The sequence below is a fragment of the Spea bombifrons genome, chromosome 5 (assembly GCF_027358695.1).
Source record: "Spea bombifrons isolate aSpeBom1 chromosome 5, aSpeBom1.2.pri, whole genome shotgun sequence".
NCBI classification, from domain to species: Eukaryota; Metazoa; Chordata; class Amphibia; order Anura; family Pelobatidae; genus Spea; species Spea bombifrons.
The window spans coordinates 10,325,563-10,467,423 of NC_071091.1; the positions used below are offsets into that span (position 1 = coordinate 10,325,563).

Consider the following 141,861-nt stretch of genomic DNA (forward strand, 5'->3'; position numbering starts at 1 on the left):
CGTAACCGATGGCTCCGCACACTTACCTTTGCTGGCGCTTTTCCAGCGGGCAGCCACATGTACATTATTAAGCAACCACTGGCCTTAAAGTGCCAGGGATTCTTTTCTTCCCTAGTCCAGCCCTGCTCATGAACATGTTTCATCCAGTAATACTCCATGCCCCATTAAAGAATCTGTACAGTCAAGTGTGAGGGGCACCAATAGACTTTGGGATTTGGTATGTAAATCTGATCCTGTAAACCCACCGGGCAGAATAATTCTTATCTGACATCATATGTCATCTTTCTATGTTTCTGTACCTGTAATAGTTACTTGAATTATCTGACCCTCCCCCCCTCTTTCTGTCCAAAGTCACCAAATAAGCTCTATGAAAGCATGCCCCTAGGCTTTCACAAGGAAAAAAAATCTCTTTGGAAGCATAGATTAATTTCTATCATAATGAAAGCATTTTCCGTGGGTCTATTCATTTATTGAATTATTTTCAAGTTGATGTTTACTGAGACATTGTAAGAGTCTGTTTTTTCTTACTCTACTCCTAAGTCATATACAGTTTGACAAATCATTTTTCAATTAACAAAAATATAACAATACGCATTTGGTGTCCGCCAATGAAGTAGCTTACATGGGAGGTTTGCAATCTCAAGGTGACATTTTGGTATTTTTAATGACTTTTGCTTCATAGACCGGGCCAAACTAAGGAAGAAAAATGGTCCTGGCACCTTAAGGCCAACGGCCACTAAATAATCATATGGGTCACTTGCTATGATCTTCCAGAGTGTATGGCTGTGCGTATCCTAACAGCAACCACAAAATAAAGCATCAGATCTGCTGGGCTAATGGGAGCAAAGGTAGGAGACTGGTGCCGTCTAGCACTGGACCACCAGGCATTTGCCCAGTTTCCCATGTGGCTAGTCCAGGCCTGCTCTTTGAAGCTGAGGTCTATGACCCAGGATAGCAGCAACTGTATATCAATGACCTGTCTATGGCCCTCCCTTTCCTAAACATCCAGAACATACCAGCTGACACAGACAATTAAGACAGATAACTTAGCGGGGAGGAATAATTATCCAAATCGAGTGAACGTGATGTTAAGTTGGTATACAGGTGTTGGATTCATAATTAAGATATTGCTTTTGAAATCAGTAAACACTATTACATAGGTTTATTTCTCACTGCTACGTGTAACATATGGGAAATGTGACAGATCTGCTTTAAGGAGCAGAGGAGAGTTTGAAAAGGATATGACTCAGGAAACCCAAGCTTAATATAACAGCCGGCATGTCACATGGAAACGATCCTTTTAATAATTTCATTGGACCCTAGGTTTTTGTAAAGTTCTGCAAATAACATGGAATGTGGATTGAGTTACCTGTTTGCAGACATTTCCAACGGGCTGTGCTGATCACACATTATTTTTAGAACACATCACTACTATTGTTTTAACCCATGGAATAAAGAACATGGCAGAATTGGGTTTTTTTTTCTCTAGAGCTTTAGTTAAATGCTCCTCTTTATGAATGTACAGAAATAAAGGCTGTTAAAGGAACTCATCTACTAAATAGCGCTGACATCTGTATGAAATCTGTCTATATGCTCATTATATTAGATTCATTTATAGAGCTCCAGCAGACACTATTACAATAGTGGGGGGTAGTTAAATTAACAAGAGAAGTTAAGACTGACAGTATACAAACAGGGATAAGAACAGAAACAGCTTAGTTTAAAAGTTAAAGGACTTTTTTAAAATGTAAAATTATTCCCTTACAAAGCCAGAAATAGCAATGGATAGACTGTAAAGATACACACTTGCTCATACATACAGCTGCCCATTCACACACACATACTCATGCTTGCCCTTACACACAAACATCCCAGCATACACTTGCCTTTATAGACAAACGCTTACTTGTCCTTACACAGACAAACTTGCCCTAACATACAAACTTTCCTTCAAACACTTTTAAAACACACACACTCCTTCTACCCCTTCTACTCCCTGGTTTTGCGCTATTCTGTTTCTCTCGTTGTTGTTTTGCTCTCATGCTCTTCTCTTTTTCCCTCATTCTCTTCTTACTGTCTTCCTTTTCTCTCAACTTCGTCCCTTCTTCCTCTTTCTTTTTCTCCCAGCTTTTCTCTCTCTCTCTGTTCCTTTTCTCATACTTTCTTTGTCTTTTCTATTACTCTGTTCCTTCCCTCTCTCTGTCTTATCATTCTCTCTCATTCTTATCCTTTTCTTTCTCGCTCTCTTCCTTTTTGCTCTCATTCTGTTTCTTTCATCTCTCATTCTTTTTTCTTTTTCTTTGTTCTTATTCTCTGAATCTTCTATTTTCTCTGAATTTCCCTGTGGTGGGTTCATACAGTACATGACATCATATCCTTGCGCTCAGCACTGAAGCAGCACACTGCGAGGGAGCGCTGGAGTGAAGGTCTGTATGAACAGAACTCGTACTCACTTAATTTTGGACTGTTCAGAAGGAGATCAATGATCTTCCCAGCTAGCTCTGCTTCACCAGTTTTTGACAGACATTAAAATGTGTTGAGAAGTACTGATACAGAAGAAGAAGATGGCCCTGCTCTTGCGAGCTTACAATCTGCTGGTAAAGCTTCAAAATGACTCTGTGATCTAGAAGAAATCATTTGTTTTTTGTAGAAATATGGGTGCAGTTTAGCAAACTTGCATTAAGCGTGGGGTCAGACGCTAGCCTCCTGGGACACTTCTATCAGGAGGACTCTGCCAGCAAATTCGGCAAGTATGCAAGTAATGCCATCGCAAGGGAAGTAGAGTCAGCAAATTTAAAGCATTCACTCTTGATCTTTGCACTTTTTGTACCTAGGAATAGATTAACACAGTAAATAATACAAAGTCCCCTTTCTGTATATGTGTATGTTGCTCTTTTTTTTCGTGCTTTAACCCCTATCGGTAGCTGAGGTGCTTATCTGTCAGCAAAATAACTAATACAGCCATGAAACTACGCTCATCGCAGGATGTACAACACTGATTATTGGCGAGGCTTGTTTGGACCTCTGGACGAACTTACAATGGAATTCTGGCTTCATTCCAAAACAGAGACTATTTTACAAAAAAACGTTTAACGTTACAGGAAAAAAACATAATAATGTCACTTCCCCAAAATAGTAAACTTCTGGAAAATATCACGAGCATGCATGTGACAGTGACAGAGGGTGATGGAAATGTGATAAGGAGAAACTACTGCTTCAAAGTATGATGCCATGTACCCAGGCCACGTTCATTTTATTGTTTTTTTTCGGGTAAACCGTCTTTGGGTGCACTTGATGTGGTGGTCTGTGGACAATCAAACGTAACATACACAGATCCCACATGAGGATTTTATTTCCCTGTGATTTTTATATTCCACTCGGGGGATAACTAAATTCATGCATAAAAAATAACACTGGTTTCTGTATATTGTTTTTTGCGGGTTCATTTTTTAGGAGACATTTGGTCTACAAATAAGGGGCTGTTTTATCTGAGGGAAGCAGAGTGGTGGCATAAGATGTCACTGATGTTCTCTCACTTCTTCTCATGCCATCCTTACAAAGGCACCAATCAACAACAATCAGTAACGTAAAGGGTTACTTAAAGAGGACCTGATCTCTAATCTGACCGGCAGCCAGCCCTGGGCAAAACCCAGGTAAATATATATTTCATTGATTTTCATCTGTAAATAGCATTGCATGGGTTTGGTATATGGGACTGTAAAATGTAACATTTTGAAAAAGTGAAATATTGCTACAGCATACGTCCCGCGTGTCATTAGTGTAGAGGGACAGAGTTTCTTTAGAAATTAACAAATTAATCGAGTCAATGTGTATCGCAAGGCTCCATAACAATAAAACACGGCTTGTACTGGGATGTATGGAGAAAGGTACAGGGGGCGTTATTTTATCCCCAAGCAACACAAAATATTACAAATTTCTCCTGCTATGCTGGCCCAATCTTAAATGCACACAAACCCATACACACATACACTACTGCACACACATACACACATAGAAACCCATACACACATACACTACTGCACACACATACACACATAGAAACCCATACACACATACACAACTGCACACACATACACACATAGAAACCCATACACACATACACTACTGCACACACATACACACATAGAAACCCATACACACATACACTACTGCACACACATACACACATAGAAACCCATACACACATAGAAACCCATACACACATACACTACTGCACACACATACACACATAGAAACCCATACACACATACACTACTGCACACACATACACACATAGAAACCCATACACACATACACTACTGCACACACATACACACATAGAAACCTATACACACATACACTACTGCACACACATACACACATAGAAACCCATACACAAATACACAACTGCACACACATACACACATAGAAACCCATACACACATACACAACTGCACACACATACACACATAGAAACCCATACACACATACACAACTGCACACACATACACACATAGAAACCCATACACACATACACTACTGCACACACATACACACATACGCTACTGCACACACATACACACATAGAAACCCATACACACATACACTACTGCACACACATACACACATAGAAACCCATACACACATACGCTACTGCACATACATACACTACTGTACACACATAGAAACATAGAATATGTTGGCAGATAAGAACCATTTGGCCCATCTAGTCTGCCAACCTCTGAATACTTTCCTCAGTCCCTGGATTTATCTTCTATCTAGGATAGCCTATGCCTGTCCCATGCATGTTTTAACTCCTTCACTCTGTATTAACCTCTACCACTTCTGTTGGAAGGCTGTAATCCCTTTGTACAATTTGCCAAAAATTTTATATAATAAAGTATTTCTGATGGTATTATAACTTTTTCTACATTTTTTTTTATTGTTTTTCTTACTATGTAGAGTGGGGGCTGGGTAAGCCGGCTGGGATTCCTGTGTAAGATGTTGTGTTACTCGTTCCTGTTTATGACATGGGCCGTGGATCTTCTTTGGGATTTATATGCTGGTTGGCTATTAAAACAATGATGTAATATAAACATCTCACACAAATTGCAGAGGCGAGCATTTTTGGAACTACTTTACTTTAGCACTGAAGGGGTTACAAACCTTTCAAAGGCCACGTCCAGACACTATTAAGATAAGGGAGAAACTAAAAAGTACTGTGATTCCAAAAAACTAGTATCATTAACCATTTCACTAATGTATAATCAACAAAGCATTGCAAAACAGTGACGATTAGAGCAACCAATCAGCAAGAACTGGTGATTCATCGCGTCCCACCACTGGAAGCCCCCGGAAGGCAGTTGACTTGGATAGCTTTGAATAACTATATCTGGGTAGGCCTTCTATATTATATCAATATGAAGAAAGGGATTAACCCTTGCAGTAACCCTTGGCTTTCCTCTCTAACACAGAAGGTGTTAACTTCTGCCAAGACGAAATTCAACAATAAGCCGCACAATATTAATCACAAGCAAATGAGCAATTATCACCAGATGTTGGAGCGATTTGTTTATCATATTTCATATCTATTTACTTTCAGGATTTGCCATAAAGGGGCCACAACAGACGTTTCTTTTGTGATGAAACGGTGAAAAAAAGAGCCACGTAATCCCATTCTGCACTCTGCGAGCCACTGAGCCATAATTAAATACTCCACTTTACAGGGGCAAATGCATTAGTTTGAGTTTAGCTAAAAAGTAGTTATATGCCCGATAATCCAGTGCTTAAAAGGAAAAAAACAACTACTTTTTGAAACATATATTGTTGCACTTTTAACAGTACAAAAGTTATGTATTCTGATGCAAAGTTTTAAATGTAAAATTCGGAAAGATTTAAATCACCCCATTTTATATACAATGAAAATCATAATTATACATCAATAAAGGAACATGATAGGATATATATATTATACGATAATACGATATATGATCACAAGTTTGTTATGGAACAACATACATTATAATAGATGTAAAAATATGTGCTTCTCCCCCCATATCCTATGGAGGGGCCCCTTAGACTAATGGGGACCCTAAAAATCTGCTTATATGTTACGTCACCCATTATAACACCATATCTCACCTTATTTCATTCTTCATTAAGTAATCTTTTCTATACGGCTTCATCACTTTGGCTTTGGAATTACTCCAAATACGTTTCTACCTTAAAAGTGGATATACTTTTTATCCCCAAGACAAAAGCACCAGAGATCAAGCACAGCATATTATTGCTAAATCCAATATCTGATTGCCTGGGTCAGGATCTCTGTCAATATTTGAATTACGACAACGCTGTCAAGGGTAACAGATAATACTTGGAGAGAGTTATGTATCACTGCTGTTTCAGTGCATTCATATAGAAAGCCGGAGTACACTGTAACGTCTGGCTCCAGAAATGTTTGGTCCATTTCCTCAGTCCATTACAACCTCATTTCTGATTGAGACGGTTCTTAAGTCAGGGCATCTAGTTCACTTGACTTCCATTATAAATGGTAGGGCAGTCATTTTGGTTAATGGATTAAAGTGGTAGCGTATTTATCACAGAGTTGGCTAATGTAATATTATCAAATGCCGGACGACCGCAATACTCTCTTGTATTGATCACGTTTTTATGTATAACATTGTTTAAAAACACTGAACTTAAAGACTGGTCCCTGGTGTAAACATATCATGAAAAATATGCCGAAAAAGCAGTGCGAAAGATCATCTGATGCCTTTTGTCCCAGAGATATGTTCCAAGAGACGAATTCTTACGTTCTATTTTGGAGGCGAAATAGGTGGCGTTACTTTTGAGAGTTAAGCGGGGCACGATTGCTTAGGCCCAGATACTCCAGAAGGATCAATCCAACACCTTCACTCACCCACTCCAGGCATTAATCACTGGTGTGGGTAACGACGTTGGTCACAGCTTTATTAACAATCCCCCATAATAACATAACATTCACATAACCAATAACAACCCGCCAGCTGCTAGGCCTAAGCCTAAAACCACATGATACCAAGAGATCTGGCCCAACAGGTGCCATTATCTGCCCGTTGAACCCAACTCCCCAAGCCCATTTGGGCGCAGCTTCCATGCTGGCCAAAGGAGTTTTCCGCGGAACAAAAAACAACCAAACACATCCATAATGAAACATCACAATAAATCTAAAGGGTCGGGAGGGAAGTTCTCCAGGCGGGAAAAGAGGTAGGGGTGCCTTTGTCATAACCTTTTAAACCTTAGCAACAACGTTGCACTCCACTGCCCAATGAGGGCCACAGTTATCCTGGCCTCCTCATGACCTGGGCCGGCAGTCATATTCCCCCTTTCCTTATATTCCAGGGTGGCCTAGTCTGTCAGCTTCTTGGGAGTACTAATTACATATACATTGATAAGGTCCTCGCTTCTTGGAAGCTGAGGATACACGGAATTAGCAATGTTGCTTTAGTAGCTGGGGGAAGTACATTTCCTCAGCCATCTTTACTTCCTGATGTGTCTTACAGCAACACCCTGCTCAGGAAATCTTCATCAGGAGACAGCAAACGCATTATCCCCTTGTGGCTTACAAATAACCCTTTGCTGTCCCATTTGCCTGCAACAAATCAAACAAATAAAAATGTTTTGTATAACGTGACCACAACTGACATATGTTATGTATACTAAAAAAAACTACAATCGCTGCATCAGCAGCTGTATATCAGTAATTTAATATATCATTGCGGATGATGACCGACTAGAACACTTCGACGCAACTGGATATTTATCTCTTCATTCATATTTCTGTCCAATGAAGCCTTAAGTGTATTTTATACATTTTTATTTTATAAGATTACAGCTCGCATGCATAAGTTCTAAAATGATAAAAAGGTTTTGTACCGTGTTAGCCTTTGAGAAAACAGGAGAAAAGTATAGGTAAAATGATACCATGTATTGGCTAACTGAGAGTTTAATTGCGAGCTTTCGAGAACAAGTTGTTAGGTCCCTTCCTCAGGCATTAAGTCTGTGTTAGCTTCATTAATGCCTGAGGAAGGGACCTAACAACTTGGTCTCGAAAGCTCGCAATTAAACTCTCAGTTAGCCAATAAATGGTATCATTTTAACTATACTTTTCTCCTAAGTTCTAAAACTCCAGGCATTGAGGGTCAGAACCCGGCCAGATATTCTGGATATCCCAGCATGAGCACTGGGAGCTCAATCAAAACGGTTTGAACTGATCACTTGTGTTCAAAGCAATGATTTACCAAAATTCTGCTCTGTTTGTAGCCCTCAATGCCTGGAGTTTGGCCCCTTGTTCTAAACTGATCAACTATAATGCCGTAGTGTCTCCTCAATATCTCCTGAGACCCCACCAGCCTGGTGCTACCAGAAGCAGTGGACGTGGATTGCTAAATGAGATGACACTCCACGGATGCTGTTGGGCTCATTTGATTTAGTAGTTCACCAGTCCGTTTTCTTTACGCTGTCTCAGAGTGTTAAAAGCCAGGGTTTAGTCATTAGGTAACTTTGCTTTCATGTAACCATCATCAGATATTTCCTTGTTTCCTTCCTGTGGTTCTGAACCATAGTCCCATTTGTATACATCAGTTGGGTTTTCCTTTTATTACCAAAAGAAATAACATCTTTCTAAAATGCAGAGGAATAAGATACCTTATTATGTATGTCAGCATATTATTGTTTATATAGCACCATCATATTCTGCAGCGCTGTACAATGGTTAAACAAGACATAAGTAGTGCATCATATAAAAATTTGGACAAAAGGAGGGCCCTAGAAATGTATAATAAAATATTTTAGTTAATATATTATCACGAAGTTTTGTCATACGCTGTGCATTCTGCGGTGGGAGTGTATGAATTAAATTTTTTTTTCAAAAGAGTCAACGTTTGCTGGTTCAGCATTAAAGATCAACATATGGACTGTATGGGGATAGTTCTGCTATCTATACACAGGGGCCCTACTTTGTCATCTGTATGTAAATAGAAACACTTTTGCCTGCATTGGTAAAATAAAATAAAATTCTGCCTCCCCTTTTCCCTACAAAACCTAGTGAAGAGATTCCCATTGTTGCCCAACATTAAATGTATCCTCAATTTACTCCTTATTGGGAGTTTGAAGATCTTTAATACATAAAGGGATTTAACAAAAATTAAAGACGTTTATTTCAATAATCAGACAAGAAGTCATAGTCTAAAATTAAAGGATCAGAGGCTTAGACGCAATGTGAGGAAGTATTCACCAAGAGTGTGGTGGATAAGTGAAACAGTTTTCCAGTAGAGGTGGTAAAACTTAATACACTCAAGCAATTTAAGCATGCATGGGATACGCTTGAAGAACATGCAGAAACAAGTCAATTCTGTGGGGAAAAAAAAAACTTTAAGACTAAGCTAAATAGGTGGCTTCTACTGTTAATTCCTTTATTTCTAAAAGAGCCATCAGAGATACTGTATGGTATTTGCGATGTGATACTATGAACATGTATCGCGGAGCCATCTAGAGCATACTCAGTAAATGATCATTGAGCGAAACAATGCAAACTCACATCTTTGTATGTTGGAATTTTCAGGGTTTGACCCAGAGCCTCAAGGGTTTATACCAGCCGTAGGGTCACATAGTCTGCAGCTATTTCCTTCATATTATATGCTGATTTCATGCTATTTAAACCACACAAGTGGTGGTTTTCCATCCGGTATGTCTCACTGCCTGCCTCATTTGTTGTTGTTTTCTTTGAAATATTATTTTTATTATTATCTTTTATTTACATAAGGACCAAAAACTGAACATCAGTTACAACATATAGCAAACTGATACGCAATATAATCTAAAAGTGTTAGATATTGTGAAGTTACTTGAAATAAGTTTATTCTTAAAGGTCCCTAATGAATGATCTGGGAAGAAACCTGATCAAACGGTGCTGAGTAGTCCACACCTCTGGAAGATCACGTTGTAGTTCAGCAACAGCAGCCGTAGACGTGTTGATTGATTCCGAGCATACCTGCCTGTTGGTTAGAGAACTCCCAATGCTGTTCTAGAACCGCATGTAAATGGGGCTCGGGGAACCTTCCACAGATTATTGTGCAAATAGAATGGCATCTCCTGGAAGAGCCAGTGATACATATCAACAAGTGTTGGATTGTTCTAAAATCAGTTCATGGCCAAGGATTGGACTATCCATAAAGTGGACTAGCCTTGTCTATAAAGGCATATAATGGAAGCCGTGTTGATTGCCGTATATATATATATATATATATATATATATATATATATATATATATATATATATATTTATATATATACATGCTTGTCCCATGTCCATATATGTTAGCCCAGTTTATGCTCACGTTCCACTCACTTTCTATCTATACCTGGCCTACAAATCCTTTTAAACAATGTCCTCAATTTCTTTTCAGTTGGTACTTCGTAGAGGACAGGACTACAATAACCTATTCCTTTGTGGCTGTAGACCGTTAGCCATCGCTATATGTGTTGCCTGGGCATGTTAGAGCATATATGCTTTTGAACAACGTTCTCAGCAACCACAGCTGATTTAAGTGCTTCCCCTATTGTAGATGCCGATATGTTTATAGATATGCTATGTACCAAAATAGCCTAAACATCACATTTTCAAAGTGCCTGTATTGTAAACATCTTAGATGTTTTAGAGCAAATCCTTAACAGTGTTGCTTCCATGCTCTGTTATCTTAAAATACAGCATCTCCCAGAAGAGCAGCGTAAGGTTTAAATCAGGGATCACCACAAGCCTAAGACTCTGTTTATTATTTTTCTTCAAAGTTATATCAACAATTTTAAGTAGGACAAATGGTGGCACTTGTGGTTAGGAACAGTCTTCAGACAGTGGGAGAACTTGACTCAGTTCCCAATTACCAGAAAAAATGTGGACTTTGAAAGAAAAAGAAAAAAGGATAGTTAACCCTTTCAGAGTCAAAGGGTTGACCACTGCATTCCTTTCTTGCCTTGTGTTTCCAAGATGTGCTCTTGCTCATATCTGTGGCACTCAGGGGGTTACCAAAAACATATGCCTTCTTTTAACACTCCTGGGTTTTATTATCACAGTTCTGAGCAACAATAATATTGTGAATATTACTACTCTTTGTCTGTAAAATGAAAGCCTAGCGTAATGTCTATGTGACTTGATGGTTACAGAGTGGGTTAAAATAACACAACTGACATGAATATAAAATCTGATCTCATGAAAAGTCATGTGGCGAAATGTACAGAAACGCTAAACAATGATGTATTTCATTAACAGATATATAAAAGTATATTAATATTTCTGAACTGCTGAGTTAGCCACAAAACTCAGATCAAATCAAGGAAATCCTGTCATATGCCCCCTCCCTGTGATTAACAAGTAGCCAGATTGTTCTGAGTGTAACTTCATAATGGGGGTGAAAGAATGGCAGGAATGATGGAGGAGCATTTGAAAGGATGTCATGGGGAGGGGTGCCAGGGGGTCATAAATTAGAGAGCTTTCACTCTAGTGACAAACCCCTCCAGATCTTCTGGCAAAGAGTCTATTTACTAAAGAGAGGAGACTCAGACCTTCCAAACTCTGAATAATGCACATGTAACAACTATGACCTCAGTATACAACTTACTCCTATAGTTAAAGTACAAACTGTGACCTTTATCATTATGGGTTGTAAAGGGCTATATAACGTGTTACATGGAAATAAAGGTAGATACATTGATAGATAATAGACAGATAGTGGACAAACAGCTGTGCATAAATAATATATGACCACAGAAACTTCCTGGCTTGTTGACAAACACAGAGTGAACTGAGTATCCTGTGTTTTGCTAATATTCTGTCATTTATGCAGATAAATTGGGGTCTGTCCTAAATGTGAGCCTATGATTTGCATCAATATTTTTCCAGAGCACACGTCTGCCCCCTCTCGGTCGGTCTGGGTAGTGCACATGGTCAGTGTATAGTATTCAGCGCTTCAGTCTGTCACTTCGAGCTATGTCTATGTCCTGCTGTCTGCCCGTGTCCCCCGGAGTGAGGACTCTCAGCTCTTGCCAAATCCCTCTTTTGTTTTCTCAGATCAATCAGTGAGCTACTAGTATACAAAATAAACAACTCACCCCCTAGGCGGTGACATGCCAAGCCAAGGAGGGAAGGAGAGGACAAGAGATGCCCCTGCAGAGTTTGACCCACATCTGTCTCTGTCCTGATCTACCAAGCTTTATACCTCTGGCCCCAAGGTGAAACATCAACTCCCTTCTTATGAATTGGGGGGATATACAGGGGGATAATTGAAAAGCAGCTGGTTCTTATAACAGCCCCTACACACAGTCATTCCTCACTGAGAAAGAAAACTGAAATAGTGAGTGATCTGCACAGTCATCAAGAAAGGAGCTCTACCTCCCCTCCCTCCCCTGTGATCACCCTCCTCCTCAACTCCTCCTCCTCCTCTCCGGCTTACTGCTTTGTAGACTATACCCTCTCTGCTGATATCACTAGCCTGTTCTTCCCATAGAGGCATTGACTTGTGTGAGCCTCACATCTCTCTCTCTCTGCTGCTGTGCTTAAGAAAACCTTGATCTTTTTTTTTCTTGTGCTTTCAATCCCCTTCAAGGATTTGCTACCAGTACAAGCAGAACACACACTGCAAGCAGCAGGTCATAGCTCTACAACTACAGCAACAGGCACACTTTGTGTTAATCACTGACTCACAATCCTATCTTCCATGGCATCTTCATCATAAAAAGGGGGATACAACAACTGCTGCAGGTAAAACAGACTTGTCTCTTTAATAATGCATTAACCCTTTATGTGCCAGGGAGGTGTGACATGTCATCTCCCCACCCCACCTGCACCTTTCATGACATTCCAAGGTGAATATATATATATATATATATATATATATGTATATACTCTGTGCAGTCCTCAGCACAGTCTTGTTCACAGTTCTTACGTGCAGAATATTTAAGTGATGATTGTAAATTGTGCATCCTCTTGGCTTCTGTCACCTTGGCACCAAGCTGATATAGTTGTGATAATTTGGTATGTGGTCAAACTAGGGACTTGCCCCTTATGTGTTTCCAGGATATTTTGGTTTGGTTTGTTTTTGTGGTGACACACTAACACACACACACAGTTTCCTTATCTTAATCCTGGGGTGTGTGTGTAATCTTGCTGACAGATCTTTGCTTGGTGAAGTGTTAGGATTTAACAGGATTTCTAAGGTACATACATTAAGAGTGTCAGATGTGCCATTTGGTAAAACAATGCTGATGTCCTTATTTTGGTTTTACTTGTATTTCCATAGATGTGTGTAATTTCAGATTGTTGGATTAGGGGGATTTTACAATTGGGGGCTAAACTCAGTATTTCATATAATGGAGCAAGGTGCTAGGAGGGAACTCTGAGTATCTTCTTTCTATTAATGAGCTTGTTACCTGATGCAGATGGGTTGCCCATGCCTGTCAATTTAATGTGCTTACCTCCTATAAGGGCAACTCTCAATATTGGGTTGCTGGCCTTTTGGGGTGAGGGCTTGCTTGTTCCCTGTTCAGATGCTGTACCTTAATATTTCTATGATTTAGTAATATCACAAACCATGGTCAGTGATCCTTTACACAGAGATACTTGGTGCTTGGATACAGCTGTAGCTGGGTAGATGGGTGGGTGTGAAATCTTTATAGGGGCTGGGTTACCTGTTCCTCCTTCATCATGTATGGGTAACAATTATGTCTGGCACCAAATGAGTTAATGGAAAGGCAGCAATTCTATTTGATTCGTCTAAGATCATAAATCCAGAGGCATTCATCTGCTGTGGAACACTCATGGTGGAACTACTGAGAGGTGCACTTCCACTATATATATATACATGTTTACATCAACATCTAGCACAGCCCAGCCAGACCCCCTATATAACAAAGAACCTTGAATAGGAAGAGTCCATGTAAAGCTTGTACACAAGTCCTTAGCAGCTATTTCGAAGCCGATCATTAATCATACATAAATATATATATATACATACATTGTTTTGTCTTTCCTTCCTTATTTCTGTAGGCAAAGAAGAAGGACTCATCTGGCTTCCGTATCAGTTCCTAAACTTGGACTAGGAGAAATATATGTATATATTATTTATCTAGCTGTTTTTTTGGGGATGCTAACACAGAACACAGAGGAGATCTGCGAGTGTGGGAAAACATTAAAGGAAACGCAGAACTAAATGACAGGATACAAGACGGAGAAGCAGAACAGTTCCTTCGGTTGTAGGACACAGATCTGGTCGCTTTCCTGGAGCTAAGCTCGGAATACAGGATTTCTGCTGATTGTTTTTTTGGGGGCTTTTTTGCCATTTTTCAAGATTTTGCTAAAGCTTCAGCCTAAGGATGCATCCCTGGTTGGTCTTCTGCTGGTGCTGGGTCCTGGTTGTCCATATAGCCAGAGCTACAAGGAATGGTGAGTCTTCTAGATCACTCAACAGTAACCCAACCTGTCTAGAGAGAGGGACATCTCGAGTAGCACCTTAGAAGCCCATCTACAAGCCCTGTACTACTCCATTCTACCATTACTACACATTTTTAATATTTAGATGTCTAAGTCTTAAAATATGCAAAAAGCCATGAGTTTTATTAGAAAATTTGGTTAAGTTCTGGTGTACTCTTTTAGTTTGGGCTGCCATAAGTGTACATTTTATTGATAGCTCAAGTGTAAATGTTCTTGGGAACTTTAGATTATCCCATATAGATCATAACATAAAATTCTGAGATCATTCAAAACAGTGATACAATGTTGATATTTAGGAAAGCCCATGTTACATTTTACTAATGTTTACAATTACGATTCTTATCTTACATTTGTTATGTAAACATTCTGCGGAAATGACGAAATAATTGTATTTTTTTTTAAAGAAAAGTTTACATTCACATTAGTTAATGTGATGCTCTTAATATTGTGCGGTTCCTAGCCTTGGGGTTCAGATGAACTTATATATCTAAGATCGTGCCCTAAGCGCTAACGAGATGTTAGTAGCGCTAATTTAGAACACTATAAGTGCATGTGTACTTTGCGACCGTAGTTTTGTTTGAAAACCGATCAATTCACAAAAACTAAGCCAATTAAACTATATATACCCATTAAATTTTGAGCAGCTCACTTAAATACTAATATTTAATAACATATCAGCCATTCTGTCATTTTAGATAAAAATATTATTGTGCATTTTTTTGGGTAAAAATAGTGAATTTCAGGGTACCTTTTTAAAAGTATTATGTGTAAGATAAGAGTTATTATAAGAGTTATTATAGACAATCAAATACTGCCAAAAGTTAGGACTACTTGTGTATGATAATTAGTATGTTAAGGTCACTTTGCTGTTTAGCATGTGTTAAACAGAACTCTATGTTTAACCCTTTAATTCGGCAATATAGACCTTGTTAGGGATCCAAGGGATGAAACCAGCCTTTCCAAATACACTGCTTTATTAAAATGATTAGCCTTATTTAGAGCTAATGGTCAGGAGTCGTTGAGGACTGTAGTTATTAGTCTGCTGTGTCTGGCCAAATGTAGCAGAGCCAGTGAGTCTGACATAAGACATTATCTTGTTATAATGACACTTTCTCAAAATGTGCAGATTAAAGAGCACTGGTTCTACAAGGATCCATGTAAACGTTTTCTAAAGTGGCTGGGAATCACCCTGCTTTATGTCAATCTGGTGTAACAGATGCCAGATCCTCTGCTATACTGTTTGGGGGAATATCACTAGCCTATAATGAGACAGTATCATTAACAGATACTGTTCTGTAGTCAGTATTTAGCTACAGACTCTGTTGCATTACTCACGATAAGTTATCGCTAGTATTCCAGCTGATGAGGACTACAATTCTCATTATGCTTTAAGTGCCTTTTTTAAATTAAGAAAATGTCCACAAGGTGGACAGACATCCACCATGAGTAGCTTACTCCACATCATATGTGTGGTTACCATTCCCAGGAGAGAAATGTATCATTGGAAATCCCTTTTTTTAATTATCCAAATAAATGTAGTTTTTATTATCCAGTCTACCTGTGTTTTTACGACTCTATCCAAAACCTAGTGTTTTTGGAAGCATTGGCTTAAATTAAGTCTTTTTTTTTTTAATTTATGGTAAAATGAATCTGGAGTGATGGAAACGCTATGCATTTTTGATGGGCAATTCTTTCATTTCCAATTGACCTGTTTTCCTGTAATAAAAAATCAGTACATTTAGAAATTCATGCTGAGATCCAGGAATGTTATTTCCCTTCCACGGGGAATCTATTAAGGAACAGGGTAACATTCTAGCCACATCATTAATGAAACAAGCCATGTGCGGTTGTGGCTGCCTCATATGTTTACCTTATCCACCCCAGTGTATGGAGAGGCTCACAACACAAATAGGGGAGGAAAAGCAGGCAGATCTAGTGTGTACTGGACAGCATTAGTGATTACACTGTTTCTCAGTACATCCACTTCCCAGCATGGCTGTTATCCTTTGTGGCATTCATTTTCAGCTACCTAGATATCTTCTTTATGTAGTTAAGTCACCAAAGGCAGAGTTGTGTTTCATCTACTTGACTTCACTATACATTATGAAGGTGCAACCCAAGTGAGCTTCTGCCTCAGGAACAGCTTGACTGTCCCTGTATAACGCATTGTTCAATCAATGAGATTTCTCTAAAGTCTCTTCAACCATTAAATTTATGGCCAGCTCAACCATGCCTGCTGGAGAAACCTACCAGTGTTGGTTCTTCATAATGAATAGCGAAGTGGGGGAGTAGAAAACACAACTCACCTGGAATCTCTCCCTTTAGTGAATAAACCCTATCACCTTTCCCCCACTTAGTTTGCACACAAATAGCCCAGTTTTATTGTCATTTTCTAAAACCCCATCATTTTGCCAATCTCCCATTGTACCAGTCTACCCCTCACCAACACTCACTGTATTACTGTCACACTGTACTACACCTTGACTCCCTCCCAGTTTGCTCCCACTTTCTCCCATTTGCTCTGCTTGGGTTACCCACCACTGTTTTCTACTTAATGCAAGTGCAGCAAACTCTCCCTTTTCACTTTGATCTGTTAAACTCAACTCTTTATCTTTTTCTGCACCACTAAATGTACTTAAATCTTGTCTAGTCTGTGCTCAAAGGGAACATATAGCTTCACATTTCTTAGATTTATGGGGCAATGAAACAAAAGCTCCCTTGGCTTTGAGCAAAAACAGGCACTGATAGCAAATGACCCAGGAATGGCTTATCATTTAAAGACATTGCAGGGGGGTAGACAACATCTTTTAGTCTCTAGCCACTTAAATGTGTTACTTAATAAGATTATACTACTCAACAATAATCAGGAGTCTCTGAAGAGCCCATGGGACACGTTCAATGCCCATTCTGCAGATTTAATGTTACTAAAGCTGCCATCTCTTTTTAGGAAATGAATCCTTATTAACATGTAGAGTATGTTAATTTAGATCACACATTCCAATTAAAGCCAAGAACCAGTTTCATCAAATGTGAGATTCAGTGCTACAGTCTTACAACTGACACTTGGATATATTAAAAGTTAGCTATTTCTTTGTGAAAAGGGCTTGGAAACAAGAGTGGAACATTCTTTAAATAGAAAAATAATGACCAAGTTACAATGATTGTACTTATAAATGTTTCTTTGTTTCAATACAGATAAATGTGGAGATACTATTAGGATCACAAATCCTAGCTACCTTACTTCTCCTGGATATCCAAATTCCTATCACCCATCTGAAAAATGTGAATGGCTAATACAGGCCCCAGAACAGTACCAGAGGATATTGATTAACTTCAACCCCCACTTTGATTTGGAAGACAGAGAGTGCAAGTAAGTGTTATTTTATGTAAAGTCTGGAGCGCCACCTACTGGCCACAAAATACAAGGTGTGCTGGGATAGATCTTCAGCATCAGCCTTGCTGAATAGTATTGTGTCTGTGTCATTGTCAGACTTATGATCAATTGGGGATTGAAACCCATGTCAGATCATTTGTCCAAGGCTGTGATATTAAATCTAAATGTTCTGTTAGCTCAAACTGAAGTGTGTTAATGTTATCCATCTTAACAACGTCTTGCCTGGTTTCCATCTAATATATTGGCTTGTTCCCATTCATTCCTCAAAAACATTTTTTAGCAGAGAGCTGTAGAGGAAGCTTAATGACATCGCTTTGACATATGCAGTCCCGCTGGCTCCTTAAATATGCTGCTCTGAATAGTGATTTAGACTCTCAAAATATTTCATTTGAGTTCAATCTGTTGCTATTTACTTTTTAGGGAAACGGCTTAACCCTTTGGAGTGCTGAGGGGCTTAGCAAAACTATGAACCTGTCATTGATTCCTTTTGTAGATTTTATTTGTAGAATCCATAACAAGCCTTTTTTTCCCATTTTAATGATTTTATTCATAAATATTAAAGATAACTTTGTCTTGCCCCCATGAACTTACCTTGTGCCAACTATAATTGGCAGCTGCCCCCTTTGGTTATTTAAAAAGGCAACCTTGCTGAATCATCAGCCTCCCCAAAGGCTAATTATTCTCCCCCTCCCCCAAATAGGTAGGTGGTATTTTTTGTTCTTCTGACAGATAAAAGGGGAAACTGCGAGACAATGTAACAAAAAATGATAATGTAATATATTTAAATGGGGGGGCATGTGCTGCCTGTCTTATGAAACTCATCTAGTTTGGTATTCATAGTGGGAAAGGGATCAGGCAATTCATTGTGTATATTGATCTAGTCAGGTATCTTGTAGTGTCTGATTTCATTAGGAAGAACGCTATCCCCAGCTTGCAGGTATAATAAATCTACTTCCATCACAGCAAAGGCATGGATCGAGTCTCTGGTGGCTGCATGTGCTAGATTGCTTTATGTTCTTTTACTTGTTAGTGATTTGCATAATTTAATGTTGGTAGAAGATCTGATAGTTCTATACATATTTAGATATTATGGGTTTTTTGTATTATTCTACAAAGAGAGTAGGACCCCAACAAGAAATTAGATAGCTTTTTATATATTTTTTTTTATGCCTTGCCATATCACTTTGTTAGCCCCTCAGTAGGACTTGATGAAGCGTTATCTAGCTGTGTTATTTTTGGGCAAATAAAGTTTGTGGTATTTGGGAATAAATGGTGGAAAGATCTACTTTGGTACTTGAACCTGAAACTACTAGGTCTGAGTAAGAATCTAGCCCTGCTAATAGGATCTCACTTGTCCATACAAGAGAGAAGAACTGTTGTGGACAGATTGCCATCTTGGTACTTTTTGGTGCAGATTATTTGGCGCCCCATATCTCCTGTAGTTTTAATAAACCGCTATACACAAAAACTTGTTTGCCATGAACAAATGTAATTGCATAGCATCAGTTCTGATTCTTATAAGTCGCAATATAAAAGAAAAATGTGACTTAAAATAGGAAAACACATGTATTTTAACCCTTTGATTTCTACAACCAGTTGCAGGCTTCACTAATGTTGGTGTAAATGGTTTGAGGAAACTGATTTAGTGTAACTTATACTTCTTTAATGGATTGTTATAGCACAATCACTGATGACAATGAATCCTAATGAGTGCAACCATTGAGAAATAAAGCAACCCTCTCGTGTAGTCTTGATATGCGTCAGTGATCATAAACATTTGGAAAATAGTCATGGACGTATTTACTCCAGTGTATAAGAGCCACAGTGACTCACTGTAAAGTAGCACGTTATAGTCCTGGCACACATGGAAATTCCACCGAATTCTGTACTAGGGCTGTAATTAGTTCCAGCAGATCATTATTCACCATATGAGTTAATTCAGCCATAAACCAAATCTGTGCCTAGTTAAATAAAAGAAAAACTAAAATGAATGAGTTGCGTTTTTGTTGTTAGTAACAGTATGACTGTATGGTTAACTTCTTACACACGACAGGGCTTTTTTCCACCTCCTGGGTACTCGTGAAATTTTAAGGACACATATACGAGGTCTCGCACTCTTTAAAAACGTTGCAACTAGATTTATTTCCACATCAGTGTGTAGAATCCTCTGGCCCTGTTGCATCACTTACACAATGAGCAGTTCTTGGTGACCATTATGTCTAGTAAGAGGTATTGAAGATGCTGGTCCTTAAAATACTACAATAAGATGTTGGGTCACAAAGACTAAAACTTGTAAAAATTGAGCAGTTCTTGCCTTTTATTGGATTGTCTCTAGTTGAATTATCCTTGAGATACCCTTCTCACCTCCCTGATCTTGCTAGTGAGTCTATCCTGATCTGAAGTACTTGAGAAAGTTCTCAATGCGTTATAACAAAAGGCAAACAGCACTGATCTGTTAGTTATTAATCCCCAAAAGTTTATGATTAACCTCGCTTGCTGTTTGCCGCATAGCAAAACATGACTACATTTATGAAGTTATGGTTTTTTAAGAGGCGGTAAAATTGGGGGGTCTGTGTGGACAGGCCATTCTTCGACTCAACTGCTTGGCACAACAATTCCTGTCGTGCTGAACTTGTATCCCACAGCATGTGGTTTTCCAAAGGACACCCATGGCTGCCTTCGAATGATGGGTTACCAGCGGTGTTATGCTTTGCAGCTAATGGTTTGCCGGGCAGCCACATCTGGCGCTGAAAGAGTTAATCAGCCGGAATTCTTGAAATTCAGGTCCCTGTTCAAATTGCTACTTTTCCCGTCATGCTCCTTTGTAGAATGTGAACAAGCAGCTGGTAGTAATGAACTGAAGGCCTAATCTAAAGCAAAGCAAAAGGTATCACTGACATTAAGTAAACATTGGACAAAGTGATGTCATGGCAAAGATAACAGCGGATTTCATTATCTAACACACTGGAAAGTGGCCTGAAGTTTCTTGCTCCTGTGGACAAACATTGCTTTTTTTTTAATTCCTCCCGTGGAAGATAATGTCATCCTTTCCGCTCCTAGTCTCTAACCGTGGGATGTTAGTATATTACTTTAGGATGGCTTTGGGGCAGAACAATTCCTGGGTTAATCATTACAATTGCCCTCAGGGGGCTTGATCTAAATTCAAAGCTGGGGAAATGATTTTATAGTTTTTCCCCCTCCAGTAACAACAAATTGCTGTGTTTGAAACGTGATACATTTTGTTACATGGGTATCTGTGAGACAGCAGAGTAAATGGTAGTAAAAAGTAGGCTGTCACCATATGTGGTTTATTTATGAAAGGCTTAACGTTAGAGTCGCCAGTATGCGATGTTATTTAAGAACACGTGTCGCAGCCTGTAATTTATTTAACATTTGTATAGAACCAGTAATTATTAATTAAAAGCTTCAATCTTTGAATGATTTTAATGTCACTTGTAATCTTATTGTTTGGCAGCAAACAGTAACGTAAGTCCTCTGGCTAAATCCTTTCTCTGCTGCCTATGTATGCCTACTGGTCATTAGCACTGGTCGTTGTCGGACAGAATTCCATAAAATCCATTAAATGAACATATATATATATATATATATATATATATATATATATATATATATATATTTATATATATATACTTGGCAGGCCATTGTTTCATGACCTATCTGACATCTGGCTTGACCACGGCGTGGCTCCTGCCCTGTTAGAGCCAACTTGTACTCCTCTAAAACACTTACAATATTTCTCCACCTTTTACTAATATAAAGATAATAGAAAGTTTATAATAGAACTTCTTCCAAGAATTTTCATGGAGGTATATGGCAGCTACGCCATATAAAACAATAAAAAAATAATATTATTTATAATAATAATAATAATAAAATGTCCGGTCTGCCTTGGGATTGACATGTGCCATCTAAAAAAAAAAAAAAAAAAATTCTCTAAGTGTAAGAATGATCTGTTATTAAGTAATTAATTCCAGAAGGTGTCACATGGTATGCGTTTCATTCACTTGTGGCTGAGTAATGCTTCTTTTTTAAGACATCTCTGTTTCCGAATCATAAACCTACTAATTACATGCTCATAGTCTAGGATACACAAGGCGTCGTTCTAGGCAGCGCTCGTAGGGTTAAGGCCGATTGCTAAATTTAGCATGGCGAGATTCACACATTCTGCAGCAGCGAACACAGAATCTAATGGGGTTGAACATATAGCGCGTTTCTGTTTGATCGCGAAACGGCGCCGTCTAGCACGTAGCCACGCTGTGGATATTCTGAAGAGAGCCATCGAGGAGACTCTGCTTTAAAACACCCCTGTTTATTATCACATATTTCTCATACTCTGTTGCTGACACAACGGGAGAATATTAGTTCTAGACAATTACCTCCCAGGCTCGCGAATTAACACATTTTAATATGCACAGTAAGAATAAGTGAGAAATTCTATATTTAGGTTACTTTGTTGAACCGTGTTTCCCAAATAATGATAAGGAAATGGTTAAATGATTTTGGAACAGCGGGGGGGGTTATGTATAAAAAGTGATTCTGATGCGGTTTCAAAAGTGGTCTTATCACCATAGCAACCAATAGAATGGTCTAATCAGGGAGATTTCATTGGTTACTATAATGATACAACTGCTTTTTTTAAGTGGCCAAAACGTTACCACCCAATTGACGGATTCAGCTGGTTACTAAACATTTGGGGGTCCCCCTCTTACATTTAGTAGCCCTGAAGGCTAGAAACATAGAATTTAAAAGCAGAGAAAACGACTCTCCTCATCTGGTCTGCACATTTTACTCAAATCTTAATCAGTCGTTGGTCTCGTCTTAGATTCAGGAGCCATACGCCTATCCCATGCATGTTTAATACCCTCACTGTGTTAACCTCTGCCAGTTCTGCTGAGAGGCTACTCCACTCATCTACCACCTTCTAGTGAGTTGCTTCTTGGGCACAAACAATTATAACCATGACCTTCTCTATACAATATGTTCAGTAAAGTGTCAAAATGGTCCTCGTGTTCCATTGAAACCCAGCCCTAGTAGTCCTAATGGATCTACTAGCTGTAACTAAATCACCCCTTCCTCCACTCAAAATGCCATCATAAATAAAGTAGGAATAACGTAAATACAGCAACGAGTATTATTTACAACAGACATATATATCACTTCTCTTGTACATAATATGTGTAGAATAATGACAAATGACCCAATACATTCCAATCAATTTTAATTACGCCAACATCATTGGGTTTACATTAATAATTTCCAACTATATACTCTTCCAAACATCTGGTTAGTTCAAACAACAATCCTTTTCACTGGCGTATGTTACATGGAACTGTAGATCCTTTTCAATGAGCACTGTCTAATTTATGAGATTATAGTCAGGAAGCCTAAATGCCATTTTTCAACTGATAGAACTGTCTGAGAGTTGGATTTAATGTTGAAGGTAATGACGATGTTACAATGCTCTGCGAATTGTTAAAAAGAATCAACATAAAATATACCGTCGTTAAGTATTAACCATAATTCACTTAATAGGAGGGTTGAGAACACTGAGAATGCACCAAAGGCTATAATTTCCTACAGCTATCTTAGAACAACAGGAAAATGTCTCGTACTTGATGCTGGGATTGTGCAATAACGGAGAAATGTGTCTGGGTAACCCTGTTTCACAATCTCACTGTTTTCTAAAGAGAGAAATTACTCTTTTATTGTATAGCGTGGCGGTTTGCTATGTAGAAAGGTCCTCTTTTTTTAGGATTTGAATTTGGGTTGACATAATGTAGGTTAGGAGTAATGATTTATAATCATATCCATTTAATTCATTTGAAAAAAAAAAAAAAAAATATATATATATATATATATATATATATATATATATATATATACCGTATTGGCTCGAATATAGGCCGCACTTTTTTCTGCCCCATGCAGTCCCGGGCGCCGGGCAGGCAGCGGGGTTAGGATACAGATCCCCCACAGCGGTGCAGGGGACCTGCATCCTACTCTCCGATACGCTCAGACAGCCTCCCCTGCCAGCACTTTCCACACATCTGCTGAGTGCCGGCACCGGAAGTTGTATACGCGTATTGCGTAGATGTCCCCCGCCGGCCCCACAAGACACCCGGGAGTCTGCTCTGGTAAATCGGGGGGGGGGGGCAGAGTGGCAGCATATCTCAGGGGGGGGCAGTGGCAGCATATCTCAGGGGGGGGCAGTGGTAGCATATCTCGGGGGGGGGACAGTGGCAGCATATCTTGGGGGGAGGGGAGACAGAGTGGCAGCATGTTTTTTTGGTGCTTTTTTAAAAAAGCACCAAACTTTTAGGGTGTGGCCTATATACGAGGGCGGCCTATATCCGAGCCAATACGGTATGTGTAGTGAGAGTTTTGCATGGTACATTATATCTGTTCAGTGTTATTGATATATATGTCGTATATTGATCTAACCATCGTAGAATAAATCAAAGAATAAGGAGAAGTAAAGCTGAAGTTTAAATCTTGCTTTTGGCTCCTAATACCCTTTCCGCCGACCCCGCAAGTTGCTTTATATTTTGCAGGCTTAATATTTCCAGTAAACACATAGCGGAAATCCCATCCCTTAACTTTTGTTTATTTTTCCCATGTTTCACATTCTGGCCGGCCGACAAAAATAACAAAGATTGCGTCGTCGCTGGGTAGATACTTTCTAGAAAGATTGCTTCCATTTGTTATGCAAATTTTTGTCTTTTGAGAATACTGGTTAAAAAGTAAAAAAAAAATTAAAAAAAAAAAGACAACTCTTTTAGGTCTGACAGCGATTAAACGTACAGTGTTGCGTTACAGAGGCAGAGACCCGTGGAACGTGCAAACGGCTGGAGCTAATGCACCGTTACGAGCTCGTTGGGTCGCGCGATACAATGAGCCAGACACAGGTCTATATAAAGGTAGATCATTCCCGAGAGCCGCTGTAATGTCCAATCCGAATGACATTAAAAGGCAGTCAGACAAAGGACACAAGCCGGGTTTATGGCCTGCACCGGCTCTAATGTTGGATTATTACCCATTTCTCAAGGCTCTTTTTCAATAAACACCGTATATAGTAATTAGATGAAAAGCACAATAAACACACATTAGCATGCTTTTCCATAGCGTAGTACCTGGGGTTATTATAGTCGGTGAAGTTAAAAAAAAGGAATTTACATCGATACGACTTCCACTATTGCGCTATTAGCTCTTAATGACCCCTCGTTTCTCCACCCTCTGCAAACACATTGTTTTGTGTGCGTGGAACCTATATTCGTTTGTTTGTTTCATCCTGAAAAGTCTTGTTACTGTGGGAAGCGACATCGCTTGAGGCCAAGGCCAGAGTCCTCCGTAGGAGGGTATGACCTCAAATTGATGCAAGGAAATGGGTATTTAAGGTGAAAATGGATATTAGGGAGCTGAGGTTTTATGTATCTGTGCTTTAAGTGTTTATATGTCCCTTTTCAGGGCAAAAACGACATAAGATCTAATCACTAATAAAGGAGCTTGAAGGAGAGATGAACGTCTCAACTCTCGGATATCGCAATGCATTATCAAGGGCAAACCTAACCAAGAAAGGCTCAGTTGGCCCTGCATAATGCAAAGATAATGTGGGAGACCTCAAATTTCCTGCACTGATTTAGCCATGCATTATACAGGGCCAGCTCAGCCCTTCATACAGGAGTGTCTCACTACGGTTTGTGAGACAAAAATATTTGGAAGTTGCATGACTTAATCTCACGGGGAGTTCTACTAAGAAAACATTGCACAGAGTAGGCTGATTCCTTCCATTCTGCTCTCATGAAGAGTCCAAGAGACAAAAAAATATAAAATTGCACAAATTACTTTGTTTAATAGGTTACAGAAATACATAGCGGACTGACTTTACAGAAACAGCTGTTGCTTGCTCCTTATAGAAGGCAGAGATCACAATATATAGATTACCATTCAATTGGCCTTTTCAATTTAAACTTGGATTAGTGAAGACAGCGTGGCATTGGAACACAGGAGTGATGGGAGTGATAAAGGGCCATTGGAACACAGGAGTGATGGGAGTGATAAAGGGCCATTGGAACACAGGAGTGATGGGAGTGATAAAGGGCCATTGGAACACAGGAATGATGGGAGTGATAAAGGGCCATTGGAACACAAGAGTGATGGGAGTGATAAAGGGCCATTGGAACACAGGAGTGATGGGAGTGATAAAGGGCCATTGGAACACAGGAGTGATGGGAATGATAAAGGGCCATTGGAACACAGGAGTGATGGGAGTGATAAAGGGCCATTGGGACACAGGAGTGATGGGAGTGATAAAGGGCCATTGGAACACAGGAGTGATGGGAGTGATAAAGGGCCATTGGAACACAGGAGTGATGGGAGTGATAAATGGCCTATATATGCCTATGAAGAGATTCCATTAAAAATCAGCCGTTTCCAGCTACGATAGTCATTTACAACATTAACCCCGTCTGCGCTGGATTTCTGATCCTTTTCATGTTATTTTATTGGTCAAAATTAGCTTTTTCATTCAAAAAACCAAGGGCATTTCCAAGTGACCCCAAACTTTTGAACTATAGTGTATATTTTAATCTGTAAATACCACCCTACTTGCTTATTTATAGAACTGTAAAATGGAAGATTTCAGGAAAGTAAGGGTTTTTAGTGTAGATCAGGATAGATCTTCGTTGTAACATAACGTTCTCGATACAGTAGCTCAATATCAGTTAGTTTATAAGTAACCAGATATCCAGTCTCAGGGAACTTTAGCCAAATGTAGCAGCAGGACAAGCTCTGTGTTTCTACTCAGTTCTGGGGATTACATTAAGGCACTCTATTTTTGGAAGTTTACAGCTGGTACGTGGAATCTTAAACTCCCCGCGTGGAAGTTAAAGCCACACTTCAAAGAGGGGATCAGGAGGAAGACTTGTTAGAGTACACTGTCAGATAGCTGCCCTCGCTGGGGACAGCATGTTGGCTCACCGCTTTTAAACTACTTTGGTTGTGAATGTGATCGCTCAAGAGCTGTTTAGCAAGATTTAAGGCTGTGGTACAGTTTAAATAACTAGTAACGGAAACAGTACAATAAAATATAGTGTCTGGTGGGTTCAGATTTTTGGAAATCTAATGTTTTAAATGGGGAACGTGTTATATTATACTCTACGACCCTCATATGGGAAAAGGGAAATTGACCGATGGAAGCAGAGATAGGGAACCAGTGACATTCTAGCTCTCTTGGGCTACAACCACAACCATGGTTAGCTGAGCAAGATGAGACTTGTGGGCCCCTTTGTATGTGTATTGAGGATTTTGTTGAAAATTATGGTCATGAAGAAGTAAAGCATTGACAATTTTAAGTTCAAATCAAGCACTAATGTGATCCACGGCACAGTTTGGGATGTTATTTAGTTTCTTTGAAGTCTCTCGAGAGGACGTGTTTCTGGACGTTGATGGATAGATGTCAGTTTTTCAGGTCTTTGTGGGAAATAATTAAGGACCATTCAAAGGCTTGGGATATTAATGAAGGGAATGCAAGGTTGTCCCACGTGTATTGTTTCTTTTTAACTTAATTAGTTGCAGTCTGTCAAGGAACCTCTGATCTGATGTATAATGATACAATTCCCTTTGAACTTAGAAAACAGGTTATCGCTCCCTTAACACTCCTGATACTTTTTTGGGCTGTAAATAGAAAAAAAAACATTAATAGCTTTTGTGGTATTGATCCCTTTGGAATGTTACAAGAACCCAGCCCAAGCTCATTAGGTCTAATGCAGGTTAGAGGCAGCATTTTCACTGGACCAAAGGGTCAACAGCCCAAGAACCCAAGCAGTTTCATGGACTGATTAGAGAGCCTTCAGTATGTTATCCTAGTAAGAGTAAGTGAAGCTGGTACAGTAAGTGTGTTAAGGGAGAAGAATGAAACTGACCTTGGTTCTACCCCTAAATGATCGCAAGCTCTTGGAAGAACCTTGAAGAACCATAAGAACCTTGGTCCATTTATAGTCTGCTCGTGGATGCATTAGGAAATAGCACTGCAATTAGTTATACCCATCACACAAAATTGAACTCATCTACATACTGTTTTTGCCTAGGGTCCAATTGGCATTGATGAAAGCTCTGAGTATACCCCCCCCAGGCAATTAAACAGTTAACCAGGGCAACTGAAATATATTCAAACAATTTCCCCATTTTGCAATTGGCAGCAGTTGTCACTGTGATTGATCCTCATCCTCTTCAAAGTAAGAAAAGGTCTCATAAGGTTAATTGAGCAGACAATGGATAAAGCCATTTGAACTGTAAAAATTTCACTTTTCTTTCTTTGACATCAGTGGGGATTTTAAATGTCTTTTTTTTTCATCAGGTTTCCAATGCTTTGTCTCTCTGTAAAGTACAAAGTATACCTTATAACAGAATATTTCAATCATTTACTTATCACTATACGTATATCATGTTATCCATAGGAGTCAATGTATTTCATACATCTACCGGAATAACCTACGCCTAAACGATAGGTGGGTGACTTGGGGTATTTCTGGTTCTTTTCTATGAAAATTTATTTCAACCAATAGAATAGCAGAGATAGTGATATACAAATATATATTTTACAGTTCTATGCATTAAATTAACTTTTTTTTTCTTGTGGATTAAAATAAGCATATATAAAATATATGTATTAAAACCCACCTTATGTGTGCCATATGGAAAGGTATCAGGGATTTGCATCATTGTTTCTCCCCATTAATTGATCTCATCCTTGTTTTGAAGTTGCTGATTGGTTCGGGCTGTAAGATTTGTAAGGATTAGAGTATGAATAGATGATGCTGGCTCTGCCACAGGCTGCGACCAACCTCGACTTCCATAAAGTATCTCTAAAACAATTACACCGATTGTCAAACGAGAAAACACAATCTATATGTAGTTTTAATGAATTAATTTAGTTTTGCTAAAGGCTGTCATGATGAATGTTCTCCTTTATGATTCCACAGGGTCATCAGCAGGGTAACGAATTAGACCTCTCCTTTCCTTGCAATCTTCAACGTCATTTAGAGAGACGTATAATGTGTGCTGCGGCCTCTGACTTATCCCCTCTTGTCTACGGGGCACTTTATAATTCTCTTTCAAAACCTTGTTAATGGAACTATGTTTTTCCAACTTCAATTTCTAGATACAGATCCCAAGTCCCGATCCGTGTAACCTATTTTTAAGTTCATCTGAAATGGTAACCGGTTGTTACGAAAGACGACAAAAATGCTAGGTGAGAGACACAAACAAACAGACAAAAACAGGATAAACCGCCAGGGCTCTTAAGCATATTTTTCTTATTGATCCCATACTTCTGGAAAATATTTCATACTGTTCTCTGTGTGACTTCCCGGCCTATTTGAAGCCGAGAACTCAGCAGGGGCTTCCCATGAAAGGGAAAGATCATATAATGTGAGTACGAGTGAAAACACAGGAGGACTATCTAAAGGAGCCGCACATTGTCTTCTCTAGAAATTCAATATATTGGGGAGTAAGGAGGTACGTGTCAAAATCAGATGCGAGGCAGGAGCTGTTCTTGAATTATATGCGGCTCTGCTCGTAATTTGCTTGTTTTAAGACTTTTAAGACTCTGCCGAAGAAGATACAATGGTGGTTGTGGTAGATGTTAGCGCCAAGGATAGGTAGGACTTTTATACCATTTAAATACAAATTTATTGAAGATATAATTAATATAATATTTATAAAATACAAATATAATTAAAGATTGATATCCACAGAAATTCTTCAACTCAGGAATATATTGATATATTGATTGCAGATGACCAACGCGTTTCGCCGGGGGCTTCTTATGAAGGACATATAAGTGAATGCTCATTGTGGTTCCTAAAGTTGAGAAGAAGGGAATGATTGATCCCTCAATGTATGAGTTCAGATCCAAATGGCGGAATTTTCATAAACGTTGCTGGCATGGCTTATGCTCCTGGAGTGGTGTAGAGTAGGTGAGGTTCCGGACGCCAGTCCAGAGCTTTTGCTCGCTGATGTGTAGTCTCTTTCTGTGTTTGTGTGTGAGGAGCTGTCACGTTGCAGCAGGATGAGTCTTGTTCTGCTTTGAAATATGTTTCCAGAAGTGAAATGTTCCAGTTCAGTAACTCTCCCAGATAGCAGTGACACGTTCTAATTGTGCATGACATGCGATACTGTACCCGAGTCGGAAAAATAAAGCAGAGCCGACTTACTCCACAGCAATACCAATTGTTTTCCCTTATGTTATAAAGCAGCCACATTAGCATCATTATCTGCTGCTTTCGGTGCTTGCGTTGGTCATTCTAAAAATGTAACATATTAAATAATTAAAATGGATGAACCTGAATTCTCATTATGTCACTGCTGTCATCTGTCTAAAAATCTTCCAAATGCTGTTTTTGTGTGCTTTTTTGGAAAAAAAAAATATTCCCATCTGAGCTGGCAGCTGGTTTGTCACATTTAAACAAATTAAAGCGCTCAACAAAAAGGAGAGTTTGTAAGTGAACCACTTAATTGTGTTCTATTTAAAGGCATAGACCGTTTCGGGCAGGATGTTCTAGCTATACAGCTAGCAAATGTATAGATCAAATTGACTTTTAACCTCTTGTTTTGTCCCTCCGAAGTGAGGACAGAATTATAATTCCCTTTATGGGATAATGAAATGACCACAGTTGAGTAATTATACTCTATTTCTTTATAAATGCCCAATTTGGAAAATGCAACCTATAATCAAAGCTTCACCAAACTTACTGAAAATCTGATTTCTATTTCCAAAATTTGTCTAAACTCAGACCCATATTATTATCACAATGGGTTATAATCATACAATTACACTGTGAACGTCTATAAACCAGAAAGTGTTGTATTTGAATTTTAACATCATTTTTCTTTTTTTTTTTTTGCAATATCATGGAAGATAATTATAAACCCAAAAGCAAGAGGGTGGTAGATTAATGGAACAGCTTCCCAGCAGCAGTGGTAGAGGTTAACATAGTAAGGGGATTTAAACCAAGGACTGATTGCAGTTTGAGTCTTTACATCAGGATAAGTGGGCGACAAGATGGACTGAATGCTTCTTATCTGCCATCAAATTCTATGTCTCTATGTAGAAGTCCTCCTGAATCTAGTTAACACCTCATTCACATTGGACAAATGAAGTGTTTAATATTTTCCCTCCCGAGGATGGCTAGACACTCAAAGTATTAGTATTTAATATTTTTTCTTCCTCCTTATGAAGATGAAGTGCTGCGGGCCACCGAGAGATAATTAAATGCATTGACCGGCCAATGAATCCCCAGAATTGTTAGACAATAACTTGAGGTTTATTTAAGGTTTATTGGCCACCTCTGAGATGCGCTATACACTATTAAAGGGATATTAAACTGGATTGCTTTTATGTACTATTGTAATAAGTACAGTTTCCATTAATAAAAGTGTTTTAACCCTTTAAAAACATGCTATGAGATCCAAGGTAACAAAGTATTTTTTTATGAATCAACCCAGGAAATTAGATTTATTGCTTTTTTATTTTATTATTTTTTATTAATTTTTTTTTACTCTTCTCAAGTTAAAATGATTCCCTACAGTAATTTATTTCACATTCTTATTGTATGAATGATGGTTTTTTTTTTTTTTAATCTCCGTCTGGGCCCGTTAAATTTTGGCAGATGGCAAACATTCGATCTTCTGAAGATAATTAACATGTTTCCTTTTATTTCTAAAAATCTATGTGTACTTGAGCAAATGTATTTAATGTCTGACAGCTGTTTCAGATATTTCGTGGCAACAGGTAAAGCGAGTGAAGGAAAATCACTACCGAAGAAGGCTCAGTGTGAAATAAACCGAATTAAAGGGACACTCGAGTGTCCCAGGCAGCCTTTTAGAGACGGAGTGCATATTAAGGTACTTTGTAAGGACTTTAATATTCATTCTTTACACCAGTCAAAAATATAAGATAAATGACTTACCTTTAATAGAAGCTGCAGCTTCAGAGCTGCAGCGGAGTACCTCCTGCTTTGTATGGCGTGTGGCGCCACTGATTGACTGCTTGAAGCAGCATCTGAAGACAGAACGGCATAGGATAAAATGTATACTATAATCGCGTGGATTTTTCCTCATCGAGGGGGTCTCGAGGGGGTCTCTGATAGCAACAGCTGAAAGGCAGGGAACAGACAACACAAAAAAATGTTCAAATCATTATGGTCATATGTTTGAAGGGCAAACGAATTATACAGTTTTTTTTGAGTCAAATCCTTGCCTATCAAACAGCTAATTATATTTGTGTAATTTAGAAATGGCGTGCTGGAATGCTGCGCATGGAACAGGATTTTGGTACAAATCACCCATCATTAGCAAGTTAGGATAATGTGAAACATATGCTGTGCGGGCAGTGGTTCAGATGACTGTGTGCATCACCGTGACCTCGACAAGATTTTAACCATACGCAGGTGGCAGTGTGACATCGGGTGCCCGTATACCGTAGACCGGTGTCAATGAGGTGCAAACTAGATTCAGGAGGGCTTTGCGAGGCTTTGTCTCTGTTATTACTGGAAAAGCCCACCAGGATGAGAGAGGTATGCATGTCAGATGTGGTTTGCGGTGAAGAGTCTGCTTCTAATTTATAAACCAACCTTGACTTTTACAAATGGGTTTTTAATGTCGAAATGTTTTGAGCGCTTGGCAAACTTCGTCTTATCTAATAAAAATATGAACACAGGGGACTATACGAATAGCTAGGAAAGGAACTACGATAAGAAAACCAGGTCAGGTCCTCCACCAAAGTTTGGCGAGAGTGGTAGGGCCTGGCCAACCCAAAAATTAAATTCATGAGTTGATGTTTTCCGTTACATTGTGCCTATGCGCGGACCACCTATCGATGGTAGAATGTCTCCCCAAAAAATTCATAGCCCACCATTAATTGTAGGATCGTTATCTACGTATATGTATTATAAAGCACTAGCAGATGTTCATAGTGCTTTACAGTATAATAAAAAGAGAAGTATAATAAGTTCAGTCATATAATAAGCACAGCAGTCTATAGACAATAGGTATAAATACATTAAGACGGGGAGGTCCCTGCCATGTAGCGCCTACAGTCTAAGTGCAAGAATAGCACTATATTGAGCAAATTGAAAATCAAAACATACAATTTCCCAGATTTAAAATACTAAAACTCATTTTTGATACTTGGTGTTGTCATACCAATGACCAAATTATACAGTATATGACATCAAGGGGTATTCTAGATCACACAATCAGCAGCAGGTTCCTTGTAGAAACACTATATCCATAAACTGAGTCAATTTTTTACAGGTAAAGAGTTGATTTTTACAGAGTAGATTATTTTGTAGTGAAAGTAAGAGTTTTCTAGGGAAATAGATCCGACTTGTCAAGCAGTTCTTGAGTTATGATTCTCAAAGGGCTTGATTGTTCTTATGTTATGCCGAAGCGAGACATTGCAGTGAGTGTAAAAATAGCTTTGCACGCAGTGTCATGGGAGCTATCAACGTTCATCCTAAATATTGGACTTGTCTATCAAGAGGTCAGATTCTTTTCTCTTGTAAACATCCCAACTCAGTCTCCCATATCTTCCAGATGTTAATAATCAACACAAAACACCATGTTTGGGCATGTTTGTGTAGACTGACAATGTGCAAGAATGATGCGTTCCACGCATAATAAAGACAATGACGTTTCAGGCGTTATTTGCATTTATTGGGACACAGCATGTATTTAAAGGTCTGCGGTTACATTGTAATTAATGCCATTAGTTTAACTCTTACTAGAAGGGTTAGAAATGGATCGCGGTTAGAAAAGCATTGCTCAACTGTCCCGCGGTCTTAAAGAGATCCTACGCCTTTATCAAATGTTTCCATATTAAAATAAGCAATGGACTAAAAAAAAGCATCTTATATGTATATAATGGGGAACGTCCTAGGGCTGGCTATCTGGAGCTCGCCCTCTCCAGGGGATATCAGCAATTAGGTGATTAGCAGACCTGGACCTATAGATTTATAATAATAATAATAATAATAAAATTAATAATAATAATAATACCAATTTATATAGCACCATCATATACCAGAGTGTTGTACAATTTATATATAATGTATATATATATATATATAAGGAGGCTAGTTGTCCACGGTAAAAATGCCATGATAATTGAAACTGTACAGTATGTACAAGACATGGATTATTGGATTTGCATTGCATTTTTATATTAAAAAAATACATTTTAACCACGTTATATGCTAAAAATGTTCTGTGGAGCCAGATTTGAATGGTAATTATGCGGCTGATGTTATAGTTTCTATTATTCTGACAATTACTATTAGCCAGACTGTGCACAGCGTAGACAATGTCCATAGAAGAGAGACCTGTTTAAGATTATTTTTCTTTATTGAGTTACAATAGCTTAGTCTCGAATCCTAATTAGCGCAAGGGTAAGATGTCAAATCCACCCTAACGAAATACAGAAGAATTATGGCCCCAGTAATAGCTGAAAATTTGAACTTGGCAGGTTTATGGATTGCTCAGAGACTAAAAAGCTGTTGGCGTTAAAAGCTTTGTGAAAAGGTTGCTTTCGGCAGACACCCGCGGAGTGCCTATTTATAAAAACACCCAATAATTTTTGTTACTTAAAGAAATATTGGCAGAAGAAAAAAAAAGTCTTGATATTAAATCAATATCCTTCCGTGTTCTGCCTCCTGGATTAAAAAAAAAAACATCCCAGGGAACCGGAGGGGGAAAAAAAACATTTAAATTGTCAAGCCACAGGGTCAAGGTAAAATTATAGCTTTTGAAATGATTTTAAAGAAAATCTGTAGACAAAATATGATATTTTTTTAAATTCCACATGAAAGAGTATTTTTTATTAAGTTATATGTCTAATGTCTTCAGACAGAATTTAAAGGGACTGTGAAGGGTCAGAACATCCAGGCCTTGTCTGTTCTTTTGTAAATCTATAGTGAAAATACAATATTTTTGTATTAATTCCAACCTTCAAACTTTGCATTTTCATGTTGGTATGATATTTGGGATTACATGTTATCTATTATTTGAGAACTTTTCTGATCACGGGCTTGTACCGGACATTGATATGGTGTGGTCTATGTGCCTCATTGATGGAGCTTGCCCTCAAACCAAGCAATTTAACTATATGGCCCTTTTATTGGGTGGGGGCGGTCAAAAATCCATAACCAAATCTGGGAACTCGTCGGGTTTGACCTGGAGTCTCCATGTGAAACGTTACTTCCCAGGGTCTCTGGGTTGCCTTCTTCTTTCTGTAGGCGCTGGACTGGCGTTTGGCCATGCCCACTCCCTGCCCACTTCCCCTCCTACTTCCAGCCCATCTGGGGCTAGTCCTACCCCATTGTGCACCCAGCCCCGCCTCTAAGGGTAGCTAGGCCCATCCCCTTCAAAGTCACTCCCCATTAAAAATGCTTCACAAATATTACAAAAGACACAACGTGAATAAAACAATAGGAAAAGCTGTATATATTGTTTCGGTTTCTAAAATACACAATTTTCTATAAGGCAGTGCTTCTTCCCTTTTTTTATTAGAAATGACATTTAGATTCATGGGCTATAAATCAGAATTTTACCCGGACAAACACAATGCTTATATTCAATTTCAATAAAACATTATCTTGGCTTAAATTAAGGAAAGTACAAAAAAGCAGATTGAATTTCAATGAAACAAGCATACATCAAACCGCAAACAGCCGAGACCTTTTCTATGAGTATTAAAGCAAGTGGGGGTTGGGGGGGAGGAGGCGGGGAACATTTGACCTTAAAATTCCCATATGGCACAAACTAATAAAGAGAACATACATTTCAATCATGTAAAGAGGCCATTTAGTATTTGTCGTATGGCATGGAAGGGGAGGGTAAGTTATTTGTTACGAACGGGGTTGTACATTGGGCGTCTTTAGTGAAAGTGTTTACAACATGTAAAGAAGACATTCGGGCGTTTAGCGTGTAGAATAGCAGATGAGAATTCTCGTGTTTGCCGCAAGTAACCATACTACACAGGCAGCAACGCGCTCTGGGATACATCTCTTTCCCATCAGGGGTAAATTGAAAGCAAATAATGTATTTAATATTAATTTTGTCTGGTATCCACGGGTAACAATGCACTACCCTTGCTTTAGGTCCGTTTCATGCCTATAGATTTCGAACAACAGCTTTCGGAAAGCTAAGTGCCCAGGGAGTTTAAAATGTGATCAAGCCATGACAAACTCATACATCATCCGGACACACAGAATGGAACAGTTCATTAGACAACGTCGGCTGTCTTCTTCAAAACCTCATTGCATTACAAAGCTTATTGGAGTAGCGCGGATGGCTGGAAGCCAAAACGCAGGGCAACGGCATTCTGACTGTGAATTGTGTCCTTTCCACATAGCGAGACTGCATGTTAGTCAGTGTGACAATTATAACCGTCGCGGACTTGTATTTCTTTATAATAGTTGTCCAGGGCAAAAAGAAAAAAGGACTTATACATCAAGCCACGACGCAAAGAATTTAACTCTTACAATACCAGAGAGTGAGTGGTATTGCTTTTCAATATTATTATTATTATCTTTTATTTATATAGCGCCAACAGTTTACGCAGCGCTTAATACAATACAAATATTCAAGGGGTCTGACGAGACGAGAACCGACAGACTAAGACAAACCGATACATTAGGTGGAGAGGCTCGGCTCACAAGCTTACAATCTTAAGGATTTTAGTAATTCCCTTTTACATTCACAAAAGTTAGAAATGTGAAACAGATAACGGACACATTGGTATCAAATCTGGGCGAAATCACATCTATAGTATCAATTTTTTTAAACAATGTCTCTCCTGTTTGATGCGCGATCTTCGGGGAGTCATTTTTACTTGCAGGCATCAAAAATGTTCATAAGAAACATAAAGCTAGTTTTAAATGTATCCCTCGAGTGGCGAAATATCTTGATCTGCTGCATGTGGCTAATAAACGGTTTAACCCATTAGTTTTTTTTTAGTTATGCATCTTTATAGTTTTGGATTGAATTAGATTCCCTGGAAAGGTGCAAATTCATGCTTTCTCAAATGGGTCCTACAGCTATGTTCCTGTTGAGCCCCAAAACCTATCCCTCCATCTCTCACCGCCTGGAATATGATCCCGTTTATTTTCCGCTATCCCAAAGTATCGTGTTTTACGGGTTTTGGGCAGCAAAGGTTAATTACTAGGCCAAGTGTGTACAAAAATAATAATTGCTTTAATAATTTGAACACCTTGTAATAGGCTAAAGCGAAATGTCCTCATACGGTAGCGTTATAAATCCTATGGAAAATTAGAACATTATCATTTTACTGGCACGGCCCTTAATATTGGACAATGATTAATAAGTCTCATTTCACCGATAATTATTACTAATTAATCAGTAGATAAAAAGCAAGCAAACTGAATACCTCCAGGTAACAATGTTTAATGGCTGTGCCATATCACGGAAATAAAAAAGAATGAGAGGATTGTGATATCATTTTAATACAAGCCGTCCTCGTAAGCGTAGTTTCATGCGGCTCATCGTACACGTGGCTCTAATGGTAATTAGGCTTTTTCTTTAGATTCAGCATAACGTGCTAAAAGCACCCATTCTAAGCATTAAATCAGTTGGGTACATCAAATGAGACACTTAATGGGTTTACATTTTTTTTTTATATTCGCAATTAAACGGTTATTCCTGTCTAATTGCACTAATTAAGTTGTTTTAACTGAGCTGGCACAGAAGATCTTGAGGGTGAAGTGTAAGTGCAGGATACTCAGCAGTGGGCAATATTTTTGTTGTCAGCTGAAAAACTTAGTTTTGAAAGTTCTGTCCACAAAGCATGGAACTCTCTGTGATATTCCTCGTAATTCCATTCTTTCCGTTGACTAGTAGCCATACTTTAACGGCATACTTGGGTACAGCAGTTTTGCATGCGCATGTCACGTTCTTTTCTTTGTTAGTCGGAGTGGATAGATCTTATACTGTTATAATTTCTCCTTAATTTTCTCTAGCATAGTACAGACTGCTTGTAAATTCAAAGGTTATTGGGTAAGTCTCATAGCTGCCAACAGTCCTAACAATAGGGTTTATGTGCTAGCTGTTGGCTGTCCAACAGCAGGGGCATAATGTTGCCTCTGGTTCGAGACGTCGCAGGTTGTGCAGGGGCATAGCAGACTAGAGGCTCAAGTATGCCCCACCCCTTGTGGCACCTAAGGTAGCTGCCCCTTTTGCCCCATGTTCAGGCCCTGACTCCAGGCAAGGCTCATGTTCATGCTCTCTCCAGAGAACCAAGATATCTGATGACAGAGATCAGGTTATAGGATGGGACGTTTGTTCGGACCAACAGAGTTGAATGTAAAACCATACTTACCAACTGTCAGGTGTCCCAGGCCAAAGACAACAGTGTTGAACAGAAGACAGCAAACAACAGATCTACAGTACCCTCAATAACACCAACTCTGTCAATACATTTCAAAAGAAGGAACATCCATCTGTGCAAATATTACGCATTCAGTAGCCCAGCTACCCCAGGGGTTGTTTACATTTCTCCTTCCTCGCTTTTTTTTTGTCCCTATCAATTAATTCGGAGTAATCCGTGCTTAGACAACAAATATAAATCAAAATACCTTTCATTTTGTACAAAGTTGGCAGGAAGGAAGACTTTGCTACAAACAAGAGAGACGCTACAAATGACTTTATAATACCTACCAGATGGTGTGTTTTCTTTCTAACGTCGTTTTTAGAGGATTTTCTGTAAATACCGAAGATCTGGTCTGGTGTTTAAAAATGTTGCTAAGAAAAATGTTCATTTGAAGGTTTCTTTGCTCCAAAGGATTGCATATATTAACGAGGGCCTGCTAGCAAAGCTATGAAAGAGACTGTTACCGATGCAATGTGTCACCTTTAGGCTTTTTAGGGGTCCAGTAGATGTTTCCCTCCACAAAAAACATCCGGAGAAAAGTCTACAATTGGGGGAATGTCCTCAGAACTTGAGGACATCTGGATCCCCCGGTGCAGGCTGATTTCCGCAGATCCGTGCGACGTCTGATTTTGCATGCATTGCCTTCATTAGTGGCATTATATCGGTGTTTTTGGTAAGCAGGCTGCTACAGATGGCCCTGCGAGAAACCACGTCTTGAACTCTGTTATTTATCGGAGCAGACTGCCGAGGCATACTGTATGTATTTCATTCTGCCAGGGAAGGAAAACACACTTGATGTTCTAGGCATTTGTTTTCCAAATGGAACTTTCTCTGCATTTGAATGAGTTTATTACAGAAACATCATTTCATATGGAAATCGGATCATCTCTGCGTCTCCACATTTGATTGTCTCTTATGTGTTGATTTAGGTGCTTCCTTTCCTCTTTCTATTGTGTGTGTGTTGCTTACATTTAATACTTTTACAAGAACCTGAATTGTTTTGAATTTCAACAACTAAAACAGTTGGTGTGACTTGAGTCACCCTTGTATAGATTATATTGCCACCCAGCTTTGAGTTGATGACCGATAAGAACCATTCGGTCCATCTAGTGTGCCCATTCTGCTGGGAGGCTGTCCCATTTATCCACCACCTCCCACTAAGCTAAAATGTCCTTGCATTACAGTATGTTCAGCATGCCCAGGCATGATAAATGCTCACACACCTTACACCTGGCCTCCCCCATTCACCCCGGCTGTGTCATTCAGTTCATGGGCTACCCAGAAGAGCATTCTCCCTCTACGCTCTATGGGCTTAATAGAGTATTTGGCAACCTCTATTTTTAGTAAATTATAATTATACATTAATTACCACATTAGTCATGAACATAGCAATGGTTCGGTCAACCAGAACCCTCCAGTAGCTAATGTATAATTTATTTATTTATTTAACGACAAGTTCAACATAGTTGGGAGCTGTTGCGTAACCACATCTGGAATGACGTAGATGTTCAACCCTTCTTCTGACTGAGTCTACACAGCATTTGTGCAGGAAGGACACAGTATGCCGAATAAATGGGGTATATCCCCTTCCCTAGCAGGAACCGTAAAACTATGTTACTTTATAAAAAAGAATTGGGTGGAATATTATCAAATAACCATTGGCCATGAGTAGAGACATGGCTTGGGGAAGGGGCATTATCAGTACTTCTTATGTGACTTATTGAAGCCTTTTTTATGACATTGTGGTTTCCGTCGCCATATACAATCCTTACAGTGCATTCATATAACCTTCCCTCCCAGCTTTAATTAAATTCATTAGTCTTCTACAGTCTTTCATCTTCTGTGATCCATGGAGACAGTCTGACCCTTCTCCGCTCCAACACACCCGGACACTCTAATCACACGCCGCAATACCCTGCACCTGAAAGCCACACAGATCCAGGCCAAGGAACATTCATTTCCAACAATTCCTTGAATAATGGGCAAAATGCCCATCTGTATGTGAGCTTTATTGTACAAAAAACAATCAAGAAGATGCCTCTTCATTCCAAGACACTACACGACATTTTAATTATATTTATTTTTTTAAATTATAGTCATTGTGAACTCTTCACTTAATCTATCCGGCATTCATGGCGTTTAAGACAGCACTTACACCCTAATGCCAAGTCCTACCCGTAATATGAATCTCTTTTGATCTATTTTATTTTTGTATTATTGCTGATTGATTTATATAGAACCTTCTTATTCTATGTAGCAATAAGTTTAATGCTTTCACATTAAATCTGACACCTTTATACAAAAATGTATAAAATGTTATTTTTCCCCCTTTCCTCCAGCAAACATATACCAAACTCAGATTTTTTTAGGTAAATAATTGATTTTGTCTGATTGACAATCCCACAGCGCATCCGTCTATACGTTACATAGTATCTGTATGGTATGGGTTGGTGGAAAGAGTTGACTTACGAATACATCTTTTTCACTGAAGAGCAAGTGACTCTTATATGTCTAGATATCAAACAGGGACTCACTAGTAGATTTATATATATATATATTATATTTAATATATATGGTATATATTAAATATAATTTAATATATATATATTAAATATATATTAACTATAATATATATATATATTAAATATAATGTATATTAAATAATATATATATATTATATTTAATATATACCATATATATATATTATATATATTTAATAGAAATCAAACCAAACTGGTTTTATTCAGAAATGCTGAATAATGTAGAAAAAAAATCATTTTTTTATATTGCTAGCTAACAAATAATTTCACAAATGTGTGATGACACTGCGTCCCTGAAAACAAAAATGTTTTCAAGTATGTTTTTACTTTACATATGAAATATATTATCATTAAATGTATTATAGACGTAGGGTCGTCTCGTCTCATCATGTCTGTGTGTACAGAATCCCTCTATAGTTAGACTTTCCACTCAGATAAATAGCAGCATATGAAACTTAGGATGGCATTAATGAGCGTGACCCAAACACATTGAATTAACACAATTTACCCCGACATTTCACGTTACAGAACTAAGCGTGCAGTCATTTCTATTTTATAGCGAGCGTTTGTTTATCGGTGAATAATAGAAGCACTGTTTTTTTCGTGAAACCCGTGTCCGCGTAGAGGGCCTGAAATGTAGAAGGCTCATTAAATGCAGAAAAATCTAGAATTGTTTTCAGCTTCCAACTAATTCTATACGATTTCGCAATAACGGGTCGGATCTGGCTAGCACAAAGGCCAACTGTGACTACAACCGTCAAATGTATCGGACGGAGCGCGGTTAATTCAATAATGCCCATATGCTAATGTTTATGACCCGATCGGTGTCATTTTCTGTGCACTGGCCAGTAATACTGGAATACAAATTAACTTGATGAGGTAATGGGGTTTTTTTTCTATGGGAGCACCATTACCTGTCCACTCTAACTAGTGATATCATCGCTGAATTACTCCCAGGGGGGCCGCGCTAAACATACGTCTTGTGCACTCAAAGGCTGCATACAAGATTGTTGAAGGAGGCATTAACCGTCATAAAAACATTTATTGTCTCAGAAGGCACAATACTTTTCCTGTCACGGCGGCGGCACTGCCATTTATTTAACGTAACATTACTGAGCATGACTTTACAACCATAGTATTAGAATAAATGTAAAAAAAAAAAATAATCCAATCCTCCAATGAGCAATTACATTATTGTGTCAATTTAAAAAAAAAAATTGATTTATTAAATGAATTTTCATGTGCCTTTAATGGAAATTGCTTTGAAAGCAAATGTTTCCTCGAAAAAAAAAATATATAATTCAATGTTACTTATCCAAGAGGTTTTTAACCTTTTGCGTGTGTAATGATGTATATGTGATGGTGCCTATACCCATTACAATGCTGGTTTCATGGTAATTGTACTTATTGCCATGGAAGGTTATAGGTGAAATGTAATTTATATATATATATATATATACTGATTGAGTGTTTTTTTTGTTTGTCTCTGATGTCTCTAAGTAGGACAGAAATCTTTACTTCTGTTAGGTAGCCCCTTTCGGTTTACGGTTAATAGCTCTCAAGTTATTACAATGATAAATTAAATAAAAATGTATAAGTTATAGGTAGGTTTAAGTACCGTATGTTAATTAACAAATTTGTTAAGTCAACTTTTAAAGCGTATACAAACCTGGTGCTAACCCAGTCCAATGGAAAAAGAAGCCCAATATTTTATATGTTGTTTATAATAATTATCACATTAAATTCAAAAAAATCTTACGTAGACGGCCAGGGCTTTTGTTGGGTATAACACATATAGCGTATCTGTTAATAATAACTAAAACACGACGCACACGCAATATAGTATCCACCTTCTTGTGTGATCCCAGCTTTAAATGGTTCGCGACTTAAGGGCTTCATCGTATTTCTATGGATCATTTTATGAGAATGACCTTGACCCTCAGGAAATGTTCAGAATATTAGGGATTAGTGTTATAACAGCCGGCAATAAAACCCGGACCCTGCAAACTATCTGAAATAATCCCAAACTTATTAACTGAGTGGCACACAAAGCTTCATATATATACATATATAGTATCATTATTTACATGCAATAAACAGAAACACGTGAAGTGTCAGCCATTATAACAAAGCCCTAATATTTTATTTTTTGTTTTTTTTTTCCCACCAGATATGACTACGTGGAGGTGTTTGATGGAGAAAATGCCAATGGACGTCTGTTGGGAAAGTTTTGTGGAAAAATCGCTCCTTCTGCTTTGGTTTCCACAGGCCCGTCCTTGTTTATCCGATTCGTCTCCGACTATGAAACTCCTGGGGCGGGTTTTTCAATCCGCTACGAAATTTTTAAAGCAGGTGAGTAAAGCAGAAAAGAATAATGGGTACGTTCATAGAAACATTTAAATATATAGAGGGGTTTAACAAAGTACAGGAGAGAAGACATATTTCTACAGAAGAAAAAGAGGGGCTCCGCTCCTACAAGCTTACAATCTATTGGGTAAAAAAGATAAGATAGCATTAAATACAAAAAAAATCAATAACCAAGAATATCTGTATTTATATTATGAAATATAAAAGAATACAGTAATCACAAGACCAGATTAAACTTAGTATCTTCGCAACCACAAAGCTGCGTCCAAAGCATGTTTTCTGGTTTTCGACGATGCATTAGGCCATTTCCTAGCAAGGTGTTTGGGTAATCATTTAACTCAATAGTAAACTGGAAACAGCATATTGCTCAGAAAACTCCTAGGTAAGAATAAACGAGCAATGCAATGGGCTGCTGAGTCAAGGTGCTTGTAACAATTGTAATGATAGATGGACAGAAAGATAGACTACCATTGGTAGAATGGGGGTTATGGAAGGAAAAAGTGGTATGTTTTCCATTGTCTGTCTCTCTATCTTTCTGTCCATTATCAAATGAATGGAAAGGCAGACGGATAAACAGAAAACATTGTACATCATTTAAATAAATGAATATATTGGACACCTAATTAACACTGCAATTACCCCTTTAATGACCCCTGCTCTCTCATATTTATAGGAACATAGATTAATTTTTTTTGAAGCTCAGGATAATGGCCTTGTGCACATGGACCAAAAACTGTTTTTTTTTATCTGGAAACAAAATTTGTCGTCACTCACCCTCATTCGTTCTGTGACACAATCATTCTCTCACACACGCTCATTCTCTCTCACACTCTCACTCTGTCTCTGACATTCCCTCATGCTCTCGCTCAATGTCTCCTAGGCTAGGCCTCTTGTCTTGCATCTTCTTGTTCTTCTTTCTAGTTATTTTTTTGCACAATTCTACTGGATAATGTTGATGTAATCAAATTGTCATAAATGGATATTCAGATATTATCCTTGCGTAAAAAAAGGAGGTTGGGGGGGGATAAGGGCAGAGAAGAAATGTCGTCTGCATGGATTCATTTCACATTCAACTCTGCTTTTGAATTCTCTGCTATAAACTGAAACTGCTAAATCCACAAGAAGTGGATTTTCTGCTATAAAATCAAACTGCTAAATCCATTAGATGGTTATTATTTTCCTTGCAACACCCCATCTCGGTATTATTAATATACCATTTTGCTTAACGCGGTTCAATAGCAGTTAATATAGGATCCGTGAAAACAGGATGGCATGCCGGTTTTGAGTTTATTTCTCGATGCTTATGAGATGAGCAAAATACATTTCCAGAAATTTCATCTAGTATGATATATGGATCGATACGTGGAGTTCTGGAATTAACCCACAGTTTACAAGTTAGGACACATTATTAAATTGCTATAATATATTTTAAAATGTCTAAAATTAAATTCAGGATTATATAACCTTAAAACAATTGGGGCATGGCAGCATTAAGCCTAATTAAGTAAATCCCACTGTATTATTTAGAGAAGATGACTTCCAATGTTTTGTGAAAATGGCTCAGAATCTGTTTTACAACTTAATGATTTTGTGCTGTGATTAGAATTAGAATCTTCTGTATTTCTAAGTACACAATGTAAAATGAAATATGATTCCGTGTTTCTTTTGTGCTATTTATTCGGAGAGCAGTGTTTCTTATTTCATCTGATAAACCCAATCTCGAGCCAAATCTCTGTACGCAATATTGGTAATATTTGGATTGCTTCCTCTCACTCTCTTTGTGGTAAGGCATAGAGATACGAGGACCTTCCATCCGCAACCAAGCGACTTCCAAATGCCGCCTCTCACCATAGGCTGAGCTCTTCCATTTGAAACCTCATTCGCTTAGTTACCCAAGTCTATCTTATTATAGAGATGATATTGCTAAGGTGTAAAGACTCAAACTTTAATCAAAATGTGAAGAAAATTTCATGGGAACAAACAACTCAATAGGTACATTTCAGCCTTCATGGGCCTCATTCCCAATTTAAAGACTCATGAGCAGGGTGCGGTTGGTATCTCTCTAGACACAGTGAGCAAGGAGGTCCATGCCTGGACTCGTCTTTACTCTTGAGGATATCCTCAAAAGATCCCCCAAGGGAAAAAATATCATACGAAGAGGTGTTAGATAAAAAAGTGCCAATATCTCTAATTTGACATTTTCACTACTATTCTCGACTGATAAAGCTTTAGAACATTAATTTTATAAAAAAACAGGGATTTCCAGTAAAATAAGTGAACAAACAAAGCAAACTTACGTGCTGCTTGTTTGCTAATGATTTCTGTTAGACACAAGTTATCGAACGAGTTATGTCCGAATGTGATGTTTGTAAAGAGTTAGTATCTGAACAGTGACATTAAGAGGCTTCTTGTCACCATGTCTATAGTCACTTAGTTCATCATAAGTATTAGCAGCACACATACAGTGCAGCACCTGTGTCAACACCATTCCCAAATAGTCATTCACCCCTATATACACCTATAAATTACCTTTCGCATTTACTCAGTCAGAAGGCAGAGGTCACATCTGGTGAAGTTTGGAAATCACTCCTAGAGGAGCGTAAAAACAAAAAAAAAAATAACGTTCAGTACTCTGAAGAGTTTAATTCTCGCCCACTTCTGTAAAGATTTTTTTCTGTAATTCAAAAATAAAACGCTGTCAAGTAGGTGATTTAAAGATTTAAGATTCAAGGGTCTATAATTATTTCTCTTGGGATATGTCGAGCTTTTTACAACTTGCCTTTCTTCCATTCCACTAAGATTTAATATTTGTCACAGAGCTTCAATGGAAATCACTGGGTACAAATGGAAATGTGTAATATATGTGGCTTTAAATGACATAGCTGTAAGTCTGTGTTGATAAAAAGTTCTAGGCGGTATAATTAATTGTGAGATGTAATACGGATATTGAAGTCTCAGTGCTGCTTTCTTGTTTAGGTCCAGAATGCTCTCGGAACTTTACATCACTAAACGGAATAATAAAATCACCAGGATTCCCAGAAAAATACCCCAATGCTTTGGAATGCACCTATATTTTATTTGCACCGAAGATGTCGGAGATCATAATGGAATTTGAAAGCTTTGAGTTAGAACCTGACTCCAACGCACCGGGCGGAAGGTCCTGCCGATATGACTATTTGGAAATTTGGGATGGCTTTCCTGGAAGTAAGTGAACTGTGACTTCATGTGTAAAACTTTAATTATTTAACGCCGAACCCATTTAGATGTTATTTTCATAAACAAAGAGCCCTAAAAGAATGCAAATAAGAAATATAATAAGCCAGCGGAGCTGTGGGAACTGGAATATATTATTAACCCCTTAAGGACAATGGGCGGTCCCTTAACCCAGGCATGACGGGCTTTGTCATTAAGGGGTTAATCCTGTGAATAATGATTCACTCTTCTATTCGCTATCATACTTTCCCTTTAAGCTGCGAATCAGCCCTTACCAGCACCTCCGAGGTGTTACTAACATATTTAACTCGCTCTATTGTTTAAACACCGAAATTCGCGCAAATCTTCTGAGTTAAATTTGGATCTGTCACTTACTTAAAATACGACATTTTACAGCTCATTACCGTTAATAAACTCATGTATTTATAGGTTAAAATAACCAATTGATACGCATTAGGAATCCATCTCATAGGCGTTTTATCGGTTTTCAGTATGTTTAGCATTATTCTTCCCCAATAAGTTTTTAACTCCAATTTGGTTGAAACTGATTGTTGGCAGAGGTAAAAGGAGAGCATGAAGTAGGGAGTTCAGTTCAGGGCAGGCTTTGCCACCCTACTGCCACAAAACACAATGGTTAGTTTTTACCTAATTAATACAATGCATAGAAAAGGCAACATTTTGGAAGTAGCTTTAGTTGATTATTTTACGGATTCTTAAGGATTTGTAGGTGGCTTGTCTACACTAAACGTGAAGCCGGCTGCACCTGGGACAGGTGTGATGTCATATTTACAGCTACAAAAAATTAAAATGCTTTATGCTAAAAAAAAAATGGACCAGCAGTGAAAGGGTTCAGCATGGTAGTTTCTTATAGATAAGAATATTGACTCATAGATAATATCCGTGTGTCAATATTTCCATGTAGATGCTGATGACAGTTTTCCCAACTTTTGTGAATTCTACAAGGAGTTGTAATCTGCAACCAACTGTTTTACATTTACGTTCAGCACAGAATGTAAGCGAAAGCATCTTCCATGCTTCCAGTTTTCACACTTTGTTAGCAGTCACCGCACTCGAGAACAATACGTTAGTTTTTCTGGACCTTCTTGTAGGCGTCTCAGTGGCGCCTTTGTACAGAAAGACATGCGCGAGTATAAACGTACCCAATGTATGAATCCCGTTCCAGTGTCTGCCAGATGCTACATAGGCTGCGCACACACTCGTCTTCATGATGGCTACCCATGTACGTCTTGGGAGAACGTACTAGTTGGTGTGGTTGGTAAAGAGGCTCCTTGGACCCATAGTCTCCATGGAGCAAAAGATTTTGGGTGGCATGTTTGAAAGAAGAACACGCTGTGGGTTATGTATAAAACATTTTTCTGGGGTACAGTTTGGCCAGCCGCCAATTAATGGGCTATAGATGGGAGGGTTCCATTTGTTGCTATGGTGATAACACTTTAGAACAACAGAACTTTTGCACCCCCATAGAATTTATTTTCTGGGGGCCAGTGCTATATACCCAATTATTCTTCCTGCTGTAGGGATTGTAGTCATTCTATGACATGGAAGACATTTCTGCGATCATTACTAACAGCTGTGCCTGTAGTGCTGGCCACACGGAACTATTTCCATTTAGAATTAGTTTGCTATGTCAGTTTTTAAATGACTTTGGAATTTAGTGCACTTGTAAAAAAAAAATTAAAAAAATCAAAGGGAAATGGAAATGCTTATTAAATAAAAGTGACATACGAAACTTACAGACACATGTCTCTGGGGCGGAATTAAAGGTTACTTTGAGAGCACTTGTATAGGTTCCTAGCAGACATAAGCATTTATGCTAATGGACTTATGTCGCTTTAATTAGATTTTAAGAAAGCACAATTCTTTTTTCCAGTGGCTAAATAGGAGCTCTGGCATTTCAGCAGGTTCCAGAGCATCCTCAGATACATTGTCCTCAGCGCTAAAAAGCCTGTCCACTTTTCCAGAGCATGCGCAGCCGTCCTCCTAGGGGAAATACAATTTGGACTTATTTTCCTTCATTTCCCTTATCTTCTATTTTCTGGGTGGTTTTTTTTTTTGTTGATATTCTTTGATTTTTGAGCATCAACGAACCAGTCTCAGATTTTAGATCTGGATTTGGATTTTTTTCCTCTAATTAACCTTTTTTTTTTCTCGAATTCAACAATCCAGTTTTTGTGACAATCCTGCCACTTGTTTGTGGCAGCTGTCGGCAGCGTGTAAGCGAGACTTCTCACCTCCACTGAGCAGGTTATTAGCTCCCAGAACCTTTCCCTCTCTGCACAGAGCGTAAGCCCTTACATGCTAATTAGTTCTCAGTAAAAAAGGAGAGAGAGGTGTTATAGAAGTGGAGTCTGCATGGTAACCGGGGTGTGAGAAACAATCTCAACTTTAAATCTTATTAATGAAATCTACAGTAAAGCCATACTATATAACCATGCAATCCGCAATTCCCTTATAATATATGTTTTCGTATATGCGTACATACATATATGTCTAGAAATACTAAACAATAAGAAAATATGAAAACATTATATACAGGGATTACAATATTCTGCGTCTAGTGGTGCAATCAGCATGGCGATCCCAGTTTCTTGATGGCTCCATAGACATCACGCACAATACTTTGCACGTGGTTCAGCGACAGAGGAGGTCTTTGATTAAATGAAGAAAGCTATCCCGGAAGATGCAAGATAGAGGACCAAGTTCAGAGGTTCTCGGTGCTCCTTTATACTCCCTCCGTTCTCGCTGTATCGTGTGATGGTACTAAAAATGCCGTTGGATTGCGGTGAGACCTTGTGGTCTTCATAAAGCCCCAGTATAGTCCACCGTGAACAAAACAAGTTTGAATGCACTTGGGGAGTAGAAGACAAGCCGGAAAAGCTAAGGATTTCAGGTTGAAAAGCAGAGCCCTTAATTCTAGAACCACGCATATTGAAAAAAAACAGTGTAGCTGTTGATCCCATATACTTAGCTCCTAAATGTTCGGCAAAGATGTCATTAATGTGCCTTTTTTTAAGCAGACGAGAATCTCAGGGTTGGCGATGACCTCAGAAATGCAGCCCCTGAGGATCATGCTTTCAGCTTTGATATTTGTGGCAGTGACATCATTCCTGTACCTTACATAGTAACACAATAACACACAGCTACTTTCACCTTAAAGGAGCATGATGGATTTCTTTTCGCCTACGGTCTTGTCTTTGGGTAGAAACTATATAGTAATTTTCGGGAAAACAAAAACTATACGCAGGAAGGTACCCTTTAAATACAGACCTCCGCCCAAAAGGAAGAAGGTACAAAGATTACAGGTCACCAAGCCTATCTAATGGGACAACACCCAGCACAAATATCAGTGAATTATTAGTGGTTCATCCTTTATGAAAGTTAGCTCATCAAATATGTATTCTCTATTTTTGTCAGGACACCCTTTCCTAATCCTTTTGACTGCCAGCTCGTGCCATTTGCCCTGTTGACATACAATGGGTTAATGCAACAATAGGTTGTTAGTTAATGGTGTCATTATTTTACAGCACAAACCATGTTATCACAAAGAAACACAGAGGGCTATATTGTCACAAATAAAGGTGACTTCATTTGGGAATAATTTCTATAAATGAAGAAAGTTAACAAGCTTGTGGAAACACCCAGCCGTCTCGTCAGGTGCCACGTACTGCGGAGGTCAGAGGCAAAGCCGCACAGGTGTCTGGCTACCTCATTTAGATAAAATTCCCTTCTCGGAGGTTCACAACATACACGATTATATTACCCTCGCAGCTGTAGGTCTGTGCTAAGGCAATCTTCAACAGGCACGTTGATTAAAGTTTCACACCTCACTCCGGAGCTTGGAATACATCATTGTTTTGTCACCTACTCACATATCCCCAATAGAAAAAAAAAAACAAGACGTCGCGTGCAGAAATACACCATTATCTTTATTTAGTGGATATGGCTTTATCCACAAAAATACACGTGAAACCTTGTATAACAGGAAAATAGAATGATTACCTGAAAATGGTTATGTGGTTAAACTGCTTGTATGAATCCATAACGGAGACCATGCTCTTTCACGCTCAATGATCTTTTTTTGTCTTGCTATCTTTTTTGGGTCGATTAAAACATTTTTAAGGCACATACAGTAGGACAAAATGATGACGTTGGGTCCCAAGCAGATCTCCTTGTACTCTATGAAACCAAATGTGGGTTTAAAGGGAAAAAAAAAAAAACAATCATATATCCCAGAAAAAGTTGGGAAATAGTTTAACGCTAATAAAAGTATCTGATTGTCGCAGTGCCACGTCAATAGCTCTTTTTAAGGATTGTGTGCCTGATAAAACCAAAGTAATTAAAGCTGCGTTTGTGTATTTGAATCAAATCGCCTTGGCAAGACATCAGAGTCTTAAGTCAATAAAATAAACACACTTCTGAATGAAGGAACAAAAAGCAGTGTCTTTTAATTGATGTTAATGTCATAGCGAATTAAACACCTCATTAATCTCATTTATCTCAACTTCCTCTGCTTCTTGCCTAAACTTTGCTGTCCTTTGAAACTTTCCTGTAATGCGTGTATATATATATATATATATATATATACATATATCATGATGGGAAGCGGAGATTACTATGATGTCACCGGTCTCAGCCAATATATATATATATATATATATATATATCATGATGGGAAGCGGAGATTACTATGATGTCACCGGTCTCAGCCAATATATATATATATATCATGATGGGAAGCGGAGATTACTATGATGTCACCGGTCTCAGCCAATATATATATATATATTATGATGGGAAGCGGAGATTACTATGATGTCACCGGTCTCAGCCAATGACCATATCTCACGTAGATGGCCTTATTGCAAATGCATCAGATATGGCCATTTGTAACACATATTATCAAGTGTTTTGCGTTTAAACGTGTAGTCACACTCCCTATTTTTCTTTTTTACCCATGTCGGAGTTATTTTAAAAGCAATTTTTAAATGAATTAGAATTTTTTCTAAAATTATACGGACATACAGATATAAAAACAGTGAATGTATTTACGGGTAAAGTATTATTGTCTTCCGATCTTCCATGACTCTTATCTTCATATACCATATTAATACTTTTGCCCTCTTTACCCCCTCCACATTAAGTGGCAATACCAACATTATCCTTTCCACTTTGAGTAGTAGAGATAACGTCCTGGTCTCCTAAGAGTTAATCTACCGGCAATCTACATGGAATCCTTGTCCGCCTGATTATTATACTGATCCGTTAATGAAATCTAAACCTTGTGACTTGATGTCCTATGGACTTTCTCAATTGGGGCCCTTAGAAAAAACCGGAAAGAGAAAGGTCACATAAATATATGCATATAATTAGCTGCCGAGAGATAAGCTGAGTTTAATTACTTCCTCTCATCTACCGTCGACTAGACATTTGGGCAGCAGTTGTTAATTATAAGCGTTAATAATAGATACACGAGGAATTTAAATGGGTGATTCGCTGTGGTTCATAGCGTAAATGTGTACTGCAAAATTAGGAAATATTTTATTTCCACCATGCGTGTAATAAAAGAGCTATTATTGAGAGACAATTGCTGAAAGACATTAGCAAGCATCCTCTTCTAAATATCTTCGTTAGAACAAGTTTGGTATCGTAAAATAAGATGGGAAATATATATACAAATATATAACTATATATATATAGATAGATAGATAGATAGATAGATAGATAGATAGATAGATAGATAGATAGATACTGTATATATATATAATTATATACTTTTATGGTATGAAATATTCAGCAGATATGTTCTTCTGTATTCATATATTTTCAGATCAATATTGCATTAGCAAGCAGGGGTACGCCCGTGCAAAGCAACTCAATACGCCTTTGTATGACATACTGCCAATCGTCCAACTCCATGTAGCAGACTCAGAGAGATGTCCAGGGGCAAAATTCAGACAAATTAAGAGCAGACATCTCAAATAAGTCCGTAAAAAATTAAAAGCCACTGAGTCATAAACAGGCTCCGATTGGAACAAAGTTCCTCTTGTTTGCGAGTTCAATGGCCAAGTTGTTTGAACGTCTCAGAAGCCACCTGAGTTCAATGGCAACTATTTATTGTCAAGCTGGGCTTCACTTATAGCGAGGGGGGCAAGGAACTCCACCATGAAGAACCATCAACTTCAAGCCATACAGTTATCTAGGACGACATGCTGGAGGTTCTCAGGGACATTATCTGCCCAAATTATGGAGAAGGTGACTTTTGGAATGGCCGTAACTGTTTCACGGCTATTAATTTTACTTTGTTGTGTAATATTTAGATGTCCTCCTTATTATACTTAATCATCCACGTTGGTTTTCCATTTCTCCGAACCTCCGGTTCAACTTACTCCGCTCTTTAATGTGAGCTACGTAACATGGAAAATATTATTTTATTTATTTACTTATTACTTTAGATTATTACCTTCTGATGAATAATTTTGCAACCCACTTTATCCAAGTTGATATTTTCAGAACTAGTTTTCATTTATTTTATATAAAACTTCCATTAGTTGCTTATGTGTTTTAATGTTAAAGAAGATGCAGAAACAGAACATATAAATAGTCTGAATTATTCAGAAAATTGTTTGGTTTCCATAGCAACGAAGCGCACTGAAGTACTTAGGAGTACACATAATGTTTCATGGGTAAATAAAATATTCACAAATGAGTGTGGGAGTGTGTATGTACTGAATATACATCCAGTTTCGCAAGTTAATACATACTGTACTTTAAACGTTCCTTATGTAAAGTTATACTTTCATTCTAGACACAGGTTAGCAAAGTAGGTACGTTTAGGGATGACTTGGCAAGGACTGCAGTTGATGGAGATTAGATAGAGATTCAGGGCTAACGACTGAGATGCCCAACATCTGGTGAATTGGCATCGCCCTGATGCCAGGCTTTTAGAATTTAGCACTTATGGTGGTAGGGAGACCCGACCCCAACCAGCCATCAGGCAAATGCCCAGTGGGGCATTTTGCCTCTCACATACCCTGATATAGCAGATCTGGCCGTCCACAGGCTGGATACATGCAGTTTCATGTACATTTACCGTCCGATGGCCTTAAAGTGTCAGGGCCAATATATCTTCAGTCTGGCCCTGGTGGTTAATCGTTCCTACCTGCTGGAAACATGTATCTGTTCATTCTCTCTATACAGGGGCCTGAATGTGGGCAAATAGCAGGGCAAATAACCATAGTGGCCATTTTGTTGGCAATATAGCCTGTAAGCAAAGCATCAAAGCGTCACATGTTCCCATACTCTATGTATCGTCTTGTAAAACTGTCATTCTTTGTAGTATTTCTATATTAGGAAAAACGTAGATAAGAACACACCGTTTTCTATTCGTTGTCCCACCTCTGGAAATGTGGCCATCTTCTTCTAATATAAACCCAACACATTGTTAAGCTCCTTTGTAATGATAGGACACCTTAAACCAGCTGTTCCAAGCCGCTATCTGTTTTGCATCACCATAGAACCTTTTGTAGAGACGTGGACGGGTTCTGTCTTTCTTTCAGATCAGCAGGATATGGCGACTGATTCAATATCCACATCTGGGACGCACCAGAATTCTGGTCCAGAGCCCATTTTACAAAACTGAAGTACTCATGAAAGATTGCGAGGAGGGAGAATTAATTCAGCGTTCTCCATAGTAACATGTTGTTGTGTTGTAATGTCATACATATGCATCACTGCGATGATGCAATTAGGCAAAGTAGGCTGCTTTATGTTCGAGGACTCTATTGTTCACTCCATGAATATATGTTAGCTATTGTGATCAGAGACGGTCCTGAGCCTCTTCACCGATTAATGAGTGAGAGTATAATAGATTCCTGTTTAATGTACACATCAATAAGTTTACCCACATTTTCCAGGTTGTGGCTAGGCCATTGTGCCCAAGTCTTTTAGACTACCGTATAGATACATATATTGATTTGAGTAGAATAACATCATTTACATTAATAAGTAATGCTTGGGAATATGAGAGCTGTATAAATCAATAAATTATAATTATAATAGCAATAATGTAAATGCTACATGTTGTTCACTGCAATATCTTAAAGACAGACTAGTTTATAGCAGTATTAGCCCAAGAGAAAACTGAGTCTTCCATAGATCATTGGGCCAACATAGAAAAAGATATAATGTTACGTAAGCTTTAGGAACCACAGAGGTCTTCTCTCCATCTGAAGAAGGGACCTATATGGTACAGTAAATATATATATATATATATATATATATATATAATTTTTTATTATTTTTTTCTGTGTTGGCCAAATCAAAGGTAACTACCGGTATTTAGGATTTCATTTAGCCTCTAAATTATAATAATTACTGCTGTAGATTTATCATTGTCCAGATGGTACCCAGAATAATGGGCAGCCCAGGTGCTTTTCTCTACAAATTTCAATAAATACCACCGCTGGACGGCATAAAATAGCAGCTGAAAAATAGTTGTTTTTTTTCTCTGAGTAATTAAAAATATTCAAGAAAAGAATATATAAAAGAATTTACTCTAGACACTGTAGGTTAACATTTATGGCTGAACTAACAAAGGCATTTATTTTCTCTTTAGTTGGACCTCACATCGGACGCTACTGTGGACAGAACACCCCAGGGCGTATTCGCTCAGCTACTGGCATCCTCTCTATGATATTTCACACCGACAATGCAATAGCCAAGGAGGGATTCTCCGCGAACTACACCGTACTACAAAGCAATGCTGAAGAAGGTCAGTTCTGCTTCATGAATCTTTGAGTACACCACCGGTCACATAAAACATTAAAAGCACTTTTAAATAAATCACGTCTCCTCCAGAACATGTCTCCAGTATAAAACAGCAACATAAGGATTTTTTTTTATCCTAATTGAGGCTGGTGATTTGTCTTACATAAACCTCAAAGAACGAGCGGTCCTATTGTAAACCATTAGCATAGTTTTCTATGTCATAGAGTCATAGCAGAAGCCCATGTTGGTGCACCTCATGTAAGGAATGGGTTAATTGAAGTCCCGCAGCCATAGAAAAGGCAGATTTAAAACTTTTTCCATATCCCGAATCTTACATTTTTAATCTTCCGCTCGGAGAATGCCTTGCTCTGCCTTTTTTTCCACCTCCCCGCACATGGATGTCCTGTGGGCTTGCTGTGGACTTCTCACCAACTCTTGGTCCAGGTTTCCCGCACCTGTTCTGGATAGTAAAGCGCGCTGCTGTTGACTTTATTGGGCTGCGTGATAGAAAGCACGCTATTTATTTCCGAAAATGGAAAGAAAATGTTTTGTTATCAAAGGAAGACTGAAGTAATGGGACGATATCCCTCAGGGCTTTGGGTAACTTTCAGGTGGTCTCGCCTTTGTAGGCGAAACCAGATCATTTGATACAGTGAACCCACGCATGGATTTAAATCTAGATGAAGTATCATTCATTCTTTCCAGATAAGGTTCACAGCCACACTAACCGATTGAACACATTATCTTTCAGATTTTGAGTGCAAGGAACCTCTTGGGATGGAATCGGGGGAAATTCATTCTGACAGAATAACGGTTTCATCCCAGTATAGCACCAACTGGTCTGCGGAAAGATCGCGTCTGAATTATGTTGAAAATGGATGGACTCCAGGAGAGGATTCTGTTAAGGAATGGATTCAGGTAATTTGCTAGCATGCGGTTCTTTCTGTATCACGACCTTTCTATAAAGTTGCTGGGCCGGTTGTAACAAACTAAAAAATATATATTCAAGACTGCTAAAAGAAAAATGAATCGGACACATAATTAAATCACAGCATTGATACATTTGGTTTTTTTTTTAGTTTTTGTTTGAAAAATGCTGCAGCTTTCAAGGAGTAAAAACGTGCCAAGACTGCTGCCTATTGCGGCTTTTTATAATTTATCGTAAGCATTTTAAAAATGAAATACCCTCAAAATGTATATTTGCGGAGGAGAGAATATCCTGTTGGCTCTATATAGATTTTCACATATTGCACGCAGTGATTTTATTCCAGGTAAAAGGCAGTCCATGCTGTGAGATAATGTGCCAGGGAATTGCAACCAGGAGTACTTGTATATTGCGTAATATATCCACAATAGCATTGCAGTGAATATTTTAAATTAACAGTTTTAATTTAGATGTTCCCCGCTGTGACATTATTATTGCAATATGTAATAGAACCTTCACCATGCAGCCCCGATATGCGCCTGGCACTCCATATAACTGATGTATTTCCATAAAATAGACATTTTTGCAACAGACAGGTTTAGTTAGTAGCCATGGGGATTATAAACACCCTAATTGTTTCAAAAAAAAATAAATCCATTCCCTTCTATAACACTCAGAATGGATTGGTTCATAGGCCCCGAGAAATACTGGAAACGGTTAGTATTATCTCATATAATAATAATTCTTCATCGGAAGTAGTGGAAATAAATTCACCCAAAGTGGAAAAATGACAAAATGTGTTCTATTTAAACTCTTATTCAAGGCGACGTAATAGATCATCGACCGTAACTATGTTAATATTATGAAGTTTCTTGCAAACTCGTGCCATGCGTGGAAACACACAAGCAGGTAATTGAGAGTTAAAAATGAAATATCGGTGCTGAAAAGCATCACAAGTTACTGATAGCCTCATTCTTTCATTTAGATCAATGTTCTTCTGCAAAGGCATGTTCAAAAATATATCTTTATTTATTCTCTATATATTCTCACAACTATTGTACAGCACTGCAAAATATGATGTCTCCATATAAAATTAATACATAACAATAATAATAACCATAATAATACTAATAATTATAATAATAATTAATAATAATAAAAATATATCTTTAAACAAAAGCAAAGATCGTGGGAGCTACCCTACTTTATTATTGAAAAGCATTAGAATCCATATTGTTTTAACATCATTACCAGATATTGGCATAAATATGTATGGGCTTCATATTGTCCTAAACGGGAAGTTTTGAGTGGTATTTGAAATGTTTGAAACACACCGAATTCTTCCACTTGATCTTACTATTGTTCTGTCTGCCCTATACGCTTACCGAATAACATTGTCCATATTATTTACATTACTGTGTGTGGCGAGAGGTCTCTGAAGACCTGTTGGGTTGTAATAGTTCCACTGTACGTGCCGCCTGTCTGCTCGCTTGTTTTTTTACGCTTAGGGAAAAAAAAAAAAACAGAAGTTACCGTTTCCTGTCCAAATATTCAGAGACTCTCCCTTTGACAGGACTAATGGGTAAACAACTTGACCTCTGATCTGCTACAGTTTCCACCGAGAGGAAATGTCACTTGACAGAGAAATGTTACAGTTTCCTGATGTAGATATTTTCGGAACAGAAAGCAAGATAGCTATGGTCTAAATAAACTGGCTTGGACGTCATCATCTGTACCCACATTTATATATATGTATATATATATGAAGTAAATAGATTACTAAAAAAAGAATCAAATTGAATCTATAATAGGTCTGGGCTGTTGTGACAAGGTTCTAGAATTACAACCTCAGACATTCTCTTGTCTTCTTCGAACTGTGTAGTAAAGGGGGGAGAAGCTGCGTGTGTCTAGGTCCAATAAAGAATTTTAGGTATAACAGGTATAAAACCCTAAAAAAAAAATTTGCACACAGAATACACTTGAAAGGAGCCGGCCTGAGGCAGATCTAGAAGCAGGTTCTCCTGCATGCCCAGGAATATTACCTCTGGGACCCACTGCCCAAGGCTCAGGACCAGCTCCTTTCCTCCAGTTTCTCAGCTGAGCCAAGCTTAAGTAAGGCTTGCTTCGCTATAATACATCATTTATATCTAATAGAACCACATTCATCTAAGCCTTGCTTTCTACAACAATTTTTTTTAAAAATGATCCGGTGAGTTGCATGCCGGGATTGGGTACAACATGATTATATGGAAAGGGTAAGGAATACTCACATACATCGCTTCTGTTATTTTTTTCTCTAATTTCTTAGACTTTTTAGGTATAATAAGGTGCATAGCAAGTACAAAGCCTCAACAAAAGCGTGTTTCATAAAACTGCACCAAGCGACCATTAATAACACGAATGCATAAAATTTTAACATGTGTGTCCAGGTTGGTGTACATCGACCATGACAGATGAGTACATAATTTGGACTCGGAAGGATTCAGACTGACATTCTCTTATATATCTTCTCAGAAAGCTTTGGTACACAACAATTACCCAAGGGCCAGGCACCGTAGGGTGTCGGTAAGCTCCTGTCTGCTAAATTGAACGTTATAAATATTGGATGGATGATCAGCAGGTCTTCGAGCCTTTTATACATATTCCCCAGGAACTTAAAACTGTAATCTGTTTTTGCCAAGTAACACAGCACTCAGCTACAATTATTCACTCATGTGAAGTCCAAGAGATGTATATGGGAAAATGTGGGATGCCTTGGAATGGAACTCAGCGTGTTTCTTATTTATGAAATGATTTCTCACTGTCAACATCTGCTGGTTTATCTCTATCTATAGCCAACGTACTGCTACACAACAAAAGCACAGAGTGTAGCTAGACAAACACGAAACAAATTCCCAGGCTGCAAATTCCGAGAAAAACAATCTGTTTCAGAAAGAACAAACAGATTCCAAAAAGCAGCAAACAAGAATGTTGTAGCACGATAATAGCCCATAAAATGATTTCAGTTTTGTCTGAGATGCATAGGGGTGCTGTGGAGAGCTATGGCGGCCGGGGTATACACCAATTGCTAAAATAAAACTTAAATCAGACAACACAAAAAAATACATAGATATGTGGACATTATTTTGCAGTCCCTTCTATGACTCTACAGTTATTCAATAATCGCTTGTCATCCGTTTCTATATTTATCTGCTATCTGCCCTTCTTATAGTTCATTGAGAAGATGGCGCACAATCCGAGAACTTTTTGGGTTGGCTACAGACTTGGGATAGTTCTTGTAGATCAGTCCATATCTTGGTTGATGTCCATAGAGATTTTGCCCAAGCCTTCCATTGGAGGGTCCTGCTCATATATGACCCTAATAGTAAAATTGCCCCATCTGCCCCTCTGAATAAAGTCAGAATCCCATGTCTAAATTTTTCCACTTGTTAAAATTAAACCTAAAGTAAGCACAGAATTCTTTATCCTAAAACCAGAAGCACAAGTCTACTCATCGTGAATTTCGCAATGAACATGGCAGCCATTGTGCTTTTACCCATGAGACTCATCTTTGTTCATAACACCGAATGATCCAGGTGGTAATTGTTGCATTTTATTCATCGTCTTTTCAAGAAAACATAGCCCTCTCAGGATTTTAATGAATGAACCTCATAGTGATACCCCTGAGATGCAACTACAAAGCGGCAAAGCAATCCTGGATACAATTTACAGCATTAACAGGTATACCCTTTTGGCATAATAATATTCCAACTTTTAATAAACTACCCATACGCAAAGAAATAGCTTTAGAAAAAACAGAATAAATACTGGATTCTAACATAGCAAAGATATACCGCATAATGAAAAAAGAACAAAATGTAATTACTGCTGCCTTTTAAATAACCCCATATCATGGGTGTACGGATATGTTCAAATAAGGAAAGAAGACTAATTACAGTAATTAAATGGTCTGCTGGGGGATTTGCATATAAACCAGTCTTTACCAATATCTCCAGCGTGTCTTGTGATACTTGCTGTTGTTATATACACAGTGCTTCTGTGTCAGCTTTAATTGCTGCCGGTATTATTGCAGTCTTGCGCTCACTCGTTTCTGAGTAATGTGGCTCCCACCTGCTTTGGAACGTTATCACAGACAAATTACAGACCAGAAAAAAACAGAATTATCAGAATGGCCGAAAAAATGTATAGCGAAAACTCTAATAAATGAAAAATAAATGTTGCTTTTAAAGCTAAAATGAATTTGAGGAAATCTATACCACTTGTGTTCCTGAAGGGGTCCTGCCAATCTCTCCGGCCCCCCCCATTAAAAAAACCAAGAGGTGTAGTAGTCAAGAAGTAAAAGTCAACAGTAGCCTTCAAGATGACATTGATGAGATGTCCAGCACCACCCTCTAGACACCAGGGGATAGGGGTCACAGAAGGCGAATAGCCCCCAGATTCCATAGGACGAGGGTCAGTAACAACAGCACCCCTTGTGACCCCTGTAGGTACCCTACTGTACATACCCAAAAAAGTCGAGAATCTAACTTTCTTCTCTAATCACGGTTAGCATAAAATTCCAAAACAATAAAGTGATTTAAAACTGTTTAACTTGGCCGGTTATGTTAAAGCCAGCTTTCACATTTCAATCAGAACAAGAATTCAGCATATATTATTTTTGTCTTAAAAAGGGGAGTTTAAACAACCACAACATTCTTCTTTAATGATTTAGTTATATTTTGCATATCTGGGCAAAAAAAAAAAAGGAAAAGAAAACACGCTGCCGCCAACATATGTACTTGGAAATAATTTAACAATCTTACACATTCATTAGTAATAAACAGTGGAATGTTACGGTCCTATTAAGTTAAAAATATATTTACAGTGCGAAAGCTACATTATAACTATACAACTTTTTGTGGTTGTTATGTTGGTACAATTCATTGGAAAAACCAATACCTTCATTTAAAATATTTCTTTGTTTCCATACTGGTCATATATGAGTTTGTCCAGAAAATATATACAGTTGTCTAAACCAGATCGAGAAGACCAATAACATTTTTCTTATGGGGATAACAGAAGATAACTTTTAAAAATAAAATTTATAATGCTTTTAAGCTGTATGTAAAATAGAAATAAATCAGTTTGAATTCAATTAAAATATTTAAATAGGTATAGTGTTAAAAAAGTGTGTATGTATATATATATATATATATATATATATATATACATATTATATTTAATAAAGTTTTTTAACAAATTAAGAATGGTTATCAGAAATGTTTAATTTTCTTAAGTTCATATAATGGCGCCCATGGCAATGACGTTTGTCTTAACCCAAATGAAAAATTGGAGAATACCACATTTACATCAGTAATCAGCTGAGAATCAGCCAGAACATCCCGACGTCTGATAATCTTCTCTTATACATAAACCAGGCAACCATAAAGCAACCATGGCCATGCTAAGAGCCCCCCAAACAGGTCTCACCACCCGCCATAAAAAAAAAACCTGCCCTTTTATATAGAAACAGTACAAAAAAAGGGCAATGCGAAAAGTAACGGTTTGTTATCAATGAGCTTTGACATTTCATAATCTAATAAACGGCATCATCATTAGTTTTAAAATGTGCCGTTCAAAATGCAGCCTAATCAATCACCAGCAGAGCACAATTACGTCCATTTTGTGGTCAATAATATTGCCTGAACACACAATAATTTACTTACAATACAGATTTGACTAACATGGACCTTTTTCAATACTTAAGAACCTTTTGCACTATTGAATGTTGTTCAGCTATTAAAGAGAACACAGTAAAACGTCGTGCGGTTCTTCTACCCAAAGCATAAATCTGATTGAGGCGGCCATTACCGAATGCCAATATTATGTCTGCTCTAAAACTAGGACCAGGCGAGCATTGATTGTTGTTTGCAATGATCTATAGTCGTGAACTTTTAGTTTCTTATAGGACGGAAAAGTGCATTATTGCGATGTCAAAGCAGATAAAATAGATTCCTCTGGTAATTCATCTCTTCATAGAGGTTTAAGGTAAAAAGTGCATAACGTTGCCTTATGGATCTCTCCGTCTCGTAATGTTTCAGCAAGATTTGCTTTCAGCTGAGATAAATTGTCATTTTAATGAAAAAGCTTGAAACCGGCGTTTCAATAAGCCAGGGCTTGTAATGTGGAAATAGCCCCGTTCCGCACACCCATAGGAACTGGGCTGGGAGACATAGAAATGATGCCCTATAAAAGCGAACTTATAACACCGCTGAAAATCTTTATATGCTTCATAATACCTTGCATACGCTCAAAATCTTCAGAAAAGTATATAGCGAGCCTTTTGCTAGCCAGCAATATATCGACGACGCTGTAGGCCTGGTTATTGTTATTTGGGCCTTGACGAAGACCATTAGGTCGAAACGTTGGCATGGACCTCAAATGGACTTTTTCTGGATATTTAGGGGTGTGCATGGTCCTTTCATATTGATATTTGACTATGCTGGAATTTAATATGGGACATCCTGATGTATCCCCAAGTTTAATTTTAATTGTATTTTGTTTATTTTAAGGTGATTGTTTTTGTTTAGTGTGCACACCACTGCCATAGGAATATTTTCTAAGATAATTTTTACTCAGGCTGCAGTTGGCTATAAGGGCCCGTCGTGGGCTGCCTAGGAATTTGTGTGGATACGTGCAGAGGGTTATCAGATCTCTTAAGTTAATTCTGATTTAATTGCGTTAAAAGACTGTATTTTTTTAAAATATATTTTAGTGATTTTAGTTTTAGGTTTTTCTTTACGGCGTCTACAAATTTACAGGACCCTTTCTTTCTTTTAAAATTAAAAGCCATAGGACAAACATCTGTTTTCAAATTCGAAACCCATTTTCAACAGATCTTCTAATTGCTTTTAAGTTGCCTTCGCTGTTTTTTGCTCTTTCTTCTTTGATCAGAAACAAAAGAGAAACACCTGAAAAACAAAAGCCTGACTTATTCTTTCTAACATAAATTTCCACCAAAAAAAAAAACAGCCAATCTCCACAACAAACATGTTAATAGCCATCAATTACAGAGCCGTTCGAGGCCTGCAAGCCAGTCGAGATCCATGGTCTCACATCTGCTTTCTTTGGAGAAAACATTTGTGCCTGCAGTATTTAAATGCTACGCAACTTCTGTTATTGTCCAATAGAGGATCCTAAGGGAGTAAAATGTTAATGAAATCCATAACATTCTCAGATTTTATGATTGCAATTTTGAGACGTTCACTAAAAAAAAAAAAAAAAAAAACGAGTGCTGATTTCTTCACTGGAAGCCATAATTGTACTTTTTCCGAGGAAATTGTAAGCACTCATATTTAGTATCTGCCATAATATTAATACAGAGCTGAACCAGACATCATTAGAATGTTATAATGTTCCTATTTTCTTTTGGAACCTGTGGGTAAAATATATTTTTTTATTTCGGAGACTTTATTTTTCCGGATGTGATAGCGATCAGCCCGAGGGCCGTAGTTTGAAAACAGACTTTGTCGTGATCAGAATGTGTGGGAATGGACGCTATCTTTTACTTGGTTCAGACATTCAGGCTTGATGGACGATGGGCCCCAACCATCGTATTATCCTTACCTAACACAGCTTTACTAATATATTAACTTGACCAGAACTAAAATGGTCTTTGGGTCAAGAATCTTGAATGTGAGCTGAAAAGCCTAAGCCCACTACCTTCTTACCCCTTTAAACCCCCAGCGACGTTGTGGACCCTTGCCACCATTGCCCAATATTCCGAGGCCAGAATGGTATTGGTCAGCCGTCATCCATGTGGGCTTTCTGTAGCTAGTGGGCAAATCCTAATCTCTCGAATATGTTATTTTATACACTCATTGTTTCACTTGGCACTAACATCAAAGTTGGTCAAACATTAAAGACTCGGGGGAAATAAAAGCTTGGTGTTTGGTGATATTTTTTTTTCCTCCTGAATTGGAAGTTACCAAGCCATCTTTCCATCATATGTAGGGAGCTGATTAGGTTTGTGCCAGAAATGCAAAAGCATAGATCTAGAATGTTACTGCAACCTTAAAAACAAAAGGGCAGAAGAGACAGAGAGACAGACAGATAGACAGACAGACGCAGACAGATATAAAGTGTCTGTAGGCTACAGCAGGAATGTCAATTGAGAAACTGGCCTTCTCAGTACAAATTAAATGACATCAAAAAATAATCTAGTTACGGATAAGTTTTGCTAGGCATTTTTAATAAAGTGGTAGAGATAACATGTTTTTCCCATCCGGCAATTAAATTGTAATTAAATTTAATACCAGAGTTATGTGGCTCGTATTATGCCGGCTTTAAAAGCTATTGGAATGTAAATTGGTTGTCAGTGAGTTTACGTCTATTAGAAACAGGTGAATGAAAATGGAAAGAGGATATATGGGGAGAAAAGGACGGGGGCTGTGAATGCGTTCCCTGTAAGGTGGGCTGCCCGGCAGCCGGCGTTTAAAAGCAATCTTGAAGAAAATATTTAGGGTTATACCTATTTTCTGTAACCGCAGGGTGTTCGCTTCAATGTGTCCTTTCTTGTTAGTTGCCGGACCGCTCACCTTTGATGGGACATGAACATTGGGCTTCTCATATAAAATGTCCATGTCCTTCTTAGGGGCTAGGGAGACGGCTATATGCACCGTCGTTTGTCTTTTGTGACATTGCATTTGCTTTTCCAAACAAACACAGATCACCAGCCTATCTGACGATGATGATGAATGAGGTGAATAATTACAAGAATGAAAACACATATAGTATAACACACAGTTTTATGGTAATTTTATGAAAATGTGAAGAGAGTATCTTGTTGCTTTATAGTGACCATTGCAATTAAAGGGGTAATTGTGACATTTTCCAAGAAGTCAAAACGATCACAATATTTTCGTAATTATCCTAAAAGTCATTCAGTGGCGTCAGTAATAATCCTCCAGTTAAAGAGCACAGAGGTTGAAGTGATATCCCTATTGTTATATTTTACTGCCTAGAGGACGCACCCTTAAATAAGGTCCTTATTTTTTCCCCCCATGAATCCTTGGCACAAGCTCAGACGTTAGTTTGCCATTCTTTTCTAAAATGACGCCTCTATTCAAAGGCAAACACTGTTACTGTATATCCCAAAGCTAAAATTCCGCAACAAGAATCCCATTGTGATTTTAGTTGGACAATGCATGATTGTGTGGCCATTGATCACTTCCTCCACCATGGCGTCCATGTACCGAGCTGTTGGTGAAATTCAAAAAGGTTTAGACTTTAGACCAACTTACAAATATCTGAAGCCCTCACCACTCTACGTTGTCCACCACGTGGACGTTTAAGAGGTCAGACAGAATACACACAGTTATATAAAGTACATCGACTTACCTTTCACAATGTGTGCTTTAACCACTGGAAATTTTATGAAAACTGCTTTAAAAAAAAGGCAAAATGCATTAAGTAAATATTTTTGTTGGTTTACATTTTTTTTATATCTTACATTTTTTTTTTCCAGTGAATCCTAACCTGAAACACTGAGCTTCTTTTGTTTTCATCGCGCTGCACTTCATTCTTGCCAATATTTTACGACTCAAACAGATTTCATTATTCAAAGAGAACCAGATGGAATGGAAGTTCAAAGGATCCATCTGAATTAAATATTTTTTCTTCTCCTTAAGATGCTTCTGATTTATGCATAGAGAAGAAAACACAAAAGCATAAAAGAGTAGAAAGAATCCATATGTAAGAAATTCTCCCCGCAAGCACTGTCTCTTTTAATCTGCCAGGAAAGCATTCAATTTTTAATCTCCCAGACTTATTATTTCTGATACATTGTATGAATTGTGTCTACAATTGGAATCTTACAGACAACACCAAAGCTGTTTGGTGTCTGTACCATCTCCTTTTACCTTCTTTTACCTTCAATTTCCTTAGAGTTTTGTATGGGTTGTCCTGTGGTCATTTGCCGCTAATATGTATACGTTATACGGAATTTATTCTAGTAGATTAATATACGATGCTGGGTTTAATGAAATGCTCAGCACCCAGCCATTTCGGAGGAAATCAATGGGAAAATGTTTAATTATGACATACTTCAATAGCTAGAAGGAGTCATTCATGAGATGGGAGATTTTATGGCACAATTAAAACTGAAAGCAGCATGCTACCTAGATCTGTAACAATCTGTTATACTTTATCATTGAAATTACTTTTTTTCTTTTTTTTTTTCTAATTTCTGAAGTTCTTTTGTGCAACTTTTCTCTTCATCTAGCTCCACTTTGAAGAACATCCTTTATGTATTTTAGATCTTGAAGAACTTATCTCCTGCAAGTTTAAGTCTAACCAGCCAACTGTGAAACTCCATTATGACCTAAGATCTCAGGTTGACAAAAAAAACAATAATAAAGTCGTAGAATAGAATTGGAAGGATGTTTGCTTGTAGCATTGTTGGAATCATGGCAGTCGTTTTCATAAACCAACCTCTACTTCAAAATCTTGAATCGCCTTCAAAAACAAGATATAATAATAGAGTATTTGAGATTTAGGCAATATCGCTAAAATATATGCAAAAGATTTCTCTTGTTCAGTTTTGTATAGATCCACAGAATAGATATAAAGTTCTGTAATCAACAAACCACTAATTATATAGACATAACTATAGTTCCACCAAAGGTTCGTGTCTAGGGTGCGTTTCACCCTCTCCCCCTTAATTTAATTTTTCTAAAGTTACATGTTTTAGAAGACAATAATTTCTCTGGCTGTTTTTTCACATTAGTATTATTTTTTTCCCCCTTCTCTTTGCCAAGGTTTCTGTTCAACAAAGTACCATGGCGTTTACTTTGTTGGAAAGGGAAAAGTAACACAAAGATGGGTTCCTTGTGACATTCCAGTGATAACACTCAACAAAGGTTTCCAAACCTCAACCAAAATTTGATTTCATTTGAAATAAATAAGAATCACACATTAATTTATATTGATTATGTGATGAAATCTACAGAATTTAGCCCAACAAAGCAAGTATAGAACGATTCCTGAAATGTTTTAATTCATCAAATACCCAAAGTCTTTGGGCTTTGATAATTATCCTCTGGTCAATATCCTCAGGTTTCAATCTGCAGGAGAGGTTTTAAATTAAATCAGACAGACACATCTGTTATGACATATATAAATTACTACCGCACCCTTGTCTTGCTCTACAAATCAGAAATGCTCTTCTTCCATTTATTCTGTCTAAAAAATGTCTACAAGCATCAATTTATTTATTACTGTAAATCATCGCTAGTCCGCCATGCATGGAACCTAAAAAATCTACAAAATCTGCCGTACAAATTGTGCCCGTTTGCGTAAATCATACGAACAATTTAACACAATACATTTCTTAATGAACGCAGTAAATTTGGTTAACCCATTCACGTCTCTAAAACATTTTACGTAAAAATGCATTGTGGCATTAATACAATGGGAAACCGATGTAATTTGCAATCCAGGCTTGTGCCATTCTAAGTGAATATATATATATATATATATATATATACATTCTATATAAATATATACTTTATATATTTTTTAAGTAGTTCTTGTCCAATGGCAGCCACAAATCAATGGCGGTTAAGCATAACTAATTGCGTTAATAGCGTAAACATTTATATTTTCAAGACTATATTTCCTCATGTCCTTTTGTAATATATTTCTTTATTCTCTGGGGTTAAAATATATTTTTTATAGATGGTATTAACTTACTTGTTGCTTAGTTTTTATTAATTATCTTGTAAGTCAGACCCCACTAATTTCGTACATGCTGGTCGCTTGCAGCATAGTTGTTTTTTTGCCATTTCTATTTTTTTTCTGCCTTATAATAAGTGTATTCTATGACTCCATGGGCTGGGCCAGTGCACATGTAATCTAGACTGGTAATTAAAAATAAAGCAGTAAATAATAGGGAACCTAATGAGCTTGTTAAGCTCTACACAGTTATTCAGTATGAGACCTTGTTATGGTTTTGTAGAATTGGGTTCAGCAGCATTCAAATGAATGGGACACGAATGAAATTAGCTGTACAGCAGTAGCCAGGAGCGTCTGTATAACAAGCAAAGAAGCCACTTGTCATTATAAAAGAGGCTTTTGGACCCTATTAATGTAAATTAATCTTCACACTCCCTAGAAATGTCTGCATTATACACAGCCGAGATATTGTAGTCCTCAATTAAAACCCTTGTCCCTTTTGGGACTGGTATCACAAAATGTGGTTTTAAACAAGATTTGGAGAACTTTTCAGTTATTTAAACTTTTTGAAGTCAAAAGAATAGACATTTTATATAAACCACCATTATTTGACTATTTTTTTCAATTAATACCAACATAATATAATGGTTTTCATTACTATATGTGAAATATATTTGTATTATATGATATTTACGGTATATAGCACCAACAATTAACAATTAAGATTGACACACTCAGAAATACCGATACATACACCTTCATAGGTTAATGTAAACGCTAACCTTTTACATAAAAATACTGGATCCTAAAATGCTTAATGGTTTCCAACCTAGCTAATATTTCTTTTTTCTGTGACATCATCTGTCATGGCTGAAGAAGACCTTTTCTGAATATGCTGTTACTTTGGGTGTATATATCATGGATTAGCTAATTTGGACAAAGTGTTGTTGTCAGCCGCAACACCATACGTATCGTTGCCTGCTTTATCAAAATTAGAATTTGGGCATCACAATGGAGGCCTTCTTATATTTCATGACTGGGGTCAGGGACCATTGGAAGTTTGCACAAAGAGTATCTATTAACTTTGTTACATGCTAACATTTCTTTTTAAGAGGCAAAAATGTCACAGAGCGTTTTAGAGCGTTAATTATTTTATAATTTTACATATAGATGTATTTATTATTATTTTTTTCAGGCATGCTGCTGATTAAAACACCCATGTCTATATGTATATACATGTTTAATATATATATATATATATATATATATATATATATATATATACTTGTATATTTATATATATTTATATATATATATTTTATATATATATATATTTATATATATATTTGTGTATAATATATATATATTTATCTATTATAACACCCTTCATTTACAGAAAGAGTTAAATTATATATTCATGCTTTAATATGCAAAAAAAAATACCTCCTTGGCTCTTTTCTGAGCTAGAAGTCAGAAAATCGATGATTCGATTGATGATATGCATGCCAACAAAATAACACTATCATTAAAAAAAGCATTAGAAAAGAGCTTCATTTGCACCGTTTCCTTCTCATAACCACAAACCATGGGATAATAAAATTACTTCACACGCTGGCATTTAAATGTTTGCACAATATGTTGCCAATTTAATCCAATGAGAATTAAAAAGTGTGATGTAATTTATGGTACTTAACGTGGTGGATCACAAGGGAGCTGTGCAGGCCGTTATCACTGATGGAATTTTAAGAAATATGAACTCGAAAAAAAAAAATCCAGTAATTTCTGCATAATTAGTTTTTCTGGTTACCATGTGAACCTTGAGAGTCTGCCAAATTCCTGAAAAAGCCTAGATATTTTTTTCCCCAGATTTCCTCATTGATTTATGCAGCTCATCATAGCTATTACTTTTAATGATAGTTTGAATTAGGTGACCTTCTTTTTGATCTCGGGTTTCCAATCAATACCAAAATGTACACTGTTAACTCTGGCTATGTATATACTAGCACTTTAAAACATTAACCCTTTGAGTTGCATAGAAGTGAAATTCATGTTGTTCCTGATTTACCCTGAAACCTTACAATTTTATTTTTTTGCCCCTCTCAGTCAACCCACTTCTGCATTTTATCAGCTTTAAACATTTTTGTAGACCCTGTTTTATCTCAGCCTTTAATCTCATAGTATTATTTTACTCCACGTTCTATAAGCACATTTTATTTCTTCTCTTTTAATTCTGAAAAATGTTCAGACTTTATATTATGGTATCTTTAATTGAAAAATGGTCTGTCTTCATGATGCACCTTCGGGGTAGAGCTGGCAACGTTCATCCCAGAGACCAGGTCCAGCCATGCGGTCTAGTAATAAAGCAGAAGAAGACTTGTTTGCCATGTAGTCCTGTCCAAGACACATTGAGGCACATAGAATGTATAGAAAAGAGTATAAAAAATAATACCTTGATGGTATTAGAAACAGTGACCCCCATCCACCACCACCACCTACCAGCCCTACTGTGGTCACCTCTGCAACAAAGCTTTTAAGAAGCTTTGTCATAATCTAAAAAATGCCCTACTTATCTGAAGTGGAAAGGAAGAATAGAAGGTTCTCGCTATTAGCTACCAAGAAAAAACCTCTAAAATATATAAAAATGAAACAAATGAACATACTTTCACAACATTACACTTCTCTAGTTCATATTGCATTAAAACGGGCTGCACAAAGGGAATATAGATTTTTGTGGAATCCTTTCACCTGCTTGTACCATCCATAGGTTCTTATAATACCTTAACTTACGCACAGCTCAAGAAGTAAAAAGCAAAGAGCATGAGATTCTGAAGAGCTCTTGAACTCTTTAAGTGCAAGGGATTGGACACAAGCTCCGCAGAACACTTTGAAATCACTTGAGTGATGAGGGTTTGCAGTGCATTTAGTTTCATCTTTATCCTGCATTTATTTCAACAAGATTATAACGCTCTCTACCAATTCACAGCAACGTACCTCTTAAACCTGTTTTTTTTTTTTGCATCAACCGAGATGGTGTTTTATTTCTTAGAAGAAAAGAAAAATGAAACTGTAAAACTAATTAGTATAATATCAACCAAATAAAGTGATAAGCAATAAAGAAAGTAACAGTTACAGTGAGTACAATATACATAAACTGAAACAGATCTATCATTTCCAAATGTATATATATATATATATATATATACACCTAACAATTCTTCATTCATTTATTTAGTCACAGGCAGTAAAATGACTAATATAAATATAAAAGCTATTTCAAGACATATAAAGATATAGTAAATAGTTAAAAGCTTAAGTTACAACCCTTCAGACTTTGGTACTGGAAAGGCATGTAAATCCTGTTTATTGTCTATGGACACGATGTGGAAAGAGATGATTTCATATTTAGTGACACAAGAAAAGTTTCATTTTATTTGCCCCTGGTTGTGACTATCTGTGCTTTATTATATATATATATATACATTTTACATACACATCCATTCAGAACAGCTTCGTAATGTAGCATCGGGTGTGGAGTCATTGTGTAGTTCCCGACTATAACTGTTAATGGATGACAGTTCACACCATGAGAAGGCATTGTGTATTTTTGTCTATGTACTTACTAATTGTGGGCTATTGTAATAAGCCCAGTTCTCTCCGATCTCATTGAATTCATTCTGTGCTATGATGTTCTGTACATCTCGGTTCGATGATGTCACCTTTGCCCGATTTACTTCTTGGTTATCTGGTAGCATTGCAATTCAACAAATGAAAAAGAAAACCTTCTGTATAGGAAACATGTATAGACTACACAATGTAAACGGTGCATTGAAGTGATCAGGCAGGAGGCCATTATATCACATCATTACATTCTATCAAGCAGTGATGGATTTTTAAGAAGCAACCGTATGAATTTTTTGCATTTCTTCCTCTTTTCAGACTGTTTCATACAATTCACTTCTGGATTGGTCACATTATAGCATAAGACAATGTCCATCCACGCTGGTCCTAAAGTGCCGTGTCCTATCTGTTTGCATTATACAGGTCGACCTTGGACTTCTCCGCTTTGTTTCTGGAATCGGAACCCAGGGAGCCATCTCTAAAGAAACCGGCAAGAAATATTATGTAAAATCCTACAAGGTCGATATTAGCTCTAACGGGGAAGACTGGATTACTCTAAAAGACGGAGCTAAGCATCTGGTACGAAAAAATTACAATTCCATATTTTTTTTTCTTTATTTGTCATTTTCTGAAAATAATAGCTCCAAAGTGTTTTAATTGTAAAAAAAAAAAAAATTAAATATCATGAAAGGGTTTTTTTTTATTAAGGTTTAGTTTTTTCAGCTGAATGCCACTTCTATGGTTTCCCAAATGCCCCTGGCCAACTGTAAAGGACTTATGAGACTCGTGTGCAGAATGAGGGCAAAAAGGAAATATAAAACCCCCAAAATCCACTAAACAGCAGAAAAAAAAGCTGATCTATTCATTAAAAAAAAACCCTTGCATATTTGCATCTTTGCCAGTATTTATGTATGTTTGTAAAGGCAGTTATAAAAGTGATTTGTGTAAAATTCCTGTTTCAGGCTGTTATTTCTTTCTCTTAATAGCTTGAGTATAAATTACGTCCCTGGGCTGGCCATCTAGTGGTGTCAAGGGTGAAAATTGAATGGAAACGAGAGGAAATTGGTTTATTTGTGTTATATTAAGGATGTATATTAATACAAGTATTATGGGGTTTGCTAAGTATATTTAATAACACCTGTAAATTAAACCACCCTGACCCCAATGAAATGTCTGATTTTTTGCAGTCCCTGTAAGTACCCTATTAGAAATATACTATATTATTGTTAATGTCATTAATTCAGGAATGGATTCCATTATTTCTTATTTTTAAGTGTTTAAACATTTTATTACAGAGACCCAGCAATGCAATTAAATTACACAATAAACTAAGTATGTTCAGACTCACTTTTTTGTGCCTAGTGTAAAAAAAAATCTGTTTTGGGAGGGGATTGGACAAGTTATCGCTCATAATTTCTAAGCAAATAATGGATATAATGTATAAATTAAATGAAAGGCAATAAAATGGGAATGTAAAGATAGCGTTAAAACAATAAAATCTGAGCGTACAGTTTTTGGGGACCCTAATAGCGCTTAATATATGTTTTGTATCTTTTAGGTCTTTTCAGGAAACACCAACCCATTTGATGTTGTCTATAGAGCATTCCCTAAACCGGTCCTAACCCGCTTTATAAGGATTCGGCCTGTAACTTGGGAGACCGGAATATCGCTAAGATTTGAAGTTTATGGTTGTAAGATAACAGGTAAGAAAAACGTATTATATTATTATTATTATTTATAAGCACCCTATCATGCTGTTCTTTGCGATACGCTATAAACATAACACTTTCATATTTAAACAGAGACCGGATCGCTAGAGCTTACAATCTATTGTGCATACGAGATATAACCTTAAACATGATGTAGCTGAATAAACACCCAATAATTGGTTTTTATTCTGTTTATGTGACGTTATATCGCACGGTAGAATTCTATGTAAATATTGCACATAATTAGCTGTAAAAAAAAATGACAGTAAGCATCCTCGGCCCTAATCCTTTGCAATTGTTTTTCTAAAAGCGCACAAATCATTAAATGTAACATTTTGGTTCACACGTTATACATTGTTTATCCTACATATTGTCGAGTTTGCATCTTTATTATTAATTGATACGATAACGTATTCACACAAGGACACGCAATATTATTGTTTTGGTATAGCTGAGCCAATTTAGCACCGAGCGAATCGCTTAGCTGCTATTCCTATGGCCCCAGTGCGTGCAATTAAGAGATGATTGCACCTGACTCCTACCGTCTTCAATCCCCAGGTATCCATTTACCGTGATATCAACACCTGAGCACGACTTCATTTAGCGCCCTGTGTATCTTCAAAATAAGGAAATGTTTAGTGTTCTTGAACATTGTTAATGCAAAACACATTTGTAAGAACAATAACACTGTTGTATCACTTCGTACAGCACAGCGTTTTTTTTAGCTGATCGGAGAAGAGTCTCAGCTCATCTCCAGAGTACATGGGAAAAAAATACCCAGAATATGTGATTTCAATAGAATTTTTTTATTTTATTTTTCTGAAGAAAGCAAGTAAAAATTGTCTTCTGCCACTGCAGTGTACTAAATAAAAACCTAATATCCCTACATTTTTTGCACTTTATCTGGTACAGTTGTGAACAATGGAAAGTTATTTAGTGTGATTTTTGTTGCCATAGAGCTGCCGTGTTAAATTAAACCAGCGTAAATGGCTTCGACACCTTGTAATGTGTATAATATATCTTTTCTATGGTATACAGTATACATAGTAACAGTTAAGATGAGTGATTTGCCACCGCTTTAGAATTATATCACAGCGGTATTATTCAATCACGCAAATTGTCATTTCAGATTATCCGTGTTCTGGAATGTTGGGCATGGTATCAGGACTCATCTCTGACTCCCAGATTACGGCTTCTAGTCAAGTGGATCGCAATTGGGTTCCTGAGTTTGCACGCCTTGTAACGAGTCGCTCTGGGTGGGCACTTCGGCCATCCAATGCCCACCCTTACACCAAGGAGTGGCTCCAGGTTGACCTTGGCGAAGAGAAGGTGATACGTGGAATTATCATTCAAGGTGGAAAGCATAGGGAGAACAAGGTCTTCATGAGAAAGTTCAAAATCGGCTACAGTGACAATGGAACAGAGTGGGAAATGATTATGGACTCAAGCAGAAATAAAGCAAAGGTAAGGCATGGCTCCAGTACTGGAACCAGTACATGGACATGTCCCGAAAGTACTCTACTGGCCATCAGGGTGGTTTATCACGCAGCTGTGATAACTATTCTCCATATCTTGCATTAATGTCCAACCACAGACGCGGGGAAGTAATCAAGAGACAATTGGCTTTGCCGTCTCCCCCCTTTCAGAAATTTCTCGTGGGCTTTTAGAACTAAGTTCTGAATCTTTTATTTATTGAAATAGGTTATTTTTGTAACTCCTCTGTATCAAAGAACACAATTAACATCCAAGCTGAACATGAAACAAGCTTTCATCTATATGAAACATGAATTTAATATTTAATTGTTCCAATCTAAATAATTAAATTTTACATACTTTGAACGATAACTAGATAAGGACGCTGTCTAAAATCTAATAAGACAAGGCACAATAAACAATTTTGGTATAACGGAATGTCGGCCAATCGTCTCTAGACATGAGCCTGACAGTGGTGGGACATTGACAATTCCCCCTGGGTAAATTCCCATTTTGTCTACTTGATAAATGATATATGTGTGTGCTCGTGTATAGCCTTTCTGTGCAATCCCTGTTGGGTAGTATCAATCATATGTCAATACTGAGTTACGTTTAGTGACATGGCTGCACCTAGCTGATCTGCTTCTGGTGACCTTTGGTGTTAATTCTTCCCAAACCCACGCCGTAAGAGACATCGCTCCCATTACAAGCGGAACATTGTGCACTGGAATGATGGGGGCTGGTGGAGGGGTCTGCACTTGGTCCTCGGGATGAGTCTTTGCTCTTTTTGGGGGAGTGTGAACAAGAACAAAAGTGCCTTATATTGCTAAATACGCAGTACAGTATATTCATTGAAGATGGCCATATACATGTCACAGTTTTAAAGGTTAAATATCTCTAATAGCTAATTAGTAGCTAATATTACTGGATAGTTATTGAAACGTTCTAAGTATGTGAAGCATTGTATTTCTCACTTGCTTTGTATCGGGAGAGAATTAAAATGGCAGAACCCACCAAAATTCATCTAGTCTTTCCAACTGCTTAATTTCAGACATTTGAAGGAAACACAAACTACGATACCCCAGAGTTAAGGACTTTCGCCCCCATATCAGCTCGCTTCATCCGCGTGATTCCTGAAAGAGCCTCCACCTCAGGGCTAGGATTACGTCTGGAGCTTTTGGGCTGTGAACTGGAAGGTAAGCATCGGCTCATTATTTACTTCTTCAATGAAGTTCCGCTAAGAAGCCGGTTATCGATCTAGATTGTACCTTTTGATGCTTTCTTGTTAAATTAAAAAATACAGATTTTTTTTTTTAATCCATAAGGATTCAAATACTGCCACCAAAAAACGTCCATCTATTTGATTTAATATAAACAATAATAGAGCGAGTGAAGCTGTAAGTGCGATCTCCAACAAGCATCTGATGATGCAATAATTCCTTAAATCTATCTATTTATCTTGTTTCTAACTAATCTGTCACGGTCGGTATGGCGGGGAATTACATGACCACTAATGCTTTTGTGTTTTTACATTGATAATCTATTCTAAAACCAATCTTCCTGAATTTACAGTTCTTAATAGAGAGATTATTAATGCTCACCACAATGTCCTTACTTCCATATCCTGTAGATGGCCCATTATGGCCATTTGCATCTGTCATTGTGGCTAATGTATATATTTGGGGCCTTGCATCTACTTGAGTAAATGACCATTTCATGTCCCGCTCTTAATTGCTCAATGAATCACTGTCGTCACGCCAACGTATTCCGGTTTTCTGAGATTGGGGAGCTGGAGACTCCTCTAAGCATACGTTGCACAGCACAAAAAAATAAGGCATGGCGAAGAACTAAGACTGGAGAAAGTCTTTGGGAAAAAAATGCATGACTATGATATTAAAAGAACAACATTTTCCCATGACCGCTGCTTGTCAGTACGTGTGTGTGCAATGGGGTCAATAGCATTAGGACTGTATTAGATCTGAGGCCTATTATTTATTCAGACCTAGAGGGCAGCTCGTAGTCTCATCACTACAAAGAAAGTCAGGAAAGTCTGGCATTGCATTAAGTACTGTGTATCGTACAGCGGCTACTCTGCTGGGATCCCATCAGCTTAAAGGAGATATATGAAAGCTTGACTGAATTCCAGAAGAGTACTAGGTCATTCTGGAGAAAAACACGCAGAAAGGTTTTAGAAATATTTGAACTGGAATAAAACAAATGAAAGAAACACAAATTTTGAGAAATTGTTTAATTTATGTAAAAATTCCACTTGGTACACGGCTGCAATTAGACTGAATGTCACTATTATAATCTGTTTTATCATAACAGTATCAGTTATTTTTTTGATAATCACATAGCCAAAATATGTGCTTTTGAAAAAAATATTGTCTGTAAATATACTTACAGCCGTCCAAAGTTCTTAAGCTTTGATGCTGTATCTATTGGGTTATTTATTTCATTCTAATTCTAAAGCTCAACACAACTGGTCAGAAGTTGTTGCTTTTTGATACACTCCGCAATGAGAATCAAACAATAGAAATAAAATAGAATGTTCAACCTTCAATCACTTATCAAATCGCAATGCCATAGTAGAGGTATACCCACAACACCATTCATTCACTTTTAAATTATATTTATTATTAAATTCTATTTATGATTTCTGCTACGTGTAACTGTATCTCAGTACTTTTCTAAAATAATGACTTTTGTGTACACCAGTCATATTTGCCCTTTAACAGCTGACAATCCGTTTTAAAAAGACACACTCATTCCATACAAAGGTTATTGGATTCATTCTGGTGATATTGGAGTATTCCAAACAAAAGGATAGGGGCATTTAAAAAAAAAAAAAATAAAGGGTTTATGTTTCCTTCTGGTGATGATACAGATTTTCCCAAAATTAAATTGTTGGTTTGCGACTTATTCCTTAACCCTTTGACTTTGCCTTTCAGTGCCTACATCCATACCTACCACGCCTGAGGTCAACGTGCTGGACGAATGCGAAGAAGATCCGGCAAACTGCCATAGTGGAACAGGTGATGACTACAGACTTACAGGTGCAGATATAATCCCTTTTTTCTGTTCATTAATTGAATTTTGTCTGTGTACGTTCCAAATGCACAATCACATACTGCCGACAGACATCTGCTGGCAGTTTTCAGTCTGGTGAAAGCAAAAGGCAGATTTGGGTCTGATCTACTTGCATCAGTTGCTAGGATTATCCACTGGAATAGTTTTTCTGTTCATTCTTTTACAGCCTGCAAATATTATTACCCATGTTCTAGTGTACTGATTTTTATTAAATAACATTTCAGCTCGTTTAACACTTTCCCAACATGTTGCCCAAAAAATGACCATTCTAACCATATGCATTATGGGGAATCGTGTTCTGGCTATTTGTATTGTTTATCAGAAAAAAATACATTACAAGAATTAGAAAGGCACAATTATAGCTTGTTTGTGCACCTAAAAAGTCAGCTTTCTTTATATCACACAAAAAAGGCGGCTTATTCTTGGCATAAGTGGCTTTATTATTTATAGACATTATCCAGCGACTTCTTACTGAGTCTGAATTCTCATCAGTCTGTTTCATTTAGCGTGGGCTTTTCGAACTTAATTTGCAATGTATGGAAAGAAGCAACGGGAGAAAACATACATATGCAAATGTCTGACGTTCTGCACATTCATGTTTTTAAATGTATAGTATGCGATGTCAAGAGCTGCCTGTAAAACTTGGCCCGTCAGTGGTCACTAATGGTGTTCTACCCACCATGAGAACAAAATGTTGTTTGATTTTTCTCCATTGAGATTTCAAAAAAGATGACAATTGTTTAAATTTAGATTCATTGTATGTTGAACGTTTATATCACATACCCAGTATTACATTTATTTTACATTTGTATGGATTTTTTCATAAAATATTTAAAATATTGTCTCACAGCCTACACACATTTTTACGACGCTGGCTGTTGTAAAGAATATTTAAGCACTGGTTCCTTAATCCTACTGAGCTGCCAACCACTTGACACCTCATTCCTACAAAACCATCTCCAATCCTCCTTGATTTAGCAGCTTTAATTTAATTTTGGGTTATTTAAATTAATATATTGGTCAAATCACTGCTTTTTTTCTAATACTATAATATAACTTTGCGTCGTGTTTCCTGTTATAAGAACATCTGCTTTTTTTTAATAATCATAATACCTGCATGTATTATTGTACATGTGAATACCATGCATGGACCCACAATGCCCCTGTCCTGTCCCACAAGGCACGTTGTTGGTTCAAAGACAACTTGCTTAGCTTTTATCACAAATTATCTTTATTCAACATTTTATGTTTAGTTAAAAATGTGTTTTGTATAAAAGAACCTGGTCAACCTTGGGTGACGATTTTACATTAAAAAGAGCCGTTCCATTCCCACTCATTTTTATTGGCCTGATAGTTATATGGATTTGGACATTCCGAGCTGTCATTCCCAGAATTCTCTTTTAACTTTCTAGTTTATTCAATAATCCAATAATTGCTATGAATGTTCGAGGATCTCCTACACCTGTTATTGTTTTTAGCCACTCAAATAAAGTGTCACTCATTGGAAATTCGATATGCAAAGTCATATCATCTCAGTTCATTTAGTCCACTTACATTATGGAATTAATAGAAAACACACCTGCCATCTGCCCTTGTCATTCTCCCCAACACAGTAAGGATTACGCACAAATCCCAGTTTAATCTACACCAGCACGGCTACGGTGTCAAAATATATTAGTGTTTTATATAAAAAGGTGTTAGATTATGGACTCTAAATCTACCAAGTCACAATTTTTTTTACACCCAATGAAATGAACAAATCTTGGTGGAAGAGGGAATTGTTGGGAGTATCTCCATTGATCTGGGCATATATGATTCTGATTATGGAACCAACAATAAAAAACATTTCATAGACTTCTCTATACATTTTTATTTTCTGGAAAACTAGCAACTCACAAAGAATTTCTTGTTTGGTTTTCCAGCAGGTACCGAGGCCCCAACTACAGAGGACAATATAGACCCAACAGGTACATGAACGGCGTTATGTTTGTTTGAAAGAAACATACCATTCCAAGTTAGTCGCCAAACTTCTCTATACATTTTTATTTTCTGGAAAACTAGCAACTCACAAAGAATTTCTTGTTTGGTTTTCCAGCAGGAAGGACAGTGCAAAGTACCGAGGCCCCAACTACAGAGGACAATATAGACCCAACAGGTACATGAACGGCGTTATGTTTGTTTGAAAGAAACATACCATTCCAAGTTAGTCGCCAAACTGCAGCCCCAAGAACCAATACTGAATAGCATTTTACTCGTCTGTTAAAGAAGCTCCTTTTCTGGAGCATCTGTTCTTGTTGGCTCCATAAATATGGTTTGTCCCTTTATTCTCGTGTAAATTCTCCATGGTGAGCCCAGGAATGCTCCTTGTTTGTGTGAATACTAAACAGAACGGAGTTTACCAGGAACTCTCTTAACAAGCCCTATTCACCACCCTGCATTTACATCTATAGTTTTCTTATTTGCAAACTTAATTAAGCGAAACCTCGGAGATGTGGGTGCAGGATCAATAGTTCACTCGGTCGGAGAGATAATAGGTCCTTTACCAAGGCAGTGGTAGCCATGCATATGTTAAAGTCATGGTATTTGCACCACCTGCAGCTGTCCAATTACCCATATACAGCCAAATAGTTTTATTTTTCTTAACAATATGCATTTTTTTACTGAAAAGAGCTGAAGAAACATGTCACATTAACAACTAGTTAAACCAATCAAATGCAGCATTAAAATTGGGTATTCGGCCATTTATACTTCTACCTTCATTGCACTGACCCAAAATATTGGTCATATGTTTTCGGATAAGAACCCTTATTTTGTATGGAATACAATATTTTAACCTACTAAACATTTCCGGATGAAGTGTATAGTTTGATATAAAGTCCAAGGGAAAACCGTTCTTGTATTTATATTTTATTATTTATAGCAATGGAAAATGCACTAATTAGAAATAGGATCGGTATTTATTATTTAACCTTGATTTCATTAGCCGAGATAAGATATCTATAGAAAACGGCTAGTGATTTTTTTTTCAATTACATTTTGCAAACGTTGTGTCTAAGTACTTTTAAGAGTATATTAAACGTGTTTTCTGGTATTTTTGGCCAGGGATGATTTTTTTTTGTACTGTCGCTTTAAGGGAACAGCATGTTGCAGGGATAATGTTTTCCTAGATAATTCCAGGACCTCATTAGTGAGGCCTTGAAAGTCATATATTAACAGATCGTGTATCAATATTTATTTAACAAGCCAACCAGTTGCATATTTGGAGACAGCAGCTGGGTATAGAGGTCAAACAAATAAACTCGTGGGAGGCCGGTTATAATTACACATGAAATTCTCTCGTTGTTAAACATTTATACCTTTCACCGTAAAGGTCTTGAGTACAGAATGAAGTCCCAGATAAATAATGAGTAGAAAGATCAGTCAAGAAACTTCCTATGAACGCTGGGGGGGATCCTTACTAATAAAGCAAATGTCTTTTACCCAGTTTTGTGCTAATGGCTGCTTTGGGAATATAACTAAACCAAACTAAAATCACTGTTCAGCTGTACCTAACCAAGTGAGGTTGTGTTCATTAGGTTGGTGAGTAGAACCAACGCACCTCAAATTCAACATTTGGAATATACACCTCTTAGTTGTCAAAGTAGTAGTTGGGGGATCATCACAACCTTGACCACCACCCCAACTGGACTATTCCCATCCGGTTGTTCAGATTCTAAACCAGAAGCACCATTACGATAGGGGGAGTACTGAAAATGAATAAAATTGTTACAAATCACAGCTGGTCATGACTAACCCAAAATCATCAGTGTACTTGGCACCGTGCCTTACTTATGATGTCATTAGGGTAGCTTAGATGTTACGATATTTTGTGAAAAATGCTCCTTTCAGGAAGCAGCGCAATTTAAAAAGAAAAATCCAACATTCAATCATAAATAATTCACAGTTACTTAATGGAGGTGGCTGAGTCTTGAAACGATTTCAAGACTCAATTCCCCTGGTTTTCCCCATAACGTAATCCTGGCAGTGGCACGGGACGCCATTAGACAAGCTGGCTTTATTTTCCGGCAAGTGGTATTATGTAAGGAGCGTAGTGGAAATGCACCATGTTCCATGAATGAGAACGGAACGCAAATACAGACAGGGCGGTTATTGGATAGAAGCATGTGTTCCGACACAATGTTACACAAATCTGTGACTCCACGATCATCTACCAGAAAGCTGCGGTGCTATTGGCAGTGGCACCCTAGACTCTTTGGATTGGATGATTTTTTTTTCCATTAAACTCCACATTCTGCCCCAAAAAGGGTATAAACAGTTTGGGATCCTTTTAACTTTGACATATCTATCCAATATGGCTTCCTTCTGGGAACTTTCTATGCAGTTGTATTGGGGGAATGTGGTTTTGGTTGGCTGTATTACCTTGCCTTTTGGCTAGCAATGCCACCTAAGCAAAAAATCACCAGCCTGTCCATGTTGACAGAGTAGAAACATGGAAAATCCAGGCAGTGATTCCGTTTTTCACTTCTTTGTTTCATTTCTCCTCTTCGTCTTTACCCAGTTCCTCATCGCTGCATCCCCTTATTTTGTAGGAGCCAGTAAATCACCCAGCAACCCTCGTCATTTTCTCACCACTTATGTTTGTCAAGCAGCGGCATTATTATAGGACCTGTCAGCAGATAAGAACCATTCGGCCCCTCTAGTCTGCCTGTTTTTCTAGCCGTAGCAAAACCTCAAACCTTATTTTGTCCTTCACCTTGTTTTACGTCCTGAATAGCCTATACCACGCATGCCTTAACTCCCAAAATGCCAGGGAAGCAAGTCCTCGCTATTCTCATGCCCGTGGACACCAAAAAAAAACGTTCCCTCAATGTAAATGTCTAGAGAGGTTTAAAAAATAATATATGTGATAATAATAATAATTAAAAAAGGGTCAGAAATCTGTTTTTTCTGTTTACAACAAACCTTGCAAACAAAGGCTTCTACAAATGTCATTTAAACGCTGGGAGTTCCCTCCCTGCAGCCCTTACGATGCGGTTGTTTGTAAGGAGAATTTACACAGCCGGAAGGAGGCCTTAGATTTCGATTTAGATACAGACATTGTTTTTCCAAGGATGTAGCTTTTACAATAAGGAAAACCAAGAAGAATGCCTCATTTAAAAAGTATGCGAAAAGCACGGGAAGGATGTCTGCTTTCTTAAGTCCTTATATGACTCTGTTGTGAACGCCGGCATTCCTGGAAGAAATGTATTTTATGCTTTTTTAGGTGTTTCCTTCCTTGGGCAAGAAAAACTAGCAGCCAGGGAGTTGGGAGGATGTTGGGGATGCGAGTACAGAACGACTGAAGAAGTCAAAATATAAACAAGATTAGCTTTATCTGTCTCGCACATCCTTCTATTCATCTTCCTAAACCTTTAGGAAAAAAGCAATTACATTGTATAAGGCTGTTGGGAAGCAGAAAATAAAGGCAAGCAATTTTATATCATCTCATAATGTCATCTAATACCAGCTCCCTTGTTATACATGATGCTGGCTCTGAAGCCCGGCTCCAGCTCGCTTTCAGGTTCCATTCTGAAGCTTTGTCACAGTGCCATCTAGTGGGCACTCTGAGATGACACCCTAATGCCTAATCCCTTTCCTAGAATGTGGCACTCCAGCCAAGGGCTCTAAAAGCCGAAAGTGTGCCAATGCTTAGCTCTGGCTCGGAATCCTCCGCTGTTGACTAGCTGGGCCGAGCCAACGACAATTCCCCGGTTATAACCTCAGTCTTCAGGATTTCTGTTATTAAGATAAACCAAGCCTCAGCAGCCATGTCCGGGGTCTCTTTTGGCTCCCCAGTTCAGCTCACACAGCTTCATGCTACCTATCCACATATAATGATGTTTTCTTGCAACTGTCACATACGGTGTTATTTCTATTTACAAGGTTTCCGGACTCACACCGTCTAGTTCAAAATTGCGACTCATTCTGGAAAGCTGTTTTGATTCCCATTATTTGGGTAAAATAAAAAGCTCCTTCAGTCAGTTAGAGGGTATACTTTATTGGAGTTTCTTTGTTTTTTCTTCTAGGCATGGCACATGAAGACCTCGATTGCACGTTCGGATGGGGATTAGAGAAAACCACCTGTCTGTGGGAACATGACAATAGCTTAGGTCTGAAATGGACTGTTCTGAACAGCAAAACTGGACCAGTTCGGGATCACACCGGTAAACATACTATCCACCCCATGTCATGAACCATGTAAACAAAATAGAACATTTCATTTAATGATAAGGACCTTGATAATTAATTGTATTATAAAGATATTGATATTATAAGCTATTCTTCACAAATGCTTCATTTACCCATTTTTTTAAAAAGAAAATACATAATTATTTTAAGAGCATATCTTTATATTCAGCTACCATCTGGTCCATTGCAAAAAAAATAGAAAAATAATTCCTTTTCCATGTTTAAATGTAAACGATTAAGGGTCAAGTAATATATTTCTCTATGTTCATAAAGAATTTTGGCAGCCAGCAAGTGTTTTGCATAGTTTGCATTTCTGCTAATCATCTATATGTTTTTACTTCTTCGCTAAGATTTTACAGCTAAGTCTTCTGTTTACGTTCATACTTTTATAAAGGACTCTGATTAAACCCAGAAGGACTAAATTCAAGTGCTTATGGTTTGATTGTACAGCTGGTTTGCAATCAGCGAGTTCTAAGATCAATCTTGTGTATAGCAAATCTGCTTAAATTGCAAAAAAGTGTGGCAGCCACAGACCGTTATGGAATTATCTGATCCTCATCGGACATCATTAAATTACTCATGCATCTATTACTGGCAGAGTGTTATTATCGGATTTTGTATGCCGAGTCCAGGTCGGAAAAGAAATGGTGATTATCCTCCCAAGTTGGGAGCTTCAAGACGCAGTCAATGGATCCAGACACTAATATCAGATTAAAGCGTCTACATTAGGGCACCATCGTATTTTAGGACTAGAATTCCAAATGGCTTCGTCTTGAGTCCCCAGACAAAGATGAATAGTTATACAGTACATTTACGATGACTAGAATGGGTCATTTTTGGACTTCCTCTGTCCATTACCAGAACAAATCTGTGATACCTTTACCCCAATATTCTAACGTCGTTATGATATTTTCTCACCAGGTGATGGCAATTTCCTTTACTCCGAGGCTGATGAAAGGCACAGAGGTAAAGCCGCGCGATTGCGGAGTCCTATCATTTCCTCCTCCAAATCGGCTCACTGCATGACCTTCTGGTACCATTTCTCTGGCACCCACGTTGGCTCATTGAGTATTAAACTGAAGTATGAGAATCAAGATGACTACGGACAAAACTTGTTGACCATCAACGGCAATCAAGGCAACCACTGGAGAGAAGCCAGAGTGTTTCTTCAGAAATCCATGAAGCAGTATCGGGTAGGGATTAACTTTATCTACTATGGCTTTGCCAAAATTCCAAAAATGTTACTCCATGATTATTTATCCTGTATTGTAACATTCTAGAACTAAATGTATACATTTTATTTGTTCTGCAGGTAATTGTGGAAGGTACAATCGGCAAAGGGAGTAGCGGTGGAATTGCGGTAGACGATATTATTATCACCAATCAGATTTCTAAAGAAAACTGTAAAGGTACATGATGGGAGAACTAATGCCAGGCTCTTAATTCTATATCTAGAGGTTACAGCAGAAGAAGCGATAGAAAATATATTTCCATATCCCAAAAAACACCAAATGTGGCAGTGCTATCTTGGCTAACATTAGGGCTGATATGTTTAGTTTTTTTTTTAATTCACTAGTAAGCCAGAATATCAAATTTTCTAATTTATTAGGAATACTTGAAGATATGGGCATGGCATATAAAGACAATTCAAATATATGAAAGTAATCATGTCAAGTATAAGAGTTATTTTGACAGCTCCTTAGTGGTTTCTTTTTTTTTCCTTCAAATAACAATTGTTAATGAAAAATAGTCATTTGTGTTTACTAAAATTCACTGAATATTTTTGTCTGTGTTTTTTTTTGTCCAGAATCCCACGAGTCCGGCAATGAACTGGAGGAAATATTGCATGAAAATGATAAAACAGGTAGGTGACAATTAGCCATAATTTTGGATGGAGCATAGAGGTCCTCTTGGCCCTTTGTAACACCGTGAAGTTGAGAGATTGGGGAGGGGGGCAAAAGTTCCGTCCTCTGCACTGCCCTGTCCCACCTTTACATTTTAATGTTTACTGGAGAAGTGCCTGGGACACTTAAGGTTCTTGGTCAATCAGGTACTGGGTGCCGCATGTTTACAGCCTACCTTTAATTATCTGTCTGTTCTCCCATACCCGTCCGCCCCATGGCTGTTTGTACAGCGCGATGGACTTTGGAATAACGCAGATGCTTTGTTTTTTTTGTTTTTAGGCTTCACCCCCAACTACTCTGGCGAGCATTTCAATGAAAGCATCTCCAAAAAGCCAGGAAATGTGCTGAAAACCTTGGACCCCATTCTCATCACAATCATAGCAATGAGCGCCTTGGGGGTACTGCTAGGGGCCATCTGTGGAGTTGTCCTTTATTGCGCATGTTGGCACAACGGCATGTCGGAGAGGAACTTATCAGCCCTGGAGAATTACAATTTCGAACTGGTGGACGGTGTTAAGTTGAAAAAGGACAAACTAAACACACAGAATTCATATTCAGAGGCATGAAGCTACGAAGGAGGAGGGAAATGTAACCGTTACATTAAAAAGGAAATGACTTAAAATAACAGGTGGTTCGGAACCGACAAAGTTTTACTGTTCAGGCTTTTTGGTGCGTTGGATGATGCGGAGCCAAGCTTTTCTCAGGAGCTTCAGTGAATATACCTGATACCTACGAACGTATATACAATCTAAATCTTGTACAGTCGGCTTTCTGTTTTGAATAATCAAATGCTGGTTTTGAGACCAATTCTGATCGATTTATGGTTTGTAATCTCTGTTCCCGTTACGTTGCGTTCTCCTGCTATGGATATTCCTTTGTTGTGCGCGAAATCCAAGATGCTGTCGCAGATGACACAAAGTGGGGTTCCCCGGATGGACGCACATCCCCCCCCCGGGTGCCTGCACCCGCAAAAAACCGTAGGACGTTCGACACAAGCCCTTCCTCCCATGTCTGTGCATATCTGTCTGTGCTGTGTATAAAGCAACAAAGACTTCAGAAGTCCTACAATACGTACCACTATTAATGTTTCTGCATTTTTAAAGCAAAGCTATAAATTATTGTTGCTTTTCGGTGTAGTAATCGAGCAAAGTGCTTAAAACGTCTATACAGTACACACACCATCATTAAATCCAACAGGCAATAGAGGGTAACGACGACCCTTATGAAAATGTTGTTGGCACTGGCTAGTGGATGTCCTCTCAAGTGCCTTTTTTTGTGTTTGTATTGATTTTTGACCGTGTTATCACTGACTACAACGATGTTCTTATTGTAGGCCCTTGTCTCTAACTGTCTCTAGCTTAAAAAAAAGGTTTTTTTCGCATAGTCTTTAGAAGACAAGGGCTAAAAAAAAAAGTTGTCCATTTGGTTGATGGGTTTCTATCGCAAAACGTATCTTTTGGTTGGTCCATAAGTTTATTGTAAAAAGCTGCAATATCTCATTTTTTTGTGTTTTTTCTCTCTGTAGAATGTATTTAACAATCTATACTATATGTCGGCCATAGTCAGATAACCATAATGCAGCTTTGGGGCCGAGGAAATGCAAAAAGAACCAATAGGCCCTTTCTGCGTAGACCTTTTTTTTGCTGAAGGCCTAGGGTGAGGAACATGTTGCAGAGCAATGAGTTGATCGCCGCTCTAATGCCAAAAGGGTGACAAAGGAGAGAAGGGAAGTTTCTAAAATTACCCTTTTTTACGGGGGACATTAAGTCTGCAGCTCTCGGTTCTCAAGATTCCAAGGATTGTGGGATTTAGAGTTCATTAACTGCTGGAAAGTTGCAGAATGCCAAACCCTGCACCTATCAAGTCGAACGTTGACTCTGTGTCAGGAGGTTGAAAATATCAGTATCATTTTTCCATTTTCCAAAATGTCAAAAAAAAACAAAAAACCTTTTAATGAATGCCATGATTAACGGCATTAAGCCGATTTAAAGCCCGAAATGCAGTTATTAATCGTTGTAACTCTCCCTTTCTGTAAATGGTGCAAGTTCCCATCTCGCTAGCTTTGATATTTATTTAGGGTCACCCTGTAAGGTCCCCTGCATGACGTTGTCGGAGGTGACTAATAGAGAAAAAACAGGGACGAGACGAAAGTTTTATGTGTGCGTCTATGTTTCTCGTTATATTTATGACCGCCAATGCTTTGTTTCTGGTTGTTCTCAATTTATGATCCCTTAATTAATTTCTTATTTATTATTTCTTGGCATCATACGTTTAGTTGACAGACGTGATTGGTAGGTTTATTCCCAAACACTCAGAATACGCTCTGCTCCGGGAGAGTAGAAAAGCAAAGCCATTCGAAAGCAATACATTTTCCACCAAATCCGACCACCGAGTAGACGTGCGAGATGTTGTCACGTTGGGCCATGCCGGTGACCAAGGACCAAACAGATGCTGGTTATGAGGAGTCCTGCTCCATTCTAGTGATTAGATAAAGGCGACGCAAGCACTTCATAGGCGCACGGCCTATGTTTGCGACATAATATCCACTTTATAGGTGACTTCGCATGTGATACCTCCAATTAGAACGTGGTGGCTCATTTAGTCTTTTTTTCTGCAAAAAAAAGTCCGAAAGCTATCTTTTGGGTTGATTTTGCTCTTTTTTATTCACAGATTCACAATGATCAAAACACCGTCACTTGATCCTTTTGTGATTCTGACACTTTTATCCGTAGCCATGAATACGTTTTTATCGAGGACTGATGGATGGAGGATAATCATTTTGATGTTTTAAGGCATCGGCAGATTTTTATAGATGCAGCTCCTTGATCCAAGGATAGCGGCGGACACTCGCCCTTTAAAGCCCGCTTTCTTATGGCCACGCACGCTTTGGAAAAAAAACATAGACTAAATAATTTTCTCATGTTTCTGGGCATTCTGGGGTTAGAAGTTCATATCCACCGTATTAGTTTTTGTTCATTCATTTTGCTGTAAATTATGGCAAAAAAGCATTAGAGAAAGTCTCGCCCTTTAGTATTTCAGCTGCCACAATATCTGTGGGGAGGAAAAAAAAAAAAAAAAGGAAAAATGATACTGAATCTTTAGAACTGAGACGAAAGGAATCTTGCACTGAAATCTATATTTAAAATTATATGTTGATAAAGTTATTAACTCTTTGCTTGCCAGCGAATACAGCAATACAGCGCATGATAATGCTGATGCCTCCTGGCTATAATATCACACAAGGGATCCACCTGCTGCGAAAAATATTAAATAAAACCATAACATTGAAGATATTGTTGGCGGGATATGGGCGGCACATAACTAAATGGCTATCGAGCCAGGTCCATATAAAAAAATGGGCACAGGGCAGCTGCCTTGTGTGGATTGTAGTCTGCCCACCTCTGGCAAAGTATTGCTGTCGTCACTGGCAGAGAACGAGTTTGTTTGTAAAGGCAGTGTTAAAATGGGTTCATTTATATTGTTTTAGATTGTTTCATAATTTTTAAGAAAATGTAAGATAACATATTTTTTTCTTTATCAAAAACTATAAAACTTTTTTCTGTAGGTAAAATGATTTCATTTTACTGGCATATTCTTGCTTCATGTTTTGTACCATCATGAACTTTTGTGCAAATTTTTTTACAGAAATTTTTATTTTCTATGACAATATGACACTTGTAAATTGTTGTTTTGGAATGAACAGCAAAGCCTTAACTTTGAATGACATTTGTATACTTGGATATTAAATTGCATAAGATCACATAAAACCGAACTGTAATTGAAATCCCAAACAATGACTACTACATTCCAAAGATACAGTTGAAATAAACATTTTCATAAAATATGTCCCGTTTTTCCTTTTTTTAAAATGTTTGACGCACCGGCACCGCAGTAGGGTGGTTTAATAAGCCGTGGTGCGGTATATACGCAATGAACATCCGGAGCATATTACTCAGGTATAATGTGTCTGAACCGCAATTAACCGGCCCATAGTCATTAACCCTTTGTGTTATTGGACTGTTTTAGTTTTGCTATATGAATAGGGCCAGGCAGGTGTCTTGGGGTACCTGAAACAGGTGTATTCTTCCTAGCGAGGCATGTCTGAAGTGGTGGCAGCATTTCAGCCGCTTTACTAGGACCAGATTGTCCTATTGGGACCCCTATCCCAGCTCCGCTCTTTCTTCCATTGATGTCCGTTGTTTCTAAAAGCTCAGAATGTTTTGTGCGTATGAGTGTATCACAGAGCTCTATAGCCCTTAATGTTGCAATAACTCAGCAAGGCAATACATGTGTTCATAAATAATATCGTATAAACCCACAATAATTGTCTAAAATGGGGGAAAAACCGGGTGCCAAAGAGTATTCTTGACTAGGGTGCAATTTTTCATAGGAGTGACAGTACCTACAGGACCCTGCATAAGAGGAGAGACTGCTACAGCTTTCCCATGGATTTATTAACTGAAGTTAAGTTTTTATAAAATTATATTTAAACAAAACTTCTCACCAGCACCAGTAGCAGCTCCGCCATTCTCTGCAAGTCCCCAGAGTCAATGGCGCTGGCCTTTCAACTGCTGGATTTTCACCTCTTAAGTTTATTGCGTATATATCATATAAACAATAAATTCTTAAAGCAGGGTACAAAAAATAAGTATAATCCTTGTCAATAAAGATAATAGTTTGCCACATACTCTTAGGATACGTCTTTCAGTAAGCGCAGTATTCCACCCCCCAACTCACTACTTTGCTATTGTATGTACCCATCTTGGGCAAAAGTTGGCATCGCCACACGGTATAACCTTGACTATGTCACTCAAAGTTGTTTAAGACGAATGGACATCTGCAAGACCTTGAACATGTCACTCAAAAACCCACCTGTAAGATAGTGACACGTAGCAGGAGATTGTGACACGTAGCAGGAGTTATCCTTCATAGCTGGATGATATTTATTAGTATACTTATAACATTCTAAATGAAAGTGTGAGTACACTAAATCTGAATAGACAAATATACCGTATTGGCCCGATTATAGGCCATACTTTTCCCCTATAATTTACATTTTTAAAGTGGGGGTGCGGGGTTTAGCATATTTACCTTTTCTAGGGTGTCTGGAAGACCGGATCAGAAGACTGCAGAGCGTTTTCTGTAGTGCGGCCCGGCGAAAATGCCGTCCCCCGGCAACGCGAGCAAAAACTTTAGTTCCGCCCTGATTTTTTATTCCCAACGTTGATTTAGATGAGGCAGACTGGTGGAGGAAGAGGAGATCACATCTGCCGCATCTACATCAACGTTACAAAACTAAAGCTTAGGTAAGGAGCATGGGAGCCTCCTACCATACATTAAATGTAAAAAAAAAATTATATATATATATATATTTTTTTTTTTTTCTTTCTTTCTTTAAAACAGCACCAAACTATAGGGGTGCGGCCTATAATCGGGTGCGCCTATATTCGAGCCAATACGGTATATTGCATCAATCCTGAAGAAATTATAATCTGTATAAGATTAACATAAAACTAAAATGGTAGGAAGGAAAGCTTCCCATTAGATGGGTGACACCAGCATAACATACCTGTACGCCATAGCAAGCAATTTCCATCACAGGTAGCCAATGCACCACCACCAAATGTTGGATATATGGCGGTTAGATGCTTAGATATTCCATTCAGAATTTTACAGGATACTCACAGAAAATTGGAATACTGGCGGATTACTCATCGTAAACTGTAATCACCAATTACCCACTTTTCATGGAAATAGAAACACACAAGAAACCCAACTCAAGTCACACAACAGATTTGTTGATATTAATAAAAAAATGTGTTAATAAACCCTTTTCTGTTCTTGCACATTAATTGTAATGCATGTGGACTAAGATGATAATTACAGTTTTCTAAAGGCATAAATAATAATAATAATTAGGTGCTATTCTTATAACCCCCAGCGGCAAGAACATCATCCGTACTCTTGCCAAGCAAAGTCAAAATGTTTCCAATTATAGCACTAATAGAGTTGACCCTACATGGTCCTATAACTCTGTATTTTACAAAACAAACAAGAGGTGTAAAACGGGCAGGATGGTTAACGCAACGCCTTGTCAGACTGAATATTTTTAGCAGTAGGACAATAAGGTATAATTACTGTGTTCAATGAATGGAGCACTGAATCATTAATCTAAATTATCATAATGCTACAATTATCTGTATTTGTCTCTAGGTATTGGGTTGTTAGGTTTGAAGGACTGCACAGAAAAGAAAATGAAGTTGGCTTGCTGATGTTTGATGGTATAAAGGGAAAAAACTGAATTGAATACTATAAAGCGCATGGAAAGGAAGGGGTTAAAGTGTGAAACCTCTTTTGTTTTAAGTTGTGCAGCTAAAAAGTGGCACCCTAGACAAGCGACAAATCTAGAAAATCAACCTAGTATCTGTCTTTTATACTTTAGATTGTGAATTCATACCTAGTGGCATGATGAGCCATTTCCAAACACTGAGGGTAATTTAATTCATTAAATCGCCCGTTGTGTTTATTAACTCCATATAAAAAAAACTACATAGCATTGTTCAAAATGTTTTGGTATGCTGAAGGGGACATACCAAGCCATTTTGGCTCTATTCCAGCATGACTGCCCCAGCGCACAAAGCAAGGTCCATAAAGACATGGTTGGATGAGTTTGGTTTGGAAGAACTTGACCTGCAGCCGTGACCTCAACCCCATCAAACACCTTTGGGATGAACTGGAACGGAGATTGCGAGCCGGGGCGTCTCGTCCAACATGAGTGCCGGACCTCACAGATGCTCTACTGGATGAATGGGCAAAAACTGCGACATAAACACCCCAAAAGAGTAGAAGCCGTTATAGCTTCAAAGGGGGGGACCAACTTCATATTAATGTCTATGTATTTAGAATGTAATGTCCTAAAAGTACCTGTTGGTGAAGTGGTCAGGTGTCATACTTTTGCCCACATAGTGTATGTTCTTCATTCGAATGTAAGCAATTATCAAAATGGTCAGCTCCGTGTTTGTGGTGATCCAGTCAAGACTCCTTTTCCAGCTTGCTGTCTTCTTCAACAAGACATATGTGATATAATCGATGTGCCATGAGGTCTGATACATATTTACCCACCCAAGGTTCATCAAGCTAGCATCAGGCATGAGATGTCCTTCAGCCACAGTTTATGCCAGCCTGTCCCTAAAAAGAACCAGGTTTGACGGTACCATGTGACCCCCTTGCTGAAAATCAGTTACATGTGGCGTCCCCAAGAAAATATTCTCTATTGTGTCCTTTAGTTGTCTACTGGAGCTCTCTTGCTATTAGCAGAACAGCAGCTCTGCTGCTTAACTGCAACGGTTATCGTATGCTAAGGCTGTACCTGGCTGTGGATGATAAAGTGGTACGGATCATAGGACTTGGGATCTAGTATGTGGTTCCTTCGTAAAATATACATATTTTTTCATTATTCCAGAAAGGGTTTGTTTATTATATTAATCTTGGTGGACCCCAGAGATATTATCGGTAAATATCTGAAATATATTGTGTAATTGTAACAGCTTTTTAAAAAAAGTGTGTCGCAGCTAAATTAGGAACTGCAGCTATGTTTTGTATGCAAAGAACATATAGTCCCAGGAACGGCATCTCTATCACCTCCATTCCAATTAATAAGACAGAATTCTCTTTGGAACACTGGCTTAAGGTCTCAAAAAGGTCAAACTCTTCTAACTTTGCTGGTCATAACCTTTTCAGGAGTTATTAAGATGATTATGAGGAAGATCAATGAGATGAACTACTTAACACATCATGACTATTAGGCCAATTATGGCATTTCTACTATCCAGATTATTTGCATTTACGGTGAGGATTTCTTGTTGTGTAAAGGATAATTGCATAGCAACGGCGCTCAATCAAGTGTTAATTAGTCAAACAACCTAAAGGGGTTTCAAAATAAAAGATACTGTAATAAGTAGAAATGATGTTTGCGTTTATAGTTACGATGAGAATAAAAAAACAGCATTGATGCTATTGATACCGCTGGTGGTAGGGGTTAATACAGTGAGAGAATTGAAACATCTATGGGATAGACATATATTTATATTCATAAAAATCTTTAAGTCTCCACTGAAGTTCTATTCATTTAGAATGTGATGTCATAAAAGTCCCTGTTGGTGCAATGTTCAGGTGTCCCAATACTTTTGTCCATATAGAGTAATACAGACAGAAGAACGGACCTGATGGAGGAACCTGGGCAACAAAAGGGATCATTTGAGGAGTCAGAGCTGCCAGCAGTCAGGTTGCGCTGTGAATAGATTGGTGCCCCAAGGGGAAGCCAAAGAGCCTGGGTTTCAGTATAAAAAAGGGTAATTTCATCTTTAAACACAAAAGTGAAGACCCCGACCTGCCTCGTTTAGTTGTTACGTTTGATGTTTTTCCTGGATAGCAGATGTTATGTGACCATTCCTGCATTCCTGAAACCATCTACCATTTTTTTGATCACTGACATCCACCAAAGCTAGAACATTTCATATAAACTTCCTTTACTTCCCGTGATCCCTCAGTGAACACATAAATAAAGTGTGTGGGTCCCTTATAAAGCTTTTATCACCAACATCTCATGGAGCGACAGCCGCTTACAATGTGTTATCCTTCAGCAAGATCAGCACCATATGCTTTTTACGAGTGGATGAATTACAATCATGAAAACATACCTGAGTGGTCCCTTTAAATAACATATTTTTCCCCTTTAGTAGAATCTCCCTTATGCATTCACCTCTTTCCCCATCCCTCGGCTACTTAGTTTGTAGGAGATCTGTTCACCTAACATATCATGCCTGAGCCCATGTGGTATACTCACTGCCAGTCAACTCCAGAGAGGGTTCCGTAATGGGAAGTCTAATAAGACCTCGCTTGTGCATTTACAGAAAACTCTCAAATTGATTTCAGAGACAGCTTTCCTGCCAGTGCACAAAAACAGGACACTGGGGTTGCTGATGTTTCTCTTAAAGTTAAGTAATTATTATTCAACAGGTTAAAGAATACACTTTACATCAAGCTTAATTCTAATGGGAAAAAATAGAAAAGAAGCAAATCATTTTGTTTATAAAACAGTATAAATACTAGTTCATTTTTAGCTCTAGTCTTCCACTCTGTGTGTGAAATTATTTTCCAACACTAGAGGGCGCTCGGGTATCACATTTATGTAGCTGTAGTCATCATATGGTGCGCAGATGTGGAGTGGAGCTGTCAGCTGAGAAGGTTATTTTCCACCACTCCACTCCTGGAAAATATTACAGAATATTGTCAGAGGGATATTATACATCTTTAATTAAAACGTCAGCGTATGAACTCTCATATCTTAAGGAATTACTGTGCTTACGCTATTATTAAAATGAGAAAATAATAGTGCTTTTGTTTTCTCATATATATACCCCACATGTTTATTATTTTATTTTTAATTACCGTATTGGCTCGGATATAGGCCGCCCCCGTATATAGGCCGCACCCTAAAAGTTTGGTGCTTTTTTAAAGAAAAAGTTTTTTTTCTTTAAAAAAGCACCAAAAAAAACATGCTGCCACTGTCCTCCCTCCCCGAGATATGCTACCACTGTCCTCCCCCCCGAGATACGCTGCCACTGTCCTCCCTCCCCGCGATACGCTGCCGCTGTCCTCCCTCCCCGCGATACGCTGCCGCTGTCCTCCCTCCCCGCGATCCGCTGCGCTCCCTCCCCGAGATCCGCTGCCCTCCCTCCACGAGATCCGCTGCCCTCCCTCCACGAGATCCGCTGCCCTCCCTCCACGAGATCCGCTGCCCTCCCTCCCCGAGATCCGCTGCCCTCCCTCCCCGAGATACGCTGCCGCTGTCCTCCCTCCCCGCGATACGCTGCCGCTGTCCTCCTCTGCCCCCCCTCCTCGACTTACCGGAGCAGACTCCCGGGTGTCTTCAGGGCCGGCGAGGGACATCTACGCAATACGCGTATGCAACTTCCGGTACCGTTACCGGAAGTTGCATTTGCGTATTGCGTAAATGTCTCCCGCCGGCCCCGCAAGACACCCGGGAGTCTGCTCCGGTAAGTCGGGGGTGGGCAGAGGTAAAACGCTTAGATAACCTCCCGTGCCGGCACCCCCCCCCCGTGGGAAGTGCTGGCAGGGGAGGCTGTCTGAGCGTATCGGGGAGAAGGATGCAGGTCCCCTGCACCGCTGCGGGGGATCTGTATCCTAACCCCGCTGCCTGCCCGGCGCCCGGGACTGCATGTCCCGGGCGTCGGGCGCTAGACCCCGAATATAAAACTTAAAGTGGGGGAAAAAAGTGCGGCCTATATTCGAGCCAATACGGTATATATACCGAGGTCATTTGTGCTAATCTGGTATCTGGCAACCAACTATTGGAAGGCCTAGTATATAAACTAAGCCCTTATGCTTTATTTTTGGCCCTGCATAGAAGAGTTATAAATAAATTACAGTTTGGGTTTCAATATTAAAATAGTTTAATAAATTAGGCATTGGCTGAGTGTCAGGAGACAGGAGGATGTAGCTAATGGTCTATATTCAGATGAACATCTTGTGCAGTGCCTCATGGATCAGTCCTGACCCTCATTATATAGTTTTGTTTTATTATGACCAAAGGTCTCATAAGGAATATCTGCAACATGGAATATATTCGAGGCAAAAAAAAAAACAATAATGTTAAATGTGACATTGAAGAACAGTCAAGGGAAAACAGGGTTGGGGGTCTAGTGGATGATGAATGTGAATGGTGATTAAATGTGTAATAAAGGAGAAATTAGTAGAAACCAAACATTACATGAATGGTAAAAGACAAAAGAGTCTACAGAAAACCTCTTGAATTTGGCAAAGCTTTGGGCAGGACATGGCACGCTGAATTCAGCTCTCACAGAGTCTCCTCCGAGTTCTCCTGGGTTTTATCCCCACTCGTGTCTGGATTCATCTTACAATGTTATTGGGACACACATGCAGCACCCCACTTTCTCTGTGACTCCCCCAAATTGGTCAATAAGCAGATCTTTTATATGAAAATCTCAGCATTGCTTCACTGTACTGACTGTGTCAGGTCACACAAATGCTGCATAAAAATGTAAGGTGATCACAAACGTATGAAATGTAAAATAAGGGGCTTTCACAAAATCAAACCCTAGTTTATTTCAATGAATGTATAACGACATTATTTACATACACCTGTATTAGATTTCTATTACTGTAGTGTTAAGCATTATTTTATTTTTATTATTTTGGAAAAAGAAAAAAAATACTTTTCATGTTGTTTATTTAGGAATATTATATATTACATTGCGGGCAGAATTGTATTTAGTTCTGAAACACAGCATTAATTGCTTGTTATCTAATCCCATATTACCGTAATTCTGAAGAAATTAAACATTGTAGAGAAATATTGAGAAACATAGTTTTTTAGAGCAATGATTGTTTTACCATACTTCTGCTAAAAAAACGGTGCACTTAATATAATATATATAAAAGTAGAAGAACGGTAAGAAGCCATGAAATAAGTTCTATCAGGGCAAAGGCAGCAGATGGGAAATGAACGTTTTGTGTCTTGGGAACAACGCAACTGCTTTCAAGACCATTTCCTGCTTAAAATACTGAAATTTTGGTCTCTTCTTAAAGTCATTGTATGGTCTGCGATTAACTGATTATCTAACTAACCTCAGGCTCATATTAGAAAGGCAGTAATGCTATTTTTTCTTTCTTAAAGGGGAAGTCATGCCTATTTTAGGGACTGTGTTTACTGGGACTATTTTCAGCCTAGAGGGCACCTTGTGGCAATAACCAGGACATTTGTGATGGAGGCTCTGCTCATAACCAGTAGACTTTATGCTCCTCACATACTGCAGGGGGCAGCACTTTACCTGCGCTGTCAGCAAAGATGTGGAAATTACATGCGTTCTCTAAAGCATGGCCCATGCGGTCAACATTCTTTCGGAGGTTTCGTGGGTTTCCTTTGAAAATAACAAATACTTTTGATGGCCGCTGTGGTGTAGCTATGGCTGCAATTCTGTGTCTATACAATGAGAAGAAGTAGCCAGCTCAGGGTTTTGAATGCATTCACGAATTTTCAGTTTGATAAAATATACAGATGAGTTTCATAGCAATTTCTATCTAACTAAGCTATCTGCATAAGCTACTGGAACGTTTACCCCACAATTAAATAACCCATTTTCCGTCTTCTGACTTTCTGCTTGACCCTTATTAAACCAGTTTCCTTTAACACTCTACTGAGACAACTCTCACCAAAGTTACTTACACTCTCATCAGCACTAAAACTAAAGGTTACTTTTCATTACTCTTTTTTGGCACTGTAGCCAACCCCTTCTCCTACAAACCCTTCACACAGCTTTATCCTCGCTAAAATCCCACCTTTGACTGTAACTTTAAAGTCCCCTTCTCTGGCACCTGATTGTCTTCCTGCTGCTTTTCGTTGGTTTAACTCAGAGCTTGGTACCAGGGCCTCTATTCTTCTCTATGTACATCTCCTATATCCTACATGATCCCAGTACCACCTCTATGCTGATAACACTCATTTATGTTTTCTCTCAAACTGAAACATATTATTACAATAGCTGGACAGAGCTACTGTTCAGAATTCCACAAAGTTCACTGCCTTGATGTTCCACTTGACTCCTCTTGCATCCAGTCATTCACCAAATCACCTAATAATAGTCCTAATTTTATTTCCCCTACTCTGCCTTTCACCTCTCCAATCTTTTCTGAACACCTCCGCCAGGCTAACCTTCTGATCCCGATATCCTTCATCTGATATCCCACTGTGCCAGTAAAGCCACTGACCCCCCATACCTTTCAGAATAGAATGTAAGCCTAAAGAGCCCTAAACACTGCATTCACTATATATATATATATATATATATATATACTTTGATCTCTGATCATTTCCTATGTCAGTGATTTGTGTGTCTTCTCAACATTATCACTTTCTTTAACCCTAACATCATGATTATTCCTCCTCGTTAATTTATCTCTTCCCCATTGCTGAGTTGCTGACTCATGTTGATTGGTTCAGGCAGCCTTTGTAAGGGTGGGTGAGGAGAAAGGAGGGACGACAGGATCAGACAATGTTACCTCTGCCACTATGAGACACATAAACACACAATAACATAATTTCGTTATACTAAAAGGGTTCCCTTTTAACCCTTTCCTGGACAAGGGGTCTCGTAATTTTCCCATTTGCTAGATTTGCTGTACAAATTAGATTCTGATTAGTCTGCGTTGATTTGGAATTGTACCATCGCTTAGTCACTTGTGTCTAAAGTCAGGCACATTCTTATCAGTTTGAATCACTTTAGGTCTGCCTTTGCAGATATTGACCTGTTAATGGATCGGTCTGTTTGCACTGATGTATGGGAGTCATACTCTGGACGATGACACATTCACTGAGTCAGCTTCCTGGAAGACTACTCCTCCTTGTACCATATGATTAGTAGAACGGTATAGATGCTCAACTTACATCTACATTATTAACTCCTTAAGTGACAGAGGGCTGTGCAACAAATAGAAATGTATCAAAGGGATAACGTGCTGAAAAATAAATGTTGCTGAATTACCATGAAAAGCATTCAAAAGCAGCGTTATACTGATGACAGTAACGGGTAATAATTCATCACAGCCCCCGGTAACCCCATTGTGTTGTTTGCGCTTATATGCAGCAGAATGTCACCCAAGTCACCTGAAGGTTTCAAACTTTTAACTAGTTTCCCTCTTGAGATCATAGAGGGTTGCCTTTTTTTGGTGTAATCGTCTTTAGGATGGCAAGGAAATTCATCTTGTCTAAAATTGCATTTTTATAATAACATCACACTCATTTTTAGAGTAGAGGTGTCACTACAAATGCCTGTGGTTCCTATAAGCTGTTTGTTATAGCGTTTAGTCGTGTTTGTCAGAGAGTGGCTCTCTATGTTGTGTGCCTCTCTTTCTTTGGAACCGTCAACCTCACGGCTTTTTGCACAAATCCATATATATTGAATGGTTAGATGAGTTTGGTGGAAGAACTTGACCGGCCGCACAGAGCCCTGAACTCAACCCCATCCAACATCTTTGGGATGAACTGGAACGGAGATAGCGAGCCGGGCATCTCGTCCAACATCAGTGCCTGACCTAACAAATGCTCTACTGGATGAATGGATAAAAAATCCCACAGAAACACCCCAAAATCTTGTGGAAAACCTTCCCAGAGGATTGGAAGCTGTTATACGGGGTCCAACTACATATTAATGTTTATGTATTTAGGATGCAGTGTCTTCAAAGTGCTTTTTGGTGTAATGGCCAGGTGTCCCAATACTTTTGTCCATATAGCGTATATTTGATGACAATATGCATTATAAAGGGAAATCTCTAGTGATCTTCTCCCGGATAAATAGTTGGCCCTGCATCATGCATTAAATGTAACATTTTAATTAAATTTGATGGGACAGTACAAACAACCAGGCTTATACTGGCAGGTGTATTAATTTTCAGGACTAATGGATGCTCTGCATGGGCAATGTCAGAATCAGACACTGCATATGCGACGGAAGAAACACCGGATTCCATGAAGGGAACAACCTCTGATAGGGTAACCCACCACCATCATGTAACACCGGTGGGGTAAGACATGATTATTGTGGACAGGCTTATACTTAAAGCGGCCAATCACTACTCACTTGTTTGGGAGGTCTCACTCGCCCCCTGGAAATCTGGCACAAGCCAGCTCTGGTAGCCCCAGATAACATGAAACGTGTTGGAAGTGGGAGAGGAATTGGGCAGGGAGTGGACACGTCTCAACACGGCTCTCCTCCTCCGGGGAACGAGTGACTTGGAGACGTGGGGAAGCGGTGCTTCGGAATTCCCAGATATTCGCATACATTAAAGTGCCGCTTTAATACTTATCTCTCCCCGAATGGGGCTGGGAATAAATTCAGTTAATGTACAGATGTGCGGACAAACATTTCAAATGGCTGCTCCCTGCAGTAACCGTGATATCATCATACTGAAAGTACTGCAACTTTCCTTTAAGGTTCACTTCTCAACAGAAAGGTTATAAAATAGTTCATTTCAAAATACACATTAAAATATGTGCATATACTGTATATATATATTGCATTTTTACCATTTAAAAGCCAAAGAGGTTTGCACAGGATCTTAAACCCTTGTGGTATTTATACGGTTAAATGAAAGACCATAAACATGCATGCAGGTATTTTTTTCTTTGCTAATTATACCAGCTTTAGGTGCGGTCGAGCTGTAGCTGTGGTTTGCAAGCTCAGAATAACTTGCAGAGCTCAAAACTCGATGAATATTTGGTGCCCCGGGGCAGCGTTTCTCTATCTTTCTCTAACCAGTTCCTCCCGCTATCGGCTTTCTTTATCTACCAGACTAGTTCAAAACAAATAAGCCTAAATGACAGACGTTACCTTTGTTCAAGCAGGGCGCCAGTCACCGTTTGGAGTCAGAGTTTCTCGTTAAACTTATTAATTATAACACTGATGTATATGTATGTATGTGTAATACATACATTTTATGTTTCTATAACGCATGCCCGGATTTTTGGCTAGCCTAAGATAGATTCACCAGGAATATGTATAAAAAAGAAAGCCTGTAGTCAGTGGCGTTTATCCTCTGCACTGCCCGAGGACTCACCCAGGGCCGCCGCCACCACACCACTTTCTTTACTACTGGGTGTCAGGATGACATCATATCCTGACGCTTCCCTTTTAAAGGACAGAGACTATAGAAGACATTTCCGACTCATTACAGCGCTCCATACTGTTCATGAGCATGTCTGGAAACTCTCCTGGTTCCCCCAGACATCCCGAGTGAAGTGCTGCTCCTCTGGATCTCCAGCTTCCCCTCCAAAAATGGCGTGTCCTGCGACGTTGGCGGGACAAATGTGGGCCTGGGTAGCTAGAGCCTGAGACAGTCCGTGAGATCAGTGATCTCCCTTTCAGCTGGCCTATTGAGTAGTAGTGGTACAGGGAGTAACGTTTCTCCCTGTTATGCGGCTGAGGGGCTTCCCTCCCCTACCCCTTAGGCCAGGGGCGTCCAACCTGCGGCCCTCCAGCTGCTGCAGGACTACATCTCCTATAATGCTCTTTCAGCTAAAGGGCTGGCTGAGGAGGATGGGAGATGTAGTCCTGCAGCAGCTGGAGGGCCACAGGTTGGACGCCCCTGCCCTAGGCCAACCCCCCAGAACATACCCTATTAAGAAGAGATGCAGTGTAGTCGTTCTGGGCCCTAAAGGGATAGTGTGAAGGGTGAGCCTGAAAAGCCCTGACTCTATTTAGCAGTCAGGGCGACATGTGGTTGTGGGGATAGAGGGGTCAAGTTTAGGTCAGGTTGTGTAATAGCTTAGGATGAGGTTGCATAATAAAAAAAAAAATGAGAGGTAGAAGTTTCTGGATGCGCTCGCGCTGTTTAGTTGACCGCGCCCTTTTGCGCTCGAGGGCAGCTCGTGCCACTTAGTTTAACCGCGCTTTTGCGATCGTGAGGTAAAAGGTGTCTCACGCTGCACTAAGGGCGGGATTTTGCCCTATAAATAGGAGCTCCTGAGGTGAGGATTTTCATACCTGCGGCAAACCGCAAGCTGACTGCACTGACCTCTTGTAGCGTCTGGTGAGCGGCAGCATAGCGGGAGAGCCAAGGGTGAAGAATGGAGGAACTTCTTCTGAGGCGCTCGCCCTCCCAACCCAAGATTAAAAAAAAAAAAAAAATTATGTCGTGGCTTTTATTGGGGTTAAGGTTGCCCTTTTTTCTTTATAAAAAAAAAAAAAAAATTAAATAAAGTAAAAGTTGAAGGGATAAAAGGGTGAACCAGTGGTATTTTTTGACTGACCTGGCTTTAGGGCGGATGGTCTTGGAGTTATTGTGTATGGTGACACTCTGGGGCTTGGGCCAAGAGTGTATTTATGGTTATAAGGTTGATGTTGATATTAAGTATTCGGTTTATGTTACAATGTAAACTAAATAAAAGACCACGGCCTGTTTTCTCCATTTCAGTTGTCAGTGTCTTTATTTATTTATTGAGTTTTTGAGGATATCCCTTACAATCACATGGTTTTCTCTTATTATTATTTGAGAAAAAGGTATCTATACACAGTAGGTCACCCTGCTTGAGATGGGTGAAAACATTCCTTGCTTGTCCATGTATAAGGTGAGAACAAATATCTAGTTAAAACTGCAGCTTCTATAAGTCAATATATATATATATATTACTAATATCACATTGTCTGTATCTCTATAAATAATCATTTATTTTGTTTTAAAGCAATTCTATATTTTTAGACAGACAACGTATATTTACCATATGCATTTGTTCTAAGCTATGTTATGTAAGGTAATCTACTAAACAATTCAATGTCTCACCAGACTCTCACTCTGACCAATGAACGTCTTCGGAGGAAAGGGTTTCCTTGGACAAGCAGGACTTCATTAGCATTGCCATAAAGAATCAGCTCAGTGTGGTGTTTGAGCAGGGAAGGTCATCCAAAATACCCCATCTGAACAGGCTTGCGTTAAGGGGTCAACAGCTGCTATGCCTTGGGTCCCCTAAACAGCAGTTAGATGCTCTAAGGCTGCATTGATGTCTACAAAGACCTTCTCTCACGGTCTGATGCTGCAGTGACAGTATAATACGACATAAGATATGACGTATAACCAGCTTCGGCACACATAGAACATAGACCTCCACCTCTACACTATTAACAGCAGCACGCATGTTATTATTAAAGACAGCCATGCTTCTATTTTGGGTCACTTTTTGGCTTTAAACAACCTGGAAAACTTGCTTTCACATCCTGACCCACTCGACCTCCAGGAAATATCTTCAACCGATAGGTTACATTTTATTAGCAACATGTCAAGTGGATATATGTGAAGTGTTAATATCTATTTTTGTAAATACTTAATGGAATCTATGAACTTTCATCTAAACTTTTTGGGGTAAGATTCACATTTAAGTAGAAAGGCTTAAATCCCATTCCAAGCGAAAACAGCGGAATCCAGTGATATCCGGCAATGGAATTGCTCATTTTTAGATATCGATGTAGTGGATACATAGAAAAAGAAAGGATGTGGTCCTGAAACAATCCCAAAAAGTGCATAGTAATCAAATATTTCACAAAATAGGTTTTATATTCACCTTTGAGTATTGTGAGGAAACCTCAGCGCTCGTCACAAAATGGACCAGCTGCTTCCTGTTGTTCTTGGCAAAAAAATACCAGTCCGTAATCACAGGGAGGTTTCTATATGTGCATTAATGATAAACTTAAACAGATTCTTAAATGCAAATTTATATTTTAACCATATCATTGTGGTGGTATCTTGCTTTTTGCCTGTCTACATCCACCGCAGCCTAGTATCAGTGGTACACCCAACGCTCTGTTGGATTTTCTATAAAACAGACCTGGGGATTATTAGTATTATTTATTGTTTTATATAGCACCATCATATTCCGTAGCGATGTACAATGAGTAAACAGGACATAACAAGTAGTATATAACACAACAATTTGGCTTACAGAAACAGTGGGTAAGGAGTGCCCTGCTCAGAGAGTTTACAATCTAGAGGGATGTCTTTTAAAACCTTAGCGGCACGTTTTACGGAAAATCAGACTATTTTATTAGTAGCTCTGCCTTCTTTGCGCATGCACATTTTCACATGCTTATTTGGAAACAAAGAAAAGCAACGGGGGTAAGAATACACATGCACATGCTACTTATCCGTTTTTTTTGGGGGGGGGGAGAATTTTTATTACATTAATTATTTTCTTCAGTTCACTTCACCAAATTTGGACTTTTTTAATTTATGTCCATTACATGAAATCCAAATAAAAATCCACGTTAATTCCAGGTTGTAATGCAACAAAATAGGAAAGAATGTCTATAGCCTACACAGCTGGCACTCAAAGGGTTAAACAATGGCTGGCAGTTTTAAAAGCTTTGGCTGTTGCGGCGTTAAGACGCTTGTGGAAGTCACTTTGTAGCGCTGACTCACGTTGACCTGACTCACTACCTGTATGAGCACGATCAGCACCAGTGAATATTCAGCCCCAAGGAGCGCCTTTTTACACCGGGATCTTCAGGACATACGTAAGCGGCTAGCGCCGGGGGGGGGGGGATTGGGAGGCACACGGCACTTTAATACGAAGGAGGCTATTCCGGAACATAAAGCAAGTCACGCGGTCTCCAAACGTCTGCTTCCAATAAATAACTGCTGGATCCGTGGCTGCTGTATTTTTAGACAGGCTAATTCGGGGCGGACAGGCACCGCTCAGTCCAGCCTAGCGGCCAATTAATAAGAGATCCAAAAATCAACTGTCAGACATTACCGATTAGCTCTGTTCATTTGCTGAATCATTTACTGATGCAAAAGGGTACGTCCGCCCCCTATATATCCAAAAAAACGAAAGAAAACTTTGAGTGGTAATTTGGACAAGATGTTGGCACCTAAACCGATACGTGAATCGCGCGATTTTCTTTGCTTCCCTGTGCTTACTGTAGGATAGGAAATTGGGATAGTAGACATAAAGAAGAGGTAAAAAGGATAAAAGCAGATTAAAGGCATTTTAAAGAACCATTCTGCCCATCCAATCGCATCATATTCAGAAGCAGACCTTAATCAGTCGTTGGTCTTGTCTTAGAGTCAGAAGCCATATGTCTATCCCATGCATGTTTAATACTCTCTTGGTAAAGAAAAACGTCTTTACATTACTAAACCTCTAGAATGTCATCTTGTTTTAGCATTTCGCCTCTGAAAACATCAAACCTAGACATCAAACATCTTGTATTTCCAACTTGATGAGCATACCTGGGAACTCCTGGGCTTCAACTACCTGGAGCCTGCCCCTGCGGGTCGCGGCCAGGACTGCCCACTGACGTCCCACTTAAATCGGTGGGTGATCACGCTGGTGTCAGTGGCAGGTCCAGACACTGTGGCAAAGCCCCCATTTAAAGGGCAAACCCCATTTAAAGGGGAAATTGGTGGGGAGTGGGGACTGTCAAGACCCTGCTCCCACGACCCGGAGCTTCTCCCGGAGTTTTCTGGGTCAAACCCGGAGCGTTCCGAGGTATGATGACGAGCCCCGTGATTTACAGCTTAATAATAAACATCGATTTTTTCCCATGAAGCCTGAGATCTCGGTCCTCGTCGTATGGCGATGAGGGTCCGCGAAATTGTTAGGGCCACAGTGGGAGCCAGACCTCCAATCGTATACATTATATAACTATACAACTCTTAGCATTTCAACACGCCAAGGAGGAGCTGCTGGATCCTGGCTTCACCAAAAGATGTCACCTATCCGTACAATGAAGACCTTTTGGAAAATAATGTATTTTATGCTCCTTCCAGCAGCATATACACATCGGTATGGCACATCAGTATAGTGAATGTAAAACACTGTGATACTCAAGCATATTAAGCGCTAAAAGAGGAACTGTGGGCGCAAGCTGCACCCGTAGTTTTGCTTCCATTCTCTATAATAGGCCCTGAATATACGGTGTGCATGCTGTTATCCCACCCCATCATAAGGTCCCGCTTCCTGTTTGCTGTACGCGGCCGGACTCCATTTCCCTGCCCCCAGCTCTCACTGCCACCCCCTTCATCCCCACGTCCCACGCGGCCTCTCGCTCCCGAATGACGTCACGCGTCTGGAATTCGCTTCCTGCGCTGCAGTGCCCGGAGCGCGCTCCCGTGGAGGGGGAGGTGTGATACGTCACCGCGCAGAGTGCCCCAGACCGTTAGCAGCTGCGGCCGTGCACTCACTCTCAGTACGGCTGTGCGGGGCGCGGGGGGAAGTTTCCTGGGGTTACACACACATACCGACATTTACCGCCTGCCTGGGCAAGCCGACCCCCCCCACCCAACTTAACGCGCACCACTCGTGCCCGGTGGGAGCGGGGCAGCTGGTTCCGCCGCTGCTGTGAGGTCGCCATGCTGGAGGTGAGTTGCTGCTCTCCGTACGGGTTGGTTTGCTACGAGTTTACTAACTTCGTTCCACCGACTGCCCGCAATGCGGCCCGTCCAGGCGTGTGTGGGGGTCGTGAGAGGGCTCCTGTGACGGGGTATACTGCAGGTCAGCCCAGGGAGCTGGGCGGGGAGGGCCGTCCGTGGGGGCAGTCGTGAGCCGGACCCTTATTATATGTATATATACCGGTATGTATATATAGCGTTGATTTATACACCATTGATAACAATGTAACATAACAGAAGCCTTGGCCCAGCTGGTTTCTGGACTTTACCCAGGCCTGAGAGGGGCTTTTATAGGTCCATATGTGTTCTGGTTGCCCCCTGGATTATGCTCTGTTGGATGGGTTTAAACTGATGCTATTATGGGTGGAAAGTCTCTCACTAAGCGAGTTTATTCATTTTTAGGTTTTGCCATATACATTCACCACTTTTTTTTTGTTTTGTTTTTTTTTTATAGCCTGAGGCTACTGTAATTTTAGGGAAGGTCATCTGGTTATTTTCCAGCTTTCCTGACGCAGCGAGCTACACCCTCCTACTGCCACATCTCGGCACTTCAACCGTTTATCCATTTTTCTTGTTTGTCAAGAGTCTCCGCGCCTGTAAAACGCTTGGGTCATTTTGTTATTCTTGAGCCTTTTGTTCTTTGTGCCTTAGAGGTCACTTAATGATAATGTATCCGATAACTAGACAAAAAGTAACTTATGAAATCATCCTGGAATTTGACACGGCGGACGGTAGTTCAATGCGGCTTCTTCCCCACCTCCCATTGCACCCTGGTACAGTAGGGAGTATCCCTGCAGGAATTTGCGAAGGGAGGGGAGCTGCACACTTCCTGGGAGTGGTGGTGTGTGTGTGTGGGGGGGGGGGCTGTTTATTTTTACCAGCAGATCACCGGAAAGCACATACATTGTGTACTGAAATACCGCTGGCCAGGCCTTAGACTCTTTGATCCGGGACTTGCCCCTTTCCTTTAAGTGTGGCACTTTTTTTTCTTTTTGTTGCTTAGGTATGTACGTTTGCGCAACACACAGATGTGGAGACTTCAAAGTATTTTCCAAGAAATAGCAGTTCCTGTATAGACCAGATTTATTCAAAGGAGGGACGGCTTTGTAGGGTAAAACGCAGGGAGAAAACACAGCTTTTTAAGCTTTTACTAAATCGCATCTTTACAGTTCTACGCATGAAATCTTAATTCTGGTAAACCCGTACTGCCTCCTATGTTTGCAACGCGCCTTAAAAGCTTTAAAAAGCCCCAAAATTTTACTTTTGGGTTAGTTTATCTTGTATGGTTCCTTATGACTTTGTGTGTGCTGCTGTTTTGTATGGATTCTTAGTGGTTAGCTCCAGGCATTGACTTCAGAAGCTGATGTGTCAGCGCTTGCCTGCCTTTTTTTTCCTTCCCTCAAGGTGTGTTTTTGGGTGCTTTTGTTTTCAAAGAAAGTGCAGCGATCCATGAGAGAGAGAGTGCCTGAACAAAAAAGCAACATGGTTTCTACTTTACAGCTTGTTACTTAAAAAGTTAGGGTAAAATATTGTTTTTGTTCCGTAACAATAGAACAATGTACTGTACATGCTGTTCCTCTGTAGCTTTTATGTTGTCGGAGAACTTCCGTGGACTTCTATGTCTTGAGGTTCCAAATTGAAAAGTACTTTGTATGTATTGAACTTTCGAGAGTAATCCAACGCAGACACCAGCCATTTTTTTTAGTTAGACCACCAGCTACCAGGGAAATAAACTGGTGGCATTTCTAAGACAAGGACAGTTTTTTCCTTAAGTAACAGGCCTTACTGCTTGGGCTTTTTTTAATATATTTTTTTATTTCAAACTAGAGATGTAAATTATCAGTGCTATTGTAGGTAAGTCCTGTAAATTGCCTGTTCCTGGAGCATTTCTCCTTTTGTGAGCGGTGTTATATTGTGAATGGGAAAGGTAGGGACTCGTTCATTAAAAAAATGTTATACGAGAAGTTTTGGAGCTTAAATATGTTAAGTGATAATTTAAGGACTGCTGTTCCTTTAACACATTATTTTAGCTGTGACAGAATTATAACCTAGTGGTAGATTTTTTTTTAATAGTTTTTGGTCACATCTGGAGTAATAACTGGATGTAACTATAAAGCGCGCACGCCATCCCTATTTTCTTCTTAAATGCTTATTGGAGCCGATTTTGCATGGCCTTCAGTGCCTTTCACTGCAGGCAAATAAGTGCTGGATATTCCTCAGTTACTTGTTTTCTTCTTTTAACCCCCGCTCGTACCTCCGTATGCTTCTTGGTTGTCAACAAGAGCTCATCTCTAAGGGAAATAGCAGCTGCCAATCACATGTACGCTACATAGACATTGATGTTTTGCTATCATACATGCAGTTGGTTTCTGTGTATGTATTAATGTTACCCGGGTACACCATTGGCACTCAGTGAGGGTAACTAAACAATACAATAAAATGCACTCCAGCAGACATTAACATGCTATATGAGGCATTACGTTACTGGATAGACTATGTCCCTGAGGTCTGAAATGAAGAAAGGTTGATATATATACCGTATTGGCCCGAATATAGGCCGCACTTTTTTCCCCCACTTTAAGTCTTTAAAGTGGGGGTGCGGCCTATATTCGGGGTCTAGCGCCCGACGCCCGGGACATGCAGTCCCGGGCGCCGGGCAGGCAGCGGGGTTAGGATACAGATCCCCCGCAGCGGTGCAGGGGACCTGTATCCTACTGTCTGATACGCTCAGACAGCCTCCCCTGCCGGCACTTTCCACGGGGGGGAGTACCGGCACGGGAGGTTGTCTAAGCGCATCGCACGGACGTTCACCGGCAGCGGCGATGCGCCGTTGCCGGTGAACGTGCGCACGATGCATTCTAACCCCCCCCCCCCCCCGACTTACCAGGGCAGACTCCCGGGTCTTGCAGGGCCGGCGGAAGACATCTATGCAATACGCGTATACAACTTCCGGTACCGGCACTTCCGCTGAGTGCCGGCACCGGGAGTTGTATACACGATGTGCATAGATGTCCCCCTCCGGCCCCGTAAGACACCCGGGAGTCTGCTCTGGTAAGTTGGGGGGGGGAGGACAGAGTGGCAGCATATTGCGGGGAGGACAGAGTGGCAGCGTATCTCGAGGGGGGGTGAGGACAGAGTGGCAGCGTATCTCGGAGGGGGAGGACAGAGTGGCAGCATATCTTGGGGGGGGGAGAGGACAGAGTGGCAGCATATCTCGGGGGGGGGCAGAGTGGCAGCATGTTTTTGGTGCTTTTTTAAAGAAAAAAAAAATTTCTTTAAAAAAGCACCAAACTTTTAGGGGGCGGCCTATATACAGGGGCGGCCTATATCCGAGCCAATACGGTATATTTTTTTTTTTACTTATACCCATTTCTTGATATCTTGGTTGGGAAATGTGAGGGTACCTTGATTGTATGAGGAGGAAAACGGGATCGTTCTTATCCAAAGATAGCATGCTTTATCCCAAACTAGATACATTTTATATTTTCAGCTGGCGAAATAATTTTCCATTCTCTCTCTGGCTGTAATAACTGAGCAGTTGCTGTAATTCTATAATTAAGATTCTATATTTTCTAGCCGCTGTTGCATTGTAAACATGTGGAAAGAGTATTTCACAGCAGGTGTGTTAAATGTTACCTTTGACATTAGACGTCAAGCTTTCTAGATTGCTTGGGTCTCTTAAAATCTTATCGTTGGGTAACGTGCTATATTTGTCCTTTGACATCTTTGTAGCAAGCTAGACTTTTCAATTACAGCTTAACACAATACATAAATTATCCCAATGTAAGCACTCGCCCAAATCAGAGAGCATCTCTCACCCTTTCATGTGTACTTTGAACAACTGAAGGTAAAATGCCAGCTAGAAATGTGAACACTTGGAGGCTAACATTATGCCGGCCTGGGCTACATGCAACCATCCAGCTGCTTCACTCCCAGCGCATTCTCGCCTTGCACCAGTACTCCGGATTGAATGCTGCCGGGACCCATGACCCATGACACGCCGGGCTTCTACATCAGCCTAAAAGGGCAGCTGCAAAGTAGATAAACTCTGTAGAGGTAGTCTTGAGGATGTCAAAAAGGGTTTTTAGTTTCACACATGCTGACTAAGGTCCTCCCTTTTTTAATGTTTTTTTCAGGCTTTTAGTGTGTTTTCTGATTACCTTTACATTCACTCTGCAATTCCTGTCTAGACAAGGGTGCAAGCCAAATTTTGTGCTTCTCAGAAGCAAAATAGAATGTGTCTGTGAGTTGGCAGCTGACAATTCTGCTAGCATAATGTATTTTATTGCCATGTGAGCTGTTCCATAGTCTTACTTTAACCCTCAAGGACTAAAAACATTGTTTGGTGCATTGCAGAAGAAATGTCCTGCACTACTACAGCCTTTATGCACTGGAGGCATATGGGGCCGTGCTCTACCCCTTTAATACCTTGATGTCCGAGGAGCCAAAGAGCTGTCTGTGTTCCATAGAAAAAAAAATTACTTCTGCTCCCATTTTGGGTAACTTTATATAGGACCATGAAGCAATATATTGATGCCTCTTATATAAGAAGGGGTGCTTTTTTGTTATAGGGACACCCCAGCCATCATATGCACTTTAATACATATGATGCCTGAGTACCAAACTTGTATACTGCCCCCCATCCAAGAGAGTTTCAGCAGTCTTATCTATACAATTAAGCTTTTCTCTGTCCTAAGCTCATTGACTTGAAAGGGGATGCATTTGGCTGATCGCATCCCCGCTTAACACTGCACATGTGTACTATACTCCCCGCTAACCAAAGCTGGCGTCAGACAGCATAGCATTCATATGAAAGTGCTTAATTAGTACTTGATAATGCATCCCTCGTTGGTGTGGTCTGCAGCATTTAAGCTGTTTCTTTAAGCTTTATAAGAAATGTTGCCTGTTTTAGGTTTTCCACTGTAGCTGCGGTCATTGTTGCTACAGTTACTTGAGTAATCCTCTTCAGGCAATGTCAGTAGAATATGGTTATTTTCTGTGTAAAACAGTGGTGTGGAGTTTCTTCTTTTAATGTTTTTTTTTCACCACATGTGACTTTTATGGATGCTTTGCAATCTTCCTGTCTAGCAGTCCGGTTGGCACACTAGAAAAAGATGTTGGTGTGGCGTTGCCACAAGGGGCATCTGCGTTCTAGCACCAGAAGAATTAATGCTGACTGCTAAAGGATGCCTAAAAACCTTTCCATCACCCATTGAAGTGCATTACCATGAACCTAAGCACAGAAATTCTTCTGCTAGGACAGGGGCGTCCAACCTGCGGCCCTCCAGCTGCTGCAGGACTACATCTCCCATAATGCTCTTTCAGCTAAGGGGCTGGCTGAGGAGGATGGGGAGATGTAGTCCTGCAGCAGCTGGAGGGCCGCAGTTGGACACCCCTTTACTAGGATGTTGTCTGAATACATGAGCTGAATTCTAAGGAAGTGCCATAACAGACCTTTTACACATCAACCATCTTTAAAGGTACAACTTAATGCCCCATGCAGCCCTACCAAAAGCACAGCGAAAGATTTCTGCAGGGACAAGACGAAACCAAAAAACAAATGAATCTGCTTTCAGATTTACAGAATCTATAACCACTTCCCTGGGTACGGCTAGTGTGAGAATACAGGCAGCAAACAGGTTAAAGTGTGCGTTGTCCTCAGAGGAAACTGACTAATGCGAATGGAGGCGGCCCAGACAAGTCTGCTGGACGGCAACGGGACGCCCTTATATGGAAACGTTGGCGTTTCGGAATCCGCTCTCGGCCTAAGAATGCTGCTGTTCCAAGCCGTTAGTCAGTGTGCATTGGTTATTTCAGGACATTTATTTATATGGTCTCCATGGGTCTGTTACACATCTGCCTTCAGCATTACCTAACATGGGGGCTTAGTAATGGAACATTACGCTTATTCATTTTAAAGTACAATTTAGAAAGGTGGTGACGCTTAAAACGTATTGACAATTGAGCAATGCTGTTGGAACATGTAAGACAGACTTGGTGTTGGTAATGTGTTTGGAATGATCTTTTTTTTTCACACAAAATACAGGCTATGGTATTTACAGCTTTAAGTAAGCCACGTATGTATTAGAACCCCACTTTATGCGCAGACTATGTGTTCACTGGGTTTGTAATGTTCTTTCGGTTACATTGTTGCCCCATTAAGTTGCTTATAGCTTTATTAAAGTGTTGTAAGGGTGGGGTGAAGAGAAGGATGATGGAACTCGGGTAGTAGAAGCTGTTATAATATAACATTTCCGGTATTCTAAAAGCTGCACTGGTTTACATGTTTAATGTTTACATTAAAAATTGTATAAATCTCCATGCCATCCCCTTCATTCATAGTGGGGTCTTTAGTACCACAGACCTTATTTACTGTATATAGTGTAGCATGTGGTGAGTGTCTAGTTGTGTTGATGTGAGTGTCTGGATGTCTGTCGACATGTTTTTGCCAAATTAACCCTGTATTAACATGCATTACACAGCTGAAAGACCATATTTTTTCAATGACAAACGAGTACTTGTCTACACTTCTGATGAAGTGGCCCACTGCCCAAAACACCTGCACAACCCTCCTTTTGAAGCACATTTCTTTTGTTTACAAATCTAACAGCAATTATATGTACATGATATATTGGCTTTAGTATCTGTGAAGCCAGTTCTCCCCGTGTGCATCCGGATACAATGAAGTTTGCATGTGACTCGTTGGTAAAGGAAGGTTAAGGTTGTATTCTCTATTTCAACAAAATAGGGTTGATCTAAAATATTTTGCCATGTGATATGACTTTGTATATTTTAAGCCTAATAAAGCATTCTTCTGTATTTGCATTTTGTACACCATGACAGGATTGGTTACATATAGCGGATAAAAACATGACATCTCTTTATAGTGTCCTGGTCATATCTACTTATTGTAGCCATTGCCGTTTTAAGTACTACTTCTTTACAGAGTGTTACTGCTTTGGAGTGTCACATATGGCTTGTTGGGTGAATTTGATTTATTTCCAGGTTTATATTGTACCATTGTACCTGGCTATATCCTGATGGTGACATTATTGTAAAATACATAAACTGTATCTCCTGTTCCTTTCAGATGGCGCGTAACCTGTGTTTCCTTGTGGGGATTATTTCTTTACTTTCATGCGTCGGCGCTCAACAAGGTAAGCAATCTACTGCCTGCCTGGCACAGTGAAAATAGTCATATAGGGCAGTTGACTACCTGTGATCTTGCTGACATCAGCTGAACATTTTTTAAGTTAGAGTAAAATTGACAGATAACATTTTAACACATCAAAAGGCCTCTGAAATGATAGTTTTATATGCTAGGCTAGATTAATGTGTAGAATATCAAAGCATTCAGTGTTTTGTTTTGTTTTTTTCTTCTGACAAAATATATCAGCTGGAATTCTCCAGGGCTGCCCAAGAAAGCACATTCAGACCATATTCGCAGCTCCCTGTGCTTCCGGGTAGTTCGGCTCATTGGCATTTATTCTGTTGTGCTGCCAAACAGTAAAGTAAGACTAATCAAGATAAAGAGCTCATAAGATGATGCAGTAGGGTTCTGAATTTGCATCTGGACAATGCTAGAAAATGTTTTATTAAAATTGGACACCTAAGTAATGCTTCTACTTAATGAACATTTAGTTACAGTAATTAACTTATGTGCCATTGTTCCCTCTAATGCAGGTGGAATTGAATGTTTGAAAATCAATGCTAAATCATGTGGGGAATGCATACAAGCAGGACCCAACTGCGGGTGGTGCTCAGACGTGGTGCGTATGTGGTGATTCTAGTCTGTTGAATACAATGTGTCCTCAATATCAGAGCATTAACACCACTCTATCCCCCCCCCCCCGAGTAGCTGAATTAGGGTTATTTTGCCTTCCTTTGGATCAAGAGTAGAAAGGTTAGGTAGAAGGGTTTAACTTGATGCACTTGGAACTTTTTCAACCTTATTCAGATATAATTGAATTCTATCTGTTTAAACAATGTGTATCTAGATGTCAATAGCATTCTCTTGACTTTCTTTTTATCTTTTTACACTGTGCAGTGAGCTTATAAAACTACACAAAATACACATTTCCCGGCTGTATATCGCTTTAAAGACACTTTTATTTTTTTTAACTAACTGTTTGAAATTTACATACACGTGTGATTTATACAGTTACTGTATCAACAAAGTATAGAATGGGCTCCATCATTGTTTTACGTGATGTAAGTGTAATATTATTTTAATGTTAATATAGAACTTTCTGCAAGAAGGCGAGCCCACTTCAGCACGCTGCGATGACTTGGCTGCGTTGAAACAGAAAGGTTGCCCTGAAGACCAAATTCAGAATCCCAGAGGTAGTAACTATAAACTCCGAGACAATCCAATAACTAATAAGGCCAAAGGAGTGCGGATAGACCCTGCAAATATCACTCAGATACGACCCCAGCAATTAGAATTCCATCTGCGAATGGGTATGTAACGCTCCGCTGGACCTCATTCCTGTCTGCAGTTGTATGTTTTCTTATTTTAACTTTTTTCTTCTCTCTCAGGGGAGCCACAGACATTCAATTTAATGTTCAGAAGAGCAGAAGATTACCCTATTGATTTATACTATCTTATGGACCTCTCTTATTCTATGAAGGATGATTTGGAGAATGTGAAAAGCCTTGGTACAGCACTCATGCGGGAAATGGAGAAAATTACTTCAGACTTTAGGATAGGTAAGAGCTGCACACCTTTTGTTTTTTTACATTTCCTACATGATATACTTTAGCAGTTTAATTCTTTGGTAGCACATTGAAACTTTTTTGGCTGCTTTTGGCACATTATATGATAAGCTATACATGACTGGATGATGTTGGTGCCCCTTATCTACTATTGTGTATGGAGGACACCGGATGTACAATTAGAATCTTATTACATAAAAGTCATTAATGTGAGCTTGAGAGCTGGACCCTCTTTACCTAAAGTATTGCTTTGTTTTACTCTGTCAATCCCCGGTCAGGCCCTTTGGCTGAATGTGCTGTTATTCAGGCTAATAGTAAACTAATTTTGTGTTGCAGGTTTTGGCTCTTTTGTGGAGAAAACAGTTATGCCTTACATCAGTACAACACCTGCAAAACTTATCAACCCGTGCACCAGTGACCAAAACTGCACAAGCCCATTTAGCTATAAAAATGTGCTGAATCTTACAGCCGATGGGGGCTACTTTAACGAACTTGTAGGCAAACAGCACATCTCCGGTAACTTGGATTCCCCCGAGGGTGGATTTGATGCAATAATGCAAGTTGCAGTGTGTGGAGTAAGTTATGTTGTTCTTCTATATAATCGTGAACATTGTATGCGTGGTCTGTTTTGCAAATGCATGGCAGGGGGTTCTACAGAATTTCCCCACCTTGTCATGTTGTAAAGGAGCAAAAGCATTCAAGAGGCTCCTTTTGTAGACTTTGTAAAGCCCACTGGCTTCATTTGTAGCTAGAAGGAACCTCTTTATGATAGAATATTTAAAAGGAGAAATTATTTCTTTACATGAGATCTGACACCGCTAATGCCTTTGAAGGCTTTTCCTTTGTCAGCCGGCCGTTAGCAAACGTGTAATGGAGAGCGGTTGTTGCTGGTCAGCCTGGGTGTCCATGCAGCCAGCAACTGCGTTCTATGTCGAGTGCTGCTTGAGGCTCATGGGAGTTGTACTTCAACCCAATGAAACACTTCTTACATTTTGTGATTGTCGGTCCGTGTACATCAAAAGGAGTGCTTTGGGCAGTTGCTTTAAAATACAAAGTGGTTCTAAGCTTCATTTGGTATGTTTGTAATGCTGGAAAACGCCATAGAGCTTCCACCTTGACATCGTTTTCTGGAAGTGGTCTGTTTGCAGATTCTCTTTGCTTGGTGTGCAAACTATCCCCATCTTTATTGATCTTAACTAATTCTGTATGTCCTGGTATGTTCAGACAATAATTTTTTTTGTTTTTGTTTTTAGGAGCACATTGGCTGGAGAAATGTTACACGCTTATTAGTCTTTTCCACGGATGCTGGCTTCCATTTTGCAGGTGATGGTAAATTGGGTGGAATAGTCCTACCGAACGATGGCAAATGTCACATGCATGACAATATGTACACCATGAGCCATTATTATGTAAGTAAACGCTTTGTTTGGTTGGTTGGTCCAGCTCAGGTCATATGATTCCATATAAACCAATACATAATAAAACCGCAAATCTTTTAAAGGGTCACTAGAGACAAAGCAGGGCTTTTAGGCTTAGATATTTAGAATTTTATGGATACCGTGACTGCATTGACTCTTAAAATCCTGTTATCTATGAGAATAACACTATACTGTGAGTATAATTTTATATATTAAAGTTTGTGCCCACTTGTATGTTTTTGTTTTTAAATGTTTTGTAGTTCGTGGTTTTATTCGGCTCATTGTTTCTTTAGTTTGAAATATTTTTTATATAATTTAATTTCTCTACAGGACTATCCCTCCATTGCTCACTTAGTGCAAAAACTTAGCGAAAACAACATACAAACTATATTTGCTGTTACTGAGGAATTTCAGCCGGTTTATAAGGTAATTATTGCAGATCAAGCCTTCACTTTGAAGTTGGCATTGGTTAATATAGAGATTTAAAAAAAGTTATTTAGTTCTATAAATCTCAGGGCTGCGGTACTAAAGTCCATTTTAAGCAACTGTTATAATAAAGAGCGATGTGGGTGTTTTTGTTTTTTATTTGTCACTTCTCTGCAATAATGTCCCATCTACATTATTTTACAGGAGCTTAAGAATCTAATCCCAAAATCTGCTGTGGGAACACTGTCTGCAAACTCCAGCAACGTCATCCAACTGATTATTGATTCCTACAATGTAAGCCTTTACGTATTGTGATTTGTAGCTTCAATTTAGTATTTTCCACTGCGGGTGCCAAAAAGCTTTTTTTTTTTTTTTTTTTTCATAATACATAAATCTTCCTGTATTGACAAGAGATATAAGATCACCGATTTATATTTTTCCCTCCTCAGTCTCTATCTTCGGAACTTATTTTGGAAAACAGCAAATTGCCAGAGGGCGTAACTATAAATTATAAGTCATTCTGTAAGAATGGTGTCAAAGGTACAGGAGAGAATGGAAGGAAATGTTCCAACATCTCTATTGGGGATCAGGTAAGTTGTTTCTATATGCCGGCCTAACTTGTCATTAAATACATTTTTTGCTCTGAGTAGGAAACTTATTACCTTAAGCCAACAGACCTACCTAAGAAAGGAGAGTACATAGCTGTATTATACAGTATATGTATAGCAAAAGCAGTTTTAATATCATTATGCATAAACCCTTAATCACTGTTGCTACTCTATTCTACCACAATATGTGTAAAACATGCTAAATTTGGCAACAAACTAAGAGATTTTGTCAATTCTGAGATCGCAGTACCTTTTTTAATTTTGGCTATGTGCGTAAATCGGTTATAATTTTATAAACCAGTTTCGCCAACACTGTACAATGGCTTTATTATAAAAACACTTGGTCAATTTCTTGGACAGATACCTGAAATATCCCTTAATGCACTCTACATTGTTAAATACATGAATGTAGATGACTAGAGAGGAGACAAAGTACAAATCCTAGTGTCTTGGTTTATTGCAGGTAGAATTTGAGATAAGCGTGACTGCTAAGAAGTGTCATAAAGGGCCTCCGGAATCCATTAAAATCAAACCTCTGGGATTTACTGAAGAAGTAGAAATTCTTCTGCATTTTATCTGTGACTGTGAATGTCAGCAAGACGGCATCCCGGACAGCCCAAAATGTCACAATGGAAACGGCACCTTTGAATGTGGAGCATGCAGGTACCAGACTTTTTTTCTTTAACATTAACTGCAGGAAGCCAGCTACAATACTCTTGTGGGGTTGTTTGTCCTTAAACCTGTTTTTGTGGCCAGCATGTACATAGTAATACTGGTTTGCAGCAGATTTTAGATACGTTGTATAAAATGTGGGGTTTCTAGGATTTAATCACGTATGGTATCTCTAAACAATGTTTTCCCCTCTACAGGTGCAATGATGGTCGTATTGGAAAAGAGTGCGAGTGCAGCACCGACGAGGTTAACAGTGAAGACATGGATGCCTTCTGTAGAAAAGACAATAGCTCTGAAATCTGCAGCAACAATGGGGACTGTATCTGTGGCCAATGTGTGTGTAAAAAGAGAGACAATCCTAATGAAGTCTACTCTGGCAAATATTGTGAATGTGACAACTTTAACTGTGACAGATCAAATGGCCAAATCTGTGGAGGTAAGCAATTTTATATATCATGGCTAGTCTCTGTCCACTTAATTCTCCCTTGTCAATTCATGCAGAAACAGAATGTATGTCTTAAGTGGTTTCAGGCGTTTAAGTGTTGTGTTTACTAACACAAGAACTTTTGAAACTGGTCTGTAAAAGGGGAGCAACCCCTGTGAGCTTTCCCTTATCTACTCCCTCTCTGTAAAGGGAAACAACCTTACATTTTGATGATGGTCCTCGCTGTATGATGAGGTCTTATGTTAATCTCCCAGGGGGTTTAAATGTCAATCTCATGAATATTGTCTCTTCTCTTCTGGCCATATGGCATAACTCGTCACTGGAAAGTAATTAGTGTTTTCAAACAATATATATATGTATTTTCAGGCAGAGGTATTTGCAAGTGTAGAGTGTGCGAATGCTTTCCCAATTACTCTGGTAATGCATGCGACTGCTCGGAGGATACATCAACCTGTCTTGCCTCAAACGGGCAAATCTGTAACGGCCGAGGAATCTGCGACTGTGGAAGATGTAAATGTACGGACCCCAAATTCCAAGGAGCTACCTGTGAAATGTGTCAGACGTGCACCGGTGTTTGTAACGAGCACAAGTAGGTAACACAGTCCTGAGAGCACAATGTTACATTGTCTCAAATTTTGATTCCTGGTTGGAATGGCAAACCCTGCAAATTTCACACAAATGCATTGTGTAGTTTCTGAGAACCCAACTACAGAAACACATCAGACCTACAGCCAAACCCTGTGAACAGATTGCCACTAAAATCACCATAAAAGGGCTAGCTTGAGCTTTAATCGCTTTGTTTTAAATCTAATGAATCCAACTTGCAGATCCGGAGATATTCATCTTTAATGTTGCCAAGAAAGTGTGTTTTAGCCTAGTTTAAAAAAAAAAAAGTATCCTACATCAGCCCCTGTAAAACTAAAACAATTGACCTTGATTCCCTATCATCTGTCTTTTTTGGGGGGTGCCGTGATCTAAAACTAACAGAGAAACATGCAGTCGTCTGATATGGTGGTAAATAAACTCATCAGATGGTGAATTGCTATCAGTGAGTGTATAACGCTTTAATTGTCAAAGTGGAGATTTTAGAAGCTCTCCTGTATCCAGCCCAACTTCACTTGCACCTGTGTTATGGGAAACCTCCTATTACATGCAATTAGATTGGCACGTCGTGACGTCATACTTATAATTGTCTATTGAGATTTTTAAAAAAAAAGTAACTTCGATGGCAAAACATTTGTGAATGACACATTTAATGTCATTAGTCAGCCAGTGATGGCATTAGCAAAAGCAAATGAGGGAGTAAACTTATTTCCTAAGAATCTTGTACATTCCTGCCTTCTGTTTTTAGTGGGAAATATGTTTTGGCATGAAGTTTTACCATAATCACTCAGCTGCAAAATGTTACATTTTGAAAAAACGACAGACTCCCTTGCTCATTTTGTTCATTTTTTGCACGTACGATAATATCCTGCATGGATTCTTTCCTTTTTAAGGGAGTGTGTCCAGTGTAGAGCGTTCCAGAAGGGCCAGAAGCAAGAAACCTGCCAGGAAGAGTGCATGTATTTCAATATCACCAAGGTGGACAGTCGAGATGACTTGCCTCAGCCAGGCCAGGTAGATGCTTTGAGTCACTGCAAGGAGAAAGATGCGCAAGACTGCTGGTTTTACTTCACATACTCGGTGAACGCCAACTCGGAAATCCATGCGCATGTTGTGAAGGACCCAGGTAACATCCTCGTAACTGAGATGCCTACACAAGTCTAACGTTTTTGTTCTTAATGCTAAAGTTTGATTATATTAGACTTTTTCAGCCCAGCCCTATAAGATACTCTGTAAGGTTACAGTATGTTTTGAATGATATTTTAACAGTGTGTTTTTTCTCCTCTTGCCAGAGTGTCCCAGTGGCCCTGACATTATTCCCATTGTAGCTGGTGTGGTTGCTGGAATTGTTCTCATTGGTCTGGCTTTACTACTTATATGGAAGCTTCTTATGATCATCCATGACAGAAGAGAGTTTGCCAAATTTGAGAAAGAAAAGATGAATGCCAAGTGGGATACTGTAAGTGCAGTTTTGTTTTAAGTTTTTTTAAAAAAAAACTTTACACACAAGCAAAACAAATTGGAAGTTACTCTCCTGTGTGTTCTTCATTGGTGGTGCTGTGAGGCATTCAACTGTTTAATAGAAATTTGCCTCCGTCCAGCAAAATATCCGACCAAAAAATTGAGAGGGGCTATTATGAAAGGTACTTTTTACAAAGCATTATGCAGGCAGCAGTTTAATATAGACTTGCATTTGACTTTAGTTACAATATATACTTTTCACTTCAGTAACTAGTCTGTTAACCAGACCTGTTTAGCATATAGCTGCTTGTATTCATGGATTTGAAGTTCATGTTTTCTTTTCTGTGGATCCGTTTCTCCAGCAAGAGAACCCAATTTACAAGAGTCCTATAGATATTTTCAAGAATCCAAACTATGGACGCAAAGCTGCTCTATAAATCTCAGTTTGTATTCTCTTTTTCTGCCTCCTCTTTACGCATGCCTCTTTTTTTCCTCCTGCTGTTTCTTTTCTCAACTTAACAATGCTGTCCTCCTGCACAATGTTCCTGTCTTCCTGTTTTGCTTCCTTTCTCAAGTCCTCTCTAACTTTGCTGTCCGGGGTTCCATAGTCCGCGTTACCGCCTGTTTTCATACCTTATAGACAGAAATCAGATCATTGGACAAAATGTAACTGGAACGGCTTTGTAGTGCGGATGTATGTCTGTATTATAATTCCAAAAGCATTACACTGCACCGACATACCTGTGAAATCAGGCAATTCTGTTTGTTTTTGCATTGTTATAATCGGAGTTAAATGTTATTGATGTGACTACATTTAAAAAGGAGAGAATGGGGGGGGGGACCTCTCGGGTTCACATCCCAACAACCTGACGTGTGTGTATTCCTGTGTGTATGTGTCGTATTCTCTTTGGTCATGAGTGGCAGGGGAATAACTAACACCTCTGCCAAGATTTTAACAAAATGTATGTTTCAGAGCCCAGTCCTCCTCAAGCAGTAAATTCTAGTAACCAGGCGTAGTACAGTGACCACCATTTTGAATGCTTGTGGTGTAGTTTGGGTTATCATGATTGGGGTATTCTGTCTGCTGCATCATAAAACCTGCAGTTAAAATCAGGAACTGCCCTTTAACACTCGCCTGTGGGGTTTTGGGGTCACGGCTTTTTGATCTCTTGCATTGTTGTTGGAGTGGAACAGACCCCCCCTCTGTGAAAGCTCTGTGGCACCTAGCTAGCAAAGCTGGCACGTTCCAGGGCATTTATATACAGAGACCAATATTTGGAGAATTGACACCAATAGTACAGAATAAAATGAGCTGGTTTGTTGGGGGGGTAGTGTTCTGTTACACCATGTTGAAAGCAGTGATGAGAGACTATGGCAACAGAAGTTCCATCAAGTCGACCACATTTTAGGAGCCGAGGCTACCTGGTACTTGCATATTTCACGGTCTCGGCGCTCGGTTATAGAAGGTGTTATTTCCTGTTGAAATGAATAGCGAATTGACACTGTTAGTATGTCTTTGTATAAAGCGACGCTAACGACATTGCCAAGCGTGTGGTGTGTGCACTTAACTATAAATGTGCTAAAAGCTTAAGTAACGTCATCAGTCTGTCTCTTTAACCAAATAAGTGCTCTCCCTGTGCTCCACGGCTGTGGTGGTTTGGCACGCTGTGCATGCTGGCACAGTTGGTTTTTTGGGTTTCTTTGAGAATTGTAACATTTCAATTTGGTTTTATTGTCTGAATTTTGCAATACTAACTTCAAACCTTTCTTTTGCTTTTAGGGTGAAAATCCAATTTACAAGAGTGCAGTGACAACTGTGGTGAATCCAAAGTATGAGGGAAAATGAACGACGCTTTGATTTTTGTAAATTTCACAACACTGTATGCAAAGTGCTTTTTTTTTATTTTTGGGGGGGCAGTTGCCACAGGGAGACAGTAATTTACTAACGGATTGGATATGTTTTATAATGCAAGTTTTTGGGGTTTTGTTTTTGTTTTTTTTCTTTTGTACAGTTTCTGTAAAGGAAATAGAGAAAAAATTGCAAGAAATAACTTTTTTTTTCTTTCTGCCATTGGACTGTCAGGATATAGTAGACTGCTACAATGTATACTCCCGTTGAGGTCACACAGTGCCTTTCACTTTCTTTTGTAAGCTTTTTTTTTTCTTTTCTTTGGGAGAGAGATCAAGGTCAGGCTTTATCGCAGGGCTACGCCGATCAGAGTATTATATTTCTGCCTTACAAGGAGTATCTGGTTGGAATTTACCCGCAAGCCAAAGCCATCGTGATGCACACCGCAGGCGTTTAGGATGATGGGCTGGTGGTGTATGTGAAGTACTGTATATGAGGTTTTCTGTGATATAAATGGAGAGGGTAGTGTATGTGATAATGCGGGGAATGGCGGATATTCCATAATGTGGGTGCAAACCTGTTCCAGCGGTAAATTCCAGCTCTGTATGACTTGCTGCCTGACTTAAACCAGGCGAATATCAGTGCGTTCAATTGTTTAAAGGCCTTAAATCATGTCTTGTCCTAGTCTTTTTGTCTTGTGTCTGGTGCTGCTTTGTGCTTTCTTAACCCCTTAATGGGTCTGTACATCATCATGACTTTAATTTCGGTTTGTAACTATGGCTGCAAAATCTAAAGCTGTCCGCTCCATACTGTGATATACTGACTTTTTTTTTTATCCTGGTCTGAGACTGTTTGATTTGATATCGTGCCATACAAACTCATTGTATTTTTGCCTTGGACCATTTGTATTGCCTCTGTTTAATATTTGTCACAATCTTGTTTTTAAGTGCCTTTTTATTTTAGCAGGTGTTCACTTTTTACAATGCTGTTAACAGACATTATTTATTAAATAAAATTCCTTAATAAAAAGTGTGCCATGTTTCTGGAGAAAATGTTTCTTTGCTGCAAGAAATGTTAGTATGGGGGGGGGTGTAAGAAATAATGGGATTACGTGCGTTGAACAGATAACCTATTAAGGCTCCTCATTTAGAAACTGCAAACTCGGTTTAGTGAATAGAACCCTTTGTTTGCCAGAGATGTATGGAAGTCGGTAAGATGTCTTCAGTCCGTGTTCTGCAGGACCAGTTTGGCCAATCTAGTTTGAGAAAGCTGCTGGTGTTGCCCTTTTTTAAATTGAATAGTGAAGTGGGGGACTGGAAATCTTTGGCGTACATGAACTAGTACAGATAAAACTAGTGTATGAAATGAGAACATTCATGGAGTGAGTAAGAACTTGAATATATCAAAGGAAAACAAGTGGGGGGGGGACACTATTCTGAATTGTATAGCCACTCGGAAGGAATCTCTAACATTTTCCATATGTTGGCATGATGTTAATTTGTATAGAAAACATAACCTAGTAAAATAAGGTGCCCGGGATGCTGCAAATCAAGTTAGTGTTACAAGAGGTATTTTTTTATTTACCCGTCCCTGCATAGATCCTCATTAGTCTGTTGAATGCGACCATGTGGTATTCTTTACCACAGGTAGTATGATAAGGAGTCGGGGGCTCGTCTAGAGAACACATAAAAGTGGCTGATGCAAAAAAAATGCAACATTTTTCAATAATTTTTAATCTGATAAAACTTTAAAAAGGCTGTGATGGTGGATGTGTTTTGAGTGCCGGTAGTTGATCACTTTGGCCTACAATGAATCCCTCACTGTCTTTCTGCCAGGATGCCAGCTTACTCAATTTTCAATCCAAAGCAAGATCAAACTTAAATCTTTTGTCTTTCCTCAGCCAGACTTGCACTTAATGACATTTTATGGTAGGGCCATGGAGGAAGCTCTCTAAACAATTGAGCATTGTCCAGACAGAGCATAATGTACAGTCTAGAGCTTTGCCCTACTTCCGCCTCTGCTCCATCTGAGACACAAGCAGGAAATTGTGGTTTCAATTAAAAAACAAAGATAATACTGTGTATTTTTTATCAATAGTACTTATTTACAACTGGAGAGGAACATGTTTAATAACTTAAACTAAACCAAATAAAGGTAGATTCCTTTTTTTATTATATATCCGCACCAGTTGAGCAGATGTCTACTACAGAAGTAAAATTGTAACCCCCGTGGAGACTTTGCACAACATTCAAACAGCTAACAAGACTACAGGTACTAGGTACTCCATTAAAAAGAGTATTTTCCCTGTTCTTCTGTTCTTGTATATTTGTCAAACTTGTGAAATGAATGTTTCAGAACATCAAACTAATTTTAATATTAAAGGTAACTGGATTAAATACAAAGTGCATATATAAAAAGAAAAAAAAAACCTATCCAACCCCTACCTGGCTCTATGTGAAATGAATTGCCCCCTTAATAACCAGATTCATTTGATAATTGGGTTAAATTTCACTAGACACACCCAGGCATGGTTACTGCAAGCATTTGTTGAACCCAAACATCAGTTGAATAGAACCTGTCTTGCAAAACGATACGGGCGAAAAGGTCTCAAAATGTAACACGGGATGCTGCGACCTAAAGGAATTCAAGAACAGATGAGCAACAAAGTTATTGACATCTATCAGTCTGGAAAGGGTTACAGAGCCATTTCTAAGGCTCTAGGACTCCAGCGAACCACCACGGTGATAGCCATTAACTTCAAACCGAGAAAACTGGGGACACCAGCGGACAGCCTACCAAAATTCCTCCAAGAGCGCATCTGCGAAAACCCTTTCATACCATTGCCTTAGGACTACATGTAAAAAAGTTTAACCCTTCAAGCCATAAGTCTTAAAAGTACTTTCCTGCAGGGTACTATGGAAGCGATGGAGGTTTCAGACGAAAGCCCTATTTATTCTGAAAACCCCACGTAAAAATAGCTCTGGGGCCTGAAGGTGTTAATCATGGGTGTGATATTACTTTAAAATAACCAGTGATTTCCTCTACAGAAACAAAGACAAAGTCTACAGGAGTAAGAGAACAATCCCGCGTGTCACCCGCATAGCATGTTCATTAACTTAATTCCGTAATGTTAAGCTGACACCTCCTGGCCGTACCTAGGGCAGGGTCATCACTTTTACTAGTGATGAGAGCTACGCCAAATATTTCAAAGTAGTGTTTGAGGTCTAATTAAACATTTTAGCAGTTCATTTTCTTATGCTCGAATATGTAACTGAATATATAAACCTGCAATGGGGTTTTATTATATACTTTTATAAAATGTGTACTTTACTCCCATAAATCCCCACCAACAAAGAATGTATATTAAAGTTCATTGCAAGTTCTGTAATACGGGCTCTTTACACCCTCCCTGTCTGGGTGCAGATGGATGTTATTTTTTATATTTATGGGACGAATAGAGCCCAAGCAATGCCTTCCCCTCACCCTCACCATTTCCCCAGTAGCATGGCATGGGGGAGATAAGGTTTACAGAGGTTCATATACCCCCCAGGGTTATTAAAATATACCTCACTGCTTACAGGGTGGGGGGGGGCTTTTACTGCCCTCCATTTGGTTATTTGGAGGTCCTGGGAACTCCTGTTTAAATTTTTTTAAAATATACATTTTTCTTTTAAAAAATATCTTAATATTTAAAGTCACCGGCACTCACACACAGCCCACAGAATTGTGGGGGATCATGCAAGGGAATGTGACAAGTTGAGTCTGCTCAATTGAGTTAATCGTTAATTCAACTGATCACTCGTAAGACCTTGTTTGCAAATACAGTGACAATGTTTGTAATGTTTACTAAATTATATGGATATAGTTCATCAAAGCAACTATGAAGTAGAGCACTTTCATTAATGGCATTCGAAGACCAAAATGTATGTTTTAGTTGAATTGTCCATATCCTAACTTTCAAATTAACAACGACCAGAGCTTTTTATATATAGAAAATTATAGAGTAGCCAGCTTTCGATGTGTTTTGAAATGTGTAATCCAGACTCGTGTTTAAAGCAGAGGATATAAGAAAACCTTCAAAGCTGCCCAATTCTGCCCAAAAAAAAGCTGCCCAACATGTATTTTAAAATCATTTGATTTTGCATTTCCTTTGATAACTTCTAAAATTAGCATTTAATCCATAAAAATGTATCCAAAGTTCAAATAACTAATATTTTCCAACCAAATATACAGTACGTACTTACTAATATGATCATAGGAAATGCAACTAAAGATTAAAGGGTAGTCATAAAACACAATTTAGGTTCAAGCGTCTTTAGTGGGAATGTTATTGGGTTATCAATGGTCTGCTGGTAGTTCATTGAACCCTTAACCCTGACCTTACGGTGATTTTTGTGTCCAGATTGGGCAGGATGTTACTCTACCTCTATTACCAACTAAAGGGGCAGGAAAATCCTTTCTGTATCATAGATCTGCCCCAGAGCTTTCACTAATACCCCGAAACTGAAGATACAGCCTGGGCAAGTTTAACCCAGCGCAATGTGCTGCCCAGTTATTCCGATAACGTTGTGGTGAGTTTTGTGATAAGTTAAAGGGGGCAGTAATGCCGATTCATTTTTTAATTCTAGGAAAGAGTCATTCCCTGTACTGGAAATTACTGCCTCCTGGCAGGCGGTGCTGCTGGTGCACATGCAGAAGCTTTCTGTGAAATTTGTCCCATTTTCAGGCTGGATCCTATTGTTATGCCTATTGTTAAGTCTTAAAGGTGGACACTCTAGTCTACCAAATAAACCTTACTAAATCTGTGATTATATTCTTTCACATAAAAACAAGGAAACATGTAAGAAGCTTTTCCGTTTCCGTGGCAACATGCGACCAGGATGCCTGGGAACTCTCGTGGTTTGACCCGGTGTCTCCGGGTGAAGCGATGTGTCTCTGGGTCACTTTCCTTGTTTTCTGGGACAGGGAAGCAGTGCTTAGTCATTCTCACTCCCATCCCGTTTAACCCCTTCGTGACACAGGGTTTAAGCATATCTTTTGTTCACACGTGATTCCCCTTTTTCATGTTTAGTTTACCCACACAAATTACGGTATATGATGATTTTTCAAGGACAGATGGGGTTTTCTATTTGTACCACCTTTTATGTATAGTCTGTCATTTGGCATGAATTAAATGTTTAAAAAAAAACATTTAAAAAAAAAAAACATTTTTTACAAATTTACTGATAATTCACTGATAAAGAAAATCCTGAATTATGGTGAACGTAATAACTCATGTGGATAGGTTTTTTAGTTTAAATGCTCCCTTAAATTATTAGTATTATTTGGGGCAAAAAAGGTTTGTTTTTAAGGTATATTTCTAATAGGGGGAGGGGCAAGAGGTGTTTGTGCACTTATTTTTAATTTGTATTTTTTAAAATTTTACTGGGAACTGGACGGTATCTCTTTTGTAATGGTGGAAACACTAGAGTCTGTTTATGCATTTGAATTTGTATTTAAATTTTTTATATTTATTTTTATGTATTTTTTTGAAGAGGTAGAAACATTGTTTCTTCCTCTGTGGACACATGAACAAAAGAACAAAACAAAAAATGAGTCTGAATGAAGTTTATGAATCTGTCCCGTTATATTGGTTTTATGCTGTAGATGGCGATATTTCTCTTTATTTATTTCAATATTATTGCCATCTACTTATAATACCACATAATATTTATTCATTTATATACATATTAAATAACCATTAAAGTTTTTAAAAATGCTTTGGCTTCTATGAAAGAACTCAAACTCATTTTAAAATGACATATGAATTTTTAGAAACTCTTTTTTTCTCGGGTGTATGTTTTGTGATAACCTTAGTATTTTCGGATTGCTTCCTCGAAGTAGGATACAGACTTCTCACGCGACACGACACGTGTTTCCTCCATGTGCAGGAGCGGCAGAACTTGCTGCTGTCAGCCCAGTGCCAGATTAACCAAAGGGCACATGGGGCAATTATTCCCAGGCACCAGAGTGGTTGAGGCCCAACCCTGAATAGGCCTACTTAATTTGCAGTAGACAGAACTGCTCCTCTGCTGTGATAACCTGTGTTGCCCATGAGCTCTGGATTAACCCCTTAAAACCTTAATGCTGTCGTGAAAAAAGGTGCACAAAACCCTATCATGACGTCAAGTCGCGCACACCGCTCCCCAACGGTTCAAACATGAAAAATGAGCCTCATTCATAATTTTTCAGGGAATGCTTAATTTTCACATGAAAATGGACACTGATTGGTTGTTGACATAGACACAGAAAAAAACTTCCTCAATGTGTATGTTTTGCTTTGTGAATTCATATTCAGAGGAAAGAAAATGAGATGCCTTGTTTTATATGCCTAACATTCCCAAGACCATCAATTAATATTTTGTCCAAGTGGAGCAGCACCTTTAAAAAATAGCGAGAAGGGATGGATTCCTTTTATTGCACTCCATTTTAGTAGTAATAAAAACTAGACTCGTGCATTCGTAGTCATACAAATTTTCATTTTAACAAAATTTGCCGATTGCATTACTTCATACCAATATCTGAAAATAAAGAAACCAATGAAAACAAAGCAGAGAGTTCAGAATTTTCAATGTCTTCCTCCATCGACTGCTTCTGTGAACCTGACTGCTTTTCCGCAGTTCTGTTTCTTCTTCTTGGTTCTTTGTCTTTGTCCGTTTCTCCCCGGTATCCGTTCCGGTATCCAGGTATTTCCGCAAACTCCCATCCTACAAGCCCTCCTGCCACACAGGTGCCTCAATAATGGTGTCCACAGAAGGCTTTAAGTTGCTTGAGAGTCTCATTTTGTAGGTAGTATAGCCGTGAAAAATTAGATAGGACTCACCAAACGTTGACGTAGTGGCTGCTAAGCAATATATGGCCAAATATGGCAAAAGGGCGGAGCCATTGCGAGCACCATAGGGACGACTTCTCCCCTGTTGCTCCAATCAGCCCGTCCTTTTGCAAAGTACCTGGAAAATGATGCTGATACCAGAAAACAGAAGAACGGGAAGAGACAAGAGAAGAAGAGGACAGGCGGAAAAGGAGACAGGGCACAGAAGCGGTCAGTGGAGAAGGTAGAGAGACCTTGAGACAGAGCGTGAGAGGGTGTAAGCATGAAAGAGTGAATGAAAGTGTGCGAGAGCGTGAGTGGCAACAAATTTCGTCTGAACAGAAGGGCCACAAGACCAAAGACAAAACGAAAAATTTGTCAAATTGTTTTTGGTCCGTTTGCTCAAGTCTAGAGCTTAATTCCTTAACAGATTATTGGGAAGCTGACGCTAAACTGAGTGTATTGAAAATAAAGGCTGACTGCCCTATAACTCCTTGAAGTGCACTGGATTTGCACATTATTACTGAAAACATCAATGAATTAACAATGCGTTTACTGTCTTCTCAGGGCTTTAACACCAGACCAGTCACTTACCATATTCAGGACTGGAAAAGACCAAGTCATTTGGTTCATTGATTAACCTTTTGTCACATCTTTTAGGTTAAAGTAAAATAGATGTTCCTGTTTTCAGGTGACAGTCCCCTAATCTCCCGTTAATATTTATCCACAAAAATATCTCCTAAACACGTTTTAAGCCTAAACGTACATTTTAAGGTACTTTACTCTATATGGTTTAAGTGCCATAAATAACGCTACTGTCAATATAAAAAAATTTGTTTAATGTGATTAATTTATCTCCGTATCTGGGAACCTCAGAGCTACCTGGAGCTCTCCCTTTTCAGAAGAGTGGCTTTGCGAGGAGGTGGAGCAAACATGCAGAAGGCGGGGTTAGCAGCTTGAGTCTGAATGAAATTTATCTCTGTATCTGGGAACCTCAGAGCTACCTGGAGCTCTCCCTTTTCAGAAGAGTGGCTTTGCGAGGAGGTGGAGCAAACCATGCAGAAGGCGGGGTTAGCAGCTTGAGTGGCGTGGCTATTTGTGGGGATGGGCAATACTTTCCCAGACAAGGGCAGGACTAGCCCCAAATAGTATTAAATGGTATGGAGTGTGCACAGCTAAACAACGCTCCCCCTCCTCGAAGAAGGAGGAGAGCGACCCAGAGATGCATAGAGTTCACAGGTATGGTAATCTGTCACCAATAGCAGGGAGAACTAGTAAGTAAATATCTCAAAAATAATTGCACTGACAAAAAAAAAAAAAAAGTTTTAGTAAATTAATTTGGTGATGCTGACAGGCTGAAAGGTATGACATCATCAGTTTGCCTTTAAAAGCAGTCAAATGAGTTGTCATTGTAACAATATGCATTTTGACCAGTAGATGGCGTCTCCACGAGTTTATAGCACAACAGTCATAGTTGGGAGCCCTCCAAGTCTGACAAACACATCCCAGTTTCACACAACTATCGGCGGTAGAGTGGGATTACACAATTACAACGCTTGTGGTCAGTGCAGCCCTCGGACCAAGCAATTCTACAGCGCTGTGGAATATGATGCTGCTATATAACTTATAAATAACAGTTTGGACTCTGTAGCGTGTACAATGGGTACAATTGGTAGCTCCCAGTAATATCAGTAAGAAGCTCACTAGCTGTTGTTCGTCGCATTTTTTTTCTAAATTTCCATATCTTTATGATTTTTTCAGTTGCAGAGCGCCTAGTTCTACTGTAAAATCCAATATATGGTCTGTGTTGGTAAAATAAATAGGGTGGAGAAATTACAGTTGAACAAAAACATAGCAAAAATGCTGAAACCCCTTGCGTTGTAAACTAGTGAAAAATACCTGCGTCCTTAAGGGGTTAAAAGAACTCCCCTTCTTAGTGACTTACAAAAATGAAAAGCTGTGCTGGCATTAACCCTTGGTGGTATTACTACCTTACCTGGGATCTTCTCAGGTTAGGGTAGAGCTTTCCCTCTTTTTGGGAGTGACTTGGTGAAGGGGTGGGGTTTGTCCCTTTAGTGGGTGTGGACTGGGAGGGAAATGATTGGGGAGTGGGTGTGCCCAGACATATCTCCCCTGACTGGAGAAAAAAAGAAACTGACCCAGAGAAGCAGGGATTCCCCAAGAGACTCCACGTCAAACCTGCCAGGTCCGCAAGTATGGCCACCATTGAGAGGCAACCAAATAAACACCAAAACTCACACAATGATTAACAAGCTTATATTTCAGGATGCAAAATGTGTTCAGAATTATGATATTTTGATGTAGCGTGAGAGCAAGAGCGAGTGTCAGTCAATGATATGAATGATATCTCTACTAGACATGTGGAAATGAGCCAAAAACAATTCCGACAAATTTTTCAGTTTGTTTTTGGACAATTCGTTTTCAGGAAACAAATGTATTCCCTGCCCATTCAGTTTGGCCAAAAGTTCAGGGGAATTTTTAATTCGGGAATGAAATTCGTTGCCTGGTGCCTACATTCACTCTCTCACACTCACTCTCATCCTCGTTCACTCTCTCCCACGCTCTCTACATGTTTCCCTACCTTCTCTACCAACCACTTCCGCTTCTGCCATTCACTTCTTCATCTGCTATCTTTTATCTTCTCTATTCTTTTCAATTTCTATCTTGTCCGCATTTCTGGCCATAACCAAAATAGCGGCGCTTGAGGTGACGTCCTCTCCAGGATCCTTCGATCCGGGGAGAGGATGTCACCATAAAGGCCTCCATATTGCCCTGAGTTCAAGTTACTGCCTAATGATGGCGCTTCTCACCGATTGACTGGGGAGAGGACGTCACCAGAAGCACCGCCACATCCCCCTGAGTTCAAGTTATGGCAAAATGATGGCACTTGGCAACCTGTCCCTTGATTGGAGTATTGCAGAGAGTACGTCACAGGAAGCGCCGCCATATTGTCCTCAGTTCAAGTTAGGGCAAAATAACGGTGCTTTCGTTGATGTCCTTTCCCTCTTAAGTGCCACCATTTTTGCGGAAGTTCCTGCCAGGTTATGTCCGCGGAGATGAAGATAGAAGATAAAAGATAGAAGATGATACAGAAGTGGTCAGCAGAAGAGTAAATGGTCAGCAGAGAAGGCAGGCAGTGGCGTCTCCAGCTTTCACATTCAGGGGGGACAAAGGGACCAAAGTAGAGGGGCCAATTATAAAACACTACTTATACACTCTCTGTATATATATATATATATATATATATATATATATATATATATACACACACACAATATGCATTAGACATGCATTTTGAACTACATAATATGTACTTATCTCTTTGAAGTAAAGGCCGTGATTGAAATATAATTTCAGAATAACAGCCCCTGCTGCCGAAATATATTAATATTAGCCCCTGTTGCCAATATATATTAATATTAGCCCCTGCTGCCAATTTATACTAATATCAGCCCCTGCTGCCAATAAATACTAATATTAGCCCCTGCTGGCAATATATATTAATATAAGCTTCTGACTGACTGCAGATTAGGGGAAGACTGTGAGAGTCAGTCCCTTTGTCCCCTCTTTCACTAAGCCACACCTCTCTTTTACTTACTCCCTGTAGTTCAGGTATAGATCAAATAAACAACACATGTAAACAGCATGTGCATGTATAGATCAACTGAATAAGACATAAAAACCCTGTATTTGCAGGTACACAATAATAATGTATGGAAACATAGCATAGCAAGTATAGATCAACAGAACACAGAGCAGTTATAGATCAATTGGAATTCACAAAAAACTCAGCATTAAAGGTATAGATAAAATGCCCTAAATTAGAGGCATAGATCACAGGTTTCACACCCAAAAGGCCAGCCCTGGCATCCACACTGCCCACATAGAACCTGACCAGCACCCAGATAACACACATAGGAAGTGCCATCTTTGTCTCCAAAATTCATCCACATGTTAATTCATACTCTCACTTATTCATACAACACTATCTACCCTCTCCCCCTTTTGTAGTTCACTTACCTTACAGAAGTCCTGCGGTGGGAGCACGAGGCCTCTGCTGGCACCACGAACAAAGCAGAGGCCTCACGGAGGAGAGGCGCCGAGCCGTTGCTGAAAAATCATTCCTGAGCAATCGTTTGGCGCCCCTCTCTCTCCCCCCTCGCGACTGCAAAAAAAAATTCAATTGGGAGGCACACGGTGGGGCACAGTATGATGTAGGGGGGCCATGGCCCCCTCTGGCCCCCCTGCCGATGCCATTGAAGGCAGGGAAACAATAAGAGAGTGTGATAGAGAGCGAGTGAATGTATGTGAATGTCTAATCTCTTCATAACTTTGCACCTACATTAAGGAAGCATACAGTATAATTTCCAGGCTTCCTGACCATTTCTATTTGTTCTATGAATACACAATTGATTATTCGCCTTGTCTGATTACAACATTTGGAGAAGTAAAGTCACTATATACCACAGATAGAAATGTTAAAACCTAATTTTTATTAGAAGTAATGTTAAAAATAACAAAGGAAAATATGTGATATAAGTGTTTATAAGTGATTATAACATTCATGAAATTAACTCCTTAAAAACAATTGCCGACTCAAAAAATAAACTTTGGTCGGAGACACATCAGGTAGTTTAAAATGGGAGTGCTTTCCTGCCAATGATTGGCTTAAACAGGTTTTAGAATGAGATGCTCAACAAACGCATGTAAGAAAAATGGTCAGGTATCCACAAACTTTTGGCCATTGGAATCAATAGGAGAAGTTTCTTGTTGCTGATTGACAGCTTAAGCAGCCAATCAGTGGCAGGAAAGTTCTGCAATTGAAATCAATGGAAAGAATTTAGTTGAGCTGAGTGGAGGTGAGTACATTAAATGCAGGGAAACGCATTCAGCTGAATGCATCTCCTGCAGGGCATTTGGCTGGGGGATAGGGGCAAATGCATTTCGGAGGGTTCTGTAAAATACCCCCATGCATATGCATATGATGGCTGGAGTGTCCCTTAATGGTAAAGAACAGAATCTAAGCGCTTAGAAAAAAGGATGCAGAGAAGAAGTAAATAAGTGGCATTTTCCTTGAAATAAGTCGGGGCAGCCAGCAGTTGGATCACTGAGTGAAATAGCAGCCAACATTCTAATAAAGACAGTCCCAACAATGGCTTTTATGTTCCAACTGTTAGCTGTTCCAATTCTCTGGACCTTTTCCAAAACTGCAAAAGCAGTATCCTAACTCGGCATCACACATGTGTAAAGGTGGCGGAATGTTCTGTTGGAGATGACTTCATTGGGTGTCCCAACAAAAGAAAACCAGACATCAACATGTAAAAAGTAACTATTGCCAAGTTATGTTTAAGTTTTAGGCCATTAAAGCCAGCGCACATCGAACATCCCTCTGGCACTTACAGAGTTAAAAGTGGAATGTGATATTGATAACCTTAGGAAATGGAAAAGACATTATTTTGCAGGACTAGCTATTGTGCGCCCCATCTGTGGGCATGGTGGCTTTCTGTCTGTGTGATTCTATTCCTTCCTTTTTGCAGGAGTGTCCCCGGTTAACCTAAAGCTTATGCTTTTAGCGAGAGATTGGGATTGCTCGGCTGCAATGTGAGCTGCACTTGCAGAGGCACGGCCAGGAATAGCCAAGCTCCAGCGCCCTCCTCTCCGTGTATCATACGCAGCTTCCTGTATGTGGATCTTACAGCTGATCTCATCCTTCTCTTCATTCCAGACCAAGGTAAGGTCAGGGCAGGGCTAAGCAAGTGGAGATTAAAATAGGGATTGCGGAGCAAAACCGAGACAACAATGCAGATGTCTGCGACACAAATAAAGAGGCGGTTGGGGACAGCATGTAAACTTATCACCTAGCACGCCTGGCTGAGAGGGTAGAATACCGACAATACTGCCAGCAACTGGTCTAAATCGTGCCATACTACTGGCAGTATACTTGGTTTTGCCCAGAGGCTCCAGGAGCCACACACCCCACAAGGGCCCCACCGGGACTTCCTACACGCATCCCACAAGCGAGGGAACCTGAAAGTTTCCTGGTATGCATAGCAGCACGGGGAGAAGGGAAGTCTCACAATGCCATACCTCCTAACATCTTTAATGTCCAAAGAGAGATACTTTTGTTTAGAGGTTAGAGGCCTGGCTATGGGCTTTACCTGCTTTATGTGATTGTGTGACCCATTGATAATTGGAGCTTCTGCTGCCTGTATGTTATGGCTGATATCCCTGCTTGAATTTGGGTGACTGAATGAAGGGCCTCTTTAAATAATGGTTGTACCTGGGAACTCTTCAGGTAAGGCCAGGAGAACTCTGGGAGAAGCAACGCTCCGGGTCGCGGGGGTCTTGTCATGCCGCACTGCCCACCAATTTCCCCTTTAAATGGGGATGTTTCCCATTATGTCACTGGTACCACCCACTGACATCAGAGGGACCGCCCACCAGTGGGCAGTCCTGGCAATGTCCCGCAAAGGTAGGCTCCGAGTAGCCGGAGCCGACAAGTTCACAGGTATGATAATGACAGGTCAAGGATTTCAAGAGGACCTCTATGAGATCCATTTGGGTAACACATTTGGCAAGGAAGGGCTACTAAGGGCTTAATAGTTCAAGAATCACAGAGACTGCTTATTTAGAAGTTCACAGGTATATTGATAACAATAAATGATAATGATTAGGGCATCTGATATAAGAATAATATGCTTTATTTACATAATTTAATTTTTCAGTTGTTTTTTATACATAATGTGGGTTTAAGGCAGTGGAACCCTGTGACACACACATTCTCAGCAAACATTTTGGGCATCAGGGGAGGAAATACACAGGGATCTGGTCATAAATAAGAAACAGAAGTATCCAATGGGGCAAAATTCCCTGGCTTTGCACATTGACAAAGGGGGTTACCCCGAAATGTTTGTGTGCGAGTCATTTGAGCTTCTGCTCTATATATTTCTAATAAATGTAGTACTTTTTGCATTTTCACCAAATGCTTGGGCAAAATTCTGAGGTTTTTTTCCATTTAATTCTACATTTGGCCACGGAGAGGTATTGATGTTTTTGTTCCTGTGCCCTACGCCCCGAACCCTGTTTGAATACATTGGGTTAGTGCTTTTCAAGAAGATCGCTGAACTTTTTAGGGGGGTTCTGTGGATCTCAAATGTTCCTTTTTTTGAAACAAACTATGTTTTTTTGTTAACAATGCTAGTTTTTAGATGGTTTAATGCCGGTCTGCAGGAGGTGAAAGATATAACTGGTTTTCCATGAGCACAGAGTCAGTCCTCCCATGAATGAAGCGTCACAACACAATGAACGCCCAACATCACACCCAAGAGCTTGGGGCTCTTTTGCCTCACACCTATTTATTCCTGTGGTAACACAAATAATACAAAATAAATTCAATCAATGCATTCATTGCAACACAAAATGCCACAAAACACTAGGAAATCTATAATATACTGATTTGCACATGTAAGTAAACCAGTCAGGGTTTTATAGACATACCTGAGAAGTTTTTGGCTCCGGCTACCTGGGGACATGGCCAAGGAGTGGAACGTTCCGGAATGCTGCTTCTGCGACCAGGAGTTTCCCTAAGTTACCCAGAGAATTGATTGCATTCACTCCATCTAAGCTGCCCATTCTTTTCTGCTAAAATCTTAATTGTTCCTCAGTCTTGTCTTCTATTAAAGATAATTTAATGCTAATCCCAAGCATGTCAAAATGCTCTCACTGTATTAGCTTTTACCACTGTTGCTGGAAGGCAGTTCACGGATCTTCCACACTCAGATAAGTACAGCTTCCTCACCTAGATCTAAACCTGTGTCAGTTAGACTATGGTCTCTTGTACTAACATGTCTGTTTCTTTGAAATATACTCCCCTCTTACTTTAGTTTACCTCATTATGTATTAAAATGTTTCTATCACATCGAGGGATAGAATGGGAATGAAAGTTGGCCTTATCGCTCTAAGGCCTGCAACCAATAAATGACACATACATGCGGCTGTCGGCTGGACACATTCGGCATTTGGCTGCTGCATCCAGCTGGTGGCCGTATGATACAGTCAATACAGGTATGATGGAGATGCCATCCAGCACAAGCCCATTGGGCATTTGCCCAGTTTTCCTGTTGGCTAGTCTGGGTCTCATCACATCATCTGTCTGTTGGAGATGGGGTCTCCAGAACTGTACCAAGTACCCTAGGTGAAGTCTGACCAGGGATCTGTAAAGTGGCAGAACCACCTAACTCTTCTTACTATGCCTCCTTCTATACAACTCAACAACATGCTTGCCTTTTCACTGCTTTGTTATATTGTCTGCCAAGCTTTAAGTCCTCAATTATAATTAACCCCAAATCCCGCTCCTCTGTTATCGCTGACATGACAGTAGCCCCTAAAATTATTTTTGCTTTTGGACCCCCTATGGTAAACCAATGCCGTAATCTTACAATCCATTTACATATCTAACAATGTTTTCCTTGAACATGGTTTCCATCAATTTCCCCAATACAAGACTTCCTGGTCTGAAGTTGGTTAAGTGTTCTTTGCTACTTGTATTTGCTTTGTAAAGTAGTGCTACAGTTTCCAACTTCCAATCTTCTGGAACTATGTAGAAGTCAATAGTGACTGGTTAAATGATTTGGCTTTACGCGCACAGTCTCAAGTCCCTTTAATAATTTTGGGAGTATTATTTATATGTTTTATATGATTTATATGTTTTTAATAGAGAGTTGAAGAAGAATGTATTCTTTTGTAAATATACATGTTTCAGATACACCAAAATTAATCTCCCATCAGGGTTTAAACTCCGGTCTTCGATGACCACAAACAAGCTATTCTTTTTGGATATCCTAGCTTGGGTACAGACATCTCAATTAAAAATATGTTACAAAACTCTGTTTGTAGGCCCGAGGACTGGAGTTGTGCAGCCCCGATTAAATTATTAAAATAAACATTAAGTATACTGGATGGAAACCTTCAACAGCCTGAAGACCATTTAACATCCACTTGTGGATTCCTGGTGACTCACCTAACAGGGCAATCGTTGAAGAAAGGTTAGTTTGCCATCTCATTTGCCACAGTGACCAGCATTTTTTTCATGAGTGAGAGTGGCACCTCTATTGAAGGATACTCCACACATACTTCATGTGCTGTAGAGCTTCTCTATGCTCCCTCGTGGGTGGTCTGCTGCTCTTCTCAAGGGTCAACCTACTCCTATACCTAAATGGTCCTGGGGGCCTAAATGGTCCTGGGGGCCTACATATTGAGCTAATTTACATTGATGTGGGTAGAGAGTTGCATAGTTAGGTCAGTAGGGCTGTATAGAGGAGGCACCGATGTCATCATTTGTGTAGGAAATCAAATTACCCTTTCTTCATATAAACATCTACATCAGATATCTGGTTGTAATTGTAAAGTGGAAGGAAGTACACCCCCAACCATATTTTACTGAAACTGTTTCATTCGCATGCTAGACTTTACTAAATTACAGCATAATAGAAAGTAAAAGCATAGCATGGAGTCTGGTCCTGTCTCTTGCTATTTTTACAAGTGTTAAGTGAGGGTAGGGGTGACACTGGAGCCTGTTTATGGCATGGTGCCCTCACCCAAGAGGGTGAGAACACTTTCTACCTAATTATTAAAAAAATATACTTAGCAAGCACAGAAACAATGTATTTCATCCCAAAAGAACTTCAACAACAATAATCTACAAAATTGGACCCACTAGTGTCACATAGGGCCACTAAAAGCCACAAGCTTCCACTATTTTCTAAAAGGTATTGAGATCCCACTTAGGAGAGTGCTAAGGCCAGGCTTGCTGTCAGTATGGCAAAAGTCATTGTGTGGCTAGTTTGTGAAATCAAAGATCTCTCTCTAACAGAGGACCACGGGGGAGCTGAGGCCTGTCCATCTACAGTGCGGTCAAACTGACACGGACAGTGAATGGGCTTGAGGTGATTTCTCAGAATGCAAAGAGTTACGTCAGGGGTGGAGAGGACTACGACTTCTTTGCATTGGACTGTGCCCTTAAAGAGACACTCCAGCCATCATATGCACTTTAACGCATATAGCAGCTGAGTGGTCCCTTTAAATATCTGTGCGGTCTCCTTTGAAAATGCATTGAGGGATTTGACCTTTCCTTTTCTTGACAGATCACATCTCCAGCTCTAGCGCTGGTCCGGCAAGCTGTAGCCAGAGCCCTTGGGGTCTGTGCAGGATTGGAGGTCCTGCCTCGTGCTGGCATCACATGCACTCCTGGAAGCAGAAGAGGGTCCAGGGGAATTAACGCTGGGCAGATCCAGTGCCCCCTCACCTTGCGGCATCTTGCTCCATGGAAGTTACAGCTCTGACAAGTTGAGCTGAAGTCACCCACTCATGCTCACTAGATCCCCACAAGGACCAAAACACTGCATAGATGAAGGCATTTGAAGGCTACTGGCTGTCAATTCCAACCAATATCCCAACTGGGTGTCTTTAGCTTGGCTGTGCATGCGCAGTGTTCACTTTGTGATGAAACAGGCCTTGTCGATGTGGACGGGGTATAACCATACCTGGGAACTCTCCGGGTTTCACCTGAAAACTCCGGGAGAAGTGTCAATGGGGTCCTGACACACCCGGATAGTCAGAGCCCACAAAAGGGCTTCAGACAGAAAAGTGAAAAAAAAACCCCATAAATAAGGTATTCCTTAGATCTCATAGAAATTCCCATAAGTGCCAATAGTTTCAGTACAAACAGATAGATCGTCATATTTCACTATAAAAGTTTTGATTGTGACCTTTATTATAATCTAAAAAAAATAAATAATAATGTGCTTTTTCGGGGGATATCGGGAAAAATAACGTACGCACGTCCTAAATGAGATAAACCCCATACAGATAATACCCTCAGCAAGTCTCTCTAAGCCTGATGAGGAGGACCAGCAAGCCACTCACTCCCATTTCCCACCAGCACCCAGCCTCTGACTCAGCGCTGCGAGGCGTCACATTTCACCGGCCCACTGCCAAGGTAGGTGAAAGACTTTATAAATATGCAAAGTGGGAAGTTTCTATATTACGCTTATTTATATATATCGCCAGCAGATTCCGTAGCGCTGTTACAACAAGGCGGTGAAAATCTATTTAAATTGACATTTAAATATATTTTAACACGTGTTAAAACATAACGCTCCGGTGGAGAAAGAGCCCTGCTCCTGGGAGCTAACAATCTATTGTGTATTTTTCTAGATGACACATTCATGTAAATCTCCAGTGACTGGCAGCAAAAAAAACCCCAACAATTATCTGCTTCTGGAAACTTTAACCCCTTGCTCTCTCGTGGCTCTTTGTCACACTTCAACAACAAAGGCTGCAGATTTAGTTTCTTAGATATTTTTAACTTTTTTTTTTTTTAAAGGGGAGGTGAGAGTGGGGGTGGGGCAGGAGGTTGATTATATTGTTGATCTTTACCACTTCCCAGGGATATAGGGGAGGGGTAGTGGTGGGCGGTGCTTAGGAACTCCCTGGCATGGCCATTTTGTTTGTGGGCAGCATGGTAAAATTCTGCCAGTTAATAGCAGATGAGACCCTTCTCTTTAAAAAATAAATAGATAAAATTACACACACACATTTACAGGATCTTTAATAAGGATCAGCATCACAGATCATTCACAAGGTAAGTAACAAGCCTTTTAATTCTTGTAATAATGCTTTTCTTGTCCTTTTAAATGTGGGGTATTTAAGCATCTCCCTTAATGTAGTATTGCATCTTAAGAACTTGCATGTCTCAGGATCTGATGAGGGGTTAAATATATATATTTTTTAATCTCTGCTTTATTTAAACAATTAAATGGGGTGATCAGCCTTGTTGATGGGGATGGGTTAGGTTTTGCAGGGGACAGGG

The 141,861-nt window shown here is 39.1% G+C and overlaps 2 protein-coding genes across 3 annotated transcripts; both read left to right on the plus strand.

Annotated features, from left to right (window-relative positions):
- The first annotated feature begins 12,533 nt into the window (after window positions 1-12,533).
- NRP1 (neuropilin 1) lies at window positions 12,534-87,662 on the plus strand. Its single transcript, XM_053468225.1, has 18 exons — window positions 12,534-12,793; window positions 14,078-14,473; window positions 17,717-17,891; window positions 43,090-43,271; window positions 46,263-46,490; window positions 55,135-55,290; window positions 56,038-56,204; window positions 71,965-72,120; window positions 73,100-73,244; window positions 74,380-74,714; window positions 75,775-75,919; window positions 77,675-77,779; window positions 79,909-79,968; window positions 83,879-84,016; window positions 84,963-85,234; window positions 85,354-85,450; window positions 85,849-85,905; window positions 86,225-87,662. Exons 2-18 carry the CDS (start codon window positions 14,404-14,406, stop codon window positions 86,509-86,511), a joined length of 2,775 nt encoding a protein of 924 aa, XP_053324200.1. The 5' UTR covers window positions 12,534-12,793; window positions 14,078-14,403; the 3' UTR covers window positions 86,512-87,662.
- A 19,027-nt stretch (window positions 87,663-106,689) lies between these two features.
- Window positions 106,690-123,181, plus strand: ITGB1 (integrin subunit beta 1). 2 transcript variants are annotated; one of them, XM_053466400.1, is made up of 17 exons: window positions 106,690-106,894; window positions 114,015-114,080; window positions 114,604-114,693; window positions 115,168-115,384; window positions 115,463-115,633; window positions 115,976-116,214; window positions 116,893-117,048; window positions 117,388-117,483; window positions 117,688-117,777; window positions 117,933-118,073; window positions 118,555-118,754; window positions 118,961-119,199; window positions 119,575-119,797; window positions 120,705-120,937; window positions 121,104-121,270; window positions 121,635-121,715; window positions 123,053-123,102. In XM_053466400.1, the coding sequence occupies exons 1-16, from the start codon at window positions 106,886-106,888 to the stop codon at window positions 121,707-121,709; spliced, it is 2,412 nt and encodes an 803-aa protein (XP_053322375.1). In that variant the 5' UTR covers window positions 106,690-106,885; the 3' UTR covers window positions 121,710-121,715; window positions 123,053-123,102. The 2 variants fall into 2 exon arrangements, with proteins under 2 accessions (XP_053322375.1, XP_053322376.1); XM_053466401.1 differs by lacking the exon at window positions 121,635-121,715 and having other exon boundaries at window positions 106,693-106,894; window positions 123,053-123,181.
- The last annotated feature ends 18,680 nt before the right edge of the window (window positions 123,182-141,861 follow it).

Excerpts from the sequence above, each read along its gene's own strand:
- NRP1 (XM_053468225.1), top strand. The coding sequence starts at position 14,404 with ATGCATCCCTGGTTGGTCTTCTGCTGGTGCTGGGTCCTGGTTGTCCAT. Across the intron at positions 55,291-56,037 it reads ACAAAGCAATGCTGAAGAAG|ATTTTGAGTGCAAGGAACCT; the intron begins GTCAGTTCTGCT and ends ATTATCTTTCAG. Across the intron at positions 77,780-79,908 it reads TGATGACTACAGACTTACAG|CAGGAAGGACAGTGCAAAGT; the intron begins GTGCAGATATAA and ends TTGGTTTTCCAG.
- ITGB1 (XM_053466400.1), top strand. Across the intron at positions 115,634-115,975 it reads TACTTCAGACTTTAGGATAG|GTTTTGGCTCTTTTGTGGAG; the intron begins GTAAGAGCTGCA and ends TTTGTGTTGCAG. Across the intron at positions 121,271-121,634 it reads TGAATGCCAAGTGGGATACT|CAAGAGAACCCAATTTACAA; the intron begins GTAAGTGCAGTT and ends CCGTTTCTCCAG.